The sequence below is a fragment of the Brachypodium distachyon genome, chromosome 1 (genome assembly GCF_000005505.3).
Source record: "Brachypodium distachyon strain Bd21 chromosome 1, Brachypodium_distachyon_v3.0, whole genome shotgun sequence".
In the NCBI taxonomy this organism is placed as follows: Eukaryota; Viridiplantae; Streptophyta; class Magnoliopsida; order Poales; family Poaceae; genus Brachypodium; species Brachypodium distachyon.
This window is the reverse complement of record NC_016131.3, coordinates 56,637,626-56,776,817: the sequence shown is the minus strand read 5'-3', so window position 1 is coordinate 56,776,817 and position 139,192 is coordinate 56,637,626. Positions and strand designations below refer to the sequence as shown.

General features: G+C 45.6%; 11 protein-coding genes, 6 long non-coding RNA genes and 2 pseudogenes across 35 annotated transcripts; 10 read left to right on the top strand and 9 right to left on the bottom strand.

Annotated features, from left to right (window-relative positions):
- Positions 1–7,594: 7,594 nt before the first annotated feature.
- Positions 7,595–8,281, top strand: LOC112270065. The gene is made up of 2 exons (XR_002962375.1): positions 7,595–7,940; positions 8,028–8,281. It is a non-coding gene; the product is annotated as an uncharacterized LOC112270065 (long non-coding RNA).
- Positions 8,282–8,493: 212 nt separating this feature from the next.
- LOC100826691 (EPIDERMAL PATTERNING FACTOR-like protein 2) lies at positions 8,494–9,789 on the bottom strand. Its single transcript, XM_003557577.4, has 3 exons — positions 9,336–9,789; positions 9,183–9,223; positions 8,494–9,072 (listed from the first exon to the last, which is right to left on the bottom strand). Exons 1-3 carry the CDS (start codon positions 9,442–9,444, stop codon positions 8,767–8,769), a joined length of 456 nt encoding a protein of 151 aa, XP_003557625.1. The 5' UTR covers positions 9,445–9,789; the 3' UTR covers positions 8,494–8,766.
- A 28,240-nt stretch (positions 9,790–38,029) lies between these two features.
- LOC112270063 (L-type lectin-domain containing receptor kinase IV.2-like) lies at positions 38,030–40,476 on the top strand. The gene has a single exon (XM_024457720.1). The coding sequence runs from the start codon at positions 38,160–38,162 to the stop codon at positions 40,251–40,253; it is 2,094 nt and encodes a 697-aa protein (XP_024313488.1). The 5' UTR covers positions 38,030–38,159; the 3' UTR covers positions 40,254–40,476.
- A 1,431-nt stretch (positions 40,477–41,907) lies between these two features.
- On the top strand, positions 41,908–43,484 carry LOC112270666. The gene is made up of 3 exons (XM_024458632.1): positions 41,908–42,215; positions 42,304–43,022; positions 43,111–43,484. Exons 1-3 carry the CDS (start codon positions 41,908–41,910, stop codon positions 43,482–43,484), a joined length of 1,401 nt encoding a protein of 466 aa, XP_024314400.1.
- A 4,651-nt stretch (positions 43,485–48,135) lies between these two features.
- On the bottom strand, positions 48,136–57,736 carry LOC112270628 (annotated as a pseudogene).
- Positions 57,737–66,845: 9,109 nt separating this feature from the next.
- Positions 66,846–77,897, bottom strand: LOC106865730. Of its 7 annotated transcripts, none has more exons than XR_001405038.2 (8): positions 77,758–77,897; positions 77,432–77,656; positions 76,119–77,329; positions 75,573–75,933; positions 75,394–75,450; positions 75,229–75,314; positions 74,538–75,138; positions 66,846–67,317 (listed from the first exon to the last, which is right to left on the bottom strand). It is a non-coding gene; the product is annotated as an uncharacterized LOC106865730 (long non-coding RNA). The 7 variants fall into 7 exon arrangements; XR_002962942.1 differs by lacking the exon at positions 77,758–77,897 and having other exon boundaries at positions 74,538–74,802; positions 74,900–75,138; positions 77,432–77,574; XR_002962938.1 differs by lacking the exon at positions 77,758–77,897 and having other exon boundaries at positions 76,119–76,479; positions 77,432–77,570.
- LOC106865729 (L-type lectin-domain containing receptor kinase IV.1) lies at positions 67,666–70,100 on the top strand. Its single transcript, XM_024458444.1, has one exon. It carries the CDS (start codon positions 67,834–67,836, stop codon positions 69,847–69,849), a length of 2,016 nt encoding a protein of 671 aa, XP_024314212.1. The 5' UTR covers positions 67,666–67,833; the 3' UTR covers positions 69,850–70,100.
- On the top strand, positions 71,648–74,052 carry LOC112270621 (L-type lectin-domain containing receptor kinase IV.1-like). The gene has a single exon (XM_024458440.1). It carries the CDS (start codon positions 71,801–71,803, stop codon positions 73,826–73,828), a length of 2,028 nt encoding a protein of 675 aa, XP_024314208.1. The 5' UTR covers positions 71,648–71,800; the 3' UTR covers positions 73,829–74,052.
- Positions 77,658–84,639, top strand: LOC100822922 (L-type lectin-domain containing receptor kinase IV.2). The gene is made up of 2 exons (XM_024458448.1): positions 77,658–79,668; positions 82,686–84,639. Exons 1-2 carry the CDS (start codon positions 77,690–77,692, stop codon positions 84,358–84,360), a joined length of 3,654 nt encoding a protein of 1,217 aa, XP_024314216.1. The 5' UTR covers positions 77,658–77,689; the 3' UTR covers positions 84,361–84,639.
- Positions 79,621–86,047, bottom strand: LOC112270626. Of its 3 annotated transcripts, XR_002962945.1 has the most exons (7): positions 85,703–86,047; positions 85,264–85,499; positions 84,987–85,167; positions 84,812–84,902; positions 80,979–81,152; positions 79,875–79,935; positions 79,624–79,755 (listed from the first exon to the last, which is right to left on the bottom strand). It is a non-coding gene; the product is annotated as an uncharacterized LOC112270626 (long non-coding RNA). The 3 variants fall into 3 exon arrangements; XR_002962948.1 differs by lacking the exon at positions 79,875–79,935 and having other exon boundaries at positions 79,621–79,755; positions 85,703–86,046; XR_002962950.1 differs by lacking the exon at positions 79,624–79,755 and having other exon boundaries at positions 79,888–79,935; positions 85,271–85,499.
- Positions 86,048–87,468: 1,421 nt separating this feature from the next.
- Positions 87,469–89,475, bottom strand: LOC112270619. The gene is made up of 3 exons (XR_002962926.1): positions 89,000–89,475; positions 88,557–88,906; positions 87,469–88,386 (listed from the first exon to the last, which is right to left on the bottom strand). It is a non-coding gene; the product is annotated as an uncharacterized LOC112270619 (long non-coding RNA).
- A 189-nt stretch (positions 89,476–89,664) lies between these two features.
- On the top strand, positions 89,665–96,419 carry LOC100823194. The gene is made up of 2 exons (XM_014896390.2): positions 89,665–91,742; positions 94,198–96,419. The coding sequence occupies exons 1-2, from the start codon at positions 89,781–89,783 to the stop codon at positions 96,184–96,186; spliced, it is 3,951 nt and encodes a 1,316-aa protein (XP_014751876.2). The 5' UTR covers positions 89,665–89,780; the 3' UTR covers positions 96,187–96,419.
- LOC112270618 lies at positions 94,500–98,400 on the bottom strand. 2 transcript variants are annotated; one of them, XR_002962924.1, is made up of 4 exons: positions 97,944–98,400; positions 97,106–97,184; positions 96,567–96,679; positions 94,500–94,638 (listed from the first exon to the last, which is right to left on the bottom strand). It is a non-coding gene; the product is annotated as an uncharacterized LOC112270618 (long non-coding RNA). The 2 variants fall into 2 exon arrangements; XR_002962925.1 differs by lacking the exon at positions 94,500–94,638 and adding an exon at positions 95,684–95,822.
- A 363-nt stretch (positions 98,401–98,763) lies between these two features.
- Positions 98,764–117,205, bottom strand: LOC100822609. 3 transcript variants are annotated; one of them, XR_002962917.1, is made up of 11 exons: positions 105,098–105,460; positions 104,766–104,912; positions 104,500–104,654; positions 103,463–103,747; positions 103,225–103,352; positions 102,939–103,056; positions 102,762–102,854; positions 102,570–102,647; positions 102,364–102,450; positions 100,182–100,240; positions 98,764–100,075 (listed from the first exon to the last, which is right to left on the bottom strand). XR_002962917.1 is itself a non-coding variant. In XM_024458436.1 (10 exons), the coding sequence occupies exons 1-9, from the start codon at positions 105,450–105,452 to the stop codon at positions 102,403–102,405; spliced, it is 1,407 nt and encodes a 468-aa protein (XP_024314204.1). In that variant the 5' UTR covers positions 105,453–105,460; the 3' UTR covers positions 98,764–100,075; positions 102,364–102,402. The 3 variants fall into 3 exon arrangements, 1 of the variants encoding a protein (XP_024314204.1); XM_024458436.1 differs by lacking the exon at positions 100,182–100,240; XR_002962919.1 differs by lacking the exons at positions 98,764–100,075; positions 100,182–100,240; positions 102,364–102,450 and adding an exon at positions 116,967–117,205 and having other exon boundaries at positions 102,591–102,647; positions 102,762–103,056.
- Positions 109,535–115,736, top strand: LOC100821990 (annotated as a pseudogene).
- A 170-nt stretch (positions 117,206–117,375) lies between the features above and the next one.
- Positions 117,376–127,714, top strand: LOC100821673 (26S proteasome regulatory subunit 10B homolog A). 5 transcript variants are annotated; one of them, XM_014896393.2, is made up of 13 exons: positions 117,379–117,603; positions 117,737–119,106; positions 119,538–119,873; positions 120,234–120,744; positions 121,532–121,651; positions 121,774–121,913; positions 122,044–122,205; positions 122,302–122,388; positions 122,470–122,556; positions 126,103–126,240; positions 126,689–126,880; positions 127,154–127,252; positions 127,340–127,714. In XM_014896393.2, exons 4-13 carry the CDS (start codon positions 120,381–120,383, stop codon positions 127,412–127,414), a joined length of 1,464 nt encoding a protein of 487 aa, XP_014751879.1. In that variant the 5' UTR covers positions 117,379–117,603; positions 117,737–119,106; positions 119,538–119,873; positions 120,234–120,380; the 3' UTR covers positions 127,415–127,714. The 5 variants fall into 5 exon arrangements, with proteins under 5 accessions (XP_014751877.1, XP_024314196.1, XP_024314199.1 ...); XM_014896391.2 differs by having other exon boundaries at positions 117,376–117,603; positions 127,154–127,714; XM_024458428.1 differs by lacking the exon at positions 122,470–122,556 and having other exon boundaries at positions 117,377–117,603.
- A 707-nt stretch (positions 127,715–128,421) lies between these two features.
- On the bottom strand, positions 128,422–135,568 carry LOC106865731. Its single transcript, XR_001405041.2, has 4 exons — positions 135,346–135,568; positions 129,062–129,130; positions 128,839–128,954; positions 128,422–128,719 (listed from the first exon to the last, which is right to left on the bottom strand). It is a non-coding gene; the product is annotated as an uncharacterized LOC106865731 (long non-coding RNA).
- On the top strand, positions 129,529–134,790 carry LOC100821369. Its single transcript, XM_024457443.1, has 2 exons — positions 129,529–131,571; positions 132,662–134,790. The coding sequence occupies exons 1-2, from the start codon at positions 129,608–129,610 to the stop codon at positions 134,682–134,684; spliced, it is 3,987 nt and encodes a 1,328-aa protein (XP_024313211.1). The 5' UTR covers positions 129,529–129,607; the 3' UTR covers positions 134,685–134,790.
- Positions 135,569–136,854: 1,286 nt separating the features above from the next.
- Positions 136,855–138,531, bottom strand: LOC100821956 (probable RNA-binding protein 18). Of its 4 annotated transcripts, none has more exons than XM_010230087.3 (6): positions 138,362–138,531; positions 138,038–138,149; positions 137,867–137,932; positions 137,708–137,781; positions 137,491–137,617; positions 136,855–137,407 (listed from the first exon to the last, which is right to left on the bottom strand). In XM_010230087.3, the coding sequence occupies exons 3-6, from the start codon at positions 137,867–137,869 to the stop codon at positions 137,108–137,110; spliced, it is 504 nt and encodes a 167-aa protein (XP_010228389.1). In that variant the 5' UTR covers positions 137,870–137,932; positions 138,038–138,149; positions 138,362–138,531; the 3' UTR covers positions 136,855–137,107. The 4 variants fall into 4 exon arrangements, with proteins under 4 accessions (XP_010228389.1, XP_010228388.1, XP_010228390.1 ...); XM_010230086.3 differs by having other exon boundaries at positions 138,100–138,149; XM_010230088.3 differs by having other exon boundaries at positions 138,136–138,149.
- Positions 138,532–139,192: the final 661 nt, after the last annotated feature.

Genomic DNA, 139,192 nt, shown 5'->3' with positions numbered 1-139,192 from the left:
TATTCCAAACTTTCCAGAACCCTGAAAACAACTTTCCATATATAAATCTTTATCTCCGGAACATTCCGGAGCTCCTCGTTGCGTCTAGGATCCCATCCAAGACTTCGAATCATAATTTGATATCATCATCATTTATCTCATCTAACCCAAGCAACATGAAACGTTAAGTGTGTGACCCTACGGGTTCGAGAACATGTGGACATGATCAAATATCAATAACCAATAGCGGGACCTGGATGTCCATAATAGTTCCCACATATTCCACGAAGATCTCATCGGTTGAACCACTATGTCGAGGATTCAATTAATCCAGTATCCAATTCTCTTTGTCTCGCGATATATTACTTGCCCGAGATTTGATCGTCGGTATCGCCATACCTAGTTTAATCTCGTTACCGGCAAGTTCTCTTTACTCGTTCCGTAATATAATACCCCCGCAACTAAACACATTAGTCGCATGCTTGCAAGCTCATTAGGATGTTATATTACCGAGAGGGCCCAGAGATATCTCTCCGTCACAAGGAGTGACAAATCCCAGTCTTGATCCATACAACCCAACGAGCACCTTCTGGGATACCTGAAAAACACCTTTATGATCACCCAGTTACGAGATGACGGTTGATGCCCACAAAGTATTCTTCCGGTACTAGGGAGTGGCATGATCTCATGGTCTAAAGAAATAATACTTGACATAATAAAACATAAGCAACTTAAACTTAAGTGACACGATCAAAAGCTATGTTTAGGTTTGGGTCTGTCCATCACATCATTCTCCTAATGATATGATCTCGTTATTAAATGACAACACATGTCTATGGTTAGGAAACCTTAACCATCTTTAATCAACGAGCTAATCTAGTAGAGGCGTATTAGGGACACGGTATTTGTTTATTTATCCACACATGTATTTGAGTTTCCAATCAATACAATTATAGCATGGGCAATAAACATTTATCAAGAACAATGAAATATGATAATAACAAATTTATTATTGCCTCTAGGGCATATTTCCAACAGTATTTAGATGCCAGGGTTCTTGAGGGATCCTTTTCTGGCTCAAGACCGATGTCACCGTAGTTGAACACCACGGGGTCTAGAATGGCTATTTTTTTTTACCTCCATTCGCCGCATTTCCCTTATTTGGTAGGCAGACCACAGCCTTAAGAGGTTGATATCAAGCTTTTGGCGGTTGAAGAGGTGGAACAGTTCGTTGAACTCCACACCAAAGGTGATAGGACATTCCTGAATGTTCCCAGTTTCTTGGTCAAAGAAGCCATAGTCTCGTGGGATTCGAACATTGATTTGTTGGGCATGCTGTTGAGAACCAGCTGATGCTTGCATGTACAACTGATGAAACACTTGCATCTCTCTGGACACGGCACGCAGGGAATCTTTGGTGAGCATCGGTGCTGGTTGTAGAGAGATACCAAGCTCCTAGGCCACATAATCCGGTAGTTTGGACAACCGCCTAGGATTTCCACGCCTTCCTCCAGAGGTAGCGGGATAGCATAATCACGACGCTCCTCGATGACAGAGTCCACCATCACACTCACTTGTGTGTCGTTCATAAGAATGTCGTGCACCAGTGGCGGTGATTGTCTGGGCATTAGGCGGCCAGTGGCGCCTACAGGCTTCCCAGGCTTGTCTACGTGAATACGACACTTCACCGGTGCCTGCGCGTAACAAGAAGAAAGCATATGTGTGTAAGATCTTTATTCATGAAGGTAAGGAGTGAAAAAAGAGTTTGAAAAGTATGCTTACAAGGATGTTGTCGCTCGGACCCGGATCGTTATCCCCGATGCCCTCGCTTGGGTCCGGTTGGCTAGCGGGGGGGGGGGGGGGGTGTCCATGCTAGGAGCCGGGCTGTAACCTGGAGTGTATGTGTCATTGTCTTCCATACGTGTGTCGGAGGCTGCTCTTCAGCGGGGTGCTCTTTCGCTGGGGAAGAGGAAGAAGGAGGTTCCTCAAACCGTCCACTCCTCCCCCGAGAATGGCGTCAAGGTCGGGGTGGTCTTTGGCCAATGCCGACACCAAATGATGGACGGCTTGCACTGCATATTCTCTTGACACCTCTTGACACACCATAAATGCCTGCTCTCGCGCCTCCGGCTTAGCTTGTTTTATTATTTCAGCAGAAGCGGGGCGCTTTTTCTGGACCCTGCTTCGCGTTGGAGCAGGCGGGAAGTAATCATCCCAATAGGCCCCTTCGCCTTCCCCTAGCACACGACCCGTGTGCTCCGCCTTTTGCAAGCAGGCGGTCACAGCCGACTCCCACCTCTTGCTCTGCACGGAGTCGGCGGATGTTTCTGACCTCTTGCTCTCCTCCCATTTGTGGGCATTTTCCTGTTATCATATAAGACAGGACGTGAGTCTATATGGATCATGAGTGTCATAATTAACGCCGAAAACAAATTAGTGCACGTGAACCCTTACCGTAAAAATTTTAACGCCGAAAACAAATTAGTAGCATTTCGGCAATCCTGCCACTTGGAACTCCTTCACCTTCCACATTAGCCTCCTCATCGACCCTTGTTTTTTCCTCAGAATCATTCGCCAGATCATACCGCAGGACATCATCATCTTCGTTACCGCTACCGACATCAACCGCATCCTCCACGTGACAAATCCAGCGAGAATAACCTTCCACAAAACCCAATGCCAGCACGTGCATCTGAACATCTTCAGGCTTCCTCATGCATGTGTTTCCACATTTGCGACATGGACAACGCATCATCACAAGTCCTTTTCGTTCCATATCACCTTTCGCGACTCCAAAAAAGACCGTCCTTTCGGTTATCCATCGAGCATTGATTCTTCCCTTGGCGTACATCCAAGAACGGTCCTTCGATCTACAACACAATACACAAGAAAACAAACAAAACAAAATAGTTAGCCTAATCATTGACAAGGGCATTAAGGTGTTAATTAACCGGAGCTAACTACAAATTTGAAATTAGAGACATTCGGAGAGAAATTGGAGGCCGGCGAGAAAGATCGGGAGGGAGAGAGAGCTTGCAAGGGAGAGGGAAGCTCCGGGCGACGACGAGGAGGCCGCATTTTGGCCAGCGGTCGGAGCTCAAAAATTTGAAATTGGGGAACTTCGGAGAGAAATTTGAGGCCAGCGAGATAGATCGGAAGGGAGAGAGAGCACGCAAGGGAGAGGAAAGCTTCGGGCTCGAAGATTGGAGCTCGCCAGCCATGGCCGCCGCCGGCCATGGAGATGGGGGGAGAGAGAGGAGGAAGGGAGAGGGCTCGCCGGCGGCCATGGTGGCATTGCGCAGGGCTCCGCCGTCGCCGGAGAAGAAGGTACTGCAGCTGGTCCGTTACGACGCGCCGCGCGACCAGCTGCGGCTCTGCCCCGCGTACTTAAACCGCGACGATCATCAGTGGCGGTCGGGACTTGGGCGACTGTTACTGATAATAGGGGGTACATTAGTAACGGTCGCTTTAACTCGGCCCGTTGCGTCGGGCCGAGAGCGACCGTTACTGATGTGTACCACACATCAGTGGCGGGCACGTTAGGGCGACCGTTACTGATGCGTGGTTCATCAGTAACGGTCGTCTCTTAACCGACCGCCACTGATGTCTCTTGCGAGGAATGATGGTACATCAGTGGCGGTCGCCTCACGCGACCGCCACTGATGTATGGCTGGGCAGGGACTGGCAGACCCCGCTCTGTTCATCAGTAACGGTCGCGGCCGCGACCGACACTGATGTTGTTCATCAGTAAGGGTCGCGCCAGACCCGTTACTGATGTGCCGTGAGATATAGACCGTTTTGTAGTAGTGATCGTATACAACAAATCACAAAAAAGATCACAAAATGCGGTTCCGGTTGGCCGTAGATGCACCCGTACAACGGGCGGATGTGCGAGGATCCACTGCCGCCGCATGGAATTCGATGACAGCGCCGGCCTTGTCTCCATGGCGGCGACAATCTGCTGCCCTGCACGAGAGAGAGAGAGAGATAGAGAGAGAGAGAGAGAGAGCCTTACCGGTGACGGAGGGGCCGGGGCCGGATCCGGGGGCATGGGGGCCGGGGCAGCCGGATCCGGAGGAGGCGGAGCCGGGGAGGGCTTCCATGGCGGGGGCGGCCGGATCCAGTGGCATGGGGGCCGGGGCGGCCGGATCCGGAGGAGGCAGAGCCAGGGAGGCTTCCATGGTGGCGGCGGCGGCGGGGTCGAGCGAGGCCGACGGAGGACGAGCTCGTGAGGCACTCGGGCGCCGGGGGAGATGGAGATGGAGATGGAGGGTGGGCTCTGGCGCAGGGGGAGATGGAGTTGGAGGAGGGGCGCAGGGGGAGAGAAGAAGAAGGGATCAGGAGGAGGGGCCTTCTGGGGAGAGAAGAAGAAGGGATCAGGAGGAGGGGCCTTCGTGGGAGAGAAGAAGGGAGCAGAGGAGTTCGTGAGAGAGAATAGGGGTGGCGGCGGGGCTGAGGGAGAATAGAGAGAAGTGATGGGGTGGGGGCTTTTATACCAATACCTGGAACCCTAGCTGGCCTCAAAGGTCTCTAGGGGCCACTGATATTTGTTTTTATCAATTTTGCAAATTTTTAGATTGGGTCATTACTGACGGGCGTCCCGTGCCCGTTACTGATGATGGATCATCAGTAACGGGCATGGCACGTCCGTCACTGATAAAGGGTCACCAATGACGGGCCTTGCTCGTCCGTGCCCGTTACTGACGATGGATCATCAGTGACGGGCGTGGCACGTCCGTCACTAATAAAGGGTTATCAGTGACAGGCATGCAAGCGACCCTCGGGTCATCAGTGACGGGCGGGAAAGACCTGTCACCCGCCCGTCACTGATGACCCGTCACATATGTTGTGTTTTGTAGTAGTGTGATCACATCACATCGTTGGTCCATGTAAAATACTACGGAATACTAGCTTGTGCTTTCGCTGTCTAGCTGGAATTTCTGAGAGAGAAACGGCCACCCTGCTTTGAGAGTGACTATAGAATGGTCATCTAGCTAGCACTGCAAGTTGGGGGCTGCTAATTAAATATCTCGATCGGCGTCGAGTTTGGTGGTACAGATGGGCAATATAATGTTGATGTGGACTCAGCTGGACCCGTTGGTCGATAATGATCTGCGTCGGCGGTGCGGGCTAGCAGCCGGACGGCAATGCCAACGCGCCCTTTTCAGTACTTAGATTCCGTACTGTCGGACGAAGTCATTCGGGAGAGCCCATGGCCTTCTGTACCACTTCAGTAGTAGACACTTAATCCTTCTGTAGAGATTGTGTTCACCCATAGAAACTTAGTAAAGCATTAGTCCGCTGAACACCTTGTCATAAACAAATCCAAACCCCACCAGTAAGGATCATGCATATATGTACTTTCAAATATCCGTAATGTACTTTCAGATATCCTTCTATAGAGGTTTTCAGCCTTGATGTCTTGATGCAACTGGTGCAGACTGTTGAGGTTGTTGAGGTTGATGACTTGATGTGGTAGACTGGTAATGGCGGGCTATTGGTAGCCTATTTCTAGTCGCAAAATAGCTTGCCTCTCCCAATAACTGTAGTAAGCCGCTAAGAATCTGTTTCCCGAACTTTGATGTATACATTCTTGTCTTTTATACATATATGAGAAAAGTACATTTTTAGGCCCCCAACATGTCGAAAGGTACATAATTGGTCCCTTAACTTTCTTCTCTTATACTTTTCGTCACTAATTGTCAAAACCGAACAACAATTAATGGTCCCACCTTCAATGCGAAGTTGTATTAGTGTTGATGTGTCTTGGTTTTTGACCTTGAAATACCACACTGGCTTAGGGTTTTTTTTTTCTTTTGGCAGAAACAAATTGACTCGAGTCATAAAACAAAAGTGATGTCAATTTGGTGGGCTAACACGACAATTCTTGCACCAAAACCATGAGATGATGGCACTAACACTGCTTTGAAATGGGCAAGAGACCATTGGTATCTGGTTTCAATTGGGCAAAAGTAACATCACCCTTAATAGGTGATGTTCTGTTTAAAAAGGAGACAGAATTCTTAACAAAAAAAAGGAGACAGATGCCCACAATACTACAACGGCAAAAGAAGAATTTAGTCCAGTAACAGGTACATTGTCTTTAGCATTGAAGAGTAGTACATGGCAAAATGCAGAATAATTGCAATCCTGGAAAGAATCCAAAAAAATAGTTCCACGGAATGTAGCTCGTGAGTGTACACAAAGACTAGGCTACAGTCTTGCGGAATATCTACGGAGTACAAGTTTTAAGGAAATTGTCAATTGCTACTTTTTGTGATTCTACGAGATCCTTAACTCTTTTTCCTCCCTCTTCTCACTAGAAGTTAGGAATATGTGCTTCCTAGAAGAGTAGAAGACATATTACTATACAAGTATTACAAGAATGAAGAAATGGTTAGGAGAGGAACAAAAGCACCTGGGCTCAGTGCCTCAGTGGGCTGTGTCTCGATCTGGAATTCTTGACCTTAATTGCTCACGGCCAAGGGTCACACCTCGAGGAATGAAGGAAGACAGAGTGCAAAACGGAAATCAGGATCTCGTTTTGCTTATGGGTAATGTGTTGGTGAGGTGGTGTTGTGTAGTTGTGTTCAAAAAGCAGACAGATCTCCACAGTTTTACAAGCAGCGGCGTGCGTAATTTCAGGGCAGAAGACGAAGAGAACGTACGAGAGAGAGAGAGGGGAACGCAACACAGGACGCCGTCTTTTTTATTTTTGAACGCACGCCGTTGTTGGCTGTTTGGGTTCCGATTTTCCTTTTCCTTTTTGAGGGGTGTTTGGGTTCCGAACTTCCGATTGGTTTTTTATTTGAGCGGAAAAATGTTCCGATTGGTTTTTTTTCTTTGAGAAAATAAATGTTCCGATTGGTGAGTGCAATCTCGTTGCTTGGACTCGTGGGCTCGTGGCCTATTAGTTATGGGCCCGGTTGCAATGGACTTTCGACCCCTGGAAATTGGGCCTAGTTTAACTGGTACATCTTCGGGCCTTGCCTAGTTAGGGCCGGGGCCCCTCCGGTGATGGCTCCTGAGCCGTCACCCCGTTTGCCTGGGCCCAGGAAGCAATACGCTCCAGCCCAATAGATGCTTCCCTGGACGGTCGTTGGTCCGCCGGAGGCGACCTACTGTTGGGCTCCACGGTCTAGCTTATTTTGCGCAGAGAAAACCCCAACCAGGCTGGGCTCTCCCAGGCTCCCAGCTTCCGCCCCCTTGCATGACGGATTGACGGTGAAGTCCATTTTCACGGCCTGATTTTGCAGACAGAAAACTTTATTCTCAGTTTATTACTGAACTTACGCTGTAGCAAGGAAAAGTTGGTTAATCAAACGTGAAAATAGTGAAAAACAAGTGAGAAAAACGGGATTACGAGAATTTACCGCAATGCCAAATGCAGCCTTAGTAGAGTGATTTTGATCCATCGACGGTCTCATTTCCCCCTTGTTACACACAACCTGTTTTGTTTACGCTGGTTAAGGCCGGGAAGTGTAGCTGCTCAGAATGTACGGATCCGGTAGCTTGTCCCTATCACGTTCGTGTGGCAGCACAGCACAGTAAACTGGCGCATTGCATGCATCATATGCACTACGGACGAGTCCCATCTCCACAGCGGCGGAGCTGCTGTATACTCATTGGGTTGAGATGAACCCAATGCTGAACCCAATGGAAATCCCCAAACCTTCATTAGATTAGTGTATTTACCTTGTTTATTAGTATTAGATTACAATGAATCCAATAGGGTGAACCCAATGGCATTCTGCTCTACCTTCGCCACTGCATCTCCAGCTCCAGCTCAAGCAATCCATGGTGGCATGAAAGGGAGAGCACACCACACCGAAGCGGCAAGCAGGATTATTCAGGCCCCGCGTCTGCATCTGCATCTGCTTGGCCGCATCCATGTCGATCCAGCCGGATAGCAGCGTCCATTTCCCCGGTCAAGAAGTGGTCCGGCCTCGATCAGCAAAAAGGTCCGATCGTCACAAGCTTTTCTTCGCCCCCCTGTAGTTGTAGCTAAGCTCTGAGTAGCAGCTCTCTTTTCTTTTCCCCCTTTTCAGACCAAGAAAAGCTCTTGCTCGCTGCTCACCGTTGTCAGTGAGTGCGTGGCCAGTGATCAGTCACCAATGTGCTTTGCTTAGGCTTGTGTGTTGTTCAGACAATGCCATGGCCACTTAATTATTACCCCCCGGCTAGTAGCATTTGTGCTTGAAGAGACATCAAATGGGGATTCAGGTGTTGTTGGTTAATTGCTCTGTCTAGACAAAAGAGAGTTTTATTTGTTATTGATCTATTTATTACTACACAGCTTCAAGGAAGATGATGCTCAATTGCTCTCTGTTTGTTGTAGAACCAGTGATAAATGCCTTACCTAACACTCTGGTAGTCTGGTGCACAGCAAACTATTGCTACCTGATGCTGTCTCTTTCAGCAACAGAGCAGAGGAGGAAAGAGGAGAGCAGATGTTTGTCCCTACAGCAATTCAATTGCAACTCCTACTACCTCCAAGTCAGGGCCAGATCATGCTGCTGTATTCAATGCCAGAAATCAGGCACTGCTTTTTTTATCACAAAATTGCTGCCGAAATGTACAACAAATTTGCAGCTCCAGTCTCACATATTCCTCCTCCCACTTCAGCTCCTCATCGGTCTAGATCAGGAAATGAAAAGAGAGGAAGTAGCTACCTAGCTAGGAAGAACAAGAGGAGAAAGAATAAATAATGACAAAAAAAGAGGGATAGAGTCTTTAATTTACACATTTTTGCACAAAATGGTGAAGTGATTCTGAGACTGAGTCTGTTCATGGATCAAGGATGCTGCCTCCACACAGGCACTTCCAGCTCAGAGGCTTGTAGTTGGAGAGATCTCCATGAATGTTGACACTGAACATGGCTGCAGCATCACTCACCACATGGTGCTTCTGCTCTTCTTGACCAGCCCTCTTTCTCTGCTTGTGATTGTGATCCTGTGGTACTATGGGCACTTGCACAGCTTCACAGTGGCCACAGGACATGCACACCCTCTCACACCTTGGTGGCCTTGACCCAATCAGCCCCCTCCTCCTCCCTTCCATCTCCAGTCCTCCTCTGCTGGCTTCATCCTCCTCCTGCTCCAATCCAACACCACATACAAATTAAAGAAAAAGACATGTTTAATTCTTTAGGATTCATGGATAAAGCAATGTGGCGAGATCAAGAAATTGTTGGTAATTTGTACCTTACTGGTGCCAATCTCTAGTAGCTTCAGTGGCAACCTCCCTAAAACAAAATAGCTGAGTAAGAAATTAACCAACATGGAAATTAAATGCACATGATTGTTGATTTGAAGTAGGAGCTACATATTGAGGTGAGCACAAGAGAATGAACTTACTTGCATCCGAAGGTGGCACCTCCAAGGAAGCGACAAGGAGTAGGAGGAGGAAGAAGAGAGGCAGCAGTGGCATTTGAGAACTACTGCTGCATTGCAAGAAATGGACCATTTGAACTGAACCTTGTTACAAATGAACCACTGAACCGATCTGAGCTTGAGCAGCAGCTAGCAAGCTGATCTCTGAAGGTACCTGTAAGGTAGACCTGATCTAAATTGTGCCTTCATGGCTAGATTGCTGGTGTGTAGTGTGGTTGGGTGGGGAAGGAAGAGGAAGAAGGGGATGGATAAATAGGATAGGATTATTTTTTTGGCTGTTGGGAACTTGGGAAGTTGGGAGTGAAGAAGGGAAAGAAGCAGATTTGGCTGTGGGTGAGCTATGCTAGCTGCTGGCAGTGAGAGTTGCTGCCTTTCCAGGTGTCTGCCTGAGTGCATTGATATTTTTAATCATGTGAGTGGTGACTGGTGAGTGAAGTGAATTTATGGGGTGTGACAGAGGCTACGCGTGTGCGTGTCGTACGTGCCATGCCCCCTTGCCTGCCTGTGTGTGCAGTCCAGGGGGCAGGGATCATTAGTTGGTTAAGACAAGTTTTATACTACTGATGTTTATTTATGGCTCAAGCTATGAACCAGTAAGACAAGCACAGTGAGCACTCACAGTGAACAAGTATATATCAATATACGCATGGTCCACTCCAGAGCTTAGAAAGAAATTATGAATGAGAAGGCCTAATCTGCGAAATCAATGTAGTCTTTCCGTCCAACAAAAAATGTCTCAACTTTGAATAAATTTGAATGCATCTATACATCAAGTCACATCTATACATCTAAATTTTGACAAACTTGAGACATCTTTTGTTCGACGGAGGGGTATATTTTAGCTATAATTTGAAACTGAATATCCAAATGTACTTGCTTGAGGACAGTCAGTCAGGGTAACAATTCATTTAAAAACGAAACAAAAAACCATTTATACGCAGTGAAAATATCTCATGAAAGTGATAGATAAATCAATGTTTCCACCGACCACAGCATGCATAGCTACCAATTTATAAACAGCCACCCGTCGATCGATCTCTCAATACTTCACACCAGCCATCGAGTTTCAGCATGTTTCCTTTATGCACCAACCTTTAGCGAAAACAAGGTAAGAAAGAAAGACAAGAGAGGTTACCTTGATACCTTGAGAATAGGAGACGTTAGGAATGGAGAGCTTGGAAGCCAACAAATGGAGACCTCTCAGTGAGCGACATGGTGTTACGCGGACGCAACCCCTGGCCGAAGGCAATGCGCAAAACGCACTACTACAAAACGGTTTATATGCAACTGCACATCAGTAACGGGTCCGGCGCGACCGTTACTGATGAACAACATCAGTGCCAGTCGCGGCCGCGACCGTTACTGATGAACAGAGCGGTCTCTGCCCGTCCCCGCCCAGCCATACATCAGTGGCGGTCACGCGAGCCGACCGCCACTGATGAACAATCATAGCTCGCGAGTTACATCAGTGGCGGTCGGTTAAGAAGCGACCGCCACTGATGAACCATTCATCAGTAAGGATGGTCCTAACGCGACCGTTACTGATGTGCCCACGATTATCAGTAACGGTCGCCCGAACCCCGACCGACACTGATAATCGTCGCGGTTTAATTAGATTGGGCAGAGCCGCAGCTGGTCGCGCCGCGCATCGTAACGGACTAGTTGCGGCCCCTTCACTTCCGGTGACGGCGAGGTGCTGCTCGACGGTCGGCGAGCTCCGATTCTCGACCCTGAAGCTTCCCTCTCCCTCCCGATCTATCTCTCCCTCCCGATCTCTCTCGCCGGCCTCCAATTTCTCTCCGAAGTTCTCCAATTTCAAATTTTTGAGCTCCGCGGCCAAAATGCGGCCTCCTCGTCGTCGCCCGGAACTTCCCTCTCGCTTGTGAGCTCTCTCTCCCTCCCGATTTTTCTCGCCGGCCTCCAATTTCTCTCCGAATGTCTCTAATTTCAAATTTGTAGTTAGCTCCGGTTAATTAACACCTTAATCCCCTTGTCAATGATTAGGCTAACTATTTTGTTTTGTTTGTTTTCTTGTGTATTGTGTTGTAGATCGAAGGACCGTTCTTGGATGTACGCCAAGGAAAGAATCAATGCTCGATGGATAACCGAATGGACGGTCTTTTTTGGAGTCGCTAAAGGTGATATGGAACGAAAAAGACTTTTGATGATGCGTTGTCCATGTCGCAAATGTGGAAACACATGCATGATGAAGTCTGAAGATGTTCAGATGCACATGCTGGCATCGGGTTTTGTGGAAGGTTATTCTCGCTGGACTTGTCACGTGGAGGATGCGGTTGATGTCGGTAGCGGTAACGAAGATGATGATGTCCTGCGGTATGATCTGGCGAATGATTCTGAGGAAGAAACAAGGGTCGATGAGGAGACTAATGCGGAAGGTGAAGGAGCTTCACGTGGCAGGATTGCCGAAATGCTAGATGACTCGTACCTATGGGACCAGTTGGAGGACCCCGAAGATGAGGCAGAGTCTGCTCAGTTCAAAAAATTGTTGGAGGACGCAAACACACCCTTGTATGATGGAGCTGGCGAAGAAAACAACGTGCTCGAAGTGACGCTCGAACTTTTGAGGCTGAAGGCAGCATAATACTGGTTAGACAAGGGCTTCACGAACTTGTTGAGTTGTCTTGCTTCGGTTTTTACACAGCCAAACAAGTTGCCCAAGAGCACATACGAGGTGAAGAATATTACATGCTCGCTCGGATTAGATTGCGTGAAACATCATTCATGTCCAAATGACTGCATGGTATACATTGGAGAGTACGAGAACCATGAGAGCTGCCACATATGCGGTGTATCGAGATACAAGAAGAAAAACGTCAGAGCCGGCGAAGACGATGGGGAAGAAGTGATGAAGGGTAGGCCGGCAAAGACTTTCTGGTATCTTACGGCAGGTGGCCGAGTTGAGCCTTGGATGCAGAACATTAAGGACGCGAGGTATCTCGTCCATCACGATCCGGCGCAGGCAACAGTCGATCCTGACGGGCACTACCGTGTGGAGGAACATGGGAGAAGTTGCCCGCTTCATCCAAAATTGTTTACATGGGTCACCGAAAGTGGTTGGATGCTAAAGACCCTTGGAGGGATGACAAGGAAAGGTTCAATGGGAAGACGGAGCACGGAACAGCGCCGAAGGAGAAGTCTGGTATGCAAATCCTCGAAATTGTGAACGATCTTGAGGTTGTCCCCGAAAAGATTGTTGCGAAGAAATATAAGGAACCTGAAGGCATCGTGTGGAAAAAGAGTTCCGTATTCTGGGACCTGGAGTACTGGGCACATTTAGAATGCCGCCACAGCATAGATGTCATGCACGTGGAGAAAAATGTATGCGACAACGTGCTGGGGTTGCTGATGAACATTTCAGAGAAGACGAAAGGTGGATCCAATGCACGGAAGGACCTGGAACTCATGTCTATCAGGAAAGAGTTGTGGGGCAAAGATCAAGTGTCGGCAGCCGACAAGAATGGTTTCATGACGGTGACCACGCGGTGTCGTCTTGCATGTTACAACCTGTACAAAGACGAGTTGCATAGGATGTGCCAGTGCCTGCAGGGCATTAAAGTCCCATCGAACTACTCGTCGAGCATCAAACATCTAGTTGACATGAAGAGTCACAAGCTATCTGGCATGAAGTCTCACGACAACCATGTCATACTCACTCAGTTACTTCCAGTCTCAATCAGAGGTATCATGGAGCTGCATGTAAGGGAGACAATCATGAAGCTTTCTGACTTCTTTGACAACATCTCGTAGAAGTCAATCACCGTTAGACGATGCCAGATACTGAAGGATAGTATGATACAGATTCTGTGCGAGCTCGAGATGTTCTTCCCTCCATCATTCTTCGATATCATGGTCCATCTAATGATCCACATATGCGATGAGATCTTGTCCCTAGGGCCCTCGTTCCTGCATAACATGTATGGCCCTGAACGATACAACGGGGTTCTGAAGCGGTACATTCGTAACAGATCGCGTCCGGAAGCTAGCATCGTGGAAGGTTTTAGGGCAGAAGAGTGCATCGAGTTCTGCACGGCTTGGTTGGCCGATCAGAAATCAATAGGTGTTCCCGAATCACGGCACAAGGGCAAGCTCGATGGTGAAGGTGGCCTTGGACATACATACCTTAATGTCTATGGAAGAGGAAGGGAAGCTGACTTTGAAAGAGCACATTTGGTTGTGTTGCAAACTGTCGATTGCTGCCGGTCTTATCAGGAAATGCACATGGAACAACTGCGAAATGAAAACCCTAAAAGAGGACAAGTCTGAATCCACTGGGAGCACAATAAAACATTCGCAGCGTGGCTGAAGAATTATTGGTACGGCAGGGAGACGACCAATGTATCAGAAGAGACGGTTGCATGATTGTCACGGGAACCTGCTTACCACGTCTCTACTTGGCAATCATATGCGATCAACGGCTATAACTTCTACACTGTGTCTCAGGACCGTAAAAGCACGTATCAAAATAGTGGTGTGGTCATGACTTCTGAGACCGCGACCAACGACAACAGCAAAACCAAAGCGCTCTTCGGCGTTATCGAGGAGATCTGGGAATTGGAGTACTCGACCACAAAGATCCCAATGTTCCGTGTAAGATGGACCAAAGGTGACAAAGAAGAAAGTCACAGGTTCACGACGATGGTGCTACCTCCTGAGATCCCTCGTGAACAAGTTGACGTGAGAAAAATCCCGACAAGAGAGGAACCATGGGTCTTCGCTAAACAATGCAAGCAGGTTTTCTACATAGATGACCTAGCAAATAAAGGCCGCGTCGTAGTAAGAAGAGGGAAAAGAAGCATTTTTGGAGTGGACGGAGTTACTTCACAAGAAGACTACGAAGGATGCCATGATCCGACGACCGCCGCAGATGACGAAGAAGCAGAACGCATTATATTAATGAGGAAAAGGAGAGGGAAAAGAAGAAGTGATGGGAGCGAGAGCGAGAAAATACAACAAAAACCCTCCTTCAGAAGCAGTTCTGCGAGGAGTCAAGTTATGACTTACCGAAGGAAGGAGAAGCACTAGTAGTCACATTGTAAAAATGTACTCGTACTGAATCTTAATGCAAACTTTGTACTAAGTGAAATTATGTGTGATCCATATACTTTTGTGTATGCATGTGATGAATTTTTTGAATTTAATTTAGCACAAATATTAGAGAAATGCATGAATTTATTCATCAAACTTTAAATACATGAATTCCATGATGTTCAAATACTAGAGAAATGTGTGATCGATGTACTTTTGTGTATGCATGTTAGTGCATGACTTTATCACTACCAAAAATTTAAATTTAGCAAAAAAAACACTCAAAAGAACAGGTTTTAAATTTTTTAAACATTCTTGTAATTAAAATTGGTACAAAGCTCAACAAGGATGGTCACTCATCAGTAACGGTCGCATGGTTACTCACCCGTTCCTGATGAGTATATGCACACATCAGTAACGGGCGGGTAACAAGGCGACCGTTACTGATGTTCTGTTGGGCATTGCTCACTTGAGCACATGTGGCGGTCGCGTTGTAACCCGACCGTTACTGATGAGTGACGGAACATCAGTAACGGTCGCCACCCTTATCCGCCCGTTACTGATGATACTTGGGTATATAAAGGAACACTTAGAAATTTTTTAAGGTTATTCCGCCCGCGCGTGCTCAGAACACCGAGCGACCAGCAGTGGGCTAACCCTAGCTTCGGCGAAGCGATATTTTTGCCGCCGCCGTCGTCGACCCCGAGCCCGCCGCCTCGCGTCAAGCGCCCGAGCCCGACGCCCTCGGGCCGCCTCTTCCCCGCCACCCCACCGCCGTCGACCCCGAGCCTGAGCCCGTGTCCTCATCCTTGAGCCGAAGCGCCGCCACCTCCTCTGCCTCCGACGCCTGAGCACCCGAGCCTGATGCGCCCGCCGCCAAGCCACGACGAGCGCCCCGGCCCCGAGACCGATGCCCTCCAGCCGCCTCCTCTTCCCCGCCGTCCTCCGAGCCCGAAGAGCTCCTCCGAGCCCGCCGCCGCCTCCTCTGCCTCCGACGACCGGTTCGATTTCTTGCCGCCTCCTCTGCCAAATTAGGGTTAGGGTTAACTGAATTAGTGTTAATTTAATTAGGGTTAGGGTTAACCCTAAATTGTTGTTGTTAGGATTAGCAAATTAGTTGCTGTTAATTTAGCAAATTAGTTGTTGTTAGGGTTAGAGTTAGCAAATTAGTTGTTGTTTATATGTTGTCATATATTAGATGATTATTAGATGCTGTCATATATACATGCTAGCAAATTAGATGATTGTTAGGGTTAGGGTTAGCAAATTAGGTGTTTTATATCATATATATACATGCTGTTGGTTAGGTGTTAGGGCTTAACTGAATATTTCTTGCTTAGCAAATTAGGTGTTTTATATGATATATATACATGCTGTTGATATATACATGCTGTTGGTTAGCAAATTAGTTGCTGCTAATTGGTTCGGTTGGTATATAAGTTGGGATATACATGCTTGGATATACATGCTGTTTACTTATGTGAATTGTGGGCCCGACCATCGTGTCGGGTAATTGGAGAAGGGGCCAGCCATCGTGCCGAGGGGGTACATATGCGGGTTGGTTTTTTATGCTGGTTTCGAACTCCTAGTAGAGAAAATTTGCTAGTTTTTTAGCATAGATCATGCCAAAATTTTCGGCCGATATATATTTGATGGTTTTGATGGCATAGGTACGAAATGGGCAAGAGTAGCCAGAAACCAGTTCTTGAATGGGAGGAGGTAGATCGTGTCGATGAAGAGTCTTCATCGGGAGAGCAAATTGCCAGCTCTGGCTCAGGTAGCTCTCATTCAGAAGAACGCGACAACGAGCAACGGGTGGAAGAGAGTAACCCGCAGCCTTCTGAAACTCCGCTAAGAAGCCAAGGAAGAAGACACCGAGGGGGAGCCACAACTTGAAGGAGTTCTGTTACGTGGTCACCCGGCACTCTGAGAGAGGCCGCCCGGAGTCGCCTGAGAGGGCAATGAAGGCCTTCGCAACGACCTGTGGAGCCGTTGCACGCAAGTATTGCAAGATCACCGACGAGTGGAGTGACATCTCCCAAGTCGTTAGAGACACGTGCATCGCAGACGTTGCAAGGAGGTTCCAAGTCACCGACGACTGGCGCGAGCGATTCCTAGCGGCCGTCAACATAGCAGACCGCAATGGACTTGCTAATTGGAAAACCACCGCTAGAAAGTGGATGGACAAACCCTATGAGATCATCAAGAAGAAATGGCCGTCGGTAACTGATGACGCCGAATGGGAAAAGTTCAAGAAGGAATAGTCTGACCCTCCCTTCATTGCGAAGAGTGAACACATGAGGGCGTTGCGCGGGAGGAAGCCCTTGAACTACAGGCTAGGGAGTGCAGGGAAAGAGGGGAAGAAGAAGGTCTGGCGCAAGCAGGACCGAATTCTCGAGTTGGCAGGCAGGATGCCTCGAGTGCATGACATGCTGGAGGACCAACGTGCTAGAGAATATGCACGTCAGCACATGACACTCGAGGAGTGGGCGGGCATTGAGCCAATGTAGCCGCCTGTTAAAAAATTTACGGTAAGGGTTCACGTGCATTTAGTTGTTTTCGGCATTAATTATGACACTCCTGATCCATATAGACTCACGTCCTATTTTATATGATAACAGGAAAATGCCCACAAATGAGACGAGAGCAAGAGGTCAGAAATCTCCAACAACTCCGTGGAGAGCAAGAGGTGGGAATCGGCTGTGACCGCCGGCTTGCAAAAGGCGGAGCACACGGGCCATGTTCTAGGAGAAGGCGAAGGGGCCTGCTGGGATGATTATTTCCCGCCTGCTCCAAAGCGAAGCAGGGTCCAGAAAAAGCTTCCCGCTTCTTCTGAGATAATAGAACAAGCTAAGGCGGAGGCGCGAGAGCAGGCATCTATCATGTCTCAAGAGGTGTCGCGGGAATATGCAGTGCAAGCCGTCCATCATTTGGTGTCGGCATTGGCCAAAGACCACCCCGCCCTTGGCGCCATACTCGGGGGAGGAGTGGAAGGTTTGAGGAATCTACTTCCTCCTCTTCCTCCTCTTCCCCCGCGAAAGAGCACCCGCTGAAGATCAGCGCCACCTCCGAGACACGTATGGACGAAGATGACACCTACACCCCAGGTTACAGCCCGGCTCCTAGCATGGACAACCCCCCCCCCCCCCCCGCTAGCCAACCGGACGCAAGCGAGGACATCCGGGATAACGATCCGAGCGACAACATCCTTGTAAGCAATCTTTTCAAACTCTTTTTCACTCCTTACCTTCATGAATAAAGATCTTACACACATATGACTTCTTCTTGTTACGCGCAGGCACCGGTGAAGTGTCGTATCCACGTTGACAAGACTGGAAAGCCTGTAGGCACCATTGGCCGCCTGATGCCCAGACAATCACCGCCACTGGTGCACGACATTCTCATGAACAACACACAAGTGAGTGTGATGGTGGACTCCGTCGTCGAGGAGCATCGGGATTATGCTATCCCGCTACCTTTGGAGGAAGGCGTGGAAATCCTAGGCGGTTGTCCAAACTACCGGATTATGTGGCCTAGGAGCTTGGTATCTCTCTACAACCATCGCCATCCCTCTATGACTCCATCTCCCTCCGCCCACAAAGGTACTTCTCATTCGCCGCTCAGCCTTTCCCCTAGGATACTTCCTCCTGTCGATGCCGGCGGAGATGAAGAGCGGGCAATGTCGATGCCTGCACAGCTCAAAGATAGCCAGACCACAGGGTCGGCACAGGCTGGAAGCGTCCCTCCCACCTTCTCTCTCTTGGGTGCCGCTGAGTCCATGGGTGGCCGCAAGATCGATGACAAGTACAAGGACAGAGGAGCAGAAGGCATGGGACAGTAAGAGGAGGCATAAAAAAAGGGGACGCGGCGGCAAGACCATCAAGGAGTCCTCCAATGTCACTCAAGATGAGATGCACCATGTGCCTGACATAACTGGAGTCTGGGAGGACAATAGGCCTGACATTCTCATTAAGAACCCATATCAAGGCCAGAGATTCAAAGACGGATCCTATTTCGTGGCTAGGGAGTTCGACCGGGTGCTTCTTTACTATCCTGGAAGACCGATGGTCACCGAAGATTCCCTGCGTGCCGTGTCCAGAGAGATGCAAGAGCTTCATCAGTTCTACATGCAAGCATCAACTGGTTCTCAACAGCATGCCCAACAGATCAATGTTAGCATCCCAAAAGACTATGACTTCTTTGACCAAGAAACCAGGAAGATTCAGAACGTCCTATCACCTTTGGTATGGAGTTCAACGAACTGTTCCACCTTTTCAACCGCCAAAAGCTTGATATCAACCTCTTAAGGCTGTGGTCTGCCTACCAAATAAGAGAACTGCGGCGATTGGAGGTCAAAAAAGTAGCCATTCTAGACCCTGCGATGTTCAACTACGTTGACATCGGTCTTGAGTCAGAAAATGATGCCTCAAGAACCATGGCATCTAAATACTTGGTGGCATGTCTCGAGAAATACGCGGACGACGACTTCATCCTCTTCTTCCTTAATTTGGAGTTAGTTCAATTTTATATATGGAACCGTTTGTTTTTTCTAATTCAGTCTTTCTTATACACCCGTAGATACTAAAGTTTGTTTCTTTTGAAAACAGAGACCATTGGGTGACAATACTCATTTGTTTGCCTTGGTCCGCGGTGTACTACTTCGATTCACTACTTCCGAAGAAGAGTGTTCGAGGTAGGTTCTGGAAAAACATCAAATCACTCATTAACACTGCCTGGAAAGTGGAAAACAAGGGAAAACTAGCTGGTAAAGGCTATAAAGACAAGCCTCACCACAACCACAGGTTCCCTTGCCAGCAACAGCTGCCTGGCAGTGTGTTCTGTGGCTACTACTGCTGGCACATTCTTATGGAGAATGCCAGCATGTTCAAGCCTGAGTGGAAGGGGTCAGTCGCGGCGATAGAAGAGTACTGGCGGCCCCGAATGATAATGGAACACCGACCTAAATGGGTCGTCTATAACATTCAAAGGGAGTTCGCCCAAACAATGAGGTCATTAAGCCTAGTGGGGACTTCTTCGAACGCGTAGAACAAGTCGTGTTTAGGGTTCACCCACGACAATAGATTCAAGCTTGAAATGAGATATATTTGTATTCTTTATATGCTTCCATGAAATTTTGACACTTTGTAATTATGCTTCTATGGAATTTTGACACTTTGTAATCAATGTCGTGGAGTGAGATACATTTGTATTCTTTATATGCTTTAAATGATGTAGCTTATATACATTTGTATGCTTTAAATGATGTGATGTGATGTGCTGTGATGTGATGCGGCATTATATGTATTTTTCTGTGATGAGATACATTTTTCTGTGCTGTATATATTATTATGTGTATTTCCTGTGTATTTTCTGTGGTTTTAATTATTTTTTAAAATTCCGAAAATGTATCAGTGTCGGTCGCTCGACCGACACTGTTGTGGAAAAGCGACCATTACTGATGATATATACATCAGTAACGGTCGGATAGAAGCGACCGCCACTAATGTATATATACATCAGTGGTGGTCGCGGCGACCGTTACTGACGATGTTACATCGTAACGGTCGCGGCGACCGTTACTGACGATGGGTATCATCAGTAATACGAAGTTAGTAACGGCGGCTCCAACCGTTACTGATGTTGTTTTTCGACCGTTACTGATAAGCCTTTCTGTAATAGTGATGGCTCAGATTTGGCAGCGGACATACGGATCTGAACTTATGTTGTCCATACACAATCTCACTTTGACCTTTCTTTTCTGGATCAGTATAGTTCGTTGGATTCCAATTTGATAATCCAGATGAATCAAAATATTTGTGAAAAAAATAATCCAAATAAATCAAAAAAAATTGTCTAATACAACATGGATACAATTAATATATATGTATGTAGAGTTCCTGCCAAGTAATCTGATGAATTTTCTTCTTGAGAGTTTATTTTCGTCTTGCCCGCAAAAAAGAGAGTTTATTTTTGTCTTGATTTCATTATTCAATCCCTTGTGGACATGCGTTTTCAGCTCCCTGGCTGCATATAGAGCTCTTTATTTGAGAAAAAAAACGAAAATTATTTTTTTAAGTTAAAAAAATTTCTGAATTTATTTTTCATGTAAACATTGGTGAAAACTATAAAAACAATAAGAGTGAACAGATTCCTCTATGGAGAGTCCATCGGAGGAGCCGTGACGCTAGCTTCTGTTGCACAGGAACGACCCCAGGTAAACGCCGTGATAGCAAGGTATTCTATAGGGACATCGCATTTTATTTTCTTTCTTTCTTCGGAACGCGCTTGATTCAGATGTCAGCGTAGGTGAAGCCACACCTGCTGGTGTGATTGTACCTCTCACGGAGGTGGAGGACATCATATGCAAGTATGACCAATGGATATTTGGAAGAAAAAAAATTCTCCAATGTGGCAGTCCAAATAGGTCCGACAAGTGACATGAGTTGGGGGAAATGAAAAAAGAACACTACATAAGTAATGTGTCTCACAAGTTTGCTTAAATTGGATAAGTTCATCATAGAAATTCCACTAAATGGGGTACATTGAGTCGCAAAAGTGAAAGCAGGGTTAAAAAATGGAATTCACTCAAACCATAAGCCTCAATTATGTTGGCATGTGATCTGTACAAAAATCAGAAATTTGTAAATTTCAAATATATCTACATTTTACTATTTGAGATCTACAAATTCGTTATTTTTGTACAAAGCACAAATCAACTTACCTCTTAATGAAAATTTACAGGCATTCAATTTTCATCTATGTTTACACTATAAAAAACATAATTTATTAACATTTAGATATATTTTTTCCTTTTTTTTATCTCAAATAAAGGGCTTCATAAAGCCCGGGAGCCAAAAGCCATGCATTGGATCCTTTGGCTGCCAAGGATTACCGGACCTTTGTTTTGTACTGACAAGACCTTTGTTCGTACAAGGATCACGAGAGTATTAATTAGCCCTTGTCAAGCTCGAGGTGATGCCCTGCCCACTGTTCGGCAACGACATTTTCAAGATCCATTATTCTGATAGGGCTGCAGTACCCTTCGGATGTTTGGAGGAAAACACAGAAGTTTGGAAACAGTTTGTCGATCTCGCAGACCACAAGTTAAAATGGAAAAGCTCCTTGCATGCCTGCGGTAATCGAGGGGGCAGGGATCATTAGGTTAAGACAATTTTTATACCGACGTTTATATGGCTCAAGTTATGAACTAGTTACGACAAGCGAGTAAAATACACTACTAGCACATGAACACTTTAGTTCATGCATTCGGAAAACGCACACTTAAACCCCTAAACTGGAACTACTGTGTCACTTTAGTCAAAAAACGGTTCGGCGAGGCTTAAACGCGCCACGTGTGTCCGCCACGTCGTCTTCAGCCGAGACCACGGCTTTTAATCCCTCTTTCGCATGGTGTTTTTTGAAAAATCACCCATCCGGCCACGGCGTTGCCGGTGATTTTGGCCGCCGATTTGGGAATTTTGAGATGCATTTTAACTGGACGGGTGGTTTTGGAAAAGAAAAAAACACCCTGCGAAAGAGGGATTAGAAGTATCGGTCCTGGACTTAGCCGACGTGGCGGCCACGTCACTGGTTTTAGTCCTGCCGAACCGTTTTTGAACTAAAGTGACACAGTAATCCCAGTTTATGAATTTATGTGTACGTTTTGCGAGTTCGTGGACTAAAATATTCATTTTTGCCGAGTTTATGGACCCGAGGTGTATTTTACTCTAAGACAAGCACTAGTCACGTGTGAACAAGTATTTATGCATGGTCCACTCCAGAGCTTCAAAAATAAAATGCAGGACTAAGGAAAAGGCCCATCTCTGAACTTGATTTATTTTAGCTGTATATTTGGAACTGTAATCCAAATGTCTTCTGTACGTACGTTCTTGCTTTAGCCAAAACGGTTAGTTTGGAACATTGTGTACCTTCGTTATAAAAGGAACTAGGCATGATATTCAAGGAGGAAACAATGTAAGGCTCAATCTGGACGAAATTTAAAACAAAACAAAGAACATGCATGGCCCTCGTTGAGCAGCATTGTAGACGGAGGTCGCCATTTATACACGGTCAAAATGTCTCGTAATAATGTCTACTTAAAAAAAATGTCTCGTAATAATGACAGATAAATGTTTTCACCAATCAAGACATGCGTGGTTACAATATTTATACAACATTACCTGTCGATGGAGTGCATTCTCTCGATGCTTCATGAGTCATCTAGTTTCAGCACCTTTCTCTTGTACACCAATCTTCAGCAAAAGCAAGGCAAGAGAAAGAAAGACACGGGAGAGGTTAGAATAGGAGACATTGGGAATGGAGCGCTTGGAAGCGAGCTAATTAAGATCTCTTCATCAGAAGGATTGTGGTATGCCAACACAACACCGTTTTCTACTACCCCAAGGAACCACGCAACATGGCACAGCTTAGGCCGTGGCCATACCTCCGAACGTATGTTGTCCATACACAACCTCTCTCTGGCCTTCTCTATCCTAGTACAAAGCGCCTTGTCCGTTTCTTCTCGAGGTGATCATCTTTCACCTCTGTTTTATGTTTTAATTTGTGGGAATTCATTTGTACCAATTGATAAACCGTCGAGGAATAAAAAATTGTTCAATGCAGCGCATGGATACACTTAATATATAGATGCAGAGTCTCCCCCTAATTAATTTGATGTTTTTTCCCTTCTTGAGAGCTTACTTTCGTCTTGATTTCAATATTCAGTCCCCAGCGGGGTCTTTTCGCTGCTGAGTACGGGAGTTGGGCCCTTTAATTCGTTGTTGGATTATTAGCGCTTTGTCAAGCTAGATCCATTATTCTGAGAGGGCTATAGTATCCTTTGCGGATGTTTTGGACACGGAAGTTTGAAAAGAAGCTTTGTCAATTTCACAGAGCACAAGTGAAAAGATACAAGTGAACAGTGTCAAATAGTGAAAAGTCACTATTCATGTTGTTTTCACTGCCGCTAACCAAAGACTGAGTTGAGATTGGAATTCAAGTTTTACACATATATAAAACATCACTTTTGTACCATATGCAAAAAAAAATGTTGTAATGGTTTTCATGGAGTGTTTACCGTAAACATCATTAGTAACAACATCTTCCAACAGATCATTAGTAAGAGTTGATATTAAGATATAAAAATCAAGTTTTTATTAACAAGGGATCTCTTCAAAATATTTGTTTGTTATTTGTGCTTTGGTCCAAGAGCCTAATGAGTAGCTTGTAAGTTACTACTATTACTTCGCTTTTCCTCTCTTCTCTCTGTGTCAAAAAAAAGCCTACATGACACTCTTAGTAGCAACTTTTTTTTTTGCGAGAAGACTCTTAGTAACAGCTCACATGTAGTGTTGGAGATACCCTTATGGCTCAAGCTATGAGCCATTTAAGACAAGCACATGCATAAGTATATGTCAATTATACTTGGGCAAACCCCGGTCGGGCTTCATAAAAACCCGACGGTCAAACCTGAAACCCGAGCCCGGCCCGACCTGAAACCCCGAAAATAGACGATTTAAGCATTAAAATAACTATTTTCAAAATAAATAAATGATTTTTTGCCTATTTGTTTTCTAAAAAATACCCGTTTTAGTCATTTCGGGCTTTCTCAGACTTTCGAGCCGGGCTTGGGACTGGAAAGTGAGGCCCGAGCCCGGCCCGGGACGTCGGGCCTCGGCCCGGGCCCGCCAGGACAGGCCACCCATGCCCAAGTATAATGTCAATATGGTCCACTCCAGAGTTTTAAAAAAAAAGGTAGGAATAAGAAAGGTCCTATATGTGAAATCAATATATATAGTTTGGAACTGCAATCCAAATGTGCATGAGGACAGGTAAGGTTGTTTTTTGTTTCTTCGTATGTACGTTCTCGCTTTAGCCATATCGGTTCAGTTTGGACATTGGGCACCTTCGTTATAAAATGACGCTAGTCATAAAGAGGAATAATCTTCAAGGAGGAAACCACACCACGAGGCTCGGTCTAGAAGAAATTCAAAAGAAAACAGAGAACATGGCCGGCCTTGTTGTGTAGCAGTGGAGACTGCGGTCATCATTTATACACGGTGAAAATATCTAATGATATTGATAGATAAATGTTTTCACCAACCACAACATGCATGGCCATGGGTTACAATTTATACACAAGCACCACCACTCGAATGCATTCTCTCAATACACAATGCTTCACGAGTCATCGGAGTTTCAGCTGCACCTTTCCGGCCCCCGTGAACCAACCTTTAGGCTTTAGCAAACACAAAGCAAGAGAGAAAGAGACGAAGTTAGCTTATTGGGAATAGGAGACGTTAGGAATAGAGCACTCGGAGGTAGTGGGTACAAAAGTTTCTTCGTCGTGGCTTCCATGTACGCAGCGCTGGCGCCTGGCAGCAAGTTGCGAAGCCGTTCCGTTTTTATTTGAAACATATAAAAGAAATCAAGAACAGGCTTGTCGATCTTGCAGAGTATGCACGTTAATTAAAAAGGAAAAGTGAATGAAATAAAATGAGAGTGGAAAGCCATGAGTAAAAGAGAAGAGAACCCACTTGATAACCTGACTGACTTACTACTAGTACAACAAAAGCTGTAAAAGAAAAGTAGTCCCCCGAAAAAAAGGTCAATTTGTACGAATAGATGCAGAGTAAAGCAAAGTTTGGTGTTCTTTTTTGTCCTTTTGAATGCTGAGAGTAAAAAAGCAAATTTGAGAGTGAGGGGAAAGGTGCTGATGGATGGAATGGCTAACTCGGTGGACTGCAGGATGACATGCGGCGAGAGACTGGGATCAGGGGTGAATGGACCCAGATTGATCAGCTGGCAGTGGAATTATTATTCTCCTTCTCCCCGGAAGCCGACAAGCCAATTAAGCTAGCCGCACCAATGTACGTAACCAACCTCAAGTACTTTACTCTCATCTAAACACGTACGACAGTACGCTCTACGAGATAAGTGGTACCTTGCTCCTGCTCGCTCACTGGTAAACATTTTTCACCTTTCTGTTTTTTCGTCCTCTCTGCAATCTGCCAATCTATGCATGCATGCTTTTTGATGAATTCCAACACAAAAAAATTGTGGCTTCAGATTTCGATCTCTGGACCAAACACGTTACACGTAGGGAATCAATCACGCGAGGACTTGCATGCATGCAGGGTGTCAATAAGAAAAAAATTAACATACATGCAGTGCAGGGCACCCTTTAATTGCATGCATTTGTCTCAGGAGGCAGCCATCCATGCATGCCCTGTACACATGGATCTCATCTCTGCCCGTCTCAGCTAGCGGGGTCTCAGTCTCAGGTGCGCATGCATGCATATATATATCGACGACCGTATATATGCTCGTGACTACTGGCTACTGCTACTGGTTGTTGTTGAGCGCCCCTGCATCCATCCATGCATGCTCACACGCTCTCTGGTACAGCACGCAGCTTACTGCAGCAATTCAACTACGAACGTAGGTACAGTATGCATGGTGGCCTGGCCGGTGGGTGCAGCGTGTACATATTTGGAAATCCAGCATTTATATATACATGATGCAGGCTGCAGCTGGCTAGCTACCCAACAAGAAGTTTGCACATGCGTGTACATATAATTTGAAGTAGGATGCACAGCTGGTCCAGGCAAGAGGTCTCCGGTGGCTCTTCTAGGGGAGGTCTCCGGCGGCGGCTGGTCCAGGCGAGAGTTCCGCCTGAGCGATGTGGTTCGGCCAAGAGAAAATTACCTAAAATCACCGCATTTGGGGCAACCTTCTAAAAAACCATCTTTTTTATTTTATTTTCAAATTACCATCGGTTTTGTGCACTGAGGTACTCCCGCGCACTGATTTGCCGGTTTAGAACGTTTTGATACAAAACCTGACAATTAGAACCACCTGCGGTGCCACCGTGGCGCCACGCTGGACTTAACCCATTGACTTCTCTTTCCCAACTCCAGCGGCTGAGCAGGGCGAACACGGATGGCGTTTCTTCCCCAACTCCAGCGGCGGCGCATGTTTTCTCCAGCCCCGCTGCTCCTTCATCTTCGATCCGCCCCGCTGCACCTCTAGGCCCTGAGCGGACCTGCTCCTCCTGGCTGGGAGGGGATGAGGATGGGCAGCAGGCCACGCCCCTGTAGCTGCAGTCCCCCGAGCGGACCTGCTCCTCCCCAACAACTGCGCCGCAAGCTTGCCCAATCCGTTGCTCGGCACATTTTGCTGCCGCTTAATCAAGCGTGCACGTACGCCGGTAGTATGATTTGCTTGGCTTTGGGGCTCTAGGAGCTCCGTGATGTACGTCTTGTCATGTTGGCTTTGATTGAGGAGCTCTGTGAGGAACTAGGAAGCGGCACAGTGAAACAGTAGGAGCAAGGAGGGCGCGGGAGGCGGTGCCGGCGCCGGGGTCGGTTGGATCGTTCCGTGGGCGTGGGTGGGGGGAGCTCATGGTTTTGGGGCTGGGCCGCGTGCGCCCCAGCGGAGGCGGCTGATGGCGTTCTCGATGAGAGAGAGATGTGGGCGGTGGTGAGCTCAGACTCGGCAGTGGCAGCAGCGCCTGCGGCAGACAGAGGCGGGCGGGAGGAGGCGGAGCAGGAGCGATTCGCGGCGGCGCGGACCAGGGAAGGGAGCCCCGGCGTCGGCCAGGCACGCCGCCTCGAGCACCTTGTCCTCGGCCATGGCGGGGCTAGCGGAAAGGGGGGCCGCAGGTAGCCGGTCGGCATGTCCGGCGCGCAGAAGAGCGAGACTTGGGTAGCGAGGAGGGTGTGCTCGTATGGGTCCCCAGGCTCTGGCCGCGTCGTCCAGAAGATTGCCGCGGCCTCAGGGAGCAGCGCGGCGAGGAGGCCGAGCACGAGGAAGAGGAGTTGGGATCTTTCCATGAAGGAGAACCTTGTCCACGGTGGCGCCGACAAGTGGCCCCACTTGTCAGGTTTTGCATCAAAACGCTCTAAACCAGTAAATCAGTGCGCGAGAGTACCTCAGTGCACAAAACCAATGGTAATTTGAAGAAAAAAAATGTGGTTTTCTTAGAAGGCTGCCCCAAATGTGGTGGTTTTGGGTAATTTTCTCTTTGGCCAATTTGAATGGTCGACTCATCGGAACCATTTTTTTTGGTTGATTTTCGCTCGTGGGTGGGCTGGCCCCGGAACCAAACAGGTGTGCAAAAATCGATTTGGGCCAATTGGCACCATGCAGGCCGCCCGGACTCTTGAATCAAACACACTCTTAATTACTGGCATCCGAAGGTGGCACACCGGCCTACATGGAAGCGACAAGAGGAGTAGGATGAGGAAGAAGAGAGGCAGAGGTGGAATTTGAGAACTGCTGCTGCATTGCACATTGCAAGAAATGGACCATTTGACATGAACCTTGTCATGGATGAACTATAGCTAGCTGCTGAATGGATATGCAAAGCGGCGATTCTAGCGGTGCCGGTACGTAGCCAACCAATTCCGCCATATCACAGCCTCCCCACAATGCATAGTGTACGTAGTCAAGGGGACATGGGTCATTAGTTGGTTAAGACAAAAGTTTTTACCGACGTTTATGTATGGCTCAAGCTATGAACCAGTTAAGACAAGCACTCACGGTGAACAAGTATTTATGCATGCATGGCCCACTCCAGAGCTTCAAAAAGAAAAGAAAAAACCATAAGAAAAGGGCTTGTGTAGCACTGGAGACAGCGGTCACCATTTATACACGGTGAAACTATCTCATGATATTGACCAATAAATGTTTCCACCAACCACAGCATGCATGGCTTACAGTTTATAAACGACCACCCATCGATCGATTGCATAAATTCCGTTCTCTCAATGCTTCACGAGTAGTCATCTGAGTTTCGGCACTTTGGTCTCGTACACCAACCATTGGCAAAAACAGGGCAAGAAAGAGTGGCAAGAGGTTAGCTTCAGAATAGGAGACGTCAGGAATGAAGAGCTTGGAGACAAATGTTGCCCAAGTTGAGGACCAAGACACATGGACATACATTTGAAAGAAAGGCTCTTTCATCCCTGCCGAGTCATATAGGGCTCAAAGTAATCACCTAGATTTGTCACCTGATTTTGGATGGCTTTGAGAATCCTGCTGCCAATTGAAACACAAATTCTTCTTCTGGATGCTTCTTATCAATCGCCTCAATACCAGAGCTATCAGCTCTGATCATATTAATGTGTTTTATGTGGTTTGCCTTAGTTAGAAACAAGAGATCACCTGTTCTTTCTCTGCTCATTTACAAAAGCTTGCTGGTCATATCTATGTGGCAACTTCACTCCAGTAGCAAATGTCCATTTAAATGTGGATTCTCAAACGCAAGCTCAAGGTCCCTTTCTTCATGGAGATTATCATCTTGGGTGCATGGAGCATTTGGAAAGTTCGAAATGACTTCATCTTCAACCAGCGAACTCCCAGCCTTTACAGATGCAGGCAACTTTTTAAAAAAGAAATGAATCTGGTCTTTCATAGAGCTAAAAGAAAGAAATACTCAAACTTGACCTCTTGGCTGGCTAGCTTCAGATAGTTCTCTTTAGTTTGTTTTTTTTCACTTGTACAATTACTTTTATTTTAATACATGACTGTAGGCATTTTTGCCTACAGCCTTTAACCTAAAAAAAACAGAGCTTGGAGACGAGCCAATTAAGATCGTACAATGGGGGACACGGTGTTACTTGGATGCAGCGCCGTTCACAAGGGACCAAAAGAAAACACCGAAAGTGACGGAGTGATTGTAGCGGCCATACCTCTGAACTCATATTGTCCATACACAACCTCTCCGCGAACAGCGCTGGCAGCAAGTTTTGCGAAGCCGTTCCATTGATATTGTTTGCAACGGATCGAGAAATTTGAACACAAGCTTGTCGATCTCGCAGAGCACATGTTAAAACTAAAAGGCAAAAGTGAAAATAAAATAAAATGAGCGTGCTTGAACCCATCAACCCAACAGTAAAATAGAAGAGAACCCAGCTGATACCCTGACTGACTAACTGCTAGTACAAGAAAAGCTGTCAAAAAAGGGAGAACTGCTCCAAGAAAAGGTTAATTTGTACGAATGGATGCAGAGTAAAGCAAAGTCGTTTCGTGTTCTTTTTGTCCTTTTGAATGCTTAGAGAGAGTAAAAAGCAAATTTGAGCGGCTCAGAGCAAATTTGCCCGGGGCAGGAATCAACGGAACAGTATGCAGGTTACTGCAGCTAGCAATGCGTGGTGGTAGTGGCCTGGTGGTCTGGTGGGTGCAGCGTGTACACATTTGGAAATCCAGCATTTATATATGATAGATGAGGCTTGCTACCCAACAACAAGTTTGCACATGCGTGCCTCCGTGCACTGCATACAAGCATTATTACGTACGATCGTTACGTACGCACCATCATACATATGTACAGGAGCACACGTGTATTTGATGTGCTATATGGAATCCAGATGTATGCATCATGCATGCACCTCATCTCATCGTGTAAAGCCAAATGTACAAATCACATTTGATTAATTCATTGGTCTCCGTCAAGTTAACTGAATGTTGGTAAGTTGATGAGTGATCTTTTTAGCCCTGCAATTACTTTGATTAAGAAATGTACTTTTAATTATTAGAGGAATTAGTGCGACACTTTTTTCCAAAAATATGATTATGGATTTGCCATTGAAAAGTTGCTTGTTTTTACTAAGTCAAAGGTTGTTTGGCCGATTTCGAAAGGCAACATGTTAAGAGTGTAGAAAGTGGAGATGACATCCAGATTTTAACCCCACTGCTCCGATTCGTCAACTGAGATTTAACCCTTTTGTTTAAAAATCAAGTGACTTAGATATATCCACACCCAAATAATTAAGACTCTTAAGAATTAATACTATGCTTTGTGTGAAAAATATACTTGTGAGAGAGAAAAGGTTTTTTTTAGAGAAGTAAGAGAGAAAAGACTATAGCCTGTGGGCTCTTTGGTCCGTCGGTCGTTTCAATTGTGCTGCCAGGGAAGGAGAATCCGGAACTGCTAGTTACATATATTAGTTACATATATAAGGCTTCTTTTGTGGCTTTGTCTGCTAAAAAAAAATGCATCAGAAATTCTAATTCTTTCGTAAAGGTTTCAAGTTAGTCCCAATTTTTTGAAACTGCATGTTTGAATTTTAATTGTTTCATAAGTGGTTCATCACAGATCCTAAAGTGGCTCGAGCGCGTGTCTTCTGCCGACGTGGCTATTTGGACCCACATGTCAGGTAACCACGTGGACATTTTTTTTTTTAAAACCCCCCTCTCTTCTTCTCTCCTTTCCCTCGTGAGCCCCCATTTATTTTCTCTGCTCTCCTCTCTCTCTCCCTCTCGCGGCCGCGGCTAGCACAGGCCAGGGACTGGATGCACACCTCCACGACCTTCTCCGGCACGGTTGACCTGTACCTAATGAAGGCCGCATACTCGGTAATTACATGGAACATGTACTCATACACGTAGTCGGTAGTCCATGCTGCTTATCGCACGCACCCAAGCCCGCGATCTTCTTCCCCACGGCCGGCGTCGCGCCGCCGCTCCCGATTTGCTGCCCCGTGTCCATCCTCGCTTCTCCACCACGCGCGGGAGCTGCGCATCGACACCTAGAGCTCGCCGGCGCCCTCGCCTGCTCCTCCCGTGTCCATCGGAGCTCCTCCGCCGCCGCCGCAAAGGTCGCCGTCGCAGGCCTCTGCCGCCGCCTCCCGGTCGAAACAGACGCCACCTCGCCGCAGAGCCTCCTCATCTCCGCCTGGATCTCCCGCAGCCTGCCGTCGCGCTGCCATTCCCGATCTGCTTCCCCAAGTCCGTCCTCGCCTCTCCACCACGCGCGGAAGATACGCATCGACGCCCTGAGCTCACCGGCGCCCTCGCCTACGCCTCCCGTACCCCGGAACCGTCCCGCGTCGGAGCTCCTCGGTGCCGATGGATCAGAGCAGGACCGAGCAACGGAGGGGCCCGGCCGCCGCCGGCTGCATTCCTGGCTGGGCCCATGGTGGGCTGGGCTGCGGGGTGATGGCGGCTACGGGGAAGTGCATGGGCCGAGCTCGGAGTCCACGAGCTCGTCGTCGATGGGCGGCGCGCACGGCTTCGGGTTCAGCGATGGGCAGAGCAACCATGGGATGCACTGAGGGAGAAGATGAGACCAAGAAGAGTGATTAATTAATCGACTATGTTCTATAATAGGCGACTGATGGATTAACTAGCTACTACCGGCGTCGTGGGAGCAGATGATCGAGGGAGTGGACGGCCTCACGCGGTTCCGGTGAGCGCGATAGAGCAGAGACAGAGGAGAAGGGCTTAAATAAGGGGAGAAAATACAAGGAGGCGGGGTTCTGTTTGCAAAAGGGTGTCCAGCATGTCACCCGACATATGGACCCAAATAGCCACACCGACGGAAGACACATGCTCAAACCACATTAGGACCTGCGTTGAACCACTTATGAAACAATTGGGACTCATACGTGCAGTTTCAAAAAATTAGGGCTAACCTGAGACATTGACGAAAGAATTAGGACATCTGATACATTTTACTCTAAAAAAAACATAAGGCTTCCTTTGGCGGAAAAAGCCACCGGCATGTCTACACTCTAGTAGTTGGGCCAAGCCATCTCCCACAGTATCGACGAGGTTTTTCATAAATTACATCCACAAGCGATTAGAGTTTTCACTTTTCATCATGGGTTTTTTTACTTCTGTTCCCTCGGTTCCTTAATTCTACTCAGTTTTGCCCAGAACTTAGAACACTACTCGCTTCTACTCTCCTCCTTTCCTCCTCACGGTCAACTCGGTCAAGCCGTTAGCTACTGATGGGTGGGACCGAGTATAAGCCTGACGGGTGGGACCAATGCGCGCTGCTGACTGTGCGCTGGGCCGGGCTTCGGCGAGCTTGACTCTGGCCACCGCGACGACGGCCGCTGCGGCGTGGGGATCGGCGCGAGCACGAGGACAAGGACCGGGACTGGGACGTGGACGCAAGGATGCGCCGCTAGGATGCTCTCGGTCGGCGCGACGGACGCTAGGATGCGCCGCTGTCGCACGCTCACGCCCCGGACACAGCACAACACAGCCATCGAAGAAAGAACCTAGTTCATATATTCCAACAAGGGCTTACATTAACGACATTAATTTTGAAAAAAAAACGCCGATCGATCGCTCACTCCTCAGCTTCGTCTTCAGATTCCTCCACAGGCGGCGCAGGCCCCTCGACAGCCACCTCCACAGGCGCCTCCGCCTCCTCCATGTACGGGAGGCCGTGCATCTCGCCGGTGTGGGGGAACGTGGTCGTAGTGTTGGTGTACACGTTGTACAGTGTGAATGCGATGAACTCGCATCTACACCCGTACACGTGGCCAAGGAGGTAATCAGCGTCATGGCTGTTGGTGAGGTGCACCAGGAGGGCGGTTTTGACGCCGTGCTCACGGAGCCTCTCCACGCGGTACATTGGAGGGCCACCGGCCTCCAGGTGACTGAAGCCGGTGTTGAGGAAGTTCCTGGCCAGCGCCATCGAGCTCCGACTGCGCGACATCACCCACACCTGGAGCGTCCGCTCCACACGCACGCTAGGTGGGAACAACGCCTCGTCAGTGAGGGGTGGCGAGTTGAAGGTGAGGCCTTCGAACACCATTGCTTGTCGTCAGTGGGGGCGTTGGGCGGCAGGTTGAAGAAGTGGAGTGGAGAGCTGTGTAGAAGAAGCAGAGCCATGGCGCCGGGTTAAATAGCAATGGTGACAGGGGAAGGGGAGAGGTTTTCTGGCGATCGTGGGCTTTGAATGCAGTCGCCGGCGCAGTTTGAAATGCATGGGAAACTGGCGTACGCGGGAAGTTGGAGCGAATTGGCGTCAATAGCAGGTGCGCCGCGACATTGTCCCATGCATTGAGCATGGACGCCGCCTCTCGTCGCAGCCGCTCGCCGTCGCCAAAGCGTGCCCGCATCGATGTGGAAGTCCCGTGCTCGTCCTACGGCTGACTCCCCCTCAACGATGACGACGACGACGGTGATGATGACGAGGACGAGGAGGAGGCCGAGTGCGAGATCCATTGGCGCCACGCCGAGCTCCTACACATGTACCAGCAGTGTGTGCGGGAAGCTGACCGGCGGCACATGGCTGCCACGAAGGTGGCTTCCGTGGCGGAAGATTTCGCCAACGAGTGCGGCCGGGAGGCGGCAGAGGCGAGGGAGCGGTACGAGTTTGAGCTCGCGACGCTAAACTCGGAGAGGAGCAACCTTCTCGAGGAGCGGGGGAGGAAGAACGTCCGGGAAATCCTGGCGGAGCGCGACGCCATCTTTGGCCTCAACAACAGCGACGGCGATAGCGCTGCATAATGTTATCCTTTATTTATCTCTAGCTGCATATGTATATGTTGCTATGTATCTCTATTTTTATTCCTATTTTGTAATCGATCTTGCGTACCCATCGATATATATATATGTGTGTGTGTGTGTGTGTGTGTGTGTGTGTGTGTGGAAATGGGTATGGTAACGGCATAAGGTTGTAGTATTTTGAATGAAACAACGTTGGTAAAGTAAGGCCGATCACAAATCGATTTTGTTCTGAATTTTTTTTTCAATTGGCAGAATAGGCAAAAACAGTAGTTTAGGTGCAAAAAAGATTCAAATGCGTTTGGACCCGGTGCATTCCAAGTTTTGGAATGCCAAGGCAAAACGATGACTTTGTTATATTGGTTCCACATCGATTTGTGTAAAGTTTCATTGAATTTTGAATTATGAGCCGAAAAGGCTGGAAATTCAAAGAATGCACGAAATATCGTTCCTAAACTCCAAAAAATCTGAAGTTTGGAGAGAACATCAAGGATGAACACTAAACGCTATGAAAATCTTCTTGGACAAAAATTGTGAATCTAAGTGGTGGTTGAGGTAACAGTTCCCCAGATTTGTTTGAATTTAAAATTCAAAAAATAGGTAAACAATTCAGATTTGAACAAGCTTTGAGATAATGACATTAATAGGCATATGTGACTATTGTGCAAAGTTTGAGTTCATTTGGAGAAAGTTTTGTGATTCAATTCCAAAATTTATATCAAACTTCCAACATCTCCTTTAGACATTCTAAAACATCCCAGACACATGTGGTACTTTGAACATCATGCATGTGATCACAAATTTATTTTGTTCTGAAATTTTTTTTGGCGACAGGTATTGATAGATAAAGAACCCATGCAGGTTTTCAGATTTTTCCGAATAAAATTTCCTATTATTTTTTTCCCAATTGGCAGAATAGGCAAAAATAGTAGTTTAGGTGCAAAAAGGATTCAAATGCATTTGGACCCAGTGCATTCCAAGTTTTTTGGAATTCCATGGCAAAACCATGACTTCGTTATATTGGGTCCACATCGATTTGTGCAAAGTTTCATTGAATTTTGAATTATGAGCCGAAAAGGCTGGAAATTCAAAGAATGCACGAAATATCGTTCCTGAACTCCAGAAAATCTGAAATTTGGAAAGAACATCAAGGATGAAAACTAAACGCTATGAAAATCTTCTGGGTCAAAACTTGTGAATCTAAGCAGTGATTGAGGTAACAGTTCCCCCAGATTTGTTTGAATTTGAAATTAAAAAAATAGGTAAACAATTCATATGAACAAACTTTGAGATAATGACATTAATAGGCATATGTGACTACTGTGCAAAGTTTGAGTTCATTTTGAGAAAGTTTTGTGATTCAATTCCAAAATTTACATTAAACTGGCAAATAGTGGGTCTGGTCAACAAAAGTCAACTTTCACAAAACAATTTGAAATTTCGTCATCTTGCATAACTTTCCATTCGGATTGTATCTGTGCTATCAGAGATCAATTTGGAGGAAGTTCAATTTCCAGGCTTCCTACAAAATTGTCCATTCCAGTGGGCTCAAAGGGCAAAATGTGGCTCTTTCTTACCCCCGGTGAACAAAAGCAGCTCATCTTCCTGACCGCTCTTTCTGCCGTCGATCGCGACACCGTCGCTTCTCAACTCGGCCGCTAAACCTTGCCGCCCCGACCTCGTAGACATGCCGAAGCTGTATCCGCAAGCCACGCATCCTCTCGTGCTCTATTCTGGCCGGGACGCGAACGGCGTTCGCGCCGTCCAGAACACGCTCGCGTGCCGCTGCTTTGCGCCGTCATGGCCAGCATCCTCCACGAGCCTCGCCACCTTTCCCAAGAGACCCGCATCGGCTCGAGAATCCTTCCTGCAGAAGTAATCGCCCCGAGGTTCCTCCCATCGTTGCGTCACCATCTTCTTCCTCAACTCCTACCGGTTGCTGCCGCCGAGTAGATCTCCTTCTCCGGCGACCTCCGGACTCGACCGCCGCCTCCCTCAGCTCCACCTAATCACTCTAAACCTTCCGGTGATTCTCATCCAGCCTCGCGTGGTCCGAGTCATCCCCGCGTCGCTGCTCCTCTCCGCCTGCCACCCGTCGGTGTTGAGGTTCTCGCGCAGTGCTCCTCCACCCCTTCCAATGCCTCCGTCAGATTCGTGATGACCTACTCATTCTTTTGCCCCTCTTTCCTGCCTCTCCCGTGCTCTGTATCGCCCCGCCTCCTAGCGGAGCCCTCTGCCACCGCTGACCGCACGAGCCCGCGGCCAGCAAGATTTCAGCAATGAGAAACTCCAGCGCCACCTCACGGTGAAGCGGCTTGCACCTGCTAGACACCCCACCCCGTGCCTGACCTGTGTCGCGCAGGAGAGCAACTTCGGCAACGGCAAAGTGTCGGCGAGGCAGTGGCCAGAAGCCGCCTGATTTTTCCTTCCGACGGTGGACCCACTTGCAAATTAATCATTTATTCTACAGTCAAAGGGGTCATTTTCCTGTTGCTTCAGCCCCACATGTCAGTAGCTAGGTTGGCCCCACTCGGCAGGATTTAACCTGGTCCCACCCGTCAGGAGGTAACGGTCAAAGGCCTTGAACGTTAACATGTCCGCCGTGAGGACATTTGCGAGCATTTGCCAAAGAACGAAGTGTAGAAGCGAGCAACGTTTTAAGCCTTGGGCAAAACTGAGTATAACTAAGGAACCGAGGGCACGGAAATAAAAAAACCCTTTCATCTAAATCATTTATTTAAGATTTAATTGTTACTGAATGTTTTCAAAGTTTTCACTTAACATAAGTTCCACTTGTTGTTAGTTTCTTTTTTCATTTCCATTCTTTCTGACTTTCCCTTTCCCACTTGAATTTATTTAATATTTCCAAAAAAAATATTCACTTTACGGCTAAAAATGAAAACAAGTCTTATAGCCATGAATATTGTTTTGAAGAACATGAACATTTATTTAAGGAGATCAGAAAGCACGCCTATTTTTCGTTACACGGAAACAGGGCCGAGGTCGATCCACATATATACAAACCAACAGACACACCAACACAGACCGAGCTGTCAAATACGTTTTGCAGAACAGTTGAGTCAAGCTATTTGCCAAACACGTTTTGACATGATCAAGTAGTAGAAGATTTCAAATAGAAAACGCTCAAAGCGAAAGAAAACTGAGCCTTGGAGTCTACATTTGGACCGGCCCCAAAAAAGGTGAAGTCTCACTCCAGGTTGGCCTTGAGGTCAAGTGTCTTATCGTCGTCGTCAGACACTTTCTTGAGCTTTCTTTCTCTCTTCCCCGGCCTCAAAATTCTTATTCACGAGGTTATCGATCGATGGGACCAGTCAGTAACGGAGGTAGAAACATATATAATTAGATGTGGCGGAGTTCGTTCTTCAAAGAGAAAATTATGTATACAACGCAAGCTCACTGGATACTCTAGTAGATACATGTTGCTTTTTCTTTGTGTTCTGAAAATACAATAACAATCCAAAAATTAAAGCATTGACATAAGTTATACGGACTATCTACTTCCTCCGTCTCATATTGCCACACTATTATACTTATCTAAAAATAATATAAAAATACATAAGTCATTTAATATGAGACAGAGCCATATTGGGTTTTTGGGCAGATCTCTCCGGACCATGCCATGCCGTGGACGGATCCGCCACTGGGTCCAGTTGACCTCCCCAACAACATTATCCATCTGTACAAAAGCCGAGATGCTTAATTAGCAGCCCCAACTTGCAATGTATGCTATTGCTAGCTACCTGACCATTCAATAGCCACCGCCTTAAGGCAAGTCAACTGAAAGCACGGTGACCGCTTCTCGTTCAGAAATTCCAGCTTGACAACGAAAGCACTGGCACTATTTTGCACGTACCAATAATGCTACGTGAGCAGCTCCGTGATCATCGGCATATAGGAGTATAATTTTTCTGTTCCTTAGAATCTCTACACAAACTAAATTGTTCCTCCTTGATTTAAAAAACCCAATCAGTGAGTCGGCTGAGTTGTCTGCAAGATAATAAGCATCATCATGTATATATGTTAGTTTTTGACCCGGTATTCCCCACACGTTCGGTTCGATGTTTTGTTTTGTGAATGTCAACGTTGGCTTGAGTTTGACACAGAGAATTGAGTATCTTAAAAAAGAAAAAGTCTGATCATTCTGTTTGTAATTATTGAGAGGTCATATCCAATACCCAATACTAGTAAACAAATAAACAGCAGCTCGCTGAGGAACAGCCCGATTCAGAATGCAGCACAACTCAATCAACTCGTTTGCAAGCTAGCTAGCCGCCTTAATTAGTCCACTTGTATTAAAGTGCAACAGCAAGCAACAAATTCAGGCACAATCAACCACCGTTTAGTGTCCTAGCTAGCTAGCTGCTAAATATATACTTCACTCCGGAATTCCCTTCCCTACAATATTTCTGTCCTCTCATGCATCTTCTTCAATTCCAACACGTCAACCAGTTCATTAATTCATGATCATTGGCCATGGCTAGCATCAAACACCGTCTCGTCATACCCTTGGCAAATACAGTACTCCTCTTCCTCACTCTCAACCACAAGTACTCCTTCGCCGCCGGCGCCGCCGATGGCCAAACATTCATCTACTCCGGTTTCTCCGGCACCGGCATCATCGTCGATGGGCTCGCCTCCGTGGAGCCCAACGGTCTCCTCCAGCTGACCAACGGCACGGTCCAGCTCAAAGGCCACGCCTTCCACCCTACCCCTCTACAATTCCACAAACCCACCACCGGCATCGCCAATGCCTCGGTGAGCTCCTTCTCTGCGTCCTTCGTGTTTGCGATCCGGTCAATCGCCCCTGCCGTGAGCGCCCACGGGCTGACCTTCTTCGTCTCCCCGACGAACAACCTCACCTCCGCCTTCTCCAACCAGTTCCTGGGCCTCTTCAGCAAGAAGAACAATGGCAACGCCACGAACCACATCTTCGCCGTGGAGCTCGACACGGTGCAGAGCAACGACATGCTGGACATGAATGACAACCACGTCGGCATAGACGTGAACGGCCTCATCTCCATCAAGGCCGCCGCCGCGGGTTACTACGACGACCGCAACGGCAGCTTCAGCAACCTCACGTTGTCCTCCTTCAACGCCATGCAGGCCTGGGTGGACTACAACGGCAAGAGCAAGCTCATCACGGTGACTTTGGCTCCTGTTGGCATGGCGAGGCCCAGGAAGCCATTACTGAAGACAACCTACGACCTGTCTAAGGTAATCGAGGATAAATCCTACGTGGGGTTCTCTTCGTCCACCGGCATCCTCGACTCGCACCATTACGTGCTTGGATGGAGCTTTGGCATGGACCAGCCAGCTCCGGTCATTGATGTCTCCAAGCTGCCCAAGTTGCCACGTCTCGGCCCAGAGCCTCAATCCAAGCTGTTGGTGATCGTGTTACCCATAGCTAGTGGAGTCTTCGTGTTTGCTGCCGTGGCCACGGCGGTTCTTCTCCGGAGACGGCAGCTCCAGTACGCGGAGCTAAGGGAGGACTGGGAGGTGGAGTTCGGGCCGCACCGGTTCTCGTACAAGGACCTATTCAAGGCCACCGAGGGGTTCAAGGACAAGCACCTCCTAGGCATTGGAGGCTTCGGCAGGGTCTACAAGGGGGTGCTAAAGAAATCCAAGTCGCCGGTAGCGGTGAAGAAGGTGTCCCACGAGTCCCGGCAGGGCATGCGTGAGTTCATCGCCGAGGTGGTCAGCATGGGCCGGCTAAGGCACAAGAACGTCGTGCAGCTGTTGGGCTACTGCCGCCGGAAAGGTGAGCTCCTGCTTGTCTACGACCACATGCCCAATGGCAGCCTCGATAAGTACCTTCACTACAACAACAGCCCTGCACCCAATGGCAGTAGACCTATTAGCGGTACAAATCGGATGGCGAGTTTAACTTTAGATTGGGTACAGAGGTTCAGGATCATCAAGGGTGTGGCCTCCGGGTTACTTTACCTGCACGAGGACTGGGAGCAGGTGGTGATCCATCGTGACATCAAGGCCAGCAACGTGCTTCTCGACGCCGAGATGAATGGCCGGCTCGGCGACTTCGGGCTCGCTAGACTCTACGACCATGGCACCGACCCACAGACAACCCACGTGGTCGGCACCATGGGGTACATCGCCCCGGAGCTAGCACGCATGGGCAGGGCATCCACGCTCACCGACGTCTTCGCCTTTGGCGTCTTCCTCCTCGAGGTCACCTGCGGCCGGAGGCCGATCGAGCAGAAGGAAGGAGTCGACCAGGACTCCCCGATCTTGCTCGTTGACTGGGTCCTCCAGCACTGGCGTGACGGGTCCCTGGCTAACATGGTGGACCAGAGGCTTATGGGGGGTTATGACGTCGATGAGGCCTGCCTGTCGTTGAAGCTGGGGCTCCTGTGCTCCCACCAGCTGCCCTGCGGGAGGCCGAGCATGCGGCAGGTCATGCAGTACCTCGACGGTAACGCGCCGTTCCCTGAGGGGACCTTGGAGCAGATTATGGTGAACAGACCAGGGTCGGAACCCAGCGTCGCGTCATCTCCACCGCCGTCGACGAGCTTCGGCACGATATCAGTTGATCTCTCTGGAGGTAGATGATCGATGATGCGTGGGTGTATGCATGAATGACCTCTCGGAGGATGTTAGCTAGGTCCAAGATGGAACATCCATATGGCCGGATCCATCAAATCCTAGCACAGAGAATTTGAGATTTGTTGAAGAACAAAGTGTACGTGTGTATTTGTGATGTGCAATTCGAAATTATCTTCTTTTTTACAAAAAATTGGAACAATCTTCTTTTTTAAGGAAGAACAGACCTTCATTATTTACTACTACTCAATAGCCATTGGTACAAAATGTGTGTCCGGCGTTTCCTAGAAGATGTCTACACCACTTTCAGTTGTTCAAGAATAATTCGCTGACAAAGCCATAAATTGACAAAGGGCTCTGAAAAATGGCTTGATAAATTGTGAATCCTTCATGCCGTTGCCGCCCAATTAATGGTTAATTAACAGCGTCAGTGAGACCGGTAAAATAGCCATTGTTTTGCATTACCAGTGCTATGATCATCGAGCCGTCAGGTGCTCCACAAGCTCCTCATATATCAACCAGAGCCCACACACAGTACCTCGCCATCTACTCATCTAGCGGATGACACCACACGCACATCTTCCTACATCCCCCGTTGGCCTATTCAGCCCGGCCTGGCGGATTATTTTTCGTTATTCAGGGTAAGAATTGAAATTATTATTTTTTCGCGAGGAAGAATTGAAATTGATGAGGTGGCCTGACGAGGGGGGAAAAATGACCGGTTCGGCTCTCACGGGCTCTGGCGACCCTACGGGCGATTCTGGGGCGGGCGCAAGGGGCGCCTCTGCCGCCGCCGCTCGGCCGTCAATTCCATCTCCGGTGAGTTCTCATTCCCCGGCCCCTCTTCCTCCGTCGTCTGTTGCTTCCTTTGGTGGGCGGTTTTGGGCTTTGGCGGACCTCGACGATGACGTGTTGGGCGACGACCCCCCGGCGGTGGCGCTGGGTTCGTCCGGGCACAGCTCACCCCTGTGTCCGTCGTTGCTTTCCCTCGATAAGTTCATCGACCGGGCTAGAGTCTTGGGGGGCTCCCTGGGGGCTGCTCGGCTTCCCCGCCGCCTCAAGAGATCAGCCTTCGCTCCTTGGGGGGGGGGGGGGGGGGGGAGGGGGGGAAGCGCTCTTGCTTCGCGGTGGCGCGGGATGCCGACATCCTGGCTCCTGGCTGGAGCCCCCTGCTGGCGGTGCGGTCGCCTTGCTCCCCGGCTGTGGCGGAGGGTGGGTGCGTTGCCGGTTCCCCGCGGCCACCGGGGGCGGTGGCGGCGGAGCTAGGCCCGACGGAGGACCCCCCCCCCCCTCCCGTGCTAGGGTTTCCGAAGCAGCTCCTGGTGGGCCAGCTGCTCGTCGATTTGCGGCCCGGTCCTCCCTCGGCCCAGGTAGGTTCGTCCTCGAGCCTGCCTACCTCTAGGTAGAGGATGGCCCAGCTCCCTGGTGGGCCTCGGGTGCTTTTCTCTGTTCCGCCCTGTCTTGGGCCGATGGAGGGCCTAGTGGTTTCGGGTGGGTGAGACTCTTTGGCCTCTTCCTGGTCGGGGGCTCCCCTATTTAACTGTTGTTGGGTTCTGAAGGGCGCTCCGTCCACGTTTCTAGGGTTTCCTCCTTCCCCCTCAGATCTACGTCAGCGTGGTCGGGCTACTACAACAAGGGCAACAAGAAGCGAGGCTTCGACGAGATGGAGGGCGACGCTCTCCGTCGGGAGGAGGAGCTCCGCAGGCATCTAAAACGTGAGAAGGAAGACCGCAGCAAGAGGGAGCGGGAGCGTTGGGGTTCACCACCTCCTTGGTGGGTGGAGCAAGAGCGACGTAAGGCTGAGTCCTCCACTAGGGAGCGGGAATCTTGCCAGGCTCATCCTCAGAAAGGTCGGTTTCAGCCGGGGGGCAACAACCGCTCTTCTCCGGCGGTGTCTCGCCAACCCAAGCAGAAGCAGGCGGCTTCCCGCCCTCCTCTTCTGGCCAAGGGAGCGGACGCCTCGTGGGAGACGTCCGCGGCCACTTGCTTCAACTGTGGGAAGACGGGCCACTTCCAAGCTGCTTGCCCTTTCCCGGCTAGCTGCATCTTGTGCAAGAAGGAGGGTCACGCTGCTGCAATGTGCCCTACCAAAGGCAAAAAGGCTGAGCTGGTGCTCTTGGGGATATGGGATCCCGGGGCAAGGCTTCTACCAGCTGGATCTGGCTACCTCAAGGGAGGATGACAAGGCTTCCAATTCGGCCCTGGTGTCGGTCCAAACCTCCCAGATCTCTTCCCAGCTGCTCAAAGATGAGCTCAAGAACGTGTTTGACGAGAACTGGCACTGGCAGGTGAAGCAACTCTCTCTGTTTGAGTTTGCGGTGGTCTTCCCGTCCAAGGAAAGTCTCAGGTTTGCTTCTAAGAGCGGGCGCCTGATTCTACCTCTTAATCAAATCTTGGTTTCCATTAAGGAGGAAGAAGTGGATCCTGAAGCTAGCTCGGTGCTAGCGGAGGTGTGGCTCAAGCTTTCTGGCATCCCGAGAAAGATTAGGGACCCCGACATCCTCCCGGTCACCTTCCAAATGCTGGGTCGCTCGGTTGAGGTTGACGCGGCGTCCCATTCGTGCAAAGGCCCAATGCGCATGAAATTCCTTTGTCGCAACCCCAACAAGCTTCGTGGCTCGGTGGAGATCTTCGTGCACAAGATCGGATATAAGATCAAGATCGATCCGGAGCTCCCTGCTTCTGCCCCCAAAGCCCCTCCGGTTCCTCACTCTGATGAGAGTCATGGGGATGACTTCGCTGATCCTACGATTGATGAAGAGGAGTGGGAGCGCCTGGGTAAGCATGACAAAGAGCGCAAGGATACGGCGGCTAGCAAAACGTCCCCCCCCCCCCCGCCCCTAAGACTGGTGTCGCGGGTCAGCAGGCTCGCGGTTCGCTCAGTGCTCCCCCGGCGCTGAGGCGGGACCAATACGGCCGAACCTGCGGGGCAGTGGGGACATCTTCCCGGCCCTCCGGATCCTCCACCAGACTCCCCTGCTGGCGCCGCCGGTGGAGGTCCCTCTTGCGGCCACGGTGGTGGAAGTGTCGGATGATGAACTGGCCCCGCTTCTCTCGGCTGAGGTGTCGCCTTTCAAGACGCTGAAGCTCTCAGCTTTGTCCAGGACGGACTTGGGGTGGGTTGCCCCGCTGGAATGGGACGTCGATGAGCCGCGTGGGTCTCCGGTGACAGGTCTGGCGGCTCCGTCGGTGGTCCCGGTGGCGTCTCCTCCTCGCCCTGCCGATCTCCTCCATGATTAACTTCGCTTGTCGGCGCCAGTCCGCAGGGCCAAACGCTCCACCACCACTCCGGTTGCGGCGACCCGCAAGAGCGCCCGTACTGGCGCAGCTGCGGCCATCCCGGTGCTCCAACGCGCGGTGAAACTTCAAGCTGAGAAAAATCTCGAGTTCCCGGGTAAGTTCCAACTCTTAAACACACTGTCAGATTCTCATCTTCTTAAGGTTTCAACAGACAGTTGTGTGGTTTTTGATTTTGCGTTGGGCCCTCCGTCTGCTCACATCTCGACGATTAGGTCTAAGGAGGCGGCGCAAGCGGCGCTGGCTGAGGCAGCTACGAAGCTTGCCCCGCCTACCGTTCCAGACTCCAACGTTGACCCAACCTCTTCCTCGCCGTCTAGTGATATACCCCTACTGCAGCCCGAAGCGAAGTTGAAGAAGAAGATTCCGGGTGCTGTGGCCGTTCGCCCCCGTAAGGGTCAAGGCGTTCGCCTGCGTTCCCGATGAAAGCCCTCTTCTGGAACATCAGGGGGTTCGGCTGCGTGGGGCGCCGTTCCCTGCTGAGGGAGTACCTGCGTAAGGAAAGAATAGATATCATGGGGTTGCAGGACACCATTAAGCAGGATTTTTCGGATGCGGAGCTTCGATCTTTAGATGTTGGCGGTTGTTTCCAGTGGGCGTGGCTCCCGGCGGTCGGTCACTCTGGTGGCTGTCTTCTTGGGGTTAAGGAGGACGTCTTTGAGCTTGGCCAAGTTGATAGGGGTCGCTTTTGCCTTTCCGCTCGTCTCCTTCATAGAAGTTCCAATTGTAAATGGGCGGTCATGGTGGTGTATGGTCCGGTCGATCATAGCCTCACTTCCGAGTTTCTGGAGGAACTCCAAGAGGTTGTTCTCTCGTGCCCCTTCCCGATGGTGTTGGCGGGGATTTCAATCTCATTCGCCACGCGTCTGATAAGAACAACGCTAATATCAACTGGCCTAGAATTAACGCCTTCAATGACTGCATCGCGTCCTTAGCTTTGAGAGAGCTGCCCAGAATCGGGGCTAGGTTCACTTGGACGAATAAGCAGTTGAATCCGGTCCGCTCCATGCTGGATCGGGTCTTCATTTCTACGGAGTGGGAGGTGTGGCACCCGCTCTGTTTGCTGGTGGATGAAACGCATATTGGCTCGGACCACACTCCGATGCTGCTGGATTCAGGGGAGTCCAGCCGCCCAAACGTTTCTTCTTCGAGACATTCTGGTTGCAGCTGCCGCACTTCTGCGAGTTGGTGCAGACTAAGTGACTGCGGCCTCTGGGTAAGGCGAGATTCTGCGACTCCGTTGATCGTTGGCAAATCGTTAGCAGAGGGGCCCGTCAGTATTTTAGGGGCTGGGCTCTTAACCAGCACCATAACTTTAAGGAGCGTAAAGAGGCCTTAATCTTTCAAATCAAACCCCTAGACCTCATTGCCGACTAGTCGGGGCTGGATGACAGTGGCTGGGCCTTTCGGTATATGCTGGAGGACCAATTGGTGGAGGTTTATCGCCTGGAGGAGGACCACTGGCGACAGCGTGGTAGGGTCAACTAGGTGGCCAAGGGTGATGCGAACACGGCTTATTTTCACGCTATTGCTAATGGTCGTAAGCGTAAGTGTGCGATCGTTAGGTTGGTTTCGGACAGGGGTCTGATTTCGGATCCCAAAGCGCTGCAGGCTCACATTTACGAGTTTTATATCAACCTGTTGGGCAAGGCTGAGCCGAAGACGGCCTCGCTTCGTCGTAATACCTAGCCGACGGGGCGCCAGGCTTCGGATGCAGATAACTAGGCCTTATCCCGGACCTTCTCGTTGGAGGAATTGGAGGCGGTTCTGGCTGATATGAAGTCGGATACGGCGCAGGGGCCGGACGGTTTCCCTGTTGGTTTTTTCAAGAAGTTTTGGCCTCTTATTAAGTCCCTGTTTTTTGATATCACTAATGATTTCTTGTTGGGAAGAGTTGATATTTCTCGCCTGAACTTTGGCATTCTTTCCTTGATCCCTAAAGTCATGGGGGCTGAGTCCATTAGGCAATTCAGGCCCATCGCGCTTATTTATGTCATCTTTAAATTTGTGTCCAAAGCCTTCGCGACTAGACTCTCGCCGGTGGCTCACAGGATCATCCATCTGAATCAGATGGCCTTCATTCGCGGTAGAAACATCCTCGATGGTGTTCTCTCTCTTCACAAGATTGTGCACGAGATGAAAGTGTCAAAGGCACAAGGGGTGCTTCTTAAACTCGACTTTGAAAAAGCCTATGATCGCGTTAATTGGGATTTCCTCCGGGAAGTGCTAATCCGGAAAGGCTTGGAATCCGGTTGGATCCACAAGATTATGTAGTTGGTCTCGAGGGGCCAAACTGCTATATGCATCAACGGGGAGGTTGGTCCGTTCTTCCATAACGCTCGGGGAGTGCGGCAGGGTGACCCCATCTCCCCTCTGCTCTTTAACTTCGTGGTTGACGCGCTTGCTGCCATGCTTGACGCCGCTAATGCTGCTGGCCATTTCGGGGGTGTGGTGCCCAGCCTAATCCCAGGGGGTATTATGCACCTGCAGTACGCGGATGACACGATGATTATGATTCAACCCGATGTGACCCAGCTGGCGAACCAGAAGTTTTTGCTCCTTTGTTTCGAGGCCATGTCTGGAATGAAGATTAACTTTGACAAGTGCGAGGTGATTGTCATGGGTACAAGCTTGGACGTTGCTAATAACATTGCTAGGGCTCTTAACTGCAAGCTGGGTGGGTTCCTCTTCACGTACCTTGGTCTCCCGATCAGTGACAAGACGATTACCATTGCAGATTGGAAGACCCTGACCACCAAGGTGGCTAACAGGGTGGAACCTTGGAAGGGGAAGTTCCTTTCCTCGGGTGGCAAGTTGGTTCTTACCAACGCATGCCTCTCTAGCCTTCCTCTATACGCGATGGGTCTGTTCCTCTTGCCGGACGGGGTGCACGCTTCGATGGATTCGGTGCGAGCGCGGTTCTTCTGGGATTGGCCGGACGGCAAAAAGAAGTACCATATGGTCAAGTGGGAGGAGGTCTGTAAACCTAAATGGGTGGTTTGGGTGTGTCCAACTCCCGTATGCTCAATCTTGCTCTTATGGCCAAGTGGGTGTGGAAGATTTTCTGTGGTGATGACTGAGGCCTTTGGCTTAAGATTATTTGTGCGAAGTACTTGAATGAGCATAACTTTTTGGCTAGTTTCAGAGGTGGGTCTCGGTTCTGGCGGACCTTCCAGAAAACAAAAACCCTTCTGTCTTTGGGTGCGGTGTTCTTGGCGGGGGATGGCTCTCAGGTTCGGTTCTGGCAGGATCGCTGGTTGGGCGCTGACTCGCTGCGTGTTCAGTTTCCCAAGCTTTTCAGCATTGCGAGGGACGTGGAGGTGTCCATCAAAGACGCCTGGGACGACCGTGCTCTCCTATTTCGCCGCTCTTTGGGCCCCCTCGATATCCCTCAGTGGGAGAAGTTAGAGGCTGCCTTGAGCGGCCTCTCCCTATCTCATGACCCAGACCAAATCAGATGGAGGTTGGAGAGCTCGGAGGAGTTCTCCACTTCTTCACTGTACAACCTGTTGATGGCGGGTCCCTCCGTTTGTTTTCTCGAGTACATTTGGGGTATGAAAGTCCCTCTCAAGATCAAGGTCTTTTTGTGGCAGCTGTCTCGGGGCCGGCTTCCTTCCAACTCAAATATCCATCACCGCCATGGCCCCTCCGATGGTTTATGCGTGATCTGTGGCTTGCCGGAGACTGCTGATCATATCTTCTTCGAGTGCGTCCTCGCTCAACTCATGTGGGTATGTGTTCGGGAGATTTTGAACTATGATTGGGTCCCCGCGAACTTTGCGGAGTTCCTTGCTAGGGTGCAAGGGTTGTCTGGGATTTCTCGGAAAATTGGTTGGGATGCGTTTGCGGCGCAGTGTTGGGCTATTTGGGGGATTATGAACAAATATACTATTGAACACCAGTTTCCTTCTAATCCGTCTAACTGCATTTTCAAAACGGCTTTTCTGTTGCAGCTGTGGTCCCAGTTGGTGCGGCCCAAGATTTCCTAGGCGTACATGTCCGCGGCGTCGGAGTTTAGACGTCTCTACATCAATCTCAAGCCCCCCAAGTGTCCCTTGTGTGGACTGTGTACTTTTATTGTAAGCTGGCTTCTCCAGCATAACTCTGTTCGGCTGTTGTGGCTTTATCTATAAAGCTGGGCACAAGGTGCCTTCCGTCGAAAAAAAAAGAATTGAAATTATCTAGACGTGGCCTGCTCAGCCTGGCCTGGCGGCCTGGTTCTCTTTTGGCGAAATGGGCTTTTAATGGGCCTAACTCAAGCTTGGCCCAGATAAGTACTTGTTGTACTCATGGCAACATTGGCTGGTCTGCAGGCCACAACAGTCAGTGTGTAAGTGGGCCCAGATAAGGGGATGAATGGGAAATACTTGAATTACACAAATTCGAATCATCTGCTCTCAAAATAATAAAATTCGAATGATTTAAAGACCGAAAATAAAACAACAGCAGGCTATATGTAACATCTGACCACTTACACCCGATTGCTATTTACTCCATGCATGCGCCATCCATAGCAAGTCTACTAATTAACTGTCCATATAAAACATGTACATTACTGTTCTTTCGTATGTAAGTACATATTCATAATGGTCCACAAAAAGAGAGAGATTAAATATTCAAAACATTGTTAAGACACCACAAACATATATGACATGATCAGCATATCATCGCCCCTCTGAGAGGCCAGAGAATGTGATGATGCTCGTCGTTAGGTCTGGATATGACGGGATGGATGCCATGTTGAAGTTGTTGAAATGTGTCGGTTCTAGCTCCGGTAGTGCAGTCTCTCCATCGAGGTACTCTGTGACTTGCTTCATGCTAGGCCTCACGGTGGGCAACGGATCCAAGCACATGAGCCCTAGCTTCAGCACCATGCTGGCATTGTCCTTGTCAAAGTTACCTTGGAGCCTTGTGTCCACGGTTTGCATGAGTGTCCCATTGTGCCAATGCTCGAGTACCCAATCAACTAGCATTATTAGATTATCCTCTGGGTCTTGCTTGATGGGCCTTTGTCCGCATGCTACCTCAAGAAGGAATGTGCCAAAGGCAAACACATCTGTGAGAGGAGAAGCCTTGCCCGAGCGTAGCAGCTCCGGGGCTAGGTAACCCATGGTGCCAACCACATGTGAGGTCTGTAAGTCGGTACCATGATCATACAACTTTGCGAGGCCAAAATCACCAAGCCGTGCATTCATTTCACTGTCAAGGAGCACATTGCTTGCTTTTATATCTCTGTGTATGACAATTTTCTCCCATTTCTCGTGTAGATACAACAAGCCACATGCGATCCCTTTTATGATCCCAAACCTCTGGGTCCAATCCAATGTGGGCTTGTCCTCTCCACAATGCAGGTACTTATCAAGACTACCATTTGGCATATACTCATAAACCAGAATGAGCTCATCTTTACGCCGGCAATAGCCAAGTAATTGCACAAGGTAGCGGTGTCGAAGGCGGCTAATACTAACCACCTCAGTGATGAACTCCTTCATACCTTGACTTGACTCATGTGACACTTTCTTTACCGCTACCTCCATTTTGGATGTTGGGAGAACTCCTTTGTACACTTTCCCAAACCCTCCTACGCCTAGGAGATTTTGATTCTTGAATCCTTCCGTAGCGTGGTACAAGTCCTTGTACGAGAACCGGTGTGGTCCAAACTCACTCTATCTCCCAATCCTCCCGTAGTTCAGCATACCTCAATCGCCTTTGTATGAAAATGATGATCACAGTTCCCATGATGGTGACGAACATCGCTGTGGCAATCAGAAGGATGATCTCCAAGACTTTAGATTGAGCTTTCCTATGACCACGAAGCAGTGTAGGCAAATTTGTAAAATTAATTTGTGGAGCAGGGCCGCCCATGCCAAAGCTCCAACCAAGCACGCAGTATAGTGAGCTAAGTGGGCCAGTCGAACCTGAGAAGCCAACATAAGATGGGTCCTGGAGCACATCAGAGAGGTTGGTGGTGGTTGTAAATAGTGGCCTCTGAGGTTTGGCGGCACCAAGGCGAGCCAAGGTCGATATGACTTGTGTGGTCTGTGCATCATAGTCAACCCAGAGTTGCATCGGCTCCCCACTATTTAGAGCTAAGTTTGTGAAATTACCAGTCATGTCATCATAGAAACCAGCCGTGTGGGCTTGTATGGAGATTAGGCTGTTGACGTCGATGCCGACATGATTGCTGTCCATGTCCTTGAACTCCCCGTTCCCGAAAGTGTCGAGCTCAACCGCAAAGATGTGATTGTTGGGGCTGCTGTTTGTCGAGTCGTTGAAGAGGCCTAGGAAACTACCAAAGAATGTACTGGAGAAGTTCTTGCCGGGGGCGATGAAGAAGCTCATGCCATCGGCGCTCACGTGGATGTCAGATTGGACACCGAACACGAATGAGACCGAGAAGGACTGCACCGTGCCGTTGGGCGACCTGCGGAAATGCAAGGGGTTCCGGTGGAACGCGTAGCCTCTGACATCGGCGATCCTGGTGAGCTCAAGGAGCCCATCTGGTCGGACCACGGCGACGCCATCAAGGGTGATATCGGCTCCTTGGAAGCCGGAGTAGACGAAGGATCGCACCTCAGCTGCGCAGAAAGCTATGAGGTTTGGGACAGGGAAGAGAATGAGGCACAGGCCGGAGTACACAAGGATGAATGCATGCAGCTTGGCGGCCATGTGTATAGCTATCCTGAAAGCTAGAAAACGCTAGATGGAAGAGATGTGCACCGTGGTTTTGCAGTGTATACGGTTATATATACCCTTTCATCAAACATGCACCGCAGCACCGGCAGGAGCGGAGAAAGAGAGAGAGTGAACATCGTGTTTGTTATGCTACCTTCTCAAAGTCAAGTTTCTTTTGGGACCATATAGATGCGACATATTCATTCCTCTGATTATCTGAATGCGTGGCCAGTTAGTGACAAGGATGGCACATTTTTCTTGGGTCTTCAGTCTCCTCAAATGGAGACCATAATACCACTAGGAAATTTATTATAAGTACAACCTCTAGTCAAAAGAAATCAGAACAAAAATGACAGGCGAGGACGTTTGGAGCTTGGGCTCCAGCTAGTGAGCCAGATATTATAAATAATTCAAAAAGCATATTTTAAGTTTCAAGAAACGTGCTTTACATATTTGTAATGTTTAACGAAGAAATTAAATAATAAGACATATGCATGAGCTACACAGAAAAAGACAAATTTATGGATTTTTAATAGTACTAGCAAATAATACATCTATTGGCATAAAAAGAGTGCCATATAGTTTTGAAAGCTCTGTTGTTTGATTGTCTTTTTTTCTTCAAAAAAGAGGACGACACTCTCGTGCGTAAGTGCGCTTTTTTTTTCCTCTAACGACAACTTGTCCGTCATTGATCATTTATTATTTGCTGGCAGATGGCTCGATCATGTTGGATTAAGCTTTTTTTCCTCACGGATTTTAGCTCCTTGAGAATCAGCGCAATAGGCAAAAAAAGGCTCCTTCAGATTGAAGTAATCAACATAATAGACAGTAAGTTAAAGGAGCTGAACTGAGAAAAATAATCCTAATACAACACGAGACAGCTTGCCAGCAAATATGAAATGATCAACGACAAACAGGTCGTCGCTAAAGAACAAATTAAGTATCATTTTATCTTACTCTGATAGCTGTCAAAGCAACTTATTCCTGAGGATAACACATGCCTATGTAATATTTTGTTTCTTATTTTCCAATTATGGACAAGAGATTCCATTCATATACTCCGTATATCCTCGTAATTTTTAATCATTTCTTGACATCACATAGACACCATAACTATTGTATTTAGAACTTAATTTAGTAGATGCATGGTGCTAAACCCAAAGTTAAAGTTGTGAACCACCTGCACACAAAGGCAGTAAAAAATCTGAGACAAATTTCAATTTTCTTTTCCAAAACCTTGTGAGAAACTTCCAACGAACTTTCAAATTTTTGGGACAAACTTTTAAGATATTCTAGACGCGCTTTCAAACACTTGAAACAAACTTCCAAAATATTCTGGATGAACTTTCATTTTTTTTAACAAACTTTCATCATTTTTTAGAAAAACTGGAAAACTTTTGTTCTCTTTAACGAACTTCCGAAAAATTTAGTGAAACTTCCAAATTTGGTACAAACTTCCGAAAATTCAGGTCAAACTTTCATTTTCTTCTAAACGAACTTACTTTTATGAATGATATTTCAATTTTCTCGAAAAATTAGACGCAAACTTTTAACTTATCGAGATCAATATATTACTGAAAAACAAAAGCAAGAGAGACTATAAAAGTGCTGGGATGGATGGTCTGGATTGCAAGGTGTCGCTTTCAAATCCCGGTCGTCCTGACATCAAAGATATTGCTTTCACATGGACATGGGAGCTTCGGTTTCACGCTTCAACAAAGCTGCCACTTTCAAGCTTTGCGTGGGTTCGAAAGTCAAGCACATTACATGTACGGTGCTCCAGCAAAATGGTACTTCGTATAAATAGTATCTATATACAGGGGTATAACAAGTCCATTTAGAAAGAAAAAAAAGAGTAGAGGTACACAGAACTCATGCCAAGAATGTAAACAAGTGTTTCATTAAATTTTCATAAATTTACTGACAGTACCCACATACCAGCAAATATATATAGTGACCAACAAGTTAGACGATGTCGCAGACAATGCTGATCAACATGCTCTTACTAAGACCATAATGGTCGTCCCGTCATCTTCCACCTGAGACGATCGATGGATGTTGTGCCATGGCTTGCCATGGAGGAAGAATATGGCATGACGTACGAGCCGAATGCTTTGTTTTGAATTGCAGCGAGCATCTCAAAAGTTGGTGTCCATTGGTATTACCTCTGGTGTTGTGCGGTCACCGTCAAGGTACTGCATTACTTTGCGCATGTTAGGCCTTGCATCCACGAATGGGTGTGAGCATAGAAGTCCTAGCTTGAGTGCAAAGTATGCCTCATTTACATCATAGTCACCATGTAGTTTAATATCCACCATGTCGAGGAGTGATCCATTATGCCAATGCTCGAGCACGTACCCGATCAACTAACATGGGCTGTTTTTCCTGTGTACCTTGATGGATTGGACGTTGTCCACAAACAACTTCAAGGATGAATATGCCAAATGCAAATACATCAGTATGAGGAGTTACCTTTCGGGTGCATGCTAGCTCAGGAGCTAGGTATCCTGTTGGTGCCAACCACGTGTGTGCTCTGTGGGTCGTTGCCATGGCCATACAACCGCGCAAGACCAAAATCACCTAGTCGGGCATTCATTTCACCATCAAGGAGCACGTTGCTTGCCTTGACATCTCTATGGATAACACTTTTTTCCCACTCCTCGTGAAGGTAGAGTAATCCGGATGCGATGCCTCTGATGATCTGAAGCCTCTGACCCCAATTTAGAGTAGGCTCCTGTTTGTTCTTGTCCTCATGATACAAGTACTTGTCGAGACTTCCGTTTGGCATGTAGTCATACACCAAAAACAGTTGGCCTCTTCGCTGACAGTAGCCGAGTAAATGCACGACATTACGGTGTTGGAGGCATCCTATGCTAACAACTTCTGCAATGAACTCCATCATGCCTTGCTTCGACTCGTGAGATACCCTCTTCACAGCTATTTCCAGTTTAGATCTTGGCAGCACCCCTTTGTACACTCTTCCAAATCCGCCAACCCCGAGTAGGTTCTTCTTGTTGAATCCTTGTGTAGCATTGTACAGATCCTTGTAGGGGAACCGATGAGGCCCGAGCTCGACCTCCCAATCTTCCTTTAGCTCGGCATACCTCCGATGCCTTCGCACAAGCTGGAAAATGGCGATTCCCACAGCGAGGACAAAAGCAGTTGTTCCTATTGGCAATATGATCTCCAACACCTTGGACTGAGGCTTGGGGCCAAAACGTACGTGGCAGCCTTGGCAATTTTCTTATGTCGATAGCCGGCGCTGGCTTGTTCATGCCGAAGCTCCAACCAAGTATGTAGTGCCGGCTGCCGTCCTTGCCGGCAGCAGCCCCGAAGCCAAGGTATGCCTCCTCGGTGATCACCGTGGAAAGGTCGTAGATGGCCGAGATGAGCGGCCTTGCTGGCTTGGCCGCAATACTCACCGGAGACATGGTCACGTTAATCCGTGTTGACTCCCTCTGGTAATCTACCCAGAGCTGCAATCTCTTGCCACCGGTGAGGTTCAAGGTGCTGAAGAAGCCAGTCTTGTCATCATACAAGCCGGCGGTGCTGGGCTTGTTGGATATGCACTACGACAAAAACCTTCTTTGCCGGCAGCTTTTCCTCGGGGCCGCCGGCAAAGGCATTCGATATGGAGCCTCACCAGAAAAACTCCTCTTTGTCGGCGGCTTTTTGTCGGGCCGACGGCAAAGTCTTTGCCGGCGGCCAAAACAACGGCCGTCGGCGAAGTAAAGTAAGTTCACGGTTGGCCTTGATAACGGCGACGCCGTTTCGCGTCAACCCTGCGGGGCCGTTGACGTGCCGCGCGTCAACCCTGCGGGGCCCGCTCGTCAGGCCTTTGCCGGCGGCCTCGAGGAAAAGCCGCCGGCAAAGAATACTATCTTTACCGGCGGCCATCCATTTAAGGCCGCCAGCAAACGAGCCCCGCAGGCAGCACAGGCAGCCGCCACGTAGCAGCTTTGCCGAAGGTGGCCGCCGGCAAAGAGGCACAACCCTTTTATTTATTTATTTTCTGTTTATCCTAGCAATTAAAATCATATATAACATGACAGCTCATTTCAAATAGCACAGCACATACAAACCATAGACGCGACCATTTCACATCACAAGCATACATCTCACAAGTCCAAAACATCACATATATATGTCACGACATAATATTACAAGTGTTCGTCTCACAAGATTGCAACATATTACGACTGTTCATCCGCCAAATATCCATATATACATGAAAAGAAAGAAGAGAGTGACTCGGGAACCTTCTACATCCACCATCCATTGATCCTTGGACATGCACCAATATAAACCTATGAAATAGAGTTGGAATTGCACAATTAGAAACAAAATAAGGCATTGAAGTGATAAACGTCGAATTTGAAGGAGAAATTAGCCATTTAACTCCAAAATGGTAACTTGGTCGCATGCAAGAGCATTAGCTAGGCCAAGAGGCTCAGTTTTGCTTCAAAATGGTGTCTTGGTGGCATTTATGAACTATTTAGTCAACATTGCACCATTTTGGAGCAAAATGCTTGGGCTCCAAAATGAGCCATAAAAGGACCATTTGGCTCATAATTGCCACCATGGCACCATTTTGTGCCAAAGAGGCTTAATTTGCTACAAAATGATGCCTTGGTGGCACCAAGGGACCATTTTGGAGCCAAGATGACTCATTTGGCTCCAAATTGGTGCCCTGGTGGCAAAAATGAGCCAAATGCCCAAATATGCCACCAAGGGACCATTTTGGAGCCAATATGGCTCATTTGGCTCCAAAATGCCACCAAGGCACCATTTTGGAGCTAATATGGCCCTTTTGGCTCCAAAATGGTGCTCTGGTGTATTTTTGGAGCCAAATGAGTCATATTTGCCACCAAGTCACCATTTTGGAGCCAAGTGAGCCCTCTTGACTCTAAAATGGGATCTATGTCACTATGTGATGCTGGGTTACGCAGTTCTACGAGGTAACTTTTCACCAAAACTTGTGTTCTCAAGTCACTTTACTCTACCTTTGTGTTGTACTAGCACATGGGGACATGAAAAACCAAAAAGCTACCCAAGTCCTCAACGGATTTGGTTCCGTCCGTCCGAATTGCGACTTTTCCCCCTCTAATTCCAGAACGTTCGTGCGGGTTAGTCTAGTTTGTGAAGGATGTGCAACCTCAGATACTTGGATTGTGTTTTCCTCTTAACACTATCTTTATGTACCCATTTGATGACATCATCCAAGATTTCAAGTTCTCTGGACCATTTGTCGTGTGATTTGAGACATCGCCCTCTCCTGCGGGCCTCGTGGCGTCTCGGGGTAGCTTTTCACCAAAACTTGTTTTCTCAAGTCTCTTTACTCTACCTTTGTGCTGTACTAGCACATGGAGACATGAAAAACCAAAAAGCTACCCAAGTCCTCAAAGGATTCTGCTCCGTCCGTCCGAATTGCGACTTTCCCCCCTAAGTCCGGAACGTTCATGCGGGTTAGTCTAGTTTGTGAAGGAAGTGCAACCTCAGATGCTTGGATTGTGTTTTCCACTTAACACCATCTCTATGTACCCATTCTATGACATCATACAAGATTTCAAGTTCTCTAGACCATCCGTCGTGTGATTTGAGGCATCGCTCCCTCCTGCGGGCCTCGTGGCGTCTACGGGGTAGCTTTTCACCAAAACATTGGTTTTCCTGATGTTTTAATATTACTTACTGTTCTATTGCCACATGGGCACATGTAAAACAAAAAATCTACCCCAAGCCCTCACAGAATTCTTCTCCCTCGGTCCGAATTGCGTGTTTTCCTCACACTAGGGCTTGTGTTTGAATGTTCCTTAGCGTTTTGTTACTAGCTTTTCACCAAAACATGGGTTTTCATGTCACTTTACTATATCATAGTGTTGTATTATGACATGTCAACATGAAAAAGCAAACATCTACCCCATGGACCGACTAAATTATGTCCCGTCGGTCTGAATTGAGACTTTCCCCCTCAAGTGTGGAACATTCATGCCCATTCGCTAGTATTGTTTGCAAAGGAAGTGACACATCAGGGTTATCGATTTGATTTTATCATTAACACACCCTTCATTTACATATACATGGCACACCATGCACAAGGGGAAAGCCGGAAAACCATTTGTTTCGTCATTTCATGCGTCGATGAACCGATCGTAACCAATTAACTCAATCACGGCCGCCGGCAAAGAGTAATTAGTTCTCTTTATTTTATAAGTGCAAATTGGGTTCAATCTAAACAACAATATATATTGCTCTTTGTGTTTACAATATGGTTGATTTACATCACAAATAACAAAAAAGGAAAAAAAAACCTTTGCCGGCGGCTATTATGTGGGCCTTCTCGGGGCTGCCGGCAAAGGGTTAATTTTTTTTGAAAAAATAAAAAAAGGCCTTTGCCGGCAAAGGGTTCCTTTTTTTTTCTCCCGGCCAAATTCGAACGGGGGACATTTGGGAAAAAAATAAAAATAAAAAAAGGCCTTTGCCCCGCCGGCAAATGGTTCCTTTTTTTTCCGGCCAAATTCGAACGGGGACATTTGGGAAAAAATAAAAGTAAAAAAAGGCCTTTGCCGGCGGCCTTTTCTCGGGGTCGCCGGCAAAGGGTTCCTTTTTTTTTCTCCCGGCCAAATTCGAACGGGGACATTTGGGAAAAAATAAAAATAAAAAAGGCCTATGCCGGCGGCCATTTCTTTTTTAAAAAAAAATTCGTGCGTGCGCGTCCAAATTCGAATGTGTTGGGGCGGGAAAAACGAGTCTATTTGCCGGCGGCTTTTTTTTGGTGGCCGCTGGCAAAGATAGTTTGTTTTTTCTCCCCCGCCGGCCGTTTGGCCCGCCGTTAACCGCGCACGCCGGCCCACGTGCAGGGTTTCTTCGCCGTCGGCATAGTTAGAATTTGCCGGCGGCCCATTCTTTGCCGTAGTCTTATCAGGCTGCCCACGGCATATCTGGTTCTTTGCCGGCGGCGCGATAGAAAGCCGTCGGCAAAGACCGTTGCCGCGGGCAATGTTGCGTTTTCCGGTAGTGATGGCACCATTGATGTTGATCCCGACATGGTTGGCATCGATGTCCCGTAGATCCATGTTTACGACGGTGTCGAACTCGACGGCGAAGATGTGGTTGCTGGAGTTGCCCTGGTTCACGGCGTTGAAGACGCTGAAGTACTGCACGGGGAGAGCGGAGGAGAAATCCGTGCTCTTGGCGATGAAGAAGGCCATGCCTTGGCTGGGCCGGTAGTTGGGGTAGATGGCCAACACGAAGGAGACCGAGAAGGATTTCACGGCGCCATTGGGGGACTCACGGAACCGCAACGGAGAAGGGTAGAAGACGTGGCCTTTGAGCCTCTCGTGGGCATTGGTGAGGTCCAGAAGGCCGTTCGGGGTGACCGTGGCCACGCCATCGAGGGTGATGTTAGCTCCCTTGAAGCCCGAGAAGACGAACTCATCTTCTCCGCCGGCAGCCATGGCTGCTAGGCTAAGGATTACAGTGCTGAAGAGGAGGCTTAGAAGCAGCAATGGCATCTTGGACATCGGTTGAATCTGCTGGCCGATGCAAAGCTTGCGTTATAGTCTCTGCGGCTGAGCCGAGCTGATGGAGCTTAGCTATGCCTATACATAATTGCATATACACGTGTAAGTATATGTGTTTGCTTGGCAAAACCATGCGTGGCGACTGGTCAATACCAGCTCGAATCATACATTTGATTTCTTTGGTCCCTGATTAAACATGCAGATATTGCCTTTGTCTTTGCTCAAATTCAAGGCGACCACAAAAGTACCCCGTAGTCAAGCCTGCAATCTTGCTATCCCCCGTGCGGGCGAGAAATAGCTATTTCGAAGTCACTGCCGAGAACCTTCCGATTTTGCCATTGAGGTTCCTGTACTTGCAAAGAAGATCAAAAAAGGTCTTGATCATAGGGCTCTCCGTATCTATGCTTTTCAATCTGGATGACCAGAATTTGGTACTCCGTATCTTCTTTAAGTTATTGTACTGTAATAAATTTCCACTTGTACTGGACTTGTGGTTGTGTGTGCCTACGGGTGTAGAGGTCAGGGGTTGATAATCTTGATTGTATCATATGACATTTGATATCTGTAGTGCTTCGTTTTCCACAAATCTTCCTGCAAATACAACTTTCTAGACGGTATCCGTCGGGAGTAGGAAGTCAAGATCTCATTGTGTCAGCAAAAGACACATTTCTCCACTAGAAATAACCTGCCCATGCCAGTTCGCCCACTACCATTGCAACCTCAGTAATCCACAGGTGTTAGTCCACAAAAGTTGCATCAAGAGATCACATTGAAAATGAGGTTGCATTATCTTACCAACAATTCTTTCATAGACTCAAAAGCGAACAAATCTAGCTTTCTTCCTAAACTACATTATCTTTCTATGTCTTTGAAATGCCTTTTTCTATAAATAACGCTTGTTACCAATCTATTGTCTTACAAGAAACCATGAGTTGGAATAAAGCTATAGTAATCTTGTGGGCATGGTTATCTGATTTCTTAGATGGTTGATAGTACAAGGTATGAACATCTCACTAGTATAGATCAAACATTTACATGGTCTGATTTACGTGGAAAACCTCCTCCGATCAAAAGGAGTAAAAACCACGCCGGCCAGTCGAGTCCAACTTCCAGTATGAACGACAATGGATAGAAGGAGGCTCCTCTGGAACTTCTAGAGATACATCACAGCAGTATCACTGTAGCAACATGAACAAAGGTAGCTACAACCCCCATGCAAAGCTCAATAGCAACAACATAAAAGTTGAGAACCGGCAAAGCTAGCACTTCCAGCTAAAACAGAGTGACTGCAGCCTGTCCACTCCAGATCGAGTTGAGCTCACACCAAGCAAACCACAGATCTAATTTGTCTCAAACTTGACAGAAATATGCAGAAACAATTCCATAACAAATTGGCAAGAGTTTGAGCTCATTCAGACAACAATTGACCTATCTGACAAAGCTTGTGCCAAAGCACTACGGTTGAATCTGCTGCTAACAGAGCTGACCAACTCTGCCTCAAATCTGATGCTCCACTAATCAACACCTCGACCCAACCGCACAAATCAGAGATACAATATCAGGACAAACTAGTAGTGGCCGCGGCAGTGTCGTCAGGTCGATCGACGATTCCAATGTGGGTGAGCAACGCCCAGATGAGCGTTATCAGCTCGCCGCCCCGGGCAATGGCCTCCGCGTGCGCATCAAGATTGTCCGAGGGCGCGATGTACAAGATCATCTCTGACCAGAACCTGGTAAGCAACTCCCACAGTCTCCTCACCTCCAGGCAGCTCCGCCAGCTCCTTGACGAGCTTTGCAGCATCCTTGAGCACCCCATACTTCGACTCTGCTGTCTGCAACTTGTCGACCAGCTGCTGGTACCCCAGGCCTAAGCCAAATAAGCTGCCAAGGGTGCGCTCGGTGTCCTTCTTGACGTCCCGGTACAAGCCTTTGCTCCATGCATCATCGTCAGGGTGCAGCTCAAGACAGAAGGCCACCAGATACGTGCAGTAGCGTGATAGGTGAGTGGCCACACTCCTACTACTACTGTCAGGTGAGTGCTGCTGCTGCTGAAGATCATCATCATGTTGGTTGAATGGGTGCTTCACTTCAAGAATGCTTGTTGCAACGTGCCATATGAGTATGGTGTCAGATGTACCTTCGCAGCCAAAGGCTGCCTGGAGTGAGCTTTCACCGACTTGTTGTCTTATAAGTAGGCATAGGCCTCCATTATTATTATTGCAGCAGCTGCTTCTTAGTGTGTTGATGATGGAAACCTTGACAGCGGCTGATACCTCGACACTCTTCATCTTTTGGTCTGGCAAACGGAGGAGACACCTGAGAAGAAGACCAAGACGAAGAAGAAGCTGGGGGGTTCTGCTTGGATGAAGCATCAGGATTGAGCATTGACTCATTCTCCCGTTCCAATGCTTCAATAGATTGCATCTGCATCGCAGCAAAAGGCCAACATACCATTTCTTCTGCAAGGAGGTGTGGCTCATGGAGCGGCAGGTGCGGGCCACTTTAGTCCAATTAGAGCAAATGAACGAAGCAATATCCCTTGCCTCAGAAAGCATGACAAGTGCACAGAGTAAAACAACAGGCACTAGAGCAACATACAGACTTCCAAGTTTATACTCACGGCTATCAGCAGTTTTCAAGTATCCTACAGTGCACCAGGAAATACAAGTAATCTGATAACCATACTCGTCTGCTTCCCCATAGCACTTGTTGATAGCTACACCAACCAGCATGCAGAAACCTATGCTGAAGAGTGAGATGGAGATACTCAACACGGGCAACCAACACGCTGAATAGGAGATTGGGTGCGACGAATAATAATAATCGCGCAGAAAAGAAAGCTCATCTGCAATCACCACGAATGTGCTTTCATCCTTTAGCAACACACTCCTCAGAGTGTTGAGGGTCTCCATAGAGTAAGTATCCGCGGATTTCTACCTTGCAAATCAACACCTCAGCAATTTAAACAGTGCAAATAACAAACATATGCCCTTTAGCTGTGGCATCGAAACCAGAAGCATGTTATCGGACTGCCAAACCCTGTCAATTGTCACCAAGCAGCCATTGCCAGCTCTGTCGCTGTTAAACACAAGATGACCACGACGATGCTCAGCATCCACGACTTGCCTTAATCCCTCCTCACCCATAACTATAAGTGGAGGAGGCACATGATGGTCCTGATCTGCTGGTGGTGCTTCTCGCAGCTGTCGCATGTATCCAACAATAAGACGAGGATTGTGCCCAAGCGCCAAGGATCGCATCGCCCTTTCAAATGCATAGTACTTGTATGCCATCTTTGTGTAAATAATAGCAAAAGGTGTGTATTGGAAGTAGAAGAAGAAATTGTTGGGCAACCATTCATCAAACACATTGTTGGTGACAACCAGGTAAAATATCCAGATCCCCCAAACAAGCAGTTCGAAAGGAGGCGCTATGTCTCGAGCTTCTCTATAATCACCAGCGACTATTGAGCTGGTGTTGATAGCAGAGAGTGGAACAAGGCATGCGCATAGTATCACCATGTACAGGTGATGATCATTTGTGGAGCACTGGGCTGTGAGGGTTTCCTGGGGAAATATATGTCTTTCCAAGGTGATATTAAAATAAGTACGGGTAGAGCTATCAGCAGACAGAAGAACAGATATGATAGGAAGGACCAAGGTGGTGGCTCCAAGGTAGAGGTGACGAGCCAAGGCATGGTACCTATGGCGATGGCCATAGGCACCTATTCCGACTATGACTCCCGCGAAAATGGCGCTTATGAACAAGAGCACATCCACTTGCCAGATCTCCTCTTTAAGTCTCTTGTGCAACCGGGCCACTAAGTTATCTGAGCAGTTCGGATGCAGTTGACACCAGCATCTTTCAAGTGTAGCATTGGAGCACAGCGGCAGATGATCCATTCATGAGCTGAGAGCCTGACATCATCATTATCAAATTCATTATATGTTAGTTTACACAGTTTTTCTATGATGCTGGTTAGCACACAAGCTAGCTTTTCACATCTACAAAGGTAACAAAGAAATACTCCAAAAGCTTTTTCTTTGAAGGTAATGCCTTTTTCTGTCCCTCAACTAAGCCCCAGAAAACTTTGATCCTACTCAAAAGGGTATGATTAATGATTTAGTAGTGGTTTCTCAGCACAAAAACATCAGGCAAAATTCAGAAGATGAAAAAGGAATTACTAAAGGACAATCAGTAAAGGTAAAAAAAAAATACATAAACATAGTGAAAGGAGGCATTTATAAAATTAACTAGTCCGAAAAATATAAGAAAACAAAAAAAAAACTATTTCAGAATATTAGGAGAACTAAAAAGTTGCGAGTTTTTTTGTTGGATAGTGAAAGGGGGCATTTATAAAATTAAGGACTATTTCTTCTTTTTTTCTGAAAAGGAGGGCATCCCTCTGGCCTCTATATGACCTGATGCACACAGCCTTAAAAAATTATCGACTATTTTCTAAATTATAGCAGAAGGGCAAGCCTCCAGCCCTTGGAAACACAGAGGTAGCTAGGTAAGAAAAAAAAATGGAAGGCCTGTAGAGGGTTTTACCTTTGCAGCTTGAAATTGTGAGCAGTGCGAGTTGATAGACGATGGAGGGAAGACACACATGCAAGGGTATAATATATAATACTAACAAACTAACAGTGCAGATCTACATACCAACCTCGCAGGAGATGCTTCTCCATTCCTTTCCCCCCTTTTTTTAAAGCACTTCTTTTGTTCTTTTGCCCTTTATTCCTATTCTGTATTGTGCTTGTGGGGCTTCTCCAGGAAGCTGGGGGCCTGCACTCACACAAAGAAGAGTAGGGTGTTAAACTCAAGGTTTTGGGTATTAAATCCCTTTTCTTCCTGGGGGAGGAGCCTGAATTTGTGGTAACTGGAAAATCCTAGCCATTTAGTGGACATGATTTCTTATACAATTTTGAAAAAAGAATCTTCAGATAAATATATATTGCACCTATGTGATTCTGCATATGCAACCATAATGTGGTGCACGGAGCCTGCTCTGCTAATCAACTGGTCATGGGTTCATGTTGATGGCTTAAGTTCGAAATTTCCAAAAACAAAGGAGTTACCTGGCTGTAACTGAAAATACCGCCCAGCTATCAATACCCATGCATTTGACTCGATTGCATGTAAAACGTTTGCAGCCAGCAGGAGCCAAACACAAGTAACAGTTTTAAATCGCATCGTAATCTGATTACGGGGCAAAATGACAAGCAACATGCCGTTAGATAAAGGAATCTGCTTTTCCCTTCCAAAGGAGAAGAATTTGTTTTACTATCATCCTTGAATTGCTTTCATCCCAGCATTGCATCCATTGCTAGTTGCACCACTAGTACATGTCACCTGATGTTAATTTAGATACTGTAGAATCGCCATCCAACCAACATTAACCATAATCCAGTCCACTAGTGTCGTCATGCGTGTCCTCCGTTTTAGTCGAAAACTGAAGGTAGGCAGACGAAGTGCATACATAGCATGCAGGGACAGGAACACATCTTAAGTGCTATATTGTGTACCTTACGAGAGCCTTTTGATTCGTTGGGGTCTGGAAACATAAGAATAGAAAAACGGCCAGAATATGATAGATATACATGTGCGAAATAGAGCATTGGAACAAAAGAATACTAGACGTTTGATTTGGAGAAATTAGAAAAGAAAAAACACTGTAAAAGGTAAAACTAAGGCAGTGTTGTTCTGCCAATAATTCTTCTCTAGTTCTTCGTATAAAGTAATTCTAGACAGAGATTGAAGTTGATAATAGAATCTCAGGGTGCCTTATGGACGAAAGGAACCCTTGTACTGCATGCCCTGGTGCCAGTCGGCAAGCGCAAATTGGATAACCACAGTCCAGTGCTAAACCGACAAGGAGGGAAATTAAAGCGAACCGTTTATCTCGTAGCTAGAATAATTTCACCACAATTCTTCGTTGGATGATGACAGATGATACATTAATCTTTTAGAATAACAAGAATAAATGAATCACTTAATATATAGAGACTATACACAGCACAAATTTGTTTCCTACGTACACGAATATACCTAATGGGCATGTTTTATGCTAGAATCCAAATATAGGGAATGAGAACCGGATGAAAAGTCCCGATTTTGTTGGTTTATACATGGCAAATATTTGGTTGGTTTTAAGAATCCAGCATTCTTGATCACTTATTAATCGGAACAGTAAAAACAAAGATGGGCAAGAAGATCAGTCGAGTGATTATCCATTACCATATGAAAGCTCCCAAGATTTCGGTTAGTGCAGTACAATGAAGCTTGCGTTATGCAGACAAAATTGCTGAAATAAGTCAGAAAAAAAAAACTGCAGAAAAAGAAGCAAACAATCAGGAAGTACAAGAATGTCTTACTCCAATTCCTCTTCTCTCTACTGGTGCAATGGAGGAATTTATTTCAAGGGAGTGTCTTATTTTGTTAACTACCCCGAGCAGCCCGTCGGGTTCGGGCTTACCCGGCCCCCTACCCCAGCTACTGGTATCTACTCTACTTGGTTGCTACTGCCTAATGGTGCTAAAGGCAGGTCTATAAACCAGGCCGAATTCAACTCGCTGAGCATATGGGAGGGACTAAACGGTTCCAGCTGCGCTTACCTGAGAGCCGCCGGCGCTGAAGGGGGGCAGCAAGCTCGCCTCTGATACCCGCGTGGCCCTCCACTTCCTCCGTCCGCCGGCGACGCTCCTCGAACTCGCCGGCGGATGGCCAACCTCAATCTGCATCCACACGACGGAGAGAGGGAGGGGGCCTGCCTGGATCTCGCCGGAGATAGGAAGGAAGAAAGGGTGAGGACTCGGCCGGCCGCCGCCATTCTCTGCGATTCGGCAGGACGCGAAGACGATGCCGATCGATATTACTGGGCTCAGTTGGGCTGCGTCCCGCTTGCACTTTAATGGCCCACGGACGAAAAGAGGGCCGGAAGCTCGTCGACGGTATGCTTCTCCTAATTTTGTCCAAGGCCCAGCCCGCGCGGGAGAGGCGGGAGCTTTCCTTTTCCAACATGTCAGCCGGCCAGGGTTTCAGTTTTCCCGTTGTAGGTACGCAAATGTCCCGTACTCCCATGTGCCGGCCGGGTAATTATAAGCAGTGGACGGACTAAAAAGTTGTGGACCGAATTTTTTTTTCAAGCATGCAACCCAACGGGTGCATCATCAAGAAGAAGAGTCAGAAGGTTGAGTATAACGCACGCGGTAGCGGCAAACAACGTCACAAAGCGGCAACCAAAAAAAAGATTGCGTGTCCTGTTGCAATCCTGTACCATGTCCTGTCTGCTAATCTACTACTTAATGCATAATATTCGATCCCGATGTGTAGATGCGCCAAGCAACACATAACGAAAGCAAGAGATATTATCCCATAAAAGGCCAATGTATGTAAGACAGCCGTGGAAAAACTGGTCAGGCTAGATATTGGCAAGCACATGCCAATACGTAGATTCCAAGGTGCCTAGGGCGACTGCGACAAGTTCATTTTTATGGACAAAGGGCTCATACATGGAGTGGTTAGCTAGAACCGTGAAAACTTTATTTGTTGAAATACATTGTCTTTCTTTCTTCGTTAGCATTAATTAGTTTAATGGTTATGCTACACGAAGAAAATTAACATCCTTGGTCGGCCAATATGGTAATTTGTGCTGCCATGTTTCGGGATGGCGCTTTGGACGTTTGTTCTCTTTTCTGTCCGGTTTTCCGTTAATTAAGGCCTCATTTGGAACAAGAGATTTTTGTAGGATTTTTGTGGGATAGAAATTTTGTAGGAAAATTTTCCTTGATATCCTTCGGAACACACAAACAGGAACTATAGTAAATTGGGTGACTCTATTCTTCTTATGAATTCTGGCTCGAAAAAAAATTAACATCCCTTTCCTGATTGGTCAAGGCTGTTGGACATACGAAAACCGGCCAGTGGAACTATCTACCACTACCACTGGTTGGTACCTAGGAACTCGTCAGCAGTGACTCGAATAGATGGTCGTTTCAGAAAGAATTTTTTTTTTGGCACTAACTGGTCTAAAATTAGCCCGTCAGTCGTCACATTATCCCCATTGATGGGCTAGCTAGTACCACCGACGAGTCTAATTCTTAATCATGTCACCATTGACAGCTATGTTCTTCGCCCGTCAGTGACGATAATCTGGCCCAACCCATATGCCCGTCGGTGGTGTCATCACTAGTGGTCCCTATTTTTCTACAGAACGCATCATAGACCATTTGGCCTTGCTATCCCACAAGTGTTGTTCTTCCTAGTCTATTTCGGATAAAAAAGTACTTCGATGGTTGATAATACAAATTAAGGTAGAAAATATAAGCCAGCAAATGTTCCTACCTTTGAATTTGCATCTAATTATATAATCAGACAACCATGCCCACAACTGCGGTATTATTACAACTCAGGGAATCTTGTAAGACAATTTATACATGTGTTTTTCAGACAATATATGGTAACGTTTGTTTATATATTTCTAAAAAACATTTGTTTATATAGAACAAAGAAATTTTAAAGTAGTTTATTTCTTTAAAAAGGACCCCCGGCCTCTCTCTATCATCGTCTACAGAAAGATAAGGTACTGTAGTTTTTTAAGGACGAAAGATAGACATGCTCGCTTTGAGTCCATGAAAGACTTGCACCCTTAAGACAAATGCAACCTCATTTTCAATGTTGATGTCGATCTTGAAGCAATTTGTGTGGACTAAGAAACTTGCGGATTCTTAATTAACAATTGTGTCGACTAACACATGCGGAGCTTATTTCTGGTCGTGAAATATGGTTTTTGCTGATACCATGATCTTGACTTTTTACTCTGCCCGATGGATAGTTCCCGGAAGATTGTGGCAATAACTGATGGAGACTGTTTACCAAATCTGTTTCTCAAACACATCCCCCTTTTTAAATACCGCGACTTATTAAGAGAGACTACAGAAAACATGTGTACCCCCGAATATCAAATATTAAGTCCCTGCTACTCACTGCTACGGGGATGACTGAATTGTCATGCATGTGTGCAATTGAAAGTATGTGTCTGCGAAGGTTTATTTCCCTGCGGTGAAACTAGCCACTCAGGTTTCGAGTCCTATACTTGACATGGCATTGATAAAAAGATGAAGGCTCATATTCGTATGAGATTTCGGTTTTCAGTGTTTTGAGCTCTCCATGTTAAAAGGGAAGCCAATTTTGCTGGACACCTATGTGCGAAGCATGCTCTTATAGTAGTAGAGTAGATGAGTTTTATAGTGTTGCACATGAATTTCTGACTAGGATTGTTCAGCCTTTTCCTACTCCTGTTTAATAAAGCAGTTTTTTAAGCTAAAAAGGTACAAATGGAAAAAAAAAAGGTCCAATAACCGAAGGAAAAAAAAGTACCACCACCATTGCTGAGGGTATGGGTCTCTAACAACATCCTCTAGCCCGCTGCAAGTCATGATACCCAAACTTTGGTCCTCCGGCTTGAAAACGTAGACTGCGGATATATAGCCACCCACTTTTTATCTTTTCAAGTATAGAAACCTCAATTGCAAAATCAAAAGGTTCTTCACCGTGACCTAGAAATAGCTAGTATTTGTCGCCTGCACGAGAGATAGCGAAATCAAAATATTAAAACAAGTACTCTCTTGGTTTCAAATATAATTAAGTCGTGTATGAGCAATAATATGTAACAATAGATCCCACAAAAAAAGCACACGGCCAGATTAACATATACGTGACGGTGACTGTCTCAGATGGCAACAGTGATTACGACAGGCAAAGAAACTAGCTAGCGCCACAGCAATGCGCTGCCCTGTTCCCCTAGAATAGTACACTATCGGCCGGACTGGTGCGTGTATCAAGCTTGAGTAACTTTTGCGTGGTCGCCTTGAATTTGAGCAGAACAAAATATCAGTCCGTAGTCTGGATGTTTAATCAGGGACCAAAGAAATCAATGTATGATTCGTGCCGGTTTTGACTAGTCGCCATATAGTTGTGTAGCTAGCAAAGGAAACAAATGGACATGCATAGCTCTCAGCCCAGCTGAAGAGACAGTATTAGTAACGCAAGCTTTGCATCTTCCAGTAGATTCGATCGATATCCAACAATTAATCACCATGCCATCGCTGCTCATTCTAAGCCTCCTCTTGAGCACTGCGGTCCTTAACCTTGCAGCCTTGGCTACCGGAGAAGACGAGTTCGTCTTCACAGGCTTCAAGGGAGCTAACATCACCATCGACGGCGTCGCCACGGTCACCTCGAACGGCCTCCTCGACCTCACCAATGCCCACGAGAGGCTCAAAGGCCATGCGTTCTACCCTGCTCCGCTGCGTTTCCGTGAGTCCCCCAATGGCACCGTGAAATCCTTCTCGGTCTCCTTCGTGTTGGCCATCTACCCCAACTACCGGCCCAGCCAAGGCATGACCTTCTTCATCGCCAAGAGCATGGATTTCTCCTCCGCTCTCCCCGTGCAGTACTTTGGCGTCTTCAACTCCGTGAACCAGGGCAACTCCAGCAACCACATCTTCGCCGTCGAGTTCGACACAGTGGTAAACATGGATCTACGGGACATCGACGCCAACCATGTCGGGGTCAACATCAACAGTGCCATCTCCAAAAAGTCCAGCACCGCCGGCTTGTACGACGACCGGACTGGCTCCTTCAGCACCTTGAACCTCACCGGCGGCGAGGGGCTGCGGGTCTGGGTAGATTACGAGAGGGAGTCAACACGGATCAACGTGACCATATCTCCCGTGAGTATGGCGGCCAAGCCAGCGAGGCCACTCATCTCGGCCATCTACAACCTCTCCACAGTGATCACCGAGGACGCGTACCTTGGCTTTGGGTCTGCAGCCGGCAAGGACGGCAGCCGGCACTACATACTTGGCTGGAGCTTCGGCATGAACAGCCCTGCGCCGTCAATTGACATCAGCAAACTGCCAAGGCTCCCTCGTCTCAGCCCCAAGCCTCGGTCCAAGGTGCTGGAGATCGTATTGCCGGTAGCAACTGCCGCTTTTGTCCTCGTTTTGGGAATCATCATTTTCCTATTTGTGCGAAGGCATCGTAGGTACGCTGAGCTAAAAGAAGATTGGGAGGTCGAGTTCGGGCCTCACCGGTTCCCATACAAGGACCTGTACTATGCTACACAAGGATTCAAGAACAAGAACCTGCTTGGGGTCGGCGGATTTGGAAGAGTTTACAAAGGGGTGCTGCCAAAATCTAAACTGGAAATAGCCGTGAAGAGGGTATCTCACGAGTCGAAGCAAGGCATGAAGGAGTTCATCGCAGAAGTTGTCAGTATAGGACGACTCCAACACCGCAATCTCGTGCAGTTACTCGGCTATTGTCGGCGAAGGGGCCAACTGTTTTTGGTGTACGAGTACATGCCAAACGGGAGTCTTGACAAGCACTTGTATCATCAGGAAATGAGCAAGCTGGAGCCTACTCTAAACTGGGCTCAAAGGTTTCAGATCATCAGAGGAATTGCATCAGGGTTGCTCTACCTTCACGAGGAGTGGGAAAAGATTGTAATCCACAGAGATGTCAAGGCAAGCAATGTGCTCCTTGATGGTGAAATGAATGCCCGACTAGGTGATTTTGGTCTTGCTCGGTTGTATGACCATGGCATCGACCCACAGAGCACTCATGTGGTTGGCACTATAGGATACTTAGCCCCTGAGCTAGCATGCACCGGAAAGGTAACTCCTCTTACCGATGTATTTGCATTCGGCATATTCATCCTTGAAGTCGTTTGTGGACAGCGGCCAATCAAGCAAGATACAAGTGAAAAACAGCCCATGTTAGTTGATCGGGTGCTTGAGCATTGGAACAATGGATCACTCCTTGACACAGTGGATATTAGACTCCATGGTGACTATGATGTAAACGAGGCATACTTAGCACTCAAGCTAGGACTATTATGCTCGCACCCATTCATGGACGCGAGGCCTAGCATGCGCCAAGTAATGCAGTACCTCGATGGTGACCGCACAACACCAGAACCATCACCGACGGACACTACCTTCGAGATGCTTGCTGCAATGCAGAATGAAGGATTTGACCCATATGTCATGTCGTATCCTTCTTCCCTGGCAAGCCATGGCACATCATCCATTGTCTCGGGTGGCAGATGACTCAATGCCTAGTCGGCCACCCTCTTTGGTCGTAACAAGGGTCTTTTTCCTGCAACATCCTCCTATTTGCTCACAATATTTCCTACTATGTGGGGTTCTTCCGGTAAATATCCAGATATTGTACGAGATACCTGCGTTTTGTCCTTGGCATGGGCTGTTATGTATATGTTACTTATGTACCTCTATTATAATTTTAAATAGGGTTTTTACCCTGTATATATATGTATATAAGGATACTATTTGCATGCCTACCCAGGTTAGTACGTAGGGACCCCATTGTAAAATCCCAAGCTTTCTAAATACAATGATATCTATCTAGTGTCGACAATGATGCAAATAAATTTAAAACACCTCGTAAGAAACGATGCAAATAACTTAAAAGACAAAAATGCGTACAAATGAGAGTCCACATTCTGTTAACCAAAACGAAAAGAAACAAAGTATTACTCTCTCGGTTTTAAAAAGATGTCCTTGTTGACATTTCGTCGTCTCCAATGATATGCAACTTTGGCCTTTTTTGGTCAAGTATGTGAGTAAAACATTACAAAAATATATGGTGAAACAATTTTTAATGGCGTTTGTGATGGTACCATGGTCATCTAACCACCTAAGCTATTTCCAGTTAAATAGTTGCCAAAGTTACAGAAGTTTGACTCTTGACTTTTTAAAAGGATATTTATTTGTAATAGAGGGAGTACATAGGAATTTCACGATGATAACTGGACACAGATTTTTTTTTTGTGTGTGTGTGCACAAACTACTCATGCAAGGGTAAGGGCATGCTTAGAAAAGAAGAAGTCAATGGTATGGATACTTCACTGCCTCAGAAAACTCCGTTACTAATGGGCATGTAACCATCAACAGTGATAGATCTATCGGCCATAAATATCACCTTTCTTATGAGTACTCCTCTGATCCATAAAAAGTGTCATCTACTCAGTACAAAATTTATACTAATTTAATACAAAATGGACGGCACTCTTTATGTATCGGAGGGAGTAATATATATGGCAAAGCCTTTGCCTCTTCAAAAAAAATCTAGATCTAGATCTCCGGCGCTGTTGGATTCGCCGCTATTCTCAAGTTTTTTTTAACTCCGCCACTATTCTCAAGTTTGCAGCATGCTAAATCGGTGAATATGTGTGACAGCGGTCAGCCTCAGCACGCTTTGAACCAAAAAGTCTATAATACCATTTTTGAGTTTGGGAGGGGTGTGTGTGTGTCTGTGTACATTGGTGGCTACGCAACATGCTCTCCTTTGTGCAAGCTTTTACCGACGGCGTGTTTGTCGGTTATTTCCATATTTGTCAGCAGACGCCTTGTGTTGATTGAGAGATATTTTTTCCGACAGACTACAACCACTCTACCATGCATAGTAAAGCAAACAAAAAATCTTAAGGAGTGGAAGAGTTTTCAAAACTGTATGGCACTTGTTTGATTCAACTTGGATTAATTGGACGGCCTGGTGCTACAAATTAAGCAGAGCGGGATAAAATGTGGTTGGTCGGAAGTTGTGCCGTGCGAGACCCGATTGGCCGGGAGATTTCTACGGACAGAGAAGGGACTAAAGCTGCTGCCCATACATTTTTGTGGCTGATCTGTTTTTGTTTTGAACTAGATGTTGTGCTGATAAAATCCTTTGTGTTATTGTGGTTGTGGTCTCCAATTCTCCATTCGAGAACTAGCTCTGAGAACCCAAGAAAAATATCTCATGTCATTAACAGGCCACGCATTCAGATGTGACATGTCGCTAATGGTCCCACCGAAGACTTGACTTTGAGAGTCTACCTAGGCCGGCCCGGGCCATAGCAAACAAGTTGCCTCTCGATCTGCCTCCTTCCGGTGCAGGTTTGGTGAAGGGGTATACACTCCATGACTCCAAACATCAGCTAGCTAGCTGCACATCTTTCAGGCTTTTCGCTTCCGTCTAGCTCGCAGGATAGCCATAGGCATGGCGGCCAAGCTGCATACGTCCATCCTTGTGTACTCCATGTGCCCCATCCTCCTCATTGGACCAAACCTTGTAGCTTTCTGCACTGCACAGGTGCAGTCCTTCGTCTATTCCGGCTTCAAAGGCGCCGATATTACCCTCGATGGCGTCGCCGTGGTCCGATCAGACGGGCTCCTCGAGCTGACCAGGATCGCCGACGTCAGAGGATACGCGTTCCACCGGGATCCCTTGCGGTTCCGCAGGTCGCCCAACGGCACGGTGCAATCCTTCTCGGTCTCATTCGTGTTCGGCGTCCAATCGGACATCGACGTGAGCGTCGATGGCATGACCTTCTTCATCGCCCCCGGCAACAAGTTCTCCAACACTTTCTCCGGCGCTTACCTAGGCCTCTTCAACGACTCAACAAATGGCAGCCCCAACAATCACATCTTTGCAGTTGAGCTTGACACTTTTGGGAACGGGGAGTTCAAGGACATGGACAGCAATCATGTCGGCATCGACGTCAACAGCCTCTTCTCCGTACAAGCCCAAGCCGCTGGTTTCTATGATGACATGACTGGTACTTTCACAAACTTAACTCTAAATAGTGGTGAGCCGATGCAACTATGGGTCGAATATGATGCACAGACCACACAGGTCATATCGACCTTGGCTCGCCTCGGTGCCACCAAACCTCGGAGGCCATTGTTTACAACCACCACCAACCTCTCCGATGTGCTTGAGAACCCATCTTATGTTGGCTTCTCGGGTTCAACTGGCTCACTCAGTACAATATATTGTGTGCTTGGTTGGAGCTTTGGCATGGATGGCCCTGCTCCGGCCATCAACATCACAAATTTGCCCAAGCTGCTTCGTGGTCATCGGAAAGCTCGATCTAAAGTCTTGGAGATCGTTCTTCCAATTGCTACCGCGATGTTCATCGCCGTAGTAGGAATTGTCATCGTACTTCTCATGCGGAGGCGATTGAGATATGCTGAACTACGGGAAGATTGGGAGGTAGAGTTCGGACCACACCGGTTCTCGTACAAGGACTTATACCATGCTACGGAAGGATTCAAGGACCACCACCTCCTAGGCGCCGGAGGGTTCGGGAAAGTGTACAAAGGAGTACTCCCGAAATCCAAAATGGAGGTAGCTGTAAAGAAAGTGTCACATGAATCAAGACAAGGTATGAAGGAGTTCATCACCGAGGTGGTTAGTATTGGCCGCCTTCGACACCGTTACCTTGTACAATTACTTGGCTATTGTCGGCGTAAAGATGAGCTCATTCTGGTTTATGAGTACATGCCAAATGGCAGTCTTGATAAGTACCTGCACTGTGAAGAGGATAAGCCCACACTGGATTGGACCCAGAGGTTTGGGATCATCAAAGGGATCGCGTGTGGATTGCTCTATCTACACGAGAAATGGGAGAAAATTGTCATACATAGAGATATAAAAGCAAGCAACGTACTCCTTGATGGTGAAATGAATGGGCGACTCGGTGATTTTGGCCTCGCAAGGTTATACGATCATGGTACAGACCTACAAACCACACATGTGGTTGGCACCATGGGTTACCTAGCCCCAGAGCTACTACGCTCGGGCAAAGCTTCTCCTCTCACTGATGTGTTTGCCTTTGGGACATTCCTTCTCGAGGTAGCATGTGGGCAAAGGCCCATCAAGCAAGACTCTAAAGATAAGCAAATAATGCTTGTCGACTGGGTACTCGAGCATTGGAACAATGGGACACTCATGCAAACTATGGACACAAGGCTTCAAGGTGACTTTGACAAGGACGAAGCCAGCATGCTGCTGAAGCTAGGGCTCTTGTGCTTGCATCCGCTGCCCACTGCAAGGCCTAGCATGAAGCAAGTCATGGAGTACCTCGATGGAGAGGCGGCGCTACCGGAGCTGACACCGACACATTTCAACAACCTCAACATGGTGTCCATGATGGAAAGGGGAGGATTCCGTCCATCCATATTATCGTATCCAGACCTAACAGCAAGCATTGGCACATTCTCCGGCCTCTCAGGGGGGCGATGATAATCATATGTTTGCGGTGTTTTAACATCATTATGAATATGTACTCTCTCTCTTTTGCATACCATTATGAATACTTACTCTCTCTTTTTGTGCGGACCATTATGAAAATGTAACAGTAGTTTACGTGTTTTATATGCAATTAACTAGTAGACTTGGTTATGGATGGCCCCATGCATGGAAATGCATGGAATAAATAGCAATGGAGTGTAACTGGTCACATGTTATATATAGCCCCCCCCCCCCCCCTCTCCCTCCTGAGAAAAGGTGCTAGCACAGGAAGCCCTGAGAAGTTATTATGTTCTCTTCTTTTGAGCTTCTGGAAATGCAGCTTGTTGTCTGATTTATGTAGGAAGAGATTGTGTTGCCCTTGGAATTGAACTGTGACGTTAATGCGGGCGGTTGCTTCCGCTCCCAATTGCCTTCCGCTTCATCTCGGATTCAACTGTGAGGATTGCGCCACCCGACCTATAAAACCGGGTGCGCTCGCTTCAGAGGAAATCGGGAGATCGACCCCATATTGTGAAATCAAGAAGGCAGGCAAAGCAGCCCAATAAACCGAAACGAAGGAAGATAAGTATTTCTTCTCAAACACACCAAGCGGCGTCATTCAAGCGGCATCATTTTCATAAAGCGGGGAAACAAAAAAAGGCCAAATGGCAAAAGAGAAGAAGCAAAAGGCAAACAAAACTATACAGGGGTGGGAGGTAACCTCGGATCGGGGGGCGCGCATGAAGATGGAGATGACTTTAGGCCAGCCTTGTCCAAGACGTGTGAAGCACCGACCAAGAGAAGACACGGTCCTTGAGAAGGTGGGCAACGGATTTGGGCTCCTGGTCACAGACGATCGGCCATCTAGCTTCAGTCGGTGCAAGCTAACCGAACCCAGAGACGGCACTTCAACGGGCCCCAGCAGTGCCAGATCTGCTCCCAGCCAAAGACGCAGGGCACTCCCAGAAGAAGTGGTCGAATGCCAACTTGGCGGAGTTAAATTTTAAGTTCTTAAAACCGGTGAAATACAAGTTCACATACTTGCAAGTAAGCAAAACATATTCACAGGAGTAGACACATTACCTTGTTGATGTAATTTAGCTGGGAAACCCCACAGATAACTGCGGCCATTATAAAAAGTCACGTGTGTGGATAAGTAGAAGTTGATTCATTCACCAGGTTGAGTAGCTAGGTTCCAGATTTCTTCTACAGAATTCGGCATGTGCTCTTGAGGAACAACTGAGCCTATTATGCACGGTATACAACCAAGAATCCCGATTTTGTCAAGCTGCTCCTTCCGCATAAAGTGTGTTAACATTGAACTGCCAATTTTCAGTAAAATTGTATGTGAAACACAGAAGAATCAAAGACAATAATATTGGTAGAAAAGGTTTAATTTTTTGAAAATTCACCTCACTATTATGCTTAGTGCTCCAAGAGGAGTCTTAAGTACAGCCGGTGCATAAGCAACATAGTTGGTGACCTTCCCAAGCAGCACCTGTAGAGGTCAACACTAAGGAATTTAGTTGCATAATTGAATCAAAATCTGATGCACATTTTGTGTAGAATGAACATACAGGTGATTAATCCAGCACACCAAAGAGGATCCAAAAGATAGGTGTATCCTCCACCACCTATAATTTAGTGAGAGAAAATCAAGACATGTAAGCTGAAACTGGAGGACGGTTGCCCACACAAATGTCTGACAACCATGCTGATCAATAGTAGGGAGTAAGACGTATGAAAATCAAATGACCTGAAAACTCCAAATCCAATCTCGCATTACCCCAGCCTGCAAGGGAGACAGATCATGTTCCGAGGCATGAGCATACTTCCAATTATTGGGACTTATCCATTTCTCATCATGGCTCTCTCTAAACCTAGCCCATTTCTCCATGTTCATGCTTTGATCTTCTCCACGCCTCCCAATTCTCACGAAACATTTGAAAACATGATTCCAAATAATTGACTGGCGATTCAGATTGACTCCGCCTCCCAAAACTAAATCAACACGTGCCGCGTTGGCATCCAGAAGAGAATTATACAACAGCCCCAAGAGGGCAGAAACGCACGCAAGTACACAACATGTTTGCCTGCATCCACCTTGATGGAATTACCTGCACCGAAGAGAGAACAAAGATGGAATTAACCTGCACTGCATCCATCTCGATGTACCTGTTAACCATATAATTTCAAGATATTGCATTCCTCGGGCGCATTCAATCAAACAGGTGCGGTGCAACATCTCAATGCGCAGATTTCTAGTGCAATTGGAGAAACGGAGGTGGGAGTTGCTTGGTACCGATGTCGAGGGGAGTCGGGGTGGCGCGGCGTCCTCCATCAGGGCGGTCCATTGGGGATTCGGGGCAGCGTAGGTTGGCCGGACCAGCGGGACGTCGGGGCGGAGCAGAGACGGAGGAGCACTGAGCAACTGGGAGTCAAACAGCAGAGTCGTTTTGAATCGCTGACCACTTGTGCCGATGGTGGCCCAAAACCACCATTGTTCAAATCTCCGATCCATTAACAGGTCCAAAGCCACCAATGTTCGGCCCAAAGCCAGACGAACATTGTTTGGTTCCAGTATTTTTTTTTTGTTTTTAGCGAACTTTCCCGTTCGCTTTTAGCATTTTTTTTTTCTTCTTCTGCAAGACCTGCATGTTTTGCTACTCATGTCTCAATAATTCTGCGTCCTCAATTTCACATGTCATATTTCCTTATGCTCCTGATGCTAATTTTTGATTGTTTACATGTATTTTCTTTTTAACGAAGCCGGGAGGGGAGACCCCTAACTAACTCTATCAATCAAAGTACAAGAAGCTAATAGATTACAAGAAAGCTAATCCCTCCGATCCATATTATTGTCTCAAATTTGCGCAAATATGAATGTACTTATGTCCAAAAAGCGTCTAGATACGTGTAATATTTTGACAACTAATATGGATCGAAGAGAGCAGATGAATTTTCTTAATGCTGCACTACGTATAAGGAGTAATAAGCTAGTAGAAAAGGTGTGGTGCAACACAGGCAGCCCTGCTAGTTAATTTGATGTAATGATGCATACACACGGACGGGCCGGAGCAACATCTTACTCAACACGATTCGTTAGCTTTTCTGTGTGAACAACATCTTACTCAACACGATTCGTTTCATGATGGAACGTTAATTAATTACAGTGACCTCAATTTTGTCTATCTTGACCCACTCGCATCCATATGGGTCATGCTCATGTTTCACCTGTGTCAGCTTTTAGCTAAAGAATACTCCGTAGTATACTATAGAAATGGTTAAAGAAGTATATATACTGTAGAAATGAAAGCTAAAGTTGTGTGGACGAATGAAGATCAGTGTCTTAACTTTTACTTTCGGTGTTTACTTCTTTTTTTACACTGAGTCGTCGAACGTGGGGCCCAGGAGTACCACATAGTCAAGGTCTCAAAGGTGCACTTGATGTATATATAAAAAAATCATCAGAATGGTGTCCTGGTAAGTGGTAAAGCCAGCATCTCCGATTGGCTGAGAAAAAGATATGGACATGATGCTTCCCGATCGTGTGGAAGTAATTAATTAGATAAGCTTAATTTAGTTTATAATGTGAGCTCAGTTTTGCTGACTAACCTGATCTGATGTGGATGTTGTTGAATTTCTACCATGTAAGCAGGTGCCTGTCATGGAGATCAGAGACCAGCTCATGCATACTGCCAATTCAACTCATTCTTCTTCCACCTCCTGGACTTACTTACATCCATGGAATTCCACTGATGACCTTGAGGGAGAGATGCTCTAGCTAGCAGATGGACTGGGTCATATACTCCTCCAAGAACTGAGTGCTATAAATCGCCACTGCAAGAAAAACACCACTCTTAACACACAGCCATGGCTAGTACTGCTAGCATGAAGCCTGTTCTTCTGTCCACCCTCCTGGTCCTAACCATTGGCCTTACCCTAAACCTTCCGGCCTCCGGTGCCGGAGAAGGCGATGAGCAGTTCCTCTACACCGGCTTCACCGGTCACAACATCATCCTTGATGGGGCGGCTACGATCACCCCGGGTGGCCTCATCGAGCTGACCAACGAGACGTTCAGGATCAAGGGCCACGCCTTCCACCCTGCGCCGATGAGCTTCCGCCGGTCTCCCAATGGCACGGTGCAATCCTTTTCCGTCTCCTTCGTGTTTGGTATCATGTCTTCGTTCGGCGACATAAGGGGCCATGGCTTTACCTTCTTCATCGCCCCCAGTACAGACTTATCTGCAGCTTACTCAATCCAGTTCCTGGGTCTTTTCAACGATAAGAACAATGGCAGCACGAGCAACCACATCTTCGCGATCGAGCTTGACACCATCCAGAACACCGAGTTCAGCGACATCGACAACAACCATGTCGGTATCGATGTCAACAGCCTCAACTCTGTGAATTCTTCCCCTGCCGGCTTCTACAACGATAGTAATAGTAGCATGCTCACAAAACTGCCACTGATTGGAGGTGGACCGTTGCAGATTTGGGTGGACTATGATATGAATTCCACTGAAATCAATGTGACCTTAGCTCCTGTAGGTATTCCGAAACCTGTGAAACCGCTGCTCTCAACAACCTATGATCTCTCAACTGTGATAACAGAACAAGCATACCTTGGATTCTCATCCTCAACAGGCTTAAGCACTGGTCATCACTATGTGCTTGGCTGGAGCTCTGCCATCAATGGTGCCGCTCCAACCATAGACCCCACCAAACTACCCAAACTACCTTATCTTGGTCCAAAACCACAATCCACACTCTTAGTGATCCTTTTGCCAATAGCTTCCGCGGTGTTTGTGTTAGCTGTTGGCATTGGGGTCGTTCTAATGGTGAGGAGACATTTTAGGTACAAGGAGGTCCGTGAAGATTGGGAGGTTGAATATGGTCCACACCGGTTTTCTTATAAGGATTTGTACCGTGCCACCAAAGGATTTAAGGATAAGTATTTGATAGGTGTAGGCGGGTTTGGAAGTGTATACAAGGGGGTGCTCCCAGGATCTAAATTGGAGGTTGCTGTAAAGAGGGTGTCATACGACTCGAAGCAGGGTGTGAAGGAATTCGTCGCCGAGGTTGTAAGCATTGGCCATCTTCAACACCGTAATGTTGTGCAATTACTTGGGTATTGCAGGAGAAAAGGTGAGCTCCTTCTGGTGTATGACTACATGGCAAATGGAAGTCTTGATAAGCACTTGTATGGTCAAGAGGGCAATGCCACTTTAGATTGGGGGCAAAGGTTCCGAATTATCAAAGAGATTGCACTAGGTTTGCTCTACCTCCATGAGGAATGGGATAGAGTTGTCATCCATCGGGATGTCAAGGCAAGCAACGTGCTTCTTGACAAAGAGATGAATGGACGACTAGGAGATTTCGGTCTCGCAAGGTTGTATGACCATGGCACCGACCCACAAACCACACATGTTGTTGGCACAATAGGATACCTAGCTCCAGAGCTGGTCCACAGGGGCAAGGCAACCCCACTTACTGATGTATTTTCATTTGGCGTCCTCATTCTTGAGGTTACCTGTGGACAGAAGCCAATCAAGGAAGACCCAGAAGGCAATCAGCTAGTCTTGACTGATTGGGTTCTTCACAATTGGCATAAAGAATCCCTTTTAGATGCAGTGGATACCAAGCTCCAAGGCAACTACAATATCAGCGAGGCACGCCTCGCCCTGAAGCTAGGGTTGTTGTGCTCTCACCCGTTTCCGAATGCAAGGCCTAACATGCGGCAAGTTATGCAGTATCTCGATGGCGATGTGACGTTCCCGGAGCTGCTGCCGGCACACTTCAGCTTTGGCATGTTGTCCTTGATGCAGAATGAAGGCCAGCTGGTTGACTCGTCCAGGATGTCATCATATCCATCGCCGATGATGCAGAGCTTTGGCTCAATATCCAACCTCTTGGCAGATGGAAGATGATGTATAATCTGTAATTGTATTGTAAGTGATTCCGTAGCTGTACCAAAGAAATAATGTTTACATGAATCATGAATGTTTACTAGAAAGAGTTCCCACAACGGGAAAATATTGGATTGCCCAAATCTACCTTTTTGTTTTTGGTATCCGTTGAATTTATAGCCTTCCGGCGTGACAAACTATCTGTACACCTGCACTTGTATATCAAGAGAGCTCGGCTCATTTATGCAAAAAATATGATCCCTTAACGAAAACTCCCTCCGGTCCATAAAAAGTGGCACCCATTTTGTCCTAAGCTAGTACAAATTTTGCTAATCGGAGTGAGTACATAATAGCTTGTAACAGAAGAAACTACCATAATAACAATGTATACATAATAGTTTGTAACAGAAGCCTACATCTGGTATACTTTTTACAGCGCACATATGACATTTTTCTCCACAAATTCTTGCAACCTGAAATATTCTACTCCCTCCATCCCATAATTCTTGTCGCTGTTTTAATACAAAATTGAACTAAAACAACGACAAGAATTATGGAACGGAGGGAGTATTACTTTAAATTTCAATGTTTCTCAATGGACGATGTATCTGCATTTTATACCTTTCTACTGCATAATGTTTTGTAAATGATTTATCCATGTGATTTTACCCAAGAAAAATTGCATATGAACTTGAAATTATATATGCCCGATTTAAGCAATAATTTTTTTAGCGGGTGCAAGAGACTAGTTTGATGTGAACTATTGGACACGGCCCAAGACACTGTCAAAGTCAAACAAACAAAAGAAACTACAAGACGAGGTATAAGTCACTCTCAAACAAACAAAAAAGCATTGGAATACAAACAAATCCCATTGGAGAACCGGCAACCCAGAACAATCAAGTATGGCATGTCGTTATCACACTTCTATGATCGCCCAGCAGGGCCAAACAACCCAACAAAAATAAACATATCACCAGTCACCCATTTTCAAAGCAATATGCAGGAATCATTGCCTTCGCTTCATCTATCTATTATTGTTTCTCTTGCGAGAGCATATTCTTACACTAGAGACTTCCAAAAAAAAAAAACTGATTTCAGCTCAGAGAGATCTACAGAGCCATGAACATGGGATTTTAGTAGCCACATATCAGTTACTTCCACCAAGACAAAAGAAAAGGATGCGCAGAACAAGATCACGTCACCAAGCACAAATGGTCACTGAGAGGCAATGTGCGAGGAGCATATATACCTTGAATTTTCTCATCAGTATCTTTTTAGTTCTCTCTCCGAAAGATATTCTCGCGCTCAAGACTTGACTTTGTCACCTTCTCTCTTGGCCGCTCGTCTCTGGAATTTTGATCGCTTCCTCTTCTCCACCATGTAATCTGAATAGTATGCCTGATTTTAACGTCGGGGTAGAATTCTGCAAGAGACTACGAATATAAGACAGCTTCTTAAGTCCTTACCATCAGGCTAGTAAGACAAGCTTGAGATAGATTCCTTCTACTCTTTCTACCAAGAGATGGAAAGAAAAAGACACCCAAAAGAATACAACCACGTCGTCGAGCATCGATGTCACTGGGAACCGATAGGAGAGTAACCGGCATTGAATTACCTCCATGTATCTATCTCCTGGAGAAAGATTCTATTGCTGGAGACTTGACTAGTCACTATTTTCTCTGAATTTTCTATTGATGAACCTGATTTCGGCAGAGGTAGAATTTTACAGTAGCATGAACAATGGGCTGCCTCCTACACCACCCATATTTCATTAAAAGTAACTCTTGAGAAGAGCTGGCTACTACACGACTCCCACTGAGAAAGGGAAAGAAAAAATGCTGCAGAAGAAAATAACCACATCGTCAAGCACCCATGTTTACAGGACTACAGGAGCATTCCTGGAATCCCCTCGACCAGGCAAAGGGTACATTATTAATCCTCTCAAGGTCAAGGAGAAAGATTCCTGTACTCCAGATTTCACTTGCTACTTTTACTCTTGCCAGCTCTTTTATGAAGATTTCATTGGTTTATCTTTGCATCTTGTAACACGTAGTTAAACAGTAAGCCAGCTTCTCAATGAGCATAGAATTTTGCACACCATGAAAAATGGGATGACCCCCTAAAAACTGGCACCAACTTTATAATAATACAAAATGGAACTCCGAAAGGACCCCCTCTGCTACAGCCTAGAGGTGTGAACCACCTCTTCTCTTTCTACCAAGAGAAGGAAAAAAAAGGTTGCGCGTCCTTTGTCCTGAGCAGATGACCTGCCCAAGCCAAAAAGAAGACATGGTCTAATTAAGCAGGCGTCGAAAGATCAAGCCTGGTCAGCCGTGATAATTGTACTCGAATTTGATTATTTCAACAAACAAAATATAGTGTACTGGTAAAAAGTGATCACATTTGACTATTAATACTTCAGGACAATGACTAATATGGAAAACAAGACAGAGGAGTGACCCGTGCACTGAAGACATGGGCTGCTATGAGTGGCTATCGCTGCTAATAAATCCCAGGTTGCTGAACAGACTGACATGACAAACCACCTACTCATGGTCTAGGACAAGCACTCCATTTCTGCATCCTGTTGAGCTTTGACAGTTGCAGATGTGCCTAACATGGAGCATCTATCCTTCCTATTACACTTAACCCTCTCTATGGCCTTAGTTCTTGCACCCTACACCACCGCCGCGGGCGATGACCAATTTGTCTATGCTGGCTTCTCTCCCAATGACCTCACCCTCGACGGTACAGCCACGGTGACACAAGATAGGGTTCTCCAGCTCACCAATGGCACGGTTCACCTCAAAGGCCATGCATTCTACCCAACTCCATGGCAGTTCCGCAGATCACCCAATGGGGCAGTGCAGTCCTTCTCAATCACCTTTGTGTTTGGCATGGTCCCCGTGTACTCTGATCAATGCACTGATGGCATGACTTTCCTCATCTCACCGAGCAAGGATTTCTCAGGTGCGCAAACCTCACAATACTTGGGTCTCCTCAACAAAACAAGCGACGGCAAAGCAAGCAACCACATATTTGCAGTCGAGCTTGATAGTAGCCAAAATACCGAGTTTCAAGACATCGATGACAACCACGTTGGCATTGACATCAATAATCTCACCTCGGTTCGAGCCAAACCAGCTGGCTTCTATGATGACAAGAGTGGTGCCATGAAGAGCTTGTCCCTCGTTAGCCGCGAGGAAATGCAAGTGTGGGTGGATTATGATGGAGAGACCACACAGATCAGTGTGACCATGGCTCCCCTCAATGTAGCAAAACCATCGAGACCCCTGGTCTCAGCTACCTACAATCTATCAACAGTGCTAGAAGATCCATCCTATGTCGGCTTCTCGGCTTCAACTGGTCCAATCAATTCACTCTACTGTGTGCTTGGCTGGAGCTTGGGTATAAACCGTCCTGCTCCAGCCATTGACACCAAGAGGTTGCCAAAGCTACCTCGCACTGGCCCGAAACCTCGGTCCAAAGTGCTGGAGATCGTCCTACCAATAGCCACTGCAACATTCATCTTTCTCGTTGGAACAACTATTATCCTACTGGTGCGGAGACGAATGAGGTATGCAGAGCTACATGAAGATTGGGAGGATGAGTTTGGGCCACATCGCTTCTCGTACAAGGATTTATTCCGCGCGACAGAAGGATTTCATAACAAGAATCTACTCGGCCATGGAGGATTTGGGAAGGTGTACAAAGGTGTGCTTCCAGTCTCAAAACTGGAGGTGGCAGTGAAGAGGGTATCACACGAGTCAAAGCAAGGAATAAAGGAGTTTATTGCTGAGATTGTCAGTATAGGCCGTCTCCGCCATCGTAACATCGTCCAGTTACTCGGATATTGTAGGAGAAAAGGTGAACTCCTATTGGTATATGATTATATGTCAAATGGTAGTCTTGACCAGTATTTATATGCTGAAGCGGATAAACCCACTCTGGATTGGGTTCAGAGGTTTGAAATCATCAGAGGTGTTGCATCTGGCTTATTCTACCTCCATGAGAGGTGGGAGAAAGTTGTTATCCACCGAGACATCAAGGCAAGCAATGTGCTGCTGGATAGTGAAATGAATGGACGTCTAGGTGACTTCGGCCTTGCAAGGTTGTATGACCATGGCACTGATCCACAAACAACCCGCGTGGTTGGCACCATGGGATATTTTGCTCCAGAACTGGCACGCACTGGTAAGGCAACACCCCTGACTGACGTGTATGCATTTGGCATTTTCCTTATTGAGGTAACCTGCGGACGAAGGCCTATTGACAATCAGGCGAAGGATAGTTCAGAGATACTAGTTGATTGGGTTGTGGAGCATTGGCATAAAGGATCACTAGCAAATACGCTGGACAGGAGGCTACAGGGCAACTATGACGCTGATGAGGTATGTCTGGTGTTAAAGCTAGGATTGTTGTGCGCACATCCAGTTTTCAATGCGAGGCCCAGTATGCGGCAAGTCATGCAATACCTCGATGGCGAGACACCACTCCCGGAGTTGATGCCCACAAACTTAAGTTATAGCATGTTGGCAGTAATGCAGAATGAAGGTTTCAGCCAATACGCATCATTGGCCAGCACAAGTGGAACCCAAGGAATGACGTCCATCATCTCAAGCGGAAGATAATTGACAGATAGACGGGACACCAAGGCCAGACGAACATTTTGTAGATAGTAGTACTCTAGTAGGCCTGTTAAAATAATGGAAGCCTAATGTACCACTTAGCTATACTATAGCAAATATGTAATTCAAGGGTTCTAAACAAAAAAACTCTAGTATCACTAATTAGATCTGCTATATCTCTGTTTCATCTCAGTTCTTTGTTTGAACAGATATACTTTATATGCAAGGGTTTTGCTGTTAGATCTTGTACAGAGTTTAGAGTTTCTAATTGTTTGAAATTCAGGGAATACCGGGTAGATTATAATGTTATGTGCTGCATATAAGTTTTGTAAGTTGGAGTACAGGATGTAACATTCAGGGCACTAACTCACCACTACAAGGTACATTAAAAGCTATTGTTGTCAACTGTACAACATACAAAGGATAATCCAATTTATATGAGAATAGTTCGCACCTTGATTTTTTTTTGAATTCTCCAGCCAAGAAACGAATGGCACGTTCCAGCAGATGATGCTTAGAAGTCGGAGTATATGTACATTTAGATGCTGTCATTGAAGAGAATTAATATATTTTTTTGCTAAAACAGATGAGAGAATAAGCTGTTAGGTTTATGGCATCAGAGCAGTTACCTAGGGTCACTAGGTACAATTAATACGGAGTACGCAGTTTGCTCATTTGGTATTATCAAACATTGCTGCTCTCTCTGCCTGTTCGCATAGAAGAATGAATCTATCCTAGGCTCTGACTGCAAATCTTTAATCTGAATAGTGTAATGACTTCAGTGCGCATGGGCAACTGCATCCCTGCTGCCTGCAGATTCAAATAAGATTCAGCACATCAAAGAGTCACCAGCTTGTGTAGGTCAATTCAGCACTTTTACATTCCAGAATATTGTATTTGGCCTACCTCTCACCTCTGTGATGCAGAACATAGATCTCCGGAAGACATAAATGTAATTCAGATCCAGTCAGATGTGTGCACCTGAAAAATCTTTCTCAAAATTCAGCTGAGGCTCAACTGAGGTCAACCTCATTACTTTGCTGCAGACCCAGAACAGTATCAATATGTCTCTTAAGATGAATCCCCTTCCCGGCCTCCGGGGCTTCCTTCAATCATACAGAATATCACGACAGCAGCTATCACTGCACAATTAAACCAGTTAATCAAAGGTTTGTAAAAGAGAACTTCATCAGAAATCTAAACATATTAAATTAACCAAGTTCTTTCTAGAGAGAGAAGACACTTTAAGTCACTTTGAGTGGAATCGGAGGAATAATTATCCGGTAGCTTTCAAATAATTTCCCCGCTCCGCGGTTTGGGACTAAATGGTTCCAGCTGCGCTTACCCGAGAGGCCGCCGGCGCCTTCCCCCTCCGCCATGCGCACGCCGCCGGCGCTGGAAGGGGAAGAAAGCTCTCCTCCAATGCCCGCGTAGGCGTAGCCTTCCGCCCCCGCCTCTCCGGTCGCCGGCGGTTGGCCAACCTCAGTCGACCATCCACTGGACGGAAAGAGAGCGAGAGAGAGTGAGAGATCGGGCCTGCCTGCTGCCGAAATCGCCGGAGAGAGGAAGGAAGAAAGGGCGACTGGGCGAGGACTCCGGCCCCCCGGCCGCCGTTTTCTGCGCATCGGCATTGGGAGGAGTCGAAGAGGAGGCCAACACGATGCAGCGCGGGGACCTATTGGCTTCTTCTTTTTTTAGAATCAGGGACCTATTGGCTATTGCTTGCTGTATCGATCACACGGGCCACAGAATTGCGGCCCAAACTAGTTCGGGCTAATTTGTTTTTTGTTTTTTCCTTTCTAGCGTGGGCCAATAGCAACTGAAATGGGCTCTGTGGTTTATAGGCCTTTTGAGGCCCAATACGAAGGAAGCGATAGTAAGGCCTTCTCAGGCCGTTCACAGTCTGAACGTGACGGACCGTGCCACCAATTAAGTTATTTTTCGCTAAAAAAAACCAATTAAGTTATTTATTCTCCAAAAAAAACAAATAATTTATTTGTCAGTTGTATGATGATCTGTAGCGGATACATGACCGCCATACTGGTTCGGTTCGAGCACCCTCCTGAGCACTGAATGGTGACCGACCAAGCGAAACATCGTCATTTCCTAATGTCTTAGTTTGCCCTACACTCCATTGTGAGTTTTTTTTTAAGTACCCTCCTTTGTGAGTTGACAAGATGTTTGATGCTCAGTTAAATATTGATCTATGGATAGATTCTTGTAAAACTTCCTTGACCTCAATAGCTAGCTGCATGATACTATCGAAATTCTTATGCTGTGCTATGTGAATTTAGTGATGACGATTATATTATTCTTATGCTGTGCTATGTGAATTTAGTCATGAAGGTCATTGCTACGCTACATGTGCCAGATATGCATATCACCTCCTTTCTACGTGCTCTGGTTTATACCTGTCTGGCTTGGTCTGATCGTTTCAATGTGTGTGCTCTTTGTGTGTTTTATTTTGGGGCAATTCAGAAGATTTTGTGGTCTAAGCTGTTGCAGAGAAACGGGATTGAAGAATTCTTCACAAGTGAACTTCCTGCCTTCGAGTTTTGTCGAAAGAACACCTGAATACACAAATCCACATCACTTATTTCTTATTTCTGGACATAAGGAGTATAATAACACCAAAATTCTGCTCCCTTTCAGGAATCGATTTCAGATAGCTCCAGATGCCATGGTTGTAGAGTCATTCCAAAGATGCCATGGTATAATCTTGTTATACGTTTCCTGATGACACAAGTGTACTTCCAACATAGACAGATGCACTTATGAAAAAGGTATAGTCGGAATTTGAAATAATTTGAGAAAAGTGAAGTCCAGCCATCTCCTGCTCAACATCAATATTTTAGATCTAAAGTTTAATCTGCTTCGGTCAGACAGATTTACGGACATCAAAGCGACAGATATCATATCACTCAACAGTTTAATAATCAGCGAAAGAATTTGTTTCGACCGAAACACAGGAGGCTCCGATAGTGTATATAGTTATAAGGTACTCCCTCCGTCCCATATTAAGTGACACAAATTTTTCCAAATATGAATATATCTATGTCTAAAAAACGTATAGATACATGTAATAAAAAATCATTTAATATGGGACGGAGGGAGTAATAGTTACAGGGAAGGGAGGGTAAAGTAAAGGAGAAAAGGAATACAAGGGTGCCTCAAGACACAAAGGAGACAAAAACAAACCAAGCTAGAGAGCTGATTTGGCCACATCGCCAAACCTGGCACCTCACAAATTGAGATCCTGCTTCAAAAGAACTTTGTTGAAGTCTAAACATCCTAAATATAAGAAGCTAGTTTTACAACGTTTTTATGTACATAAGGACATGCAAAGTTTCATAAGGAAACCGAGTGCAGCGGCAACATTAGCAATTTAATTAACTCGCATCTATAAATTTCTCTGCCTTATGTAAACACTCATTTTTCCGAAGGATAATTCTGATCAAACCTGACCAGGAAAGATCAAATCAGAGTAGCAGAGCAGGATTTCAGTGCACCATTCAAAATATCGATATCCCTGTCAAGGACTTCGTCACGACTTACTTTCACAACACCTGGAACACTTGTGGCATATTAGCCTGAGCATTCAGGTTCCCTGGATTCTAGGTAATCTCCAATAGTCACAAATTAGAGAAAACCTGCATACAAGGTCAGGTTGAAAAAAGAAAAAGAAAATATCAAACCTGAGTATCAGAGCAGGACCATGTTGCATCACCCAGAATATCGATCTCCCCGTCAACGATCCCGCGTTGATTTGGTCATACATTCACACACGCGGAACACTCGTGACATATAGCCTGAGCATTCAGGTTTCCCTCAATACTAGGTAATCACCATCAGTCACAACTCGAGAATATCTGTGCAACGGTTACATTGGCATAGCTACCATGTTCTTGTCAGTGTAGACTAATTAGGTCTTCAGGGAGCAAGATGATGCCCACCCCTTTCAGTCCATGTCTACATTAAATGGCAAATGCTTACTTCTATCTCAAACTTTGTCCTAGCTAGTCAAGCCACCTGTTGGAATAAAGTGTGTCACGGTTAGTCCACCTTTATCAAATGAATACCCAATGCAAAAAACAAAAATTGGTGTGAAATGGCCTAAAATTTGGTAAACGGAAAAGTATTGGTCCCTCTCATCTAGGTTGAACAATGTTTTTTATCAGATGGCTAGAGATGTCACTTACGTTAGGATAAGTTGAAGCATTCAATACTTCAAGAACTTTTCACTCTCAATTTTGAAGCTCTACAGCCAAGCAAATCGTCTGGGCAGCGTTCTCAGAAAACATGACCAAAAAGTTATCATTTTGCCATGTACAAATTACGGGACACATAGACAGTCCCAGATGTACCAAACTCTTTAAATAATGTTTATAAGTGGGCATGCATGGTTCCGTGATTAAATGCAGAAGACATAGATCAACTGAAAGTCACTGCCAACGATACCAAAGGGAAACCCATTCAGCAGTAAGCCAGTAACAGGTAACAAGCTCGATTAACTACGACCTTTATATCGGTCCACCTGAGTATAAAGTAACTGAGATAAAAGATAAAATTGTATTAGAGCAGATCACAAACGACTGTCAGAGCAAGATTACAAATATATTGCAGTGCACTGTCCAAAAGATACCTGTTTTCAAAGATTCTGTCGCAACTTAATTTGGGCATGCGCACAGCACTTGTGTCATCCAGCCTGAGCACAAAGGTTCCCTCAATTCTAGGTAATATCCACCAGCCATGACTAAAGAAATATCTGTACATGTATGTTATATACACTCAGCCATAGCATCATTGATTTTGAAGTTCTGGGCATTGTAAAATCAGTAAATTTACGGAGGCCACTTCATCTTTTTTAATGCAACAACATCAGTGTGCCATTTATTGCCAATAGGAGATCGAGAGAATCAACAACGGTGTACAAAGCGAAAAACAGAAAAGAAAGAAACTAGAGTGTTGGGAGGTTGTGGTGGAGGTTTAGCTTACAAATGCCAGAAAAAAAGCAGAAATCCACAGTGCCACCTGTCTTTAATGATCAGCAGCTGTAGTTGAGCGGACAAGCCCACTTGCTTGAAAATCTCAATCTCCCTAAATCTCATTCTAGTAATTACGCACTGCAGCCTGCAGCTAATTGTTCAGAGATGATTTCAGAAAAAATGACCACAGAAATGTCATTTTCAGTATACCAATTACTTTTTGAGCAAAAAGTATGCTAATTACTTGACCCATTCACAGATCACAATGCCTGTAGAAAAAGTAGACAGGCAGGATTCCCCCACAAGCAAGACATGGCTACTACCTAGATGAGCTGACAACTCCCCAGGTAATATATAATACTGTGCAACAGAGTGCAATAGAGTGCAAGCAGTGACTGCCATTGAAGCTTATGTTGCTGCATCTCCATTGAGTTGCTTATGCTCGTGAGTGAGATGAACCATCTGTCCTTGCTTCTGCATCTGATATTCTTCATTGTCCTTAATCCTTCAGTCCTTTCTACCAGCCAAGATCAATTTGTCTACTCCGGTTTCACTGGTGTTAATCTAACTCTCGACGGCGTAGCCACAGTCACACCAAATGGCCTGCTTGAGCTGACCAATGGCACCACCCTGCTCAAAGGACATGCTTTCCACCCGACTCCATTCCACTTTGGTGAAACGTCCAATGGGACAGTTCCGTCTTTTAGTGTCTCCTATGTGTTTGCCATCTACTGTGCCGTGCCCGTTATCTGCGGCCATGGCATGGCCTTCCTTGTTGCTGCAAGCAACAACTTCTCAAACACAATGCCAACCCAGTACTTGGGCCTCACCAACGACCACAACAATGGCAAAGCAACAAACCACTTCTTCGCAGTGGAGCTCGACACCTCTCAGAATGATGAGTTCAAGGACATAAACAACAACCATGTTGGAATCGACATCAATGGGCTCAATTCTGTGAACTCCAGCAAAGCCGGCTATTATGACGACAGCGATGGTAACTTACATAACTTGACACTCACGAGCTACAAAATGATGCAGGTGTGGGTGGAATATAACAGGGATAGTACACATATCGACGTGACCTTGGCTCCCTTATATATGGCCAAACCCATCAAGCCAATACTCTCTACCACCTACAACCTCTCAAGAGTGCTCACAGATATGGTTTATGTTGGCTTCTCGGCATCGACAGGCACAATCATCTCGCAACAGTATGTGCTTGGTTGGAGTTTCGGTGTGAACAGGCCTGCTCCAACCATTGACATCACCAAGCTTCCAAAGCTACCTCGTCAAGGCCCCAAGCCTAGATCTAAGGTATTAGAAATCGTGCTGCCAATAGGCACTGCAGCATTTGTAATTTTTGTGGGTGCCATTGTGGTTCTTTTTGTTCGAAGGCGATTAAGGTACACTGAGCTGCGAGAAAATTGGGAAGTCGAATTTGGGCCGCATAGATTTTCATACAAGGACTTGGTTCACGCTACCAAGGGATTTAAGAGCGAGAATCTACTAGGTGCAGGAGGATTTGGAAGGGTATATAAGGGAGTGCTTCAAGTGTCCAAATTAGAGATTGCAGTGAAAAGGATCTCACATGACTCTAAGCAGGGAATGAAAGAATTTGTGGCTGAGGTTGTTAGCATTGGCCGCCTCCAACACCGTAATCTTGTGAAATTGCATGGCTATTGCCGTCGCAAAGGTGAGCTTATTTTGGTGTATGAATACATGTCAAACGGAAGTCTTGACAAATACTTGTATGATCAAGAGAAGAAGCCTACTTTAACTTGGTCTCAAAGATTCCAGATCATCAAAGGCATTGCATCCGGCTTGCTCTACCTCCATGAGGACTGGGAAAAAGTTGTACTCCATCGAGACATCAAGCCAAGCAATGTGCTCCTAGATGATGAATTCAACGGCCGACTTGGGGATTTTGGCTTAGCAAGGTTATATGAACATGGCACTGACCCTCAAACCACACATGTTATTGGCACTATTGGATACCTAGCTCCCGAGCTAGCACGGACCAGCAAAGCAACCCCTCTTACTGATGTATTTTCATTTGGCATGTTTATTCTTGAAGTCACTTGTGGGCGAAAGCCCATCGACCGAACTGCACAAGGCAATCACCTTGTGTTGGTCGACTGGGTGCTTGATTGTTGGCGCCAAGGATTTCTTGTAGATGCAGTGGATACCAGGCTCCAAGGTGCCTATAATGCTGATGAGGCATGCCTGGCTCTAAAGTTAGGGCTGTTGAGCTCACACCCTTTCATCAATTTAAGGCCCAATATGAGGGAGGTTATGCAGTATCTCGATGGCAATATGCCACCACCAGAGCTAAACCCAGGACATATGAGCTTTCACATGCTCTGCTTGATGCAGAATAAAGGTTTCGATCCAGAGACCATATAAACCCATCGACAATGACAAATAACAGCACAATATCTGATCTCTCAGGAGGTAGATAAGTTAGATGTTTTCCTTATGGTGTTAACTGTACCTACTTATTTCTTTACATGCACACCTGTAACGTATTCTCCCATCGAATTAATATATCGTGTGTAAGTACATGCAATCATATGTGTGGGAAACCCTATAGACCAAAGTAATCCTTTTGTTTTTACATGAACCAAAGTTATCCCTGATTTGTCTCAACAATCTTAAATGGTGTCAACAAAAGTAGTAAGAAAAGAAAACCTCCCAGCGTTCCAGAACGGCTAGACGCTGGTAAAGCAGCAGCATGGTACCTATCTTCTACGTGGTTCCTTGGCACACTGCAGGTCATCCATGATCTTGTTTTCTTCTCTTTTCTCAAATCTCTTCTTGTCATAGGCTCATCTCGGCTGAACTGAGCCACCTACATCTACTTCTACCGGGATGAAATCCATCCCCAGTCCACAAGAAGCAATAAAACTGCCTTTCCCTAACCCGAAATTATAATAGGTCTATGTGCACCTTGCATTAAACGTTGCCATGCCTCTGCACTAGGTCTTATCTCACCCTTACCACCGGCAGGGACTTCTATCCAGCAACTGGGCCATGGAACCAACAGCATAGAGCTCAATTAAGCAGTGAGGTACCACAAACCCAACAGGTTATGCATTATAGTTCACAATTAACTACCGCAGATAGGATGGCTAGAAGGCACAGCTTGCAGGAGGATAAGGTATGTAATGGACAGAGGAGATAGAACAAATGAGGAGTAACAAGAGAAAGATGCATGATTCATTCATGATTAATAAAGATTTAGCGATATCATGTTAGGCCATGTTTGGGCAAGTTCTTTTTTTATTCTCTCATTTTAGTTCAAGGCGAGGTATCAGGTGAAAACCTCAATACAGTGAAAATTTGGAAACTTCCAATCCTAGCATTAGATTTCAAATAAAGGCATCAGATCAAAGGTGAATTCTCTAATTACTTAAATGCATTTAATGAAAAAAAACCTCGTGATTAGATGTCTAGGGGTTTTTCATAAAATATGTGTAAGTGATTAGAGGCCACCTTTGATCCGTTTATTTAAGATCCAGTGGCTAGGATTGAAAGTTTTCAAGTTTTCACTGAATTGGGATTTTCACTTGATAGTTCAAACTTGAACTAAATACAAAAGCTCCCTAAGGCCTTGTTCGGTTGTACCCTTTGTGGCGGTGATCGAGAGGGAATAGTCTGGAATGACCAGATTTTTTTTGGGAAAATGAAGCTTTATGCCTTTATTACCCCTGGCCTTTGCATACATGATGCATATAGCCTAGCTTATTCGTTACAATGTTCAGAACAACCATAAATCCCTCGGGCATGATTTGCTGCCAAGATGACAATTGGTCAAGGAGGCAAAGACTAATAAAGTCATTATGAAAACAACTGGGAGTAACTGATGTGCCATAGCCAAAGGCAAACTAAGTAAAGCATGCATTTGGGAACATCTTAGAAGATAAGAATTCCATAGATAGGTTTGAGTGATGTACGGACATGTAGAGTTAATTAATTATCAAATTCGAGACAAGTTGAGGCAATTAATTATTGCCATGGAAGCAGGCAACTGGTGGCTTTCTTTTTCTTAACTGAAATGGAGGCTCACTTTGATCAGACAGAATAATTCTTTTGCTGTTAGGTGGGAGCAGACACAAGTCAAAAACTCAGTTTTCTATTGATCCCTATTTGCGACATCTAGTCTGACAGTCATGCTCCTTTCATGCTAGGTAACCTTTACAGACCACATGTTGAACCGATATGTGGCAGAGAAATTTTAATGTGCACATCTAGCTAGCAACAAAACTGACGAATAAAATATATCCATGGAAACCTAATTTATACTAGGATCTGTGTAAATTTGGTTTCCAATTTTTTTTACAGGAAACAGTTAAAACATTTTTTTTGTTTCAGATATAAATAAGAAAAAGTTGGTGGACACCATCATGTATGGGAGCTCTGATGCTTAGAATGCACTAAGTACAGAACCTGGGCATTTCTGTGCAACAGAATTAGGTCTCCCTTCATCTCTAGTCTTTGGAACAACCAAGTACACTAAGGTTCAAACTGAAAAAAAAAAACAACAAACAGACCTACCAGGCTACCACTGCCTATGCATAGATCATCACAACTCCAGGATGCTTGGTGAACATCTAATCAGAAGACTTTTCACTATTTCTTTTATGCCAGAAATCAAGGGATTGATGTTATAAGAAAACATAAATAAACAAATGAATTCATTGGTATAAAGTACCGACAGCATCAGACAACGATGCCTGTGGAAAAGAAGAGCAGAGCCCAACTTGCCCCTGCTGTAAACTAATTTAAATATCCCTGCAGCCTGCTGCTGCAAGAACAAAACAGCATGACCTATGAATTGCCTCATCCATCTTACATGAAGTTCTTCTTCCTTTGCTTCCTCCTTTCGTTTAGCCTTGATCTTGCATTCTTCTCTACAACTAGTGACAACCAACTCTTGTACCTTGGCTTCACTGGTACTAACCTCACCTTAGACGGAACTACCACAGTCACGTCGAACGGACTACTTGAACTAACCGATGGCTCAATTTATTCCAAAGGCCATGCATTCTACCCAATTCCACTGCACTTCCGCAAATCATCCAATGGTATAATCCAGTCATTCTCAGTTGCCTTCGTGTTTGCCATCCGCTCTAGATACCCCATCATAAGCCAACATGGCATGGCTTTCATCATTGCCCCAAGAACGAACTTCTCAGATGCACTGGGCTCCCAATACTTGGGTTTCATGAACTCCCTAGACAATGGGAACTTGAGCAACCATATCTTCGCCATCGAGCTCGACACCATCCAAAACCTGGAGTTCCAAGACATCAACGACAATCATGTAGGCATCAACATCAACAACCTCCGCTCTATGCAGTCCAACCCTGCAGGCTACTATGATGACAGGAGTAGTAGCTTCCAAAACATGAGTCTTAAAAGTGGCGATGCAATGCAAATGTGGGTGGACTACAATGGAGAAGACAAGAAAATCAGTGTTACCATGGCTTCCCTCCAAATGGGAAAACCTACAAGGCCACTCATCTCAGCCAATTGTGACCTCTCAACAGTGCTACAAGAGCCATCATACATGGGCTTCTCATCATCAACTGGCACAGTTGGCTCACGACACTACGTACTTGGCTGGAGCTTCAGCATGAGCAAAACCGCTCCGGTGATCGACATTGCCAAGCTGCCAAGGCTACCTCGTCAGGGCCCAACGCATCAGTTAAGGATCTTGGAAATCATCCTACCAATAGCAAGCGCAATATTTGTAATTGTTGTGGGTGTTGTGGCCATTTTTCTTGTGAGAAGGCGGCTGAAATATGCTGAGCTAAAAGAAGATTGGGAGATTGAGTTCGGGCCGCATCGGTTCTCATACAAGGATTTGTACCACGCCACAGAAGGGTTTAAGAACAAATTTCTGCTTGGCGCAGGAGGATTTGGGAAGGTATATAAAGGAATACTTCCATCATCTAGACTAGAGGTTGCCGTGAAGAGGGTATCCCATGAGTCAAGCCAGGGTATCAAGGAGTTTGTTGCTGAGATTATCAGCATTGGCCGCATCCGACATCGCAACCTTGTTCCATTACTTGGCTACTGTAGAAGAAAAGGTGAACTTCTTTTAGTGTATGACCACATGTTAAATGGTAGCCTTGACAAGTATTTGTATTGTCATGAGCAAAAACCTACACTAAATTGGCCTCAAAGGTATTGGATAATCAAGGGTATTGCATCAGGTTTGCTCTATCTCCATGAGAAATGGGAGAAAGTTATCATTCACCGTGACATCAAAGCAAGCAATGTACTTCTTGACAGTGGAATGAACGGGCGATTAGGTGACTTTGGCCTTGCAAGACTTTATGATCATGGAACTGACCTACAGACCACACATGTGGTCGGTACTATGGGGTACCTAGCCCCGGAATTAGTAAGCACAGGTAAGGCATCTCCTCTCACAGATGTGTTCGCCTTTGGCATGTTCCTTCTTGAAATTACCTGCGGGCAAAGGCCAGTTAACAGCAATGCACACGGTAATCAACCGATACTAGTGGATTGCGTTCTTGAGCATTGGCGCAAAGGATCACTAACTGAGGCAGTAGACACAAGGTTACAAGGCAACTACAATGTTGACGAGGCATGCCTGATGCTAAAGCTAGGATTACTATGCTCACACCCATTTACCAATGTAAGGCCTAACATGCAGCAAATCGTGCGGTACCTTGACGGTGATTTGCCACTCCCAGAGTTAACACATACAGACATGAGCTTCAGCATGCTCTCTCTAATGCAGGATGAAGAGTTTGACCCATATGCATTAACAAGCATTGGCACAATATCTGGTGTCTCTGGAGGAAGATGATATCCATGGTGTTTGATGTTCTCATATATGAGCAATTGCATGCCGCACGCTATATTCTATTTTGTACCAATTCCTGTAATGCTGGGACTATGTTAGACTATTCAGGCTTCAGGGAGTTCTACTTTTGCAAGAGTGGTGTATTATTGCATATCGCACGGTCTTACATAGCTCATAAATGTAAGCTATCTTTGTATCAGTGGGTTGATTGACATATATTGTTCAGTTTCTTATCACATGGTGTTTTACAACTCACAAATACGCAAATCAAACTGCACTCTTTGTATCAGTGGGTTTATTTACATTTATTGTTCACTTGATGGAATTAGTTAGGATCACTTATACAGTTATACTGAAGCTGTATCTCTATGGAAAGCACATACCGTGATATCTGGACACCCCACACCATGGGTTTATTTACATGTATTGCTTTCAAGCAGACCCAGACCAAGTCAGCCCATACTGCAACTTTATATCTGCACGCGGGAACTATTTACTGCAAAACAAAGGGCAACTGCAGAGTTGGTTGTTTGTTTGAGGGATGGGAATCGAAAATCAGTTAGGACAATTTAATTTCCAACAAAAGTGCAGCCATTCCCACTTGAGCTTGTAAAATTAATACTCCCTCCGTCCCATATTAAGTGACGAAATATTACATGTATGTAGACGCTTTTTGGGTATAGATACATCCATATTTGGGCAAATTTGAGTCACTAATATGGGATGGAGGGAGTAATAAGCTTGACATTTTTTATACTTGTATAGATGAATATTTTAATCTAATCATCAGTGAAGTGAAAGCTAAATGACAGCAAAAATATAGCCAACATACAGTGTGAAGACACGCTAGACAAAATACAGCGAAGACATCCTCAAGAAACTGAACATAAATGTAAGTAAACAATCAGTAAATTATTCATACATTGCAATCATGTAGCTGAAATAGCGGCAGCGCAGGTGCCTACCCATCGCCTCTCATGTAAAAGCTTCCATCGCCACTCCTGCAGTTGAGCATAAAGAACAGTACTGAATTCAATAGAAAGCACTGAAGCTGGAGTGATAGGATCATCAAACATAACTACAGTTAGCTGGTTTATGCGCAAATTTCCAGCATACAACTGCAATACCCAACATTGGTAGTTTAAGCCCCAACACAGTTCTTAACTTCTTATTCAGTGATTCTGGACAATGGGACCTAAGTTGGTGGGTGAACTTGCAGGCTATACCGATTAAGCGCACCTCGTACATTGATCAACCAGGACATGGCTACGGAAGTTAAGACAGATTTTCTGCAAGCACTTCTTCAAATCCAGTGAGTCATAGGCAATTTCGTGAATACTGCATTATCAGTTCATCATACTCCGTGGCGTAGCAATGTTGTGTATAATCTATCAATTCTTTTTTCACATTTTTCAGCAATTCACAAAATGCAATCCCAGAATGGAGTGCGGACGCAGCTACTCCCTCCGGCTCATATTAAATGACTCCAATCTGCCCAAATATGAATGTATCTATGCCTAAAAGGCGTCTAGATACATGTAATAGAAATTCACTTAATATGGGACGGAGGGAGCAGTTGTGAAAACTTTCCTTTCCCGCGATGTTCAGATCTATGTTCCCGGTACATATGTACTTGACTTTTAGTGTTTACCTTTGGGTTCAGACATAACCAATGCAGGTCACTCGCGGCTAATTTCCCGGTTGTGTTTTAGCAAGCATACCACAAACTAAACATGGCAAAAGAGGAGAAGTTTACTCACCGGGAGTCATGCGCCGTCCGGAGCCGGGTCGGTGGCGGGGGAGCCGAGGTCGCGGCCGGCACCGAGTCGGAGAGCTAGGTCGCCGCCTGCCGCCTCCTCGAGCCCTAGGCCTAGGTTTCCTCGTATTTAGCGGCCCACGCTGTGGCGGAGCGCAAGCAGATACGCCGGCGAGCGAAGAGAGTGGGAGGACGGCGAGGAGGACAGACGACGGCGGGCGGAAATGTGGGAATTTTCTTTTTTTTCCGGGTGTTTTTAGTTTTTTTAGAGGTTATTCCCGTGTCGTGGTTTCAGAGTTAAAATTAAACGGAAATCGTAACGTATTAAGATAAGATCTCATTTTGAAGATCTCGTCGAGACAAAATTAACCGTGAAGACGAAACTTAAATTGAGTAAACGGTTTGGGAGTTAAACATTTTTAAATTTCCGTTTCTTATGAACATACATGCATGCATTGGGTTATGTGAGCTAGTTGGCTGCCAGCATGTCAGACAATCGTGCGAACCTACGCACGCTAGTGGCGTCCAAAATTAAATCCCAAAGGTTTACTAAACCATTGTTTTCACGTAACCAAGTGTAAAAATCTTGGGTTTTTAAGTTGGGGTGCTTTTTTATATATAACTAAATCTCCAAAGAGTTCTTTTACATATCCACGTGTAAGAAATGGTGGTTTTCTGAAGCCGAATTCATGCGTGATTTCAGACGATATTCTTGGAAGCCAAAACATACTAAAGAAAAATGTAGCGATTCACGTCAACACAGCAACACAGCAAGAAAAATGTATTGGGCCTGAAAACGACATTCCCCAAAAAAAATGTAGCGATTCACATCAACACAGCAACTTGCTGAGGTTCCACTATCAAGGATAACGTGACAGAAACAGTTCAGCCGAAATTCCAAAAGAAAAGTCTCCGCAGGTCTTAGAGCAAGTCCAGGGCTAAGAAGGGGCTAAGAAGATTAAGACCCGGGTCTAGCCATTGCAGCATGCACTGGCTAAGAAATTTTCGCTAGACTCGACTCAAGTCGAAGCATCGGTTCTACAACGATAGTTGACTTTGTAGGCCCCACGCTCACGAGCGCTGCTCCTCCGTCCGGCTATCGCTGCTCCAATCAAAGACGGCGGCGCGTGGGTCGCTTGGCGGCGTCATCAGCCGTGAGGAGGAGGAGGCCGATGCGTGCAGCGGCGCTTGGCCGCGTCAGCGATGGGTAGTAGCAGATTGAGGCGGGAGGCCGGGACGAGGCCGAAGCTTGGTGGCAGACAGGCAGCGCTTGATGGCGACAACGGCCGCGGAGCAGACTGAGAAAGGAGGCCAGGAGGAGGAGGCCGAGGCCAGGACGCCGGGAGGAAGATGAGGCCGAGGCTAGCGGCGGCAGTACGAACAGCTCTCGTGAAGATTGAAGAATAGGATGGGGAAAGTGGAGGTGGGGAATTAAAAAATATAATAAGTGGGTCCTACAAGTTGAGGCTAAAAAAAGATACGTTGCACCACTTCTCATTTTCTAAGACTTGGTTCTAGCTTTTTATTTAGATCTGCTCACATTGCTCTTGCTCTTGCGCAACTTTAATTGAATAGACGTAGTCTTCAGAAGACATCCACACTTCATTTTATTTGGTAGAAATGAAATAAAATACTCCCTCCGTCTCATGTTAAATGACTTTCTATTACATATATCTAGATTCTTTTCAAGCATAGATATATTCATATTTGGACAAACTTAAATCACTTAATATGGGACAGAGGGAGTAAATTTTTGAGAAAATTTCATTTGGTTGAATTTGAATTCTGAATTCAAAAATCTTGTTTGTCTGCCACATGGATTAAAATAAGAGATAAATCTAGAGAAATGATGCCTTCTTGGTAGGAATTGGCTTTAGGTATATGTACAATTCTATGGGCTTTCATATTGAATTCCTATATTCAATTCCAGTGCAGCCAAACAAGTTGGTTCTTAGAATCCAAAATGAATTACATGATTCCGTGCCCAAATGATCGATGGTAGCCAAACAAGCTGTTAGGTTTCCTCTTCTAGACCTTCGCTTGGTGGAGCTTCAATTCCTTGAATCTTCGACATCTCTTGCCCCTCGTGAAACTGAAGCAGGGATCCTTCCTCTCCCAAGGTAAAAGTACGAGAAGCTACACATAGAAAAACATCTTTATAAGGTGAATTATTTGTGTATGTAAACCAGACATTACAACTTTTGCTTATAGCCTAAATCTCATTTAAATAGCTGTGAAGTACCAATCCTTTTAGAAATGAGTCAAGCAGATATGCGAAGAATAAGCCACAACAATTAACGTCTGAAAAGCAAAAAAGATTACCATAAACTTGAGACGAATTCGATCAGCGCATAAAGAAGAATCATATAACAAAAGGCAATTAAAAAAATAGGCGGTGAAATGTTGAATGGTGGTTATGCCATGTGGAAGACATTGAACCGTAACGCGACTGGTTTAGGAAGAGATCCGGCCACTAATAACATTGTGGCTGACGATGATTATTGGCAGCGCAGATCAGTTGAACATATGCAATTATTCTTGTATAGTAGTAACACGTACATGCTTGCTGAACTGTAACAAGTTGTACATGCTTGCTGAACTGTAACAGCACCGGACTACTGTAATTACACTTTTGTTTCCTTGTAGGCTATGTCTGGTTGTGCTAAGTTTCGATATGCACCACTAGAGCCCGAAGAGTCACTGCAAGAGATGTTTGATGATGCTAGCTGCACCAATAAGTCTGCATAGGGCCAGTTCTTTTCGGCTTCCTGTGCCGGCTTCTTCGAGAAACTGCCCTTCCCCAGCTTAATGGAGAAGCCGCCACCTAAATTTGATTAGTCTACCAAACTAGTTTGGCCTAAACTATTTTGAAAGTCTAGCTAAATCTATGATTCGGCTTCTCTAGGAAGCTGGGTGAGGGCAGTTTCTAAGAGAAGCCGGTACTAGAAGCCGAAAAGAACGAAGCATATGTAGCAGGTCACCTTGTAGGCTTGGAAGACACTCAGATGTCGGAGAGGGTGATGGTGACATGGTGTAAATGTTGATTGTGATAATACACTAAGAAAACATAAAATAGGACAAGCAACCAAGAAAAGAGCTGTAGCCCAGATCTCACCTGATGGAAAGAAGCTCAAGAAGAGTTATAGAGACAAGCAGATGGTCAAGTTGGTGGACCTAGTGGATAAGTCTGTTGCTAGTAATTTGTTTCCTGGTGTTTATTCTGGATGGAAGGAAAGAGATTGCTGAAATGATTGAGCCAGACACTGAGGATCGATGGTGCCCAAGAAAGGAGCTAGAGTTGAACATTTGTATACAAGCAACTCACTAAGAAGGAAAACCCATATGGTTTGCATGGCTTCAAAGAAGCATTAGCCAAATAGTCTTCTCCCTATGTTATGCCGTTTGAACCTACAATTGCCCCTATGATAAGGAAAACCTACTATTTATACCTGTGTGAACATCACAAATGAATTACATATCATGACATTCTTTGTTGCATCTCCTGCTGCCACAAGGAATCTTTCTTGAAGCTGTAATTTGTATACAGAATTTATCTTGGCTCCCTTTTGATTCACCGATGATTCCAGCCATAATTTAGCTTTTTTTCATTTTTGATGCACTGAAGTTTATGTTTATGATCATGAATCATCCCTATTGCATACCGTCATGTGTACAGTATTTTTCTGACACCAATATATCTGTTTAATTATAAAATTGTTGAGGGCATTTAAAAAGGCTATATATGGTCATATACAGTTACGTCCAATTAAAGAGAATCAATGAACAAGATAAATATACACTTAGGTAAACAAAATTTACAGAACTCGAACGACTTGCCACCTAAATGTGCTATTATGATTTTGCATTTTTCATTTTCAACAGACTCAAACGACATGTATTTTTTTTGGTGATCGAACCATTTGACAACTTTCAATGTTTTTCAGTTTTCCCGATTTAACTTAATTGAACGAAGAATCTTTAGTGCATGGGCACATGCTGAATTGGAAGGTATATACTCTGTAATCATGGTACAGATGATCTGTTGAAATCATGCATGGTTGTTCCAATAATTATTTCTCTCATAGAATGCTTGGACACCACAAAAGGAGAACAAACTGAGCAAGATGACAAGGAATGTAGGATATTTAGTGTACAAGGTACATTGTTAAATCACTTGTTTCATTGCACTGCGTTTTGGGCTTATCAGATTTTTATTTTGCCTCACAGCTGCCTAGATGATCAGTTTCAATCATACAACATGACCGATCATGTTGCTCTGAGGACCAATAATCATGATCCTTATGACACCATCTACAGAAGATTACCGGCTAGGCATCATGTTCTAAAACCAGCGAAAGACTGATCAATGTTCTCCTCGATTTGCAATCTTTTGATGCAACTAGGTTCAAAGGGGAGATGCGTACCTATCACAACAATTTCTCCTCTATCAGATACATCAACAGTCAATGTTCTAGTCCTCCAGAGACTTGGCGCACGTCAAATACCTCAATCTGTAAAAACAGTGTAATATAATTCTTAGAGACTAAGATTTTAATAATCATATTTTTGTATGAAGGAATCAATAGTCACACATCAAGCAAGTCCCAACCGAAATATAAAGCAAACTTACCGAGATATTCACTTTGTCATTACAGTATATTTCTGTGCCAAAACAGTCCAAGCAAATGTCCAGCAACATTTTTTCCAACTGATAATAGCAGTACAAAAAAAATATATAACTCAGGAACATAAAGTAATAGAATGCACATGAATATATTTTTCCCATAATAAATGAATCCTAAAAAGTATATGATACACTTACCTCGACCGTAGTAGAAATATCTTTTCCGTCCAAACGATAAAGAACATCACCTCTACAGATCCCAAGCTTCTCAGCAAGAGACCCACTTGAGACCTAATTACTCCATAATATGCATGAGAAGCACCTTGATGAAAGCTAAAGTTTAGTCCATAAATAAGCAATGGTGAATATACATACCGTTTTAATAATAAGACCATGGTCAATATGACACTTCCGCCATATCCACTCAACATGAGCAGGGTCTAGAAGTTCAATGGCACTAAACTTTAGTCCAAGGTGGAGCCGAGGGATGCACCTATACCCAGTAAGCAAGCATTTAATATATTTAGGTACAAAAGACACAGTGGCCCGGTTTTAATTATACTAAGACCAAATATGCTGGTTTGAGATAAGTAAGAGAAAAAAGAGATAAAATAATATAAACAAAATTACAACAAATATGATAGAGCCAGGGAAAACATACCTATGCTTTCTAAACAAATCCAAACACTTGACCAAAATAGAAGTAGGCATAAAAGACCCTTTTACGGTATTGTTGATTATACCCACAACATTTCCATCAAGGTCAATGACTGGCCCTCCGTCATCATACTACAACAATCAGATTCATAATATTTTAAATTTAATAATAACAGAATAATAAGAACAAATTTATTGATTCAAAACACAATAAGTAAATAATAAACGTACATATTTTGTACCTTATTGTGACGATCTTTGCAATCTGTCCGATGAACATAGATATAATGATATCTATGAAACAAGCTTGGATTTAAATATTCCACCCTACCACTGGTTATTCTTAATTTCATAAATTCATCTCTTCCAAGCATGAAAACCTCTTGAGCACATTTTATGTTGCAATCAAAAGAAGGTAACTGAACAGGTTGATCCACTCTAAGCCTAAAAAAAGCAAGATCATAGTGCTCCTGGTGGTAGAGCAGGTGGCCTTCTGTGGTGGTGTCATTCAAGAGGTGAACAATAACCTGAAACAATGGTTAAAAAAATATAACCACATTTTTTACAGAATAGATACAAAAAATGTCCAGCTGCACAGAAGACATCTTTTGAAACAGAAGCAAATACTCCCTCCTTTTCACCAAGGTTGGCGTATTTGGTTTCGTTAAGACAAGCCTTTGACCAAGAATTACTCTATTAATATGCAAATTATATGATGCGAAACCATGATCATTAGCAAGAACTTTTAAAGACGGATCCATTGATATAAATTTCATGTATGAAAAAATACATATCAATAGAATTTTCATTGGTCAAAGCCTTGTCTTAACGAAACAAAATACGCCAATCTTTGTGAAAAGGAGGGAGTATATACTAAGGTTAACATTTCTATTTCCAATGTATGTACAGCCTGTTAATTTTGTTGGAGAAAAACTGGAAGAGGTCAACAAGATTACGAGAGAATAGATGAAGATCAGAAAGAAAGCAAGACTTATATGATGAAGTAATCAAGGTGTCAAGGTACTAATACAAATTTCTAAGTATAAATAGTTTAGTACACATTGTTGCTTTTATTTCTTTAGAATTTTTGTTTCTCTTCCTTGAAGACTCATGCTATTCTAAATTCTTCCTATTTTTCTAGTTTTTATATGATCTGAAACATACGCCACCTCCCTGTTGCGTGTCTGTGCATGTCCATCAGAATGCTAGGCACTCGTCTCCAACAAAACGCTGCAGTGCTATCTAGCGCTTTCCAAAACCTTGATGGATAGAAACTCACCTTAGCATGAGGAACATATTGGTCTTTGCCTAACCAATGGTCCATGGATGGGCATTTTGAGCGGAGTAAATGTGCAGTGGTCAAAACAATTCCTGTTTTATTCTCCTGATCCCACTCGATCCAGAAACCAGAGGAGCTTTGTAATGGCTTGTCATCTACAAAATCAATACATGCAAATAAAAGGTCCTAAACATGAGCAAGTCCAACAGCCAGAGAATCTAACGAAATAAAGACACGTGCAAGATGTTACTACTTAATTAGATTACCAAGAAATGATGAGAGCCGAAGTAGAAATTTAGCTGCACGAAGCACTGCCCTTGTTCCCAATTCACGGATAGGAAGAAGATTTGGATCATTAGAGAGGCAGGTGGAATATCCGAAGATCTTCAAAGTGGGCAGTTCCGTCTGACGAACTACATATATAAATCACATATAGTACACACAAGTAAACATCATTTGATTTGTGATGCAGCACGATAGCTTAAAGAACTTGAAACGAATGATGTGATTGCTAGCATGGTTTGCAGTTATATTGATCTAATCGTTTTCATGACAAGACTAAATAGAAACAATAGAGAAGGCTTAATTAAAAGCAAACCTAATGCTTCTTGAAACTTGTCTTCTTCAGCCTCGAAGGCGCGGTACACGTCTGGATAGCGAAATCTGTCGTATATCTCCGGATCCCCGGCGATGCAGGGCTCGCAAAGCGGCGAGCTCGGCGCAGAAGACACTACCTCTTCCTCCTCCTCCTTCCCCAGATCTCTCTTCTTGGCCTCTTCCTCCTCCTCCTCCTCGCCGGCGCTCAAACTCCTTTTCCGGGATCGCTCCGGGGTGGATTGGGAGCCCGCTGGCGCTGGAGTGCCGCCGAGGTGCGCAGGAGAGGCTGGTGTCGGCTCTTCTGGCTGCCGTGTCGTCTCGAGTGAAGAAGAAGAAGACTCTCCCTCTTGCGCCATTTACCGACCTGGCCAAGAAAGGGATCAAGATCAACGGCGGTTGCGAAACAATCGGGAGGCACCCCCGTCGGGTCACGGGCCAAGACGCCCCACGGCCCACTCGTCTGACCCATCTCTACCAGCCCAAGAGGAGTGGGCCGTGTCTTCTGGAGTAACGAAGTTCAAGGAGTTACTGGTACATTGTAATCTTGTACAAACTGCACAAAGAGAACTGGTAAAATGCTCGGGTATACACATTTCAGATGCTGCCATTAAAAACACTTTGTTGTTTTTCTGGAATGTCAATTTTTTTTTGTTAGTGTTCTTTCAGACTGATCACCAGGGATGAAACTCATTACTCATTGCTGCTTCCTCTGCCCCATGGGAGAATTAATCAAGATCATTGCTGCTTCCTCTGCCCCATGGAAGAATTAATCAAGAATGTATTTAGTCTAAACTTCTACAAACTCCAAAAGCCATCAGTCTGGAGAGGGCCAGTTCTTTTCGGTTTCGGCTTCTTCAGAAACGGTTTTAACTTCTCTACTCACAGAAACTGTGGCAAGGAGAAGCCATCCAAAAACTAAAATCCAGTTCTTTTCGGTTTCTAGCATCTGAGCTTATTGTCTGAGTTATCTAATGAAAAGTCTATAATACCCTTGGTCTGCAATATGTAAATTTTGGTGACTGCAATCACACATTGAATTGAAAACTTGGTCACTGTGATCATGCATTCAAGCCATCCTTTTTCATACGCTACAGAAATTTGATCCTTGCCGCATCGAACAAAAAAAATTGGTCATTGAATCATGCACTAATGCCGTAATTTTTTGGACACTATAGAAATTTGCTCACTGCTATTACATCAACAAAACAATTGGTCACTGCATCATGCATACATACAAAACATGGGCAGATGTATGAGAAAAGATCCTGCAGGGGAGTAGAAGGTTGAAGCGACAGAAAGCTGAGCACAAGAAGAGTCGGCGTCGGGGAGGACGAACTGGTCGATCAGAGCATTGGGTAGGGCGAGCCGGCCGTCCAACTTCGCGGAGGGGAGCACTGACTTGTTCCGAAGTTGCAGAGGGGGTGGGGTTCCGCACGGGCATGCACCACCAAGGCCGACGACTCTTGCTGTCTCCGCGGCGGCGGCCCACGATTCACCGTCGATGGCGCCACGAACCAGAAGGGGTGGCGCGGGCGCCGCGAACCAGCCTTCGAGGTTTCGAGCGGGCGGATGTGGCTGGATCCGGACGGCGCGGCCGCTATCCCGTAGCGCAAAGGAGGGAGAGGAGCTTGGCCGGAGGAGGGAGAGAAGGCCGGACGAAGGAGGGAGAGGAGGCCGGGCGGAGGAGGGAGAAGACTATCCCGGATTCATGGCCCCTGGTCGCCGGATGGCGGCGGCGGGGTCCTCGGGTGGCGGCGACAGCTAGGTCCTCGGGTAGCGATGGCGGCGGCTGGGTTCAAAGCCTAGGCGGAGAGGAGACGAGGGGAACTGGACGCTCGGGAGGGAGGAAAAAAGAAAAGAAACACGAAACGGTACGGTAGTGGTTTCGGCGTAGATTTTTAGAAGGTCGGGTTTTTTTCGTACGAAGGATTTCGAATGTTGGGCTGCTCCCAGAAACGACTTGAGTTCTTTTCGGCTGCAGCTTCTTTGGACTTGGAAGCCGGCTTAGAAGCTGAAAAAAACGGGCAGCATTGCATCTTCATTCTACATATTCATTGCTTTCGCACAATGTCCAGAACCCCCAACTTGCAAGTGAACTCAAAACTTGAATATTCCCGAGTGGTGCCGTATGTTGATCACAGTATAGAGTATACCATTATCTAAATATACTTCCCACAAAGTGGGATGCTTATTACATAAGAAAATATCTTCGCTGGAGTCTAAACTAAATCGAGAAAACTCGAGTCCAGCCATCTCCTGCCCAACTCACCCATTACTGTGCTCCAGACACAGCACACAGCAAAACATCAGTATTTAAATCCCTGTTACTGCCTTCGATCCTACAGACCATACCGAGTACTGAAACATCAAAATGACGGATTTCATATTGTTGCACAATTTAATAATCAGAAGAACAAAAAAACTTACGTGTGAAGTTCCATATAACTGAATGAAATAGCCAAGGATCACCTCATGTCCCTGTCAGTGTTTGGGGGCAGACTGGAAACCTGGTGCAGCGGCAACAGGAGCTATTTTCAATTATACCTGATTAGAGAAGATCAAATCTGAGCATCAGAACAAGATTTCATAGCACCAGTCAAAATACGACATCCCTGTCAAAGACTTCGCCATGACTTAATTTGGTCCCAAATTCACACTTAAGACAGATGGCATATATCCTGCGTGAGCTTTCAAGTTTCCTCAATTCTAGATAACCACGCCACCAGTCATGGTCATAATGGGGAGTAACTTAGAGTAATAACTTGTATATGTTAATAGTTTAAGTTACTTCCTTCGTAGTGGGTAGTAACATCTATGTGGTGTCATGCATTATGTCATTTATTAGCTTGTAAACTCATCTTGTCTTTGTTTGTGTGATGTTATGATAACATATTTAGTTACCACAAACATCTCTCTCCTCATTAATAACATGTCACATCACCAAATTTGCTTAATAGGCACTTATGTTACTCCCACTATGAGCGGTCTCGTGGATCAATATGGTGGCTGCCCCTTTCAGTCCACATCTACATTATTAAAGGACAAATGCTTACTTCTAGCTCAAGCCCCTAGATAGTCAAACCAGAAGAAAGAATGATCCAATGCATACTTTGACTACCAAAAAGTCATGGAAAAATCTACAAACAGCATCAACACAATATGTGCCTAGCATGCCACGAATCTACATTAAGTGATGAATGCTTACTTCTAGATCAAACCCCTGCCTTTCTTGCTAGTCAAGCCACGAGGAAGAATCTAGTGACAATGCGTTATTTGACTACCAAAAAGTCACTGAAAAAATTCTATAAACAATTGGCAACATCAACATAATATCCAGAAAGTTCCAAATCAAAAATTCAGTCCACACATCAAAAAACAAGAAAGATAAATCCCCCCCGTGAATACTACCTAATTCAAACTGTGCTATGAATAGTTAACTATCCTACTACTGTCTCTTAAGAATGAATCCTCCCGGTGCTTCCTTCCAAGCGTATGAAATATGAAAACTGCAGCTATCACTGCACATAACCAGCTAATCACAGGTTGGAAAACACAACACCATCTTAAGTCTAAACAGCATAAATAAATAAATAACCAAACACTTTTTTAATAAAACACAAAATAAATAACTCAAGTCACTTTCAGTGGGACTGGAGGGAAACCCACGACAATAGAAACAGCCAAGGACCTCAATTAATCTTTATATCCCACTGCAGCATGCAAACTTCATTTTCAATTTTTCATCAAGCGGATCCAACCATCTATTCATCTAAGGGTGACTCAGAAAAAATTGGACTACACCAGATAGCACCAAACTATCCGAAAGGAATTACAATTATATGGCAGTGTACTTTTCAAAAGAGATACATCCCTGTCAAAGATTTTCTCATGAATTTGGTCAGATACGCTGAACACCATAGCTGCCATTGATCTTGACGTTCTGACTTCTGAGCAATGTAAGATCAGATACTTCTTGAGGGAGCCTCTTGAATGGAAAATGCTTACTTCTAGCTCACTTCCTAGCAACTCTAAACTCTAGTCAAGAATAATTGCTTGATTGAAGGCCAATAAGTAATAAGTAGGAACCACTCCTTGGCACTGCTGCAATATCAAAGTATCATCCAATCGAGAGAGAAAAAGGAACAGAAAATGCAGCTTAAGACCGGATAGAGGTTTGTAATAAAAATATTAGTTCAAAAATTCTGAATTCTTATAAAAATAATCTCTTAATTTGAGTGCACTGCAGCCTGGAGGTAATTGTTCAGAGGGTACTTTCCACAAAACCTGACTGAACAAATATTGTTTTCAGTATATACTGACTACTTGGCCGATTCGTACATCCAGACGACAATACATGTGGAAAAACTAGACAGGGCAGAACTCCTAACCAGCTAACACATGCCTACTGCCTAGGTAATAAACTACCTAACTCCCCACCTAATATATACCGACATACCGTCAAATAGCGTGCAAGCTTCAGTGCCAGTGAAGCTTATGTCGCAGCATCTTCATTGAGTTGCTTATGCTCATGAGTGAGATGAATCATCTGCCCTTTCTTCGACATCTCATACTCTTCATTGCCCTTAATCTCTCAGCCTTTGCAACCAGCCAAGATCAATTTGTCTACTCCGGTTTCGCTGGTGTTAATCTAATCCTCGATGGAGTGGCCACAGTCACACCAAATGGCCTGCTTGAGCTGACCAATGGCACCGTTCGTCTCAAAGGCCATGCCTTCCATCCGACTCCATTCCAATTCAGCAAGACACCCACAGGAGCAGTTCAGTCCTTTAGTGCCTCCTATGTGTTCGCCATCCACTGTGTCCAACCCCACATCTACGGCCATGGCATCGCCTTCCTTCTTGCTGCGAGCAGCGACTTCTCAGACACCATGCCAACTCAGTACATGGGTCTTATCAACAACCACAACAATGGCAACGCAACCAATCACTTCTTCGCTGTTGAGCTGGACACCAATCAGAATGTTGAGTTCAATGACATAGACAACAACCATGTTGGAATCGACATCAACGGTCTCACTTCCATGAGCTCCAGCAGTGCTGGCTACTTCGAAGACGACAACGGTAATTTCCAAACTTGACGCTTGCGAGCTACAAAGAGATGCAGGCCTGGGTGGAATACGACGGGGATAGTAAACAGATCAATGTGACCTTGGCTCCCATAAACATGGCCAAACCCATCAAGCCATTACTCACCACCACCTATAACCTCTCAAGAGTGCTCACAGATATGGTTTATGTTGGCTTCTCGTCGTCGACAGGGTCGTTCATGGCAAGACAGTATGTGCTTGGCTGGAGTTTTGGCGTGAACAAGCCTGCTCCAGCCATTGACATCACCAAGCTGGCAAAGTTACCTCGTGAAGGCCCCAAGCCGAGATCCAAGATATTGGAAATCGTAATGCCAATACTCACTGCAGCATTTGTTATTGTTGTGGGCACCATCTTCATTCTTCTTGTTCGAAGGCGACTAAGGTATGCTGAGCTACGAGAAAACTGGGAAGTGGAATTTGGCCCACATCGATTTTCATTTAAGGACTTATTTCGTGCTACTGAGAGGTTTAAGAATAAGAATCTACTAGGTGTAGGAGGATTTGGAAGGGTGTACAAGGGAGTGCTTCCACTGTCTAAACTGAAGATTGCTGTGAAAAGGATTTCCCATGACTCTAAGCAGGGAATGAAGGAATTTGTAGCTGAAATTGTAAGCATCGGTCACCTCCAACACCGCAATCTTGTGAAATTGCATGGCTATTGTCGTCGCAAAGGCGAGCTTATTCTAGTGTATGAGTACATGTCGAATGGAAGTCTTGATAAGTACTTGTATGATCAAGAGAACAAGCCTACATTAACTTGGGCCCAAAGATTCAGAATCATCAAAGGCATTGCATCTGGATTGCTGTACCTCCATGAGGAATGGGAGAAAGTTGTACTCCATCGAGACATTAAACCAAGCAATGTGCTACTAGATGATGAATTGAACGCCAGACTAGGTGATTTTGGGTTAGCAAGGTTATATGATCATGGCTCTGATCCTCAAACCACACATGTTGTTGGCACCATTGGATACCTAGCTCCCAAGTTAGCACGCACCAACAAAGCAAGCCCTCTTACTGATGTATATGCCTTTGGCATGCTTGTTCTTGAGGTCACTTGTGGGCGAAAGCCCATCGACCGAACTGCACAAGGTAATCAAATCATGTTGGTTGACTGGGTGCTCGATCGTTGGCACGAAGGATTTCCCATAGACAAAGTGGATACCAAACTCCAAGGTGGCTACAATGTTGACGAGGCATGCCTAACCCTAAAGTTAGGATTGCTGTGCTCACACCCTTTCATCAATTTGAGGCCGAACATGAGGCAGGTTATGCAGTATCTCAACGGCGACATACCACCACCAGAAATAAATCCGACACACACAGGCTTCAACCTTCTTTCACTGATGCAGAACAAAGATTTTGATCCAGAGAGCATGACAAACAGTAGTACAATATCTGACCTCTCAGGTGGTAGATGACTAGCATGTTATCTTGATTTTGTTTAAGTTTACCTTCTTATTTTCCTTTTACGGACTTGTAATGAATTATCCCACTGAATTGACATACTGTGTGTGATTATAGTAAGATGTTCACCCCTAAAGAAGATGTGTGGGGAGCCCTACAGAGTGGTCATCCTTGCTTAGTCTGAAAAGGTTTCTTTTGTAATGATGTCTATAGAAGTTGTAAGAATAAGAGATCTAAAATGTTTATGAGGACACAACTACTTACACAAATGTAATTGTAGAGGCTAAGAAGTGAAAAGTTGCGTCAGTTGCCCTCAAGTATTTATAGTTTATAGTTGTTGAGGTTCGAGGACGTGGCGGTGAGAGCGCAGCCCACAGGCCAGGTTCAACGATCGGCATAGATGTGGGTGAGAATATTTATGTAGTAACTACTCTTACTGTTCTAGCGGCGGTGAGAGCGCAGCCCACAGCCTGGAATTTTTCTAGAAAAGTTCTGAGGCAACATAAACTATAGAGAATACCTGAATTTTTATGAGGTATTTAGGAATTTAGCTGAGGTTGAAGGTAGCAGGCTGTTTGCTATAGTTCATAAAAGAGAGTGACTACCATACAAAGGAGGCCAGACGGCATGGCTTGAAGGGGATTAAGGTACCAGGAGGAGTAAATAGACTAACTGAGGGCACGACTTAGTCAATAGAAAAATTATTCATCCGTCGTACTCAACAAAGATATAGGACTATTTAATTTTCATAAGAGACTTGACTTACCCCAAGGAAACAAAATGTATTCGAATTTGAGAAAAAAATATAAATTGAAAAAAGTTATCTCCCATACATGAAAAAATAATAAAAGGAAAATGAAGCACTGTGAAATATTTGAGTGGCAGCTTAGAAGATGAGATCCTGAAATCCTGGGTATTGCTACAGAACCTGCAAGTACTAAGCATGGCACCTTGTACGTATGAGCAGAGTGTGCTACAGTGCTGCCAGCAAATGAAATATATGAACAATATTTTATAGAGCTTATTAATTGATTCCTAGTCAAGGAGGCAAATGCCAAATCCATCATGGAATCAGCTGAGAGTAATTGATATTTGGTGGCTACAGGCAATCAAAGTCAAGAACAGCATTTTGACACTTCCTACAATATAAATTAGTTGATGGAGTATTAAGTACAGCAAATATATGTATGGTGAATATCAAGGTCAAGAAATATTTGAGGTAAGTATACTTATTGCAATAGCAACAGGAAACCGGCAACCCAGTTTGGTTGGTCAGCACTTCAGTTGTTGTTTGACTAGTGGCAACAAGCAACCTGCAACTCGGTTCTGGTTGGACAGAATGATTCTTCAGATGTTGATTGGAGTGGACTAAACCCATTGTTCTATTCAGACTGATCCCATGACATTTGTAACATATAGACTGATAGTCATGTTCCTTTCAGGCTAGGATATCTAAGAACACTTAGAACAGAAAGACAGGCAAAACAGCAAACAGTGTTATAGTTCAACAAAAGGGCCTACTACTGCCTACGCACAGAACATCACAGCTAAAAAGGATTTGTTCAAGGACTCGACAGGAGATCTATGACTTTCCCTTTTATGCAAGTAAACCAAGTCAATGTTGCTTTTTTAAAAACAAAAATAAACAAATCACTTTCTTAGTCTAAAGTACCATCACTGTCAGACAATGATACATGTGGAAAAAAGAGAAAGAGGAAACTTCCCTCACTGCAAATCAATTTAAATAGCTTTAGCGTCTGCTATCTGCAAGCACAAAATGGCTGGCCTGTGAGGTGCTTCACCCTTGCATTTGATTTCCATTTTACGAGTTATATACTAGTCTCACATGATGTTCTTCCTTCCCTTCCTTGTGTGCTTTGGCCTTAGCCTCGCATTCTTCACTGCAACTGGTAATGACCAATTTTTGTACCTTGGCTTTACTGGTGCTAATCTCACTGTCGACGATGCTGCTACAATCATGTCGAATGGACTCCTTGAGCTAACCAATGGCTCACTTACTTTCAAAGGTCATGCATTCTACCCAATTCCTTTGCACTTCCGCAAATCATACAATGATACAGTGCAGTCTTTCTCAGTCGCCTTCATTTTCGCCATCCACTCTAGCTACCCCATCTTGAGCCGACACGGCTTGGCCTTCATCGTCGCCCCAAGCAAGAACTTCTCAGATGCATTGCCCAGCCAATACATGGGCTTCATGAACTCCCAGAACAACGGCAACTTGAGCAACCATATCTTCGCCATCGAGCTAGATACCGTCCTAAACCTCGAGTTCCAAGACAAGGATGCCAACCATATAGGCATCGACATCAACGACCTCCACTCTGTACAGTCCCACTCTGCAGGCTACTACGATGATAGGAGTAGTAACTTCCAAAATATGAGTCTTGTTAGTGGTGACGCAATGCAAGTGTGGGTGGACTACAACGGAGAAGCAAAGAAAATCAATGTAACCATGGCTCCCCTCCAAATGGAGAAACCTACAAGACCACTCATCTCGACCTACTGTGACCTCTCAACGGTGCTACAAGAGCCATCATACATCGGCTTCTCATCATCAACAGGCGAAGTGGACTCAAGACACTATGTGCTAGGCTGGAGCTTTGGCATGAACATACCAGCTCCAGTGATCAATATTGCAAAGCTGCCAAAGCTACCTCGTCAGGGTCCGAAGCATCAGCCAAAGCTCTTGGAGATCATTTTACCAATAGCCAGTGCAGCACTCATAATTGCTGTGGGAGCTGTGATCATTTTACTTATGAGGAGGCAACTGAGGTATGCTGAGCTAAAAGAAGATTGGGAGATCGAGTTCGGGCCACACCGGTTTTCATACAAGGATTTGTACCAAGCCACAGAAGGGTTTAAAAGCAAAAACCTACTTGGTGCAGGAGGATTTGGAAAGGTATATAAAGGAGCACTTCGATCATCTCAAAAAGAGGTTGCTGTGAAGAAAATGTCCCATGAGTCGAGACAGGGTATGAAGGAGTTTGTTGCTGAGGTTGTCAGCATTGGCCACATCCGAAATCGCAACCTCGTTCAGTTACTTGGCTATTGTAGGAGAAAAGGTGAACTTCTTATAGTGTATGACTACATGTCAAATGGTAGCCTTGATAAGTATTTGCACTGTGGTGAGCAAAAACCTACGTTAAATTGGGCTCAGAGGTTTCGGATAATCAAGGATATTGCATCAGGTTTGCTCTACCTCCACGAGAAGTGGGAGAAAGTTGTCATTCACCGTGACATCAAGGCAAGCAATGTACTTCTTGACAGTGAAATGAACGGACGATTAGGTGACTTTGGCCTTGCAAGACTTTATGATCATGGAACTGACCAACAGACCACACACGTGGTTGGTACTATGGGTTACCTAGCCCCAGAATTAATAAGCACAGGTAAGGCATCTCCTCTCATAGATGTGTTCGCCTTTCGCATGTTCCTTCTTGAGGTTACCTGTGGGAAAAGGCCAGTTAGCAGTGATGCACAAGGTAATCAACTGGTATTAGTTGATTGGGTTCTTGAGAATTGGCGCAAAGGATCACTAACCGAGGCTGTAGACATGAGTCTACGAGGTGACTATAATGTTGGTGAGGCATGCCTGGTGCTAAAGCTGGGACTACTATGCTCACACCCATTTACCAATGCAAGGCCTGACATGCAGCAAATCATGCAGTACATTGATGGTGATTTGCCACTCCCAGAGTTGACACATACAGATATGAGCTTCAGCATGCTCTATCTAATGCAGGATGAAAGGTTTGACCCGCACACATTGTCATACCCTTCATCAAAAGCAAGCATTGGCACAATATCCAGAATCTCAGGAGGAAGATGATATCCTTGGTGTTTGATGTTATCATATATGAGTGCTTGGACGCCACAGGTTATATTTAGTACCGAGTACTCTAATGTTGGGGCTAGGTTAGACTTTTCAGGGGCTTCTATTTTCACAGGAGTAGTGTGTTCTTTCTTACTACATCGTGTTACAAAGTCCATAAAACTAATTTATCTTGTATTACTGAGTTTATTTGCATGTATTGTTCAGATGATTAATGCATGGGTTTTAAAACTCACAACCATATATGTATATGGAACATCGCTCTTTGTAACAGTGGATTCATACTGCAGATGTATATGAATGGAAAGCACGTAACATGGTAATTTCACAATCAAAAGGAAAATCTAGCCTTCCCAGACTAACTTACACATTGCTTCCAAGCAGGGCCAGCCCAAAGTCAGCCCGTGGTGCAGCTTTGTATCTGCACTCTAGCAATGTTTAGTGCAAAGTAAAGGGCTAATGCAAACTTGGTCGTTTTCTCAAGGAATTACATGAAAACTGTTATATGAAAATCAGTTAGGTGCAATTCCATTTCCAGCAAAAGAAGAGCATTCTCATTTGAGCTTGTAAAACTTTACTATTTAGCTTGACATGTTCTTTTACTGGTACAAATGCATATCTCAAGTCTAATCATCAGATAAGTGAAAGCTAAGCAACTCACAAAACATAGATAATATGCTGGGTGAAGACAGCCTAGACAAAATATAGGGATAATATCCTCAAGAAGCTCAATATAAAAGTAAGAGATAAATCAGTAGATTATTCATACACGGCAATCATGAGCTGAAACTAGCGGCAGCACGGCTGCATACCCATCACCTCTCACGTAAAAGCTGCAATCGCCACTCCTGAGCGTAGAGAATAGAACTGAATCCAACAGCAAGCACTGAAGCTGGCGTATCTGGATCCGTGGATCGTCAAACATAAGTACAGTGTCCTGGTTTGTGCGCAAAATTCCAGCATACAGCTGCAACACCCAAAATTGCTAGTTTCTCGAGAGTCTGTATTAGGCGTCATTTCTCTAGAGCCGCAACACAGTTCTCATTCAGTGAATTCTCGAAGGCTGGGACTTGCAAGTTGGTGGGTGAACTTGCAGGCCATGGAAGTAAGACAGAGTTACTGCTAGCACTTGCTTCACACTCGGCGAGTCATAGGTAATTTTGTGAATGAATGCTACGTTATTGGTTCAGTTCATTAAAAGGACTATTGCAAACTTGGTACCATAGCAATGTTGTCCAATCTACGAAAAAAATCACATTTCTCTGCAATCCACAAGTCCATTTTCAGAATGAACTGGCAACGAAACTAGTCGTGAATTATTATTTTTCTTCCTTCTGAGCTGAGATCTACATTCTCGGTCCACACGGACAATTACTGTTTACCTTTGGGATCCGACTTCACACAAAGTTCCAGTCAGAAACCAATGCAGGCCACATGTGAATCTCCTTTTGTGGTTTAGGAAGCATACCGCAAAGCTAGAAATAGAAGGCGGAGAATACTAACCGGGAGACGGGAGGGAGTCATGTGCCGTCGTCCCGAGCCAGGTCGGAGGGGTGGGGATCGCGTCCGGCGCCGGGGCGAGCCTCCTCGATCCCTCGTCCTAGCTAGGTCTCCTCCTGTTCCGGACCTGGAGGCGGCCCACGCGGTAGCCTTCGTCCACGCCGGCGAGCGAGGACCGAGGAGGCGGCGACGGCGAGGTTTTTTTTTTCTTTCGAGACGCATACCAGGCTACCAGCCCATATAGGTGCCCACTACATACGTACGTATACGACGACCCAACGTCGAATTGGATAATAGTAATACGTAACGTGAGTACATGACCCATTACGTGCAAATGGGCCGCAGCCCATCTGAGCCCAGTGACGACTGACACGATGGATCCTCCCAATGCCGATACCCGAACCGCAGAGAAGGGCGGCCGGCCAGAGTGCTCACCCTTTCTTCTTCCCTCTCTCCGGCGATATCGGCAGCGGGGAAGGCTCGATCTCTCTGTCGCTTTCCGTCTAGTGGATGGATGGTCGAGGTTGGCCAACCGCCGGCGACCGAAGAGGCGGAGGCGGAGGAGGTGCATCGGAGGCGAGCTTGCTTCCCCTTCCAGCGCCGACGGAGCGAAGCAGAGCAGCTGCTGGCGTCCTCTCGGGTAAGCGCACCTGAGACCTTTTAGTCCCGGGGCGCAGGCAGACGGGTGTTTGTCGGTTAGGGATGCATTGAGTAAACTTTCAGCGGCTTGTTAGTTAGCCACAAATTGATGGTTTATCTATGACTTATTTCAGGATCAAATCTGATGTTGTTGAATGTGATCAGTGAAATTCCTAACCATGAGCTGCTTCTCCAGAAACATTTCGTGGCCATACATACTTTCTTCTGTTTGGGGATCCAAATGTAGTCATGAACCCCGCCGTGTTACAAGTACTTGCTCGAGTGCACTCCACAAGCCTGTTAGATTGAGTGAGAACTGGCAGCTACAGACCAACTTCTAATCTCATAAAGAGAGCCCTCGCAGATGCTTGGGCCCAATGTCCAAGAGCGGTAATACCAAGGAACCAGGAATCTTGCCGGAACTATTTGGCCTTAGCATTGGATTTCCGGACAGACCAAGATGCTTATGAGGCAGACTTTCTATCTGTAGTGAATGTGTCCATTCTATAACCAGAACGTGCTGTTGTGCTGGTGGACCAATGACTCTTGTATGGACTTTCTCATAGAAATGCTGAAAACAGATTCAGGTCGGGGCTGATACAAGTTAGGATTTCACTGGGCAGAACTGGCCCGAAGTCCGTAGGAAAGCATGAAGCAGCTTCAGAATCAGGAAGACCTCCAAAATACAAAATTCAGAGGACTACTGAACCACAGGAAGTGCCAGCTGCTACAGATGATTTTCTCCTGGCTCCGGGTCAACTTTTGGCAAGTGCAGCTGAGTTCCACATTACGCATGCAGTCCCTCTCTGAATCTGGCATTAATGATTCTGAGTTCACCTACTTCGACGATCTTCCTCAAAAGACTGACACTGAGTTCGCCCCTTGCCAATTTTGACCCAGCCTGCTTCCTTTCCTGGTATCGAGGAGTTGGTCCTCTTTCAGATTTTACAGACATCGGATGAGAACAAATGGACATATTGGTCTGGAAGCACGCCCTTCTTTCAAGAGCAAGAAGATTGTCTCTGGCAGGAGCCCAAGGTTATCTTGAGTTGCTCAGCCATGCATAGATTTGGTTGCAAGCTTCATTATGATTGGCAGGGGGTATAATGTTGGCTTGGTGAGGCCACATTGATCTGATAAGTTTGGGGAGAGCATCTGCACTAATGGAGGCATTCAGTACACTCTATCCATTGTGTTGACTGGAGATGAGTCTCCCTCATTTGTGTCGACTGGAGATCTTGTAACTTAACCACAGTTGGAAATTTTGTTTAGCAGATGCCAACAGAGAACAGAAAAGCGGGTCCCCTCGGCGCAAGCAACTGTTGTTTCTTGATTTGCTCATTGGCTGTTTAATCCAGTCATCTTGTGACCTGGCACTGGAGAATTGACAAATGTGTAGCTCCGCAGTGACCTGTAATATCTCAGCCAATCAGTGTCCCCTCTTGCAGTGGTGGAGCGTGATGGAAACCCAAGGGAGGGCTAATTTCATATCAAACAAAGATATGTAAGAATTTTTTTTATTTGGAAAATATTTGAATAAGTAGAGTATCTCATCAAATTTTAGTTGGATGAATACAATCTTAATATTCAGTTTCATCGATTTACATCGCAATTGACATGGTTTAAAAAAGAGGGGAATGAGAAAAACAGTCGACATAAATTATCTAGAAATTAACATAGTATAGACATACTATATTAGGGCACAATTGAGAGGTTTTCTGAATTATAGGACAATTATATAAAATATATAACTATTCTTTTGTGTGTAGAACCTTCCAAAAAAAATAACTACTCCGTCCGATCCATAATCGATTCCAGAAAAGAACGTGAGACCAAAATTCATTAGATTATAGTTGACCTCATGATGTAACACAACAACATGTTCGATCTGTTGGTTAATGTGGTTGAGTTTTGTTTTTGCGGCCGGTTGTGCAGCTTGCTAATTGAAGAGAGCTAGGCGACGCAACGCTGATTGAAGGGAGCTAAGTAGATTCTCGTGCACATTTGTCTACGATATCCTCGCGATTTGGCCCATGAAGCAGATAAAATATCAACGTCCGACTGAAAACATGTGTCATTGGTACATGGACTGTGCTGATGCACATTAAGCATACATAGTAAAAAGAATTGGCAATTTGGAAGGGCGGGGTTGCAGCCCAGTTTAGCCTCCATGACTCTCCGCCAGTGCCCTCCTGGAGGAACATAATTCTTCTTATTTTTGTCGATCCTGAAGTCTTTATGGGGATTCGCTGCCTGAAGTGTGGATCCTAGGTATGCTTAATTACATGCTAATTAATCTCCTCTGGTTTGCTTTCTACTACTGTTGGTTATGGTTGTGTGACAAATTACAAGAAGATGCTCAGAGTAAAGACACCATCCCAGACCGCAAGAGATGTGCACCATCTCATCATTGTTCTGGGGTCAGACTATAGTGGCAGTTCCATGTAGCTTCCTCTCTCAGTAGGCTCATACTGATTACATTAGATTAGATTTATAGTAATCTTGTATTCTTGTGTGAGTGGTGTCGACCTGACATACAGAGTTTGATCACTAGATTGCTTCTTGTATCTGTGTTGATTGTGTATTAGGAATATGGAACACTCACCGATTGCCAGTTGTTGGCAAGTGCAGTGCAGGTTGGCATCTGGATCTCAAGTGTCGAAGAGATGCAGCTGACCTGTATCCAGGCTAAAATAGATACACATCCTTTCTCTCGAGCATGGCAACATCTCTCTGAAGTAATCAAGAGTTCAGAGATGAGGTCTCACCGTCTCAGGTATGGACAGCTGTAACAATCCAGCAGGAAATTTAGCAGCAGCAATGAAGACTTGCTGCTTTTGTATGCACGTTGCAGTCTGTAAAATAATTTCGGCGGTTACCACTCTTGTCATTGGGCCCAAATGGAAGTTACTTCTGGGCTGGTGTACAAATGGAAGCAACTCGAACCAGTTGAGGTCTGGTCTGGTTGCGGTCGTGATTGGATCTGGTCGAGTGGAGTTTACCGCAACAAGACTCCAAAGCTTCCTCCGCTCCACCGCCATGGCCGTGATCGTCGACGATGCCGCCTACCGTACCACCGCCTTCGGTCAGTACCGGTTGCTGCTCGCCATCTGCCTGGACTATGACTTCTTTGCGCGAACAGGCACGGCTCTTTCTCCCCCTCCCTCCATCCCCTCTTCTTCTCCTGCAGCAAATGTCCAACGGTTTTGCTTGTGGCTAGCTCCGCCATCTCGGACCCCACGGTTTTGAGGCTACGACCGGAGTAAATCCTTCCTCCCCACGTATGGGCTTCACTCCGATTGCGGATCAATTCCCCGGTTTGCCCCGGCCGGCTTGGGATGCTTTTGCTTATGGGGGTTCTAAGTCAGCCCTAAACCCTCGATCACCTTGCTGGCGCTGATCGCTTGCATGTTGATTAACCCCTGATTTATTTTCAGAAATGAAAATTCGCAGTCTACCTGATAGATTTCAACTTTGGGCATGATTCACACACAGAATGTTCTAGATTTGCTTTGAATCTTGCTAGGGTACAATTGTTCAGTGCTAGGATGATTGGAACTGGAGTGCTTTATGCTGTCCTATTTTGTGTCTCTGTGAGAGTGTATGCTTATGTTGTTCAATGCCATGATGCTAGTATGATGCACGCATGTAGTAGTCAACAGAAGGACTGTACAATTGCAACTATGTTTCTGGAGTCATGAATTGGCTATGAACAAGTGGCTATCCATGTCATTTGTTCTTGCTAGTATCCAAGGGAATTGATAGTTGATACTTGGTGACCGACTGACCATTCATCATGCTCCTTTTTACTTTTTTCACGGCTCTTCTTCAGAGCATTTTACTCCTGTGCAACTTCCTTGCTGGAAACCCATATGCATCATGCATGCTTTGTCAGATTCCATTGCATTTAAAAGTGTTTGCGATTGCAGCCCGAGAAAAGGTGAAGAACGCTAAGCTGGAGTTCGAGAAAACTGAAGATCAGCTCAAGGTGTTCCAGAGCTGTGGGCAGAAAATAGGAGAGGTGGTGCGCCAGCTTGACGATGAGCGCTGTGAGTGTAAATCGCAGCTTCCTACGTGCCTCGCGTTCTTCTCTTCTCTGCAATTAAATCATTATGTTCAGTGTTTTACCCCTTTCCACCTTGCTGACAAGTCACTGTTCCTTCACTTGCAGTTATTGTCAAGCTTGGCAGGGGCCCTCGTCATGAGATTGTCGGCTGCCACAGTAAGGTGAACAGGAAAAACTTGACTCCAAACACACGTGTCTGTCTTGACCCGACGACACATACAATCATGCGTACACTTCCACGCGAGGTATTACCGTGTTTGAGAACATTGAATATATATCAGCATCCTTTTTGTCAATCAGTTGCAATCAAGAATCAAATGTATGCTATCCATTGCAATTGAGGACGTGATTCACCATTCTTCTTCTTCCTTCTAGGTGGATCCTATAGTGTACAACATGCTTCGTGAGGATCCAGGGAATGTCAGCTACTCTGCTGTTGGAGGGCTATCAGATCAGATCAGGGAACTTAGGGAGTGCATAGAGCTTCCACTCATGAACCCTGATTTGTTCCTCCGAGTTGGGATTAAGCCACCTAAGGTAAAATTTCAACAAGGACACTCTCATTTCTTTGTCCCAATGTGCAATAGCTATTAAAATAGTCAACATTAAGAAGAACCAATTGGCTTATTTTAGGGAGTGCTCCTTTATGGCCCACCTGGGACTGGGAAGACGCTGCTGGCAAGGGCTATTGCAAGTAACATTGACGCCACCTTTATGAAGGTATGGCAGATTAGACTGTTCGCCGGTTCGGCCCCCTTTATTTATAGCTAGGTTCTTACTAATTTGCATTGGGTGCAATAGGTTGTCTCAAGTGCTATCGTCCGTCCATACATTGGTGAAAGTTCTCGGTTGATAAGGGAAATGTTTGCCTATGCACGTGATAATCAGGTAGACCTCTCAGGAATTTTATTATTTTAAAGAGAACCATTGAGTTTACAAGCTACACATCAGTGCGAGGAGAGGTTATCCGTCGCACCAGATAGTGGCGGGTAACCTCTCATCCCGTTTCCTAAACCAGGGAGATCAAAAGGTTAGCTTGGAGACAATATTACAAATAGTGATGCTAGGTTGATATCCAAATTGCGGAAAGGCGTTTCGAGTGTCCCACAAAAAATATGAGAACTATATATGGATAGCCACATCTTAGTGCCAGTCCCGGTCGCATCGAGGGTCATCGACCATCGTCTTGTGATGCAGGTTTGCTGAGTGTAAGTCTGCTCTTGCACATCAGCCAGCCTTTTTTTTTACTTTTTGGGGAACCCTGGTTTGCTAGATAAGCTTCGCAAGTTGGTTTTCTGCACTGGCCACTGGGTATGTGCTTATCAACTTTTTTTTGCCGAAGCAGGGCAGGGGCTCTGCCATTCAATGCAAGAAGAACAAAGTTGCCTGGTTAATTTGGGGAAACCTAGCAAAAACAAAAATACAAACACAAAATGTTGAGATTGTGTCGTATGTGTATAGGGTTACAATTGGCCTTGGTAATAGCGAAGGGTTTGTTGTTGGTGTCGAACACTTGTAACCCGGACCTAATATATAAAGGAACGGCGGGGTAACCAAATAACCTAGACAAACTGGTAGGCCCAGACACTTAAGGGAGGTCCGCTGCAAGGCGCGACGGCCGGTAGGTTGTCGGAGTCCTCGGCGGGTTAGTCATCGTGCTTGTATCATGTTGATTTGATACACGGGGAGGAGCACCCAAGCAAGGGCTCCTGGAGATGTAGGCTTCTGCCAAAGTTCGTTATCAAACATCGTTTTGCCGTTTATACTTTCTGCAATGTTCGGAGTATCCTACGCCTATTTTCGTAACAACTGGTATCTGAGCAAGGTCTGTGGATCATGAGAAGGAGCGGATGATCTAGAGGAGGCGAGGGAGACGACAAAGTCACAAAACGGCATGCATCTACAAGCAGTCAGTCCATTGGGCATGGCGCCGTGCAAGGGCAGATCAAACTCAAGGTGGAGCATGGTGATGATGTACAGGAAAGGTGGGCTTTTGTCGGAGCGGAGGCCGGAGTGGAGCGTATTGGTGGCCAATAGGACGGAGCGAAGCGGACGGTGCGAGTTGTTGATGGTGCGGAGTATCGTTGACAGGCAATGACGGCGATCGCAGGCATGACGACGCGGGAGGGATCGGCTATTGGAGATCAACCAAAGGCGTTGGTTGAGTTCGTGCAACAGGAGGATCGGATCGCATACGAGGACTGTACGGGCGATCGGATCGCATACGAGGCGGTCAGGTTGGGCACGGAGCAAGGGAATCGGGGCCGGTTTTGATTCGGAACAGTGTGAAACGTGTTGTACACAGACACGGTACGGGCGGTATGATCGGTTCTACCCGGCAGTCAGACTGGTCTGAGTCTGACTTGGATGGGGAGTTTGCATCCGAGAAGATTAGGGATTCTGAGGCAATAAAAGGCATGCCAGGGGTGCTATTGAGTAAGAGCGCTAAGGTTGGATAGCACAAGGGGTGCTATAGATTTTGAGAGCACAAGTTCGGAGCGCGCACGTGAGTTCTGAGGAATGCTGTCGGCAACTGCAGTTTTTCAGTCAGGCAGTCAGACCATGGTGCTCGGTCGGTCGGATCGGTGCATCAGACGGCTGCAGAAAGCATCACCACGATGAGTTCAGGCTAAAGCTCGAAGGAAGTGGTGAGTTCGGGCGATGAGTAGACCGATCAAGCGATGACAGCAGGGCCGGAAACAACGGCGAAGACTTCGTGTAGACCGATCTAGCAACATCAAGGTTGAGGTCACCGCGGAGGTTGATTCGGAGGAGGAAGCAGCCAAAGTCAAGATAGAGGCGAGTTACTTAGAGCAGTCAGACCGACCACCACAACCGGTCAGATAGCTGTGGCCGTCGGAGATGGCGACTAATCTCAGATTTGATGTGACGAAGTACTACGGTCTACAAACTTTGCAGTGTGGCAGACAAGGGTCAAACGCATGCCGGCTCACAAGGATGTCCAAGGACGATGAAAGGTGATGTTGTGAAGCCTGCCAAGATGGATGCACAGAGGACTAGGAGGACCTGAAAATCAAAGCAGCTGGGATCATATGGTTGTTTCTGCCGGATCAGATCTTGTATCATGTGATGGACGAGACTATGGCAAATGGAATTTGGGGGAAGTTGGAGACTCGGTTTATCGAGGTATCATGTGAAGTCTATGGAATTTCTCCTCTTTCTTCGTCCCAACTTTCCCCAAATCGATGAAATGGTTCCCCCTCATATGCAAATCCTTAATCTGCCCCTGTCCCAACATGTTGAGGTTGCTGGGATGTTGAACACGTTTTGTTCTTATCTAGACGCCACTACATCGCAAAGTGCGAGAGGCACAATTTGCATCCACCTGTATGGGCGCCGGAGTAGTCCCAAGCAATGGTCATGGCACCTCGAGTAGCCTTGCTAAGAAACTCAGCCACACTGGTCAGCGGTGCCTCCACTTGAAGCCCGCTAACATCAGTGCACACAGGAGTAGATGCATGGAATGGAGTTTGCACAAGGGCAGTTGTCATTATGAATGGCGCAACGAGCCAACAGACCGCCATGCGCTGGCGCCATCATAGCCTCCGCATAGACTGCAGTGCAACCATTCTGCACAGCAGGATGGGCCCACAGGTCAGTGGCGATAGGCAGGCCTTGGAGGTCGAAGGTCACATGAGATGGCAAAGTGACCATCGCGAAAAACAGCGGCAGCACTTGAGCGGTTCCTGGCAAGAGGCGGCAGAGTAGCCAGCTGAGGCAGTGGAAGCAACTGGCTCACATCCTCTTGAGATAGGCCTCTTGCCCTGCTTGGTTGCCAACTGACCCGATGGCTGCACGGCCCTACCCAAGACTCGTCTCTGTTCCTGCACCGGGGCATGTCATTCCATCCTGCAGAATCCGAACTCTGCACATGGTCTCCTCCTCCAGTCCTCACCGCAGGACCTTGAACCACAATCGACCCGAGACACTGTCTGGATATGATGGATGGAGCTGCATTGGTATCTTCTGTTCGGCCAGAGAGTGGAGGCTCTCCTCCAATCCCTGAAACAGAGCGGGACACCCCGCCTGTTATGTTCCCTCGGAGAAAATCTCAAGCCAGATAGGAGAGAGCTCGGCACCTGAAGAAAGTTTGAGGTCCTGCAAAAGAGAAGAACAGACTACAGCTCTTTAATAACAAAGCTAGCTACATGTTTGTTAGAAAAACTCCAGAGCATAACAAGAGCTAAGCTTTTCATCCTGATTTCTTCTCTCGTTTCGTTTTATCACTATGAAGTATGGACACATATAGCAGTTATGACTTTTACTTGGTAGGTGCTAGATTAGAGTCGAGCATATCATTACAACAGAAATGTACTATAAATAAAAGAATGCCTTACATTTTGTCAAGTGATCCCTACTTAGTTATTACTTATGGCTCAATTTTCTTGCTGCTGGTTCATTTTCTTTGTCCAGCCATGCATCATCTTCATGGATGAAATTGATGCAATTGGAGGAAGAAGATTCAGTGTGGGTTCAAGTGCTGATCGTGAGATCCAGAGGACGCTCATGGAACTGCTAAACCAGTTAGATGGGTTTGATGAACTTGGAAAGGTATATTTCTTTTGCTGGTTTTTATGACTTCGTTTGCAAAATGACTATTATTGACGTCACATTCATCCCTGTATGCATGCACCACATTCCTTTTTTGAAGTCCCCACAGATTATATTTGTTTCCAGATATCTGTTTAGTAGTTTTACATACTTCAAAGATTCACCCTTATGTGTCTAGTAGTTTTTACATGCTTCAAAGCTGCACCGTTATGTCTGAGGCTTGTTATTTTCTTATCTCAAGATGAGCTGAACTTCTCAGGATAGTAATTGCAGTATGTCAAGTGGCTTGCATAAAGTTTCTTTCTACTTGGGCAGAGACATACATTTACTTGTTGTAGGTTAGTTGCATAAGTTTTCTTTGTACTTGGACAGAGACACGCATTTCCTTATTGTGGTGCTTCTGAATGATGATTTTTTTGTCCATCTAAAATTTCCTTCTTACATTTAGGTGAAGATAATAATGGCAACTAACCGGCCGGATGTTCTGGACCCTGCTCTCTTACGGCCTGGACGTCTGGATCGAAAAATTGAAATTCCTCTTCCTAACGAACATTCAAGGCTCGAAATCCTCAAAATCCATGCAGCTGAGATGGCCAAGCATGGTGAAATTGATTATGAAGCTGCTGCAAAGCTAGCAGAGGTGAGTTGGTCTTTTTTATGCATTCTTAATGTTAGTTGAGTCCCAGGTTCCCCAATTGATTGACCCGCAATAATACCTACGGCTTCTCCCAATTCGACCAGATCAGTATGAGTAGGACTCCGACCATAACATAATTGACAGATCCAAGAAATGCTCCGGCAAGTAAAGGGGGTTCTAATATATATTGGTTGTGCTCGAAATGGTTGTGCTCGAAAAGCAGTTAGCTCTCATTGCATTTGAAAAGTTTCTCTTTTAAACCTTCCATTATTTCAGGGATTTAACGCTGCAGATATGCGTAATGTCTGCACAGAAGCTGGCATGTCAGCAATCCGAGCAGAGCGTGACTATGTCATGAATGAAGACTTCATGAACGTGCGGTATTTCGCCAGCATTTCCCCCTTGAATATAACGTTGGAATCCATCAGAGTATCTCATTTTGTCCTATGGCTGTTTTTCCAGGCTGTTAGGAAACTCAGCGATGTAAAGAAGCTGGAGTCTAGCGCCCAATACAATGCCAACTTTGGTAAAAATTAGAGAATGACAAGGCGAATTAATCAGCTGATCCTTTCTGGCGCGAAGAGTATATCAATATGTGCATTTGAACAAGAAAACCATGATGAAATGCTATTGTAGTTCTGTTCTGCATGACAGATGCTATTGGTCTGGTGGATTCAACTGGTTAATTACACCAACCCTAGTTTTTTCCTGTACTCTTACTATCAGAAACTATCCTGATCAGTAGATGAAATCGACGGTTTTAGACTGAAATGCTCTGTTCTCCTGTCGTTGGTGACGTGCTCTGCTGATGTCAAAATATATAATGTCACAATGTCCTATGTTGTCTTTTTGTGCCGGGAGAGAACGTATAGAACAAAAAAAAATAGACTACCCTCAGGGCACATCATCTGCACTTGAGATGAGCTCTGCTCCCCTACTTTCGAGAAGCTGGATAAGATCACGCCTCAGTCGTGGATCATGCCCCATTTCTACTACGGCCTTCTGTGCGAACCACCGCCATTAAAAATTTGAGCTTGGCTCAGTTTGGCATTGCCACGTTGCTAAACTGTACTGCGTTGAAATTATTTTATAATTTGCTGTGAAACATACTTAAAAAATGGAAAAAAGTTGGTTAGCCAAACACGAAAATAGTAAAAACCGGGTGAGAAAAACAAGATCATGAGAATCCACCGCAACAAAAAACGCAGCCCAAATCCAACGTCAGTGTGCGTCTCAGGATAATAAAACATAACTACAGTTTGTTGGTTTCTGCGCAAACTTCCAACATACAGCTGCAATACCCAACGTTGCTAGTTTTTCTAGAGGCCTTGTCTTGGGTTTCACCCTATTCGTTTGGGCCTACCACCCAATGTGGGAGTCTTCGACGTGGAATTGGGCTATAGCACTACAACTAGTGTAAATTAGCCCAACACGGCATATTTCAGCCCACGGCATACGCATGGCCCCAACCCAAATCAGCCCACACTGTAGACTCCCACCCAACCACCCTTTTCAAGATTGTTGTTCCAAAAAACACCTCTTCAAGACAGATTTAGGATTTCCATTAAAAGGAAACAGAAATAGGAAGAATATGTAGCACAATCGCACAAAAGGATATTGCAAGAATACCCCTGAAAATTATAAGAGAAAAAACTGCGTGCCGTTCACCTGACATCAGAGTAGCTTTCCAAGATTTGTCTGTTGACCATATCACTCCTGAACCAAGGCTGAACACCATCCAGCTTTCGCATCGTGTACTATTCTATCGAATTGAAAATCGGGTGACTATTTCTACCTCAATGACATCCTCCTCATCACCAAGCAGAGACTCCCATTTTGTTGCTGCACCAGAAAATCAACCCAAAAAGGTTTAAGTTACAATCGATTGACCAGCTAATACATGTGTTCAAAGACAACCACCGTTTCACTTATTTTGAGAGCCTGATAGTGGCAGGACGAACCAGCAGAACCACGCAAAGCCATCAGGATTAGATATTTGTTGGACAAGTTACCCCTCACAATCATATCACTCCCGGTCAAGGATACCTGCCAATATTTTGATCCTACCACCTGCTGTCTGCAAGATTACAACGACCAAGAAAAAAAATTGCATGATTGAATTAAACATTTGATAACTAGATGATGTGACATGTGCTTGAATTATCTGCAAACTTATTGTCATACCCAAATGGGAAACCAAATTCATGTACCATGCTAGGCTGCTAGCAGTAATCCCATGATCGTCTTGCTGACCTAGACAACACATCACATTGTCAGTCAAACTCATTTTTTTTCAATATTACTTGTTGCAAAGTATGCTTTCTTGCTGACATAGACAACAGAAAAGTATGCTTTCTTGCTGACCTAGAAAACAGAAAAGTATGCTGAATACTTGGACAAGAAGGGGTTGCTTAGTTAAGTACAAGCAGCCTAACTGTGTACCACTGCAAAACAGACTGCAGGATCCACAAAATACAAAGTTACAGACATGACTTAGCAAGAAGATTATGTTTTTCAGCCAGGTAATACACTTTAATAGTGTTTGCTGCATCTTAGACTAGGAAGCAGTCAGATAGGAAGGAGTTAAGAAAAGTAAACAGAAGACTTGGACAAGTGGTGCCTAGTTAAATACAAGTAGCCTACCTCAGATCCAGTGAACAGTAAACAAAGTGTGTCAAGTGTGCCACTGCAAACCACAGCGCAAGATCCACAAAATACGAAGTGACGGACATGCCTAGCAAGAAGATCATGTTCTTCAGCCTGATCATAGGCCTTAGCCTTGCTGGCTGCAGTGCTGAGAGCGAGGACGATCGATTTGTATACTCTGGCTTCACCGGCAGCAACCTCACCCTTGATGGAAATGCCAGAATCACACCGAGCGGCCTCCTTGAGCTGACCAATGGTACGGTTCGGCTTAAAGGCCACGCATTCCATCCAAATCCTCTGCGCTTCCACAAATCACCCAATGGCACGGTGCAGTCTTTCTCTGTGTCATTCGTGTTTGCCATCCTCTCCACCTACCCGGACTTGAGTGGCCATGGCCTTGCCTTCTTCATCGCGCCGAGCAAGAATTTCTCAGGAGCATTCCCTACCCAGTATTTGGGCCTCCTCAATGACCGAAACAATGGTGACACAAACAACCACATCTTCGCAGTTGAGCTCGACACAGTCCAAAACTATGACTTAGAAGACATCAATGACAACCACATCGGCATCGACATCAACAATCTTCACTCTATGCAATCTCATGATGCTGGCTATTACGACGATAATAGTGGCATCTTTCAGAGATTGGCACTCATTAGCAACCAGGCAATGCAAGTGTGGGTCAGCTATGATAGAGAGACCACACAGATCAATGTGACCATGGCTCAGCTCAATTTAGCAAAACCTGCAAGGCCACTGCTTTCTACCACCTATAATCTCTCAACAGTGCTCACTAGCCCTGCATATATTGGCTTCTCATCCTCTACAGGCACAGTCAGCGCCCGGCATTATGTGCTTGGTTTGAGTTTTGGCATGAATAGCCTCGCTCCACCCATCGATATTGGCAAGCTGTCTGAGCTGCCTCGCCTTGGTCAAAAGGTTCAGTCCAGGACATTACAGATAATTTTACCAATAGCAATTGCAGTGTTCCTCCTTGCAGTAATCACTACCATTTCTCTGCTTGTACGGAGGAATCTAAGATATGCAGAGCTACGCGAAGATTGGGAGGTTGAGTATGGGCCGCACCGGTTCTCATACAAGGATTTGTTTGATGCTACAGAGGGATTTAAGGATAAGAACTTACTAGGTAGTGGAGGGTTTGGAAAGGTATACAAAGGGGTGCTTACTAAATCAAGATCCGAAATTGCTGTGAAGATGGTGGCACAGGACTCAAATCAAGGAATAAAGGAATTCATTGCAGAGATTGTTAGCGTAGGCCACCTTCAACACCGCAATCTTGTGCAGTTACTGGGATATTGCCGGCGAAAAGGTGAACTTCTTTTAGTATATGATTATATGCCAAATGGAAGCCTAGACAAATACCTATATGGTAAAGAGGGAAAGCCAACTTTGGATTGGGCTCGGCGGTTTCAAATCATCAAATGTGTATCATATGGTTTACTCTACCTTCACGAGGAGTGTGAGAAAGTTGTCATACATCGAGACATTAAGGCTAGCAATGTGCTCCTTGACAACGAGATCAATGGGCGAATAGGTGACTTTGGTCTCGCAAGGTTGTATGACCATGGTAGCGACCCAGAAGCGACACATGTTGTTGGCACCATAGGGTACCTAGCTCCAGAGCTTGCACGCACTGGCAAGGCAAGCCCTCTTACAGATGTATTCGCCTTTGGCGTGTTCATTCTTGAGGTCACCTGTGGGCAAAAGCCTATCAAGAAAGGCAGAGAGGACAGCCAGCCCATGTTAGTTGACTGGGTGCTCGAACATTGGCATAAAGGGTCACTCATTGATGCAGTGGACATCAAGCTTCAAGGCGAATATGATGCTAGTGAAGCATGCTTAGTACTAAAGCTAGGATTGTTGTGCTCTCACCCGTTCACAAATATAAGGCCAACTATGAGGCAAGTCATGCAGTACCTCAACAAGGAAATGCCACTACCAGACCTAATGCCAACACATTTAAGCTTCTGCATGCTGGCCTTGATGCAGAACGAAGGGTTCAGCCCTTACACAATATCGCATCCTTCGTCAGCAACGAGCTTTGGCACAACGTCTGGCCTCTCAGGAGGAAGATAAGTAGATGACATGCATAACCGAATTTATCGCTGCAAATTCTACAGCTCTTTAGCTTCACATTTTTATGTTGGAAATTATGTATGTAAATTTGATATATCTGTTCAAAGCCTTATATAATAAATGGTGGCATACGCGCACATGAAAACTAGCTACATCAAACAGGAATACAAACATGAAAGGAAGCAACAATCTACTCAAATCCTTCTTGAATGCTTTGTTGTTCAGGCATCTGGGACCTGGTGTCGGTTGGGTTTCATTTTCAATAAATGGAGCCGGGGAGGAATCCCTGATTACCTAAAAGAAACAATCTACTCAAATTAGACTTGTAGGGTCTTTCCCCTACTTCTCCAGCAAACTAGGGTGGAGATATATTTTTATTGCATAAAATGAACGATAACAAGAAACATTGCAATTTTATGTAGAAGGTTTTCCATTAAAAAAAACAATCACTTTTCCTGCAGCTCACACTATTAGTTCGCACTTGGCTAGAACGTTGAACTGAAACCAACTATGCTGGCTGGTAAGGTATTGGGAGTTTTCTATGTTAATCTTTTTTTTTCTAAGGTATTGGAGTCTCCCCACCTGAATAGTTCAGATTAGCTTTGACTAAATAAGATCGTCAACTTTTCATACAAAATTGAACCATGCTGTTCTTGTTAGATTAAGAGACATGATAAACATCCCCTTTGTCAAAAACGCTTGGTCTCAGACCAAGACGAACCAACAGGAGCTATCATATTTGATTACTTCCGCAGAAAGAAACTTATAAATCCTTGTCATAATATTAAGCCTTTCAAAGAAAGGTTTAGGAAAAATCTTCTGGTCAAATATATGTTTGGAAAGTTGAACTAGCAATTATTGTCATTGGTTTCATTTACAATTGACAGGGACTCTTTCTCTCTCATAGATGACCAAGACCAACTTGCAACTCGTGTCTAACTGGCTGAGTCAATTCCACTACAAATTAAAAACAGGCAGGCTACTATACTAAAAGTAGAGGGCAACTAAAAAATACCATCTTCTTGAGATGCCACAGGTTAGTCCCATGCCTCACAAGAAACACAAGTGTTCCATTACATGCCAGATCCTCTTCATTGGCCTCAAGCTTGCATCCTTCACCATAGCTAATGACCAGTTCGTTTACTCCGGCTTCGCCCAAGCTAACCTCAGCCTTGATGGAGCTGCCACAATCACACCAGATGGACTCCTTGAACTAACCAATGGCACCTTTAACCTCAAAGGACATGCTCTATACCCAACTCCTCTGCACTTCCGCAGGTCACCTAGTGGCTATGTACAGTCTTTTTCCATCACCTTCGTCTTCGGCATCCTCTCCGCCTACCCTGACAAGAGTGCTGATGGTATGGCCTTCTTCATTGCCAGAAACAAGAATTTCTCCACTGCGTTTCCAGCCCAGTACTTGGGGCTCCTCAACAACCAGAACAATGGTAACACAAGCAACCATATATTTGCAGTTGAGTTTGACACCATTCAAAACAGTGAGTTCCAGGATATCAATGACAACCATGTTGGCATCAACATCAATAGTCTCCACTCTGTGCAATCCCATGATGCTGGCTTCTATGATGACAAAACTGGTATGTTCAAGAATCTGAGCCTCATTAGCCGTGAGGTGATGCAAGTATGGATAGAGTACGATGGATGGACCAGAAAGGTCGATGTAACTTTGGCACCCATCAAAATGGCCAAACCTAAAAGGCCACTAGTATCAACCATCTATGACCTCTCAACAGTGTTCATAGACACGGCATACATTGGATTCTCATCTGCAACTGGCGTAATCAACTCAAAATACTGCGTGCTTGGCTGGAGCTTCAGCATGAGCAAGACTGCTCCCGGGGTTAACATTACCAAGCTGCCAAAGTTGCCTCATGTTGGCCTAAGGCCTCACTCAAATGTCTTAAAGATTGTTCTGCCAATAGTCATTGCAGCACTCATCCTTATTGCTGGAATTGTCGTCATTTTATTTGCGCGAAGGAAATTGGCATATACTGAGCTCCGAGAAGATTGGGAGATGGAATTTGGGCCACATAGATTCCCATACAAGGATTTGTTCCTCGGCACACAAGGATTTAACAATAAGAACATACTCGGAGCAGGAGGATTTGGAAAGGTGTATAAAGGCACACTTCCCACATCTAAATTGGAGGTTGCGGTGAAGAAATTGTCACATGAGTCAAAGCAGGGGGCAAAGGAGTTCATTACTGAGATTGTAAGCATGGGCCGCCTTCGACATCGCAACCTTGTGCAATTACTTGGCTATTGCAGGGGAAAAGGTGAACTTCTTCTCGTCTATGATTACATGCCAAATGGCAGTCTTGACAAATATCTATACTGTGAACAAGAAATGCCCTCGCTGGATTGGGCCAAGCGGTTCAATATCATCAAAGGAGTTGCATGTGGCTTGCTCTACCTCCATGAGAAGTGGGATAAAGCTATCATCCATAGAGATATCAAAGCAAGCAATGTGCTTCTTGATTGTGAACTGAATGGGAGGCTAGGAGATTTTGGCATTGCAAAGTCGTATGATCATGGTACTGACCCGCATACCACACGTGTGGTTGGTACCATGGGCTACCTAGCTCCAGAACTGGTACGCACAGGCAAGCCGTCTCCTCTTACAGATGTTTTTGCATTTGGCGTATTCCTTCTTGAGGTTACCTGTGGGCAAAGGCCTATCAAGAACAATGCAAGAGGCGATCAACGTATGTTGGTTCATTGGGTACTTGAGAATTGGCAGAAAGGATCACTTGCAGAGACAATAGACCAGAGGCTCCAAGGCAAGTGCAAAATAGATGAGGCATGCCTGGTGCTAAAGCTTGGCCTGCTGTGCTCGCAACCCTTTGCTAGCGCAAGGCCTACAATGCATCGAGTCATGCAATACCTCAACGGCGACATGCCATTACCAGAGTTCACACCAACTGATATGAGCTTCAGCATGCTAACCCTGATGGAAAACAGGGAGTTCGACCCTTCCGGCATGACAAATCCACAGCTGATGACGAGCATCGCTACACTATCAAGCCTCTCAGAAGGAAGATAAAAAAAGATCCGTAGTCTAGGTTTTTAATGATGTTTTCCTGTATATTTGGTACTCCCTCCGTTCCTTAATACAGGTCATATAAATTTGTGCACTTCAACCAAGATGAGCTCTCGTTTCTAGTGCCTGGCCAACCAAGTTGGCTTAAAAGTAAATGGGTGAAGGCAGTTATTGGCTGGGAGTGGGTATCACTGAGAAATGAGCTATATAAGGAAACAAATTGAAAAAATCTTTAGTTATATAAGGGAATGGAGGGAGTATGGAGTTAACATGGATATTTTGATGTTAATGCAGAATAAAACATGTATTTTATAGCAAGAATGTGACTGGTCAGATATCTGGATCCAATATTCAGTGTCAGAACCAGAAAACAACAATTGCATTAATAGCACTGGAACTAAATTTTGAAGACAAAATAAACTTTCGTGCTAATTCACATTGAATTACACAATAGATATCCATTGATTTTTCTGGTTTTTTTTCTTAAACGGGTCCCACTGTTTTTGTGTTGTCCACTGTGCGTCAACTAACTTTAGAAATGAACATTCATCTCAGCCTAGTTCTGCCATTTGATCACACTCAGAACTCAGCCTAGCTTTGAAAATCATAGTAGCGACGAAATCTGGAGACAGGAACTTTAGGCCCAGGGGAGTGTAATACATACCAATCTGTTCTTGAGTTTGCTGCCGTGGGTGAGCGCAGCCGATTCCGCGTGGCCGAGGAGTCAACGGGCCGCTACTGTGCAGTGGTGCTGAAGTTGAAGGCACGCCATAGAAATATGAATTGGGAAGCTACATGACAACAGTCTAGTTTTATTTCAGGATAATATTTTAACAAAAGTAGTACGGTACTGTTGTCTTTCTTAAAGCTTCAGATCAGAACAGGTGTGAACGTTAAGCACACTACCTCACTATAAGTGCCCCAGCTGGCTGCTCTGCTAGTTGGACCAGTGTTGTTTACTACAAGCAAGCCAGTTGGTAAAGATAATTATTAGCAAATTAAGGAATAAGGACCGGTGGAAAATGGAAAGGAACCTTAGCAGAATAGCAGTAGCCTGGAATTGAAGAAAAAAAGGATTGCTTACAACTTATGAAAAATAACATATGCATGATATCATAGACCACAAAATGTGAGAGTTACAACATTCAGCAGCTATCTAGGTGACTTCATGGTACGCGATGCCAAAATAACAGCTAAGGTTTGGAGACATGAATGACTACTCCTGCTGGGTTGTTGTTGATTTATAGTTGGTTCCAAGACTTGACAACAAATTAGACAGACAAATTATATATCAGTTAGTGCCAACCAGGCCACCATACCTGTTAAGATGACAGCTCTTCTAATTCAAGTTATACTTTGTCGAACAATAGAGTATATTTTGTTCCTACAAATCTAGATTTCCTGGAGCACAGACTTGCAGACCCTTTACTCAAAGCACCTTGCATCATTATTCAGAATATAACCCTGGAAAATCCATGGCACCATATAAATATATGTCAGTGCTTGCATGATTATCCAGACAGCAAACTAACTCAAAGGGCAATACAAATAAACAAAGTTAAACAGTACCTGCATGTTTCCAACAAGATGCGCTCCGGAGATTGTACAAGAGATAAATAACATTGAGAACAAACCGAAAACATATGAGACTTCACCTAATGCTACTCCCAAAATATAGTATGATAAACACAAAGGTACTCTAATTGAAACAAGATGTGGACTGAAAGGATAACATACTACAATACTGACACAAATTATATGTGTATCATTGAGCAACTGCAAACCCCTATTTACTGGGATTTTAAAAATATAAATAAATTCAGGGATATCACACTAACAGAACATCATGAAAGAAAATGGTTATATGATGCTCTACTTTCACGTAGTAGCGTGCAAATGTAAGTGTTGCACTGATACTGGGACATGCCTGTTTTGGCTACAAGAATACTTGGTTCCAATCTTACAAACTGATGAAAGGACCTCATTTCTTACTAGCAGAAGTTGTGTTTGGTTGATGACAAGAAGATTAAAAAAACTTCCAAAATGGTAGCACCATTCAACTACAGAAAATTAACAGTATAAAATGATCTTTTAAGCCACACGATTTGAGAGGCAAGTGAGCTCAACAATTTCAGAAAGCTGGATAAAAGAACTGTGGCACAGCTCACAAACATATGGTGTGCTGAAGATCAGCTGCATGGACCAGCAACACGAAATTAGATTGTCAAATGGTTCCTCCATACAACCTCCAGTGTTACTTGGACAAGGGTACGTAATTGGTACGAACTGTTATACAAATCTGATTAACTGTGGAATGCTACACCTGTGGTTTGTCTAACATAATAAAGCTAAAGTGTTACAATCACAGCACCATCAGCAATGCCACCAGCATAAGAGGGCATAGTTCACAACTTAAGTAATTCACTTCAAAGCTTCTTATCAGATTGGTCGCTAGAGCCTATCAGGTCATCTGGCTCAAGTCTTGGTCTTTTGTTGCTACATCCCTCGCCCTCCAGAGATTTTAACTTGTTTTTTATAGCAGCTATCTTTGCAGCACGATCAGCTTGTGCTAATTTGCTTCCTGAACCAGCTGCATGTTTCTTGTCTTTCAGCGCTCGCGGTGCATTGCCAGAGTCTAGGAAGCATTTCTCGCTAGCCAGGTGAACCACCACAGGGCGCCCACAGACTAATTTGCCATTAATCTTTTCCTTCGCCAACTGAGCTTCCTGCATGCTCACTTCAGGTGGCAAAAATGAGAATTACAAGAATCCATCAATATTTGGAACTAAGTAATGAATATTACTCTTACCTCTTTGGTAGTGTACTGAACAAAGGCATAACCACGGGGCTCGCCTCGCTTCGGGCCACGTGTGTGCAACAAGAAATCCTCAGACATAATCTTTCCATAGGGGGAGAACATCTTGATAACATCAGACCTAGAGAATCACACTATAATGTTGGTTTGCATATTAAAGAACGCAGACGTTGGAAGGAACATGCAACAAAATATACAAGATCTAACTCACTCTGATATCCTAAAATCCAGATTCCCCACATAGAGTCTACTTGCCGACTTATCACCGTCAAGACCCTTCGGATCCTGGAAATTAAGTTGGTTATGAACACATCAATCTACCCATGCTTTTCAAACACCTGTTGCTCCATTCTAATTCAGACTCACTTACCATTGCCACCTGATGAAGAAATCGATGTACAAGCAATTCACCCGCAATTTCAGAAAAGGAAAGTCACTGCAGAGAGAAAAGAGAGCATCCAATCAGATCGAATACTTTCAGTTTTGCACAGCAGCATGTACTCTTGAAGCTTCTTTTCTCTCTACAACACAATAGTTCAACCATTTCTAAGTACAGGGACGCTCCATAAAGCTTATAATTTAGCTTCAGCTTGTACAATGTACATGGATTATGCAAAAAGAGGTATCAGCAGCACTTTCTTGCTTCTCTCTCCCTATAAAAAAATCATGGAAAAAAGAATTAGAACTTCTGTCCCCGCCTCCTAATCAGAGAGCCAGCGCAAACACGATCTACTTCTAATCTATATCTTACTTGGTTGCCAACCCTGCTTCAGCCCGGGCCTATAGACCAGTCTCGACCCGAGCCGATGAGCAGTATAGGACTATGGGACTGCCATGGAATTTCAGGGTACGGCAGTAGGCTTACCTCGAGCACCCGCCGCGCGCACGGACCCCGCTCCGCCGATGCGCGCGTTGCCTCCTGCCTCTCCTCTCCGGTCGCCGGCGACGTGGGGATTCGGGACTAGGGTTGCCGTCTCCCGAGTCCTGAGTCCTGCATCTGGCGTCTGGAGTCACTGGGTAGAGGAGTCCGACGAGCTACCGCCTACCGGGCGCCATGGGCTGGGCTGGACTAGGTGCACTAAGGCAGGCCGTTATGTTGGGTGTTGGGCCGGATCTTTTCCGCCATGTATTGGCCCTTCTCTAATTTTGTTGACAAGTTTTATGCAACTTACGCTCAAAATTTCGTCAAAAAAAACTAACGCTAAAAAAAAGAGTTTTATGCACAACTTCGCAGCAAATTACTCGGTTTAGTTGTGCTAAAAAAAATTAGTTGGTTTAGTCTGAGTGTCTGACTCAGTTTTATGCAAAACTTACTATTTGCGTACTGAACCTTGCTGAAATTACTTTGAATCTATTATTATATAAAAATACACGCAAAAACAAATAGTAATATGTTAGCTGAAAAAATAAAATATGCAAAAGTGGGTGAGATAAATTCACGCAATACTAAACAAAGCCTTTGTCTAGTTTTGGCCGATGGATACTTATTTAGGATGTATTCCAAAAAAAACTTATTTAGGATTTGACTTGTCAAAAGAAAACTTGTTTGTGGTAAAAGAAGAGTAAAATGCACAACGGGTCCTAAAACTATTCGAAGTGTGTAAAGTGAGTCCTAACTCCTAATTCTATCAAAGTGCATATTTAGATCATAATTCTTTGTAAGTTGTTCACGCGTGGTCCTATCAGAGCCAAGCCG

Excerpts from the sequence above, each read along its gene's own strand:
- LOC100826691 (XM_003557577.4), bottom strand. The coding sequence starts at position 9,444 with ATGGTCCATTTCTTGCAATGCAGCAGTAGTTCTCAAATGCCACTGCTG. Across the intron at positions 9,224-9,335 it reads GGTGCCACCTTCGGATGCAA|GGAGGTTGCCACTGAAGCTA; the intron begins GTAAGTTCATTC and ends ATTTTGTTTTAG. Across the intron at positions 9,073-9,182 it reads TAGAGATTGGCACCAGTAAG|GAGGAGGATGAAGCCAGCAG; the intron begins GTACAAATTACC and ends GGATTGGAGCAG.
- LOC112270063 (XM_024457720.1), top strand. The coding sequence starts at position 38,160 with ATGGCTAGCATCAAACACCGTCTCGTCATACCCTTGGCAAATACAGTA.
- LOC112270666 (XM_024458632.1), top strand. The coding sequence starts at position 41,908 with ATGGAGGGCGACGCTCTCCGTCGGGAGGAGGAGCTCCGCAGGCATCTA. Across the intron at positions 42,216-42,303 it reads GCGGACGCCTCGTGGGAGAC|GAGGGTCACGCTGCTGCAAT; the intron begins GTCCGCGGCCAC and ends TTGTGCAAGAAG. Across the intron at positions 43,023-43,110 it reads AGAGGAGTGGGAGCGCCTGG|GCTCGCGGTTCGCTCAGTGC; the intron begins GTAAGCATGACA and ends GCGGGTCAGCAG.
- LOC106865729 (XM_024458444.1), top strand. The coding sequence starts at position 67,834 with ATGCCATCGCTGCTCATTCTAAGCCTCCTCTTGAGCACTGCGGTCCTT.
- LOC112270621 (XM_024458440.1), top strand. The coding sequence starts at position 71,801 with ATGGCGGCCAAGCTGCATACGTCCATCCTTGTGTACTCCATGTGCCCC.
- LOC100822922 (XM_024458448.1), top strand. The coding sequence starts at position 77,690 with ATGGCTAGTACTGCTAGCATGAAGCCTGTTCTTCTGTCCACCCTCCTG. Across the intron at positions 79,669-82,685 it reads GAAGGCCAGCTGGTTGACTC|CAAGGATTTCTCAGGTGCGC; the intron begins GTCCAGGATGTC and ends CATCTCACCGAG.
- LOC100823194 (XM_014896390.2), top strand. The coding sequence starts at position 89,781 with ATGCTCGTGAGTGAGATGAACCATCTGTCCTTGCTTCTGCATCTGATA. Across the intron at positions 91,743-94,197 it reads AAGGTTTCGATCCAGAGACC|ATGAAGTTCTTCTTCCTTTG; the intron begins ATATAAACCCAT and ends CATCCATCTTAC.
- LOC100822609 (XM_024458436.1), bottom strand. The coding sequence starts at position 105,452 with ATGGCGCAAGAGGGAGAGTCTTCTTCTTCTTCACTCGAGACGACACGG. Across the intron at positions 103,057-103,224 it reads GATTTGTTTAGAAAGCATAG|GTGCATCCCTCGGCTCCACC; the intron begins GTATGTTTTCCC and ends TACTGGGTATAG. Across the intron at positions 102,648-102,761 it reads ATATTTCTACTACGGTCGAG|TTGGAAAAAATGTTGCTGGA; the intron begins GTAAGTGTATCA and ends TGCTATTATCAG.
- LOC100821673 (XM_014896391.2), top strand. The coding sequence starts at position 120,381 with ATGGACAGCTGTAACAATCCAGCAGGAAATTTAGCAGCAGCAATGAAG. Across the intron at positions 122,389-122,469 it reads TTGACGCCACCTTTATGAAG|GTTGTCTCAAGTGCTATCGT; the intron begins GTATGGCAGATT and ends TGGGTGCAATAG. Across the intron at positions 122,557-126,102 it reads CCTATGCACGTGATAATCAG|CCATGCATCATCTTCATGGA; the intron begins GTAGACCTCTCA and ends TTCTTTGTCCAG.
- LOC100821369 (XM_024457443.1), top strand. The coding sequence starts at position 129,608 with ATGCCTAGCAAGAAGATCATGTTCTTCAGCCTGATCATAGGCCTTAGC. Across the intron at positions 131,572-132,661 it reads TACACAATATCGCATCCTTC|TCCCATGCCTCACAAGAAAC; the intron begins GTCAGCAACGAG and ends GCCACAGGTTAG.
- LOC100821956 (XM_010230087.3), bottom strand. Across the intron at positions 137,618-137,707 it reads CTGGATTTTAGGATATCAGA|GTCTGATGTTATCAAGATGT; the intron begins GTGAGTTAGATC and ends GTGATTCTCTAG. Across the intron at positions 137,408-137,490 it reads TTCAGTACACTACCAAAGAG|GAAGCTCAGTTGGCGAAGGA; the intron begins GTAAGAGTAATA and ends GTGAGCATGCAG.